At 50.7% G+C, this 143,250-nt stretch overlaps 12 protein-coding genes across 12 annotated transcripts; 6 read left to right on the top strand and 6 right to left on the bottom strand.

The window, feature by feature from the left end:
- Window positions 1-18,807: 18,807 nt before the first annotated feature.
- Window positions 18,808-22,165, bottom strand: MIND_01151300 (uncharacterized protein; the record flags this gene model as incomplete). Its single annotated transcript, XM_037368042.1, has 10 exons — window positions 18,808-18,960; window positions 19,007-19,117; window positions 19,163-19,627; window positions 19,677-20,059; window positions 20,112-20,525; window positions 20,569-20,919; window positions 20,969-21,185; window positions 21,232-21,429; window positions 21,489-21,919; window positions 21,979-22,165. The coding sequence occupies 10 exons, from the start codon at window positions 22,163-22,165 to the stop codon at window positions 18,808-18,810; spliced, it is 2,910 nt and encodes a 969-aa protein (XP_037215874.1).
- A 17,933-nt stretch (window positions 22,166-40,098) lies between these two features.
- MIND_01151200 (uncharacterized protein) lies at window positions 40,099-41,389 on the top strand (the record flags this gene model as incomplete). The annotated part of the gene is made up of 2 exons (XM_037368041.1): window positions 40,099-41,091; window positions 41,144-41,389. 2 exons carry the CDS (start codon window positions 40,099-40,101, stop codon window positions 41,387-41,389), a joined length of 1,239 nt encoding a protein of 412 aa, XP_037215873.1.
- An 875-nt stretch (window positions 41,390-42,264) lies between these two features.
- On the top strand, window positions 42,265-45,581 carry MIND_01151100 (DUF659 domain-containing protein; the record flags this gene model as incomplete). The annotated part of the gene is made up of 8 exons (XM_037368040.1): window positions 42,265-42,690; window positions 42,742-42,897; window positions 42,947-43,727; window positions 43,768-43,829; window positions 43,885-44,109; window positions 44,161-44,473; window positions 44,523-44,899; window positions 44,952-45,581. The coding sequence occupies 8 exons, from the start codon at window positions 42,265-42,267 to the stop codon at window positions 45,579-45,581; spliced, it is 2,970 nt and encodes a 989-aa protein (XP_037215872.1).
- A 15,928-nt stretch (window positions 45,582-61,509) lies between these two features.
- On the bottom strand, window positions 61,510-64,769 carry MIND_01151000 (uncharacterized protein; the record flags this gene model as incomplete). Its single annotated transcript, XM_037368039.1, has 10 exons — window positions 61,510-61,564; window positions 61,611-61,720; window positions 61,766-62,230; window positions 62,280-62,662; window positions 62,715-63,104; window positions 63,155-63,523; window positions 63,573-63,789; window positions 63,836-64,033; window positions 64,093-64,523; window positions 64,583-64,769. The coding sequence occupies 10 exons, from the start codon at window positions 64,767-64,769 to the stop codon at window positions 61,510-61,512; spliced, it is 2,805 nt and encodes a 934-aa protein (XP_037215871.1).
- A 375-nt stretch (window positions 64,770-65,144) lies between these two features.
- On the bottom strand, window positions 65,145-65,834 carry MIND_01150900 (uncharacterized protein; the record flags this gene model as incomplete). The annotated part of the gene is made up of 1 exon (XM_037368038.1): window positions 65,145-65,834. The coding sequence occupies one exon, from the start codon at window positions 65,832-65,834 to the stop codon at window positions 65,145-65,147; it is 690 nt and encodes a 229-aa protein (XP_037215870.1).
- Window positions 65,835-82,706: 16,872 nt separating this feature from the next.
- On the top strand, window positions 82,707-83,997 carry MIND_01150800 (uncharacterized protein; the record flags this gene model as incomplete). The annotated part of the gene is made up of 2 exons (XM_037368037.1): window positions 82,707-83,699; window positions 83,752-83,997. The coding sequence occupies 2 exons, from the start codon at window positions 82,707-82,709 to the stop codon at window positions 83,995-83,997; spliced, it is 1,239 nt and encodes a 412-aa protein (XP_037215869.1).
- Window positions 83,998-87,117: 3,120 nt separating this feature from the next.
- MIND_01150600 (DUF659 family protein) lies at window positions 87,118-88,354 on the top strand (the record flags this gene model as incomplete). The annotated part of the gene is made up of 2 exons (XM_037368036.1): window positions 87,118-87,507; window positions 87,560-88,354. 2 exons carry the CDS (start codon window positions 87,118-87,120, stop codon window positions 88,187-88,189), a joined length of 1,020 nt encoding a protein of 339 aa, XP_037215868.1. The 3' UTR covers window positions 88,190-88,354.
- Window positions 88,355-89,600: 1,246 nt separating this feature from the next.
- MIND_01150500 (Kinase-like protein) lies at window positions 89,601-90,182 on the top strand (the record flags this gene model as incomplete). The annotated part of the gene is made up of 1 exon (XM_037368035.1): window positions 89,601-90,182. The coding sequence occupies one exon, from the start codon at window positions 89,601-89,603 to the stop codon at window positions 90,180-90,182; it is 582 nt and encodes a 193-aa protein (XP_037215867.1).
- Window positions 90,183-100,260: 10,078 nt separating this feature from the next.
- On the top strand, window positions 100,261-101,988 carry MIND_01150400 (RT-RNaseH domain-containing protein; the record flags this gene model as incomplete). The annotated part of the gene is made up of 6 exons (XM_037368034.1): window positions 100,261-100,778; window positions 100,840-101,097; window positions 101,142-101,352; window positions 101,444-101,659; window positions 101,716-101,803; window positions 101,849-101,988. Exons 1-6 carry the CDS (start codon window positions 100,366-100,368, stop codon window positions 101,986-101,988), a joined length of 1,326 nt encoding a protein of 441 aa, XP_037215866.1. The 5' UTR covers window positions 100,261-100,365.
- Window positions 101,989-102,768: 780 nt separating this feature from the next.
- MIND_01150300 (Zn(2)-C6 fungal-type domain-containing protein) lies at window positions 102,769-103,890 on the bottom strand (the record flags this gene model as incomplete). The annotated part of the gene is made up of 3 exons (XM_037368033.1): window positions 102,769-103,129; window positions 103,187-103,608; window positions 103,657-103,890. The coding sequence occupies 3 exons, from the start codon at window positions 103,888-103,890 to the stop codon at window positions 102,769-102,771; spliced, it is 1,017 nt and encodes a 338-aa protein (XP_037215865.1).
- A 3,996-nt stretch (window positions 103,891-107,886) lies between these two features.
- MIND_01150200 (uncharacterized protein) lies at window positions 107,887-108,706 on the bottom strand (the record flags this gene model as incomplete). Its single annotated transcript, XM_037368032.1, has 7 exons — window positions 107,887-107,986; window positions 108,041-108,056; window positions 108,217-108,234; window positions 108,285-108,425; window positions 108,491-108,570; window positions 108,615-108,628; window positions 108,677-108,706. 7 exons carry the CDS (start codon window positions 108,704-108,706, stop codon window positions 107,887-107,889), a joined length of 399 nt encoding a protein of 132 aa, XP_037215864.1.
- Window positions 108,707-131,154: 22,448 nt separating this feature from the next.
- Window positions 131,155-131,676, bottom strand: MIND_01150100 (uncharacterized protein; the record flags this gene model as incomplete). The annotated part of the gene is made up of 1 exon (XM_037368031.1): window positions 131,155-131,676. One exon carries the CDS (start codon window positions 131,674-131,676, stop codon window positions 131,155-131,157), a length of 522 nt encoding a protein of 173 aa, XP_037215863.1.
- Window positions 131,677-143,250: the final 11,574 nt, after the last annotated feature.

Raw genomic sequence — 143,250 nt, 5'->3', positions numbered from 1 at the left:
GTCGTAGGATCGGTTATGCGGCAGACGTGGCTGTCCTCCCATCCGCTCCACGTGGTCGCAAAGGCAGGTCCCTCGGTGGCATTAACTTCTTCGCTCGCGGTTTCCTAGACGGGCCGACAATTGGTGCCTCTAGCGTTGCCATGTCGATAGTAGCCGAAGGAGGTGTTTGGTCGTCTTGATTAGCTGCCAGAAAGTTCGATGTGATGTCGTCCTGGTTTTCGCCCTTTTCGAAAGCTGCCACATGGTCGGAGTCCTCGAGCTCCAGGGCATCCACCCAAGAGTCATGTTCCCGACCATAGCCGTGCCATCTTACCTTGTACTGTACTCTTCGGTAGCGCGTGCGTTTTTCTAAGATTTTGCCCACGTAGTACTCCTCTACACCGTCATCATAGGTGATTGGCCCAGGCTCGATCATTTCACGGCCCGGGAAGAGTACTGCGTCATTCTCTACAAAAGGTTTCAGTTGCGAGGAGTGTATTACTGGATGCAATTTCGAGTCCGAAGGCAGTTCCACCGTCACTGTCGAAGCCTCTGTGTGGACATCCGTGATCTTGAATGGCCTATCAGATCGCACCATGAATTTTGCCACACGGCCATTGCCAGTCCCCAGGAAGTGTTTTCGTCGCTTAGCGGTATCAATCAGCACACGTTGGCCAATCTGATAGTCTGGGTCCGGGAGACATCCCTTGTTAGCCTGTTCGACCTGCTGTGACTTTGCCAGTATCAAATTATCCTTTGCCTGTAGTTCATTGAGTGCCATATTCTTCATGAAGTTCTCAGCATCAAAAGCCTCCTTAGAGTCAGAGATCCTCTCGTGTGTGCCCAGGGGTGGTATGATCCGTGCTGGTCTGCCGAACCTTAACTCAAAAGGTGTGAAGCCCGTTGAGGCATTAAGCGAATTCATGATGTGAAATCGAACCTGCGGTAGAGCCTTAGCCCATCCGTGCTGGTTCGCGTCAACATAGTATCGGAGGCATTGAATAACAGTCTTGTTAGTACGTTCACTATAACCATCTGTTTCTGGATGATATGCTGTGGACATCTTCAACTTCACCCCTGTCAAGTGACATAAGGTATCCCAAAATTTCGAGACGAATAGTCGGTCCCGGTCACATACAATATTTAAGGGCAAGCCATTTTCACAATACCAGCTATTGAAGAAGAGGGTCGCAAAATCCTCCGCGACTATGTCTGTGCGAGTTGGGCATATACGTATGTCTGAACCCAGCCGATCTGTCATTGTGGCAATGGCATTAAAGCCCCCATCTTCAGGCAGTGGGCCCACAAAGTCAATTGCCACCGAGTCACAACGTCTATCCGGGACAGGCAGCGGATGTAAGGGGCCAGCTTTACGTTTAGTTGACGACTTGTTGCGCTGACAATCCGCACAACCTGGTATGTAGGCTGACTCCAGATCCTCCCTCATACGAGGCCAGTAATATGAGCCACGCAATGTTGCATAACACTTATCAAAACCAAAGTGGCCCATAGCGTCGTGTGCCAAATGATAGAGGGTCTCTTGTAGGTTGTTAGCTCGAGGAATGGCTAATCGATCTCCGATAAATAGGAGACCATTCTCCTCTCTCAAGCCAGGAAGTGAGCCAATCTTGCTTCGCAATTTCTTTGTCCAATCATCCTGATCATAACCAGATCGAATAGAATCCAGCAGCGAGTCATCCGTTGTTATTTCTAGAATTGCTCCAACCTCGGGTGTGTGTTCCAGTCCCCGAATCCTAGTTGCAGAGATGGACTGGCAAGCAAGTAAGACTGGGAATACTGCTGCAATCACATGATCTCGATCTTTAAGAGGTAAATGTTCAAAGTTCTCTGGAAGTCGATCTGAAAACTTAGTGCGTGACAGGGCATCAGCGCCCGTGTTCTTTTCACCAGGAACATATGTGATCTGGATTTCGAATTGTGACATGAATTCCATCCAACGTGCTTGTCTCCGCGAAAGGTCGCGTTGCGTTGTAAAATTCTCCAAGGTCCTGTGGTCTGTATAAACCTCCACAGGGACGCCGATAAGGTCTGTCCGCCATCTCTTGAATGCACGAATAATGGCAAGGAGTTCCTTTTCATGTACAGGGTAGTTCAATTCGGCACCTTTAAGGGTCATCGAGTCAAAGGCCACAGGCCTTGCTGTCTCCCAAGAAGGACCGTACGAAAGGATGCCGCCGGTGCGAGTGTCACTTGCATCAGTTGTCACGAATATCTTGTTGTCCCCCATATTCTGGTGGTCGATTGTAGTCAAACAATCTGCTCCCAGGACGAGTCGCTTTATAGCATCAAAGGCAGCCTGGTGATGTTCTTGCCAACCAGGCCACTCCAAATCAGCAGATTTGTGAGTCAACTTTGTCAGGACCTCTGTGTGTTTGGCCAGATTTGGTAGGAACTGAGCCACAAAGCGAACCACTCCCAAAAAGGCCCGCACATTTGTCGAAGACTTGGGAATCGGCCAGTTAGCTATACGTGCCACCTTGGATTTGTCTGGCTCTATACCCTTCTGTGAAATATGATGGCCCAGAAAGTCTATTTCATAGCAAAATAACTGAGTTTTCTTCTCATTGCAGTAAAGAGAGGCCTTCCGTAAGGCATCAAAAAACTAGACGTATGTGTTTTTCATGATCATCTTCATTCTGAGACCAGATGATCACATCATCGATATAGACGTGGCAGAAAATTCCGATATATTCACGTAATGCAGCTGTGACGCGACGTTGTTGGACTGAAGGGGCATTGCGTAATCCCTGACCCAAAGGTGTTGACACCGCCGTGTATTTCACAGAATCTGGGTGCATCCGTGTTTGAAAAAATGAATCTGTAAAATCAATCTTTGACCAAATTTTTCCCTTTGCACAATCATTCAGAATATCATCGACTCGTGGCAGAGGAAAGGAATCTGTAACTGTGTTCGAATTTATAATACGGAAATCATTTACCCAACGAGGTAATGTTGTAGTATCTGATTTAGGGATCAACATAGCAGGTGAAGCAAATGAGGAATTTGAAGGTCTAATCCTGCCAGCATCCAAATGTTTCTTGATTAATATTCCCCAAGCCTCCTTGTACTTCCGAGGGCTTGGGTAAGTTCTCTTGGTTAACATTTGGGAAGCATCTTTGGTTGTAATTTCACAAAAGACATCGCATGGTAAATCATCAACATGTGGTATGGGTTCGAAAATTTTTCGAAAGTCATTTTTGATAGACTCGCCACGTAGCTTCAATCTTTCCCATTCGGCTAATATCGTGATGCGTTCCTGTACTGCTGCCACGATGTTGACTGGTCTGACTTCTTCAAAAAGTCCTCTAGCTTCCATATCCAGTCTGCGTGCGGTGCAAACGCCATGCAATTCTGCTGCAAGCTGTTTGCGATTCCGTTTAACTTCAGTAAACAGTTCCTTGAGTTTCTTTTTCGGTTCGATTTTTCTAGGTACCACAGAGTTCAGCAAGTCAAGTCCACAGGATTTATCTATTGCAGTACGATTTTCATGATCTATTACAATGTGGTTACGCGCGAGGAAGGGGAGTCCAAGTATGATATCTTTACAAAGGTTCGGAACAATGAGGAGGCGAGTTGAACGGGAAGAGTATGAGGAGTCCAACGAGTGTAAACGAAGTTTAATATAATGCGAAGCGAGGTGTTCGTCGTGGTTCATGGCTAAGCCAAAGGAAACTGGCCTTGATAATTTGTACGTGGGGAGACCGAGTCGTAAAAGCGAAATCTGCGTTGATCATGTCTAAACCTGAACCATTGTCAAGCAGTGCATCAACGATAACAGGGAATTCAAACTTTGGGGCGTCGATTACACCACTCCAGATGAGCGGATCCCGGCCCACGCGACTGGAGTCTCGGGAGCTGAGATTCGGCGTGGCGGGGCGCGAGGCGTCGGACGCTGGTAAGCTATCGTCAGCCTCGGTAATCGTAGCGGCCGCCAAAGGAAGTGGGAGTGTGGGGAGGAGACTCACCGAGCGTGTGGCGAGATCATCCTCCGAATCTGAGGAGTCGTTTGGGTCCTCCATCGAACGAGCAGGGATGTGGGCCGCGCGCCGCGGTTTCGATTTCGCGTTCGACTGCCAAGTGCCGCCTGGAGCGCGATTGGCGTTATTCGATGTAGACAGCGGGGCCATATCGCGCTGGCGCATAAAGGCATCGACTCGAGCCAGCTCGCCCTGTGACAACTTTGCGCGCTCCGCGTCCACCAAGGCCGGCGTAATGATGCGGTAAGTGTTTGCATCTGGCCACTTGTCGCAACTATCGCCATCGTGGCAGGCAAAGAGTTTGCGGCATTTGAGGCAGCCCGCGTTATCGCGCAAGAGACGCCCTTGGATGGGGTCCAGCTTCCCAATGTACTTGCGGCCATAGTAAGGGAATTCGGATGTGTTTGCCCGTTTACGCGACCCATCGTCAATGTCCTCAGCGCGTGGACGCTTGCCGTTCGTGTTGCGATTCGCATTAGAGAAAGAGTCGCGTTGTGGGGGGTACGGGTCGCGCATACTCGAAGAACGTGTTGGGGGAGCGGGGTAGCGGCTGCGGATGATAGCGTCGATACGTTTGTTGTCGTGGATGCGTTGGACGTCCAATTTCTTGATGGCTTTCAGCCAAAGACGGAAGTCGGCGATGGCCGACAGCTCCTGCTGGTTTTCGTCAAAGATGAGCTGCAATTCTTCGATGACGTTTGCGAAAATGTGGGCCCGCAGACCATCGAAGTCCATGTGGAGAGTATTGCCGCGTAAGAGATCGTTTTCGTCGCAGAGGCGCGTGACGAAGCGCTCGCACGTTTCGTGGTCGCTCATGCGGGTGTTGCGGACTACACGCATCTGTTCCGCTGCCCAGTTGTCGCCCAAGGCTTGTTCTTTCACCAGATCAGCGAACTCGTCCAGCTCCAGAGTCTTGAGCTCTTCAGACTCGGTGCGGACCCAAGCCGCCAACAGAACGTCTTGCAAGCCCCCCATGACCTTGCCAACCAAGTCCTTGTCCTTGACTTTATTGTGGTCGGCGTAATCACGGCAGTGTTTAGTCCACTCGCGCAAGACTTTGAGCGTGTAGCGTCCGCCCAGCAAAACAGGTGCCATCTTTGGCGCGCGACCGTCCTCCAGTCGGGCCAAGTGGACTTCTTCGTAAGCCGACGGTCGATGTGTTGGGATATTCATGGCGTCGCGTGTGAAGGGATGAGGTGGTGCAAGGGTGTGTATCGCGTGTGGGGGGTGGGTGGGAGTCAAGAAAGTGCGTGTGTGTGACGTTGTGTGGAGCACCCGTTATCTGCGCTGGCACTATGATGTCACCGATGATGTGTGAATGACGAGCGTCAGCGGACCGTGTGTGTGGCCGCTGTGGGTGTGCTCGTCGTGCGTGGGTGTGTGGGCGTGTGTGCGTGCGTGAGCTTCCGACTAATCAGCCAGAGTACTCGCGACGGTATGTGGGTGTCTACGGCCGAGAATCGGTCCGGTGTGTGATTGGCGTGCGAGGGAGTGATCAAGAAGGAAGCGTGATGGGTGTGGTATGTCGAACGACGAGTCCGCGGTCGCGGGCTTTCAGCGAGGTCTTCGAGCGAAGATTTGTGACCCGCGGAGAAGTCGGCAAGGTGTTTGGAAGGTATAAGGGTGTTGGTTTCGCGTTCTTGTCCAAGTTATTGTTCAGAAAGCGGTTGTTGTTGTCAAAAAAGTGGAAACCGGTGCTCGGGAGAGACCGGAAACACTAAGAGCGTCGTAAGGTGCGCCGAGAGACAACAGAACCCTTCTGTGGGTGATTCGGAATATGTACCGGTACAAGCGAGATAGTGTCCGAAGCAAAGAAAAGAAGTGATCTCATCAATCCCATCATCTCTTATGTAAGCCAGGCTTACACCCTCCACCACCAAAAATCACCTCTGATCATCGAAGGTGACGACTACTGTCGATGAGAGTCGTCACGGCTCCATCAGCAGGACCCACAGGACATACATGGCCACAAACTCGAAACGGGGCTCCCGCTTGCCCACGCCGTCCCCGTTTCGCGAAAAACGCTAGCACGCGTCCTCATTAGCCTTCAATTACTTGCTTGCCGTGCAGATAGGCGCCCACATACCTTGGATGGACCGGGGTGTATCTATCTTTTGGAAATCCCTGGCAGGCCGTTTCGTGCTGTTGTTGCCCATTCCACCATGTACAAAATCGGCCACTCGATCGATGGGCAACGCCGGTTGAAGCAACATTGCCGTCAATGTGCTGGCAACGGTTGCCGCCCGATATTGGCCTATTATGTCCCTGAGCTCATTCAATTCGGTTTGTTTTCCCAGTACACATCGTCTAGACTTGCTAATAGCTACACAGAACGTGTTCTACACGATTATTACGATCATAATCGTCGTGCGTGGCCCGGCCGCGTCCACTGCTCGTATTGCCGAAAGAACCACCACGAATATTTCATCGGCGCTCGTTGCGGCACGATCGACGACGCGCGACACACGGTCGAGGGCATGATTGTGCGTTTGGGTTGGCCAATTATACCTTTGTACTTGGAGTAGCGGCCGATGGCTGGCCGATATCAATAATATGACATTATTTTTGACAAATCGGGGTCGATTCCGGGGCCTTTATTGTAACCACGATTTGGGTCAGATTATAGGCCTGTAAACTCGACTCGATTTGTTGTATATTGAGGACAAAAACTATGAAAACAAATTGACTACTATCTTGGACCGAATCGTGTCCCCTGATTGCTCACAAATCGTGGCCCTAATAAGGTGAGCCTTGTTGTGAAACATCCCCGTATTTCTTACATATCGGGTCCACTTTTAGATACCATTATTCTTTATCAATCAGATCCACGAGAAGCGAATTTCTTTTGTACCACTATTTACGCTAAATAAATCCTGCTTCGGGGCCCGTTTTTTAGCGGAAACCCCGATGTGTCTCCCGGATCAGATACTGGCTGATACTGTCGCTAGGCAACCCAGCTCTTCCAGGCATGTCAGACCGACGACAGAATCCAAGAGAACCTGACAGACGTGCCAGACGCTGCCAGGAGGATTGACTTTTGCTGATGCCACGACAAACGCCGCGGCTGCTGTGGATGCAAGTTTGTTGGACGGGACCGCGAATAGCTAACGGAGCGGAAGGATGGGGAACGGGTGGTCAAAACACGCGCGAGGACTGTTTCTTTGGCTAGGCAAGGTGTGTTTTTGGGCATTATCAGCAGAGATTTGCACTGATTACTCTCCTTCTCTTGCTTGTCTTTCCTCAGTAGTTCGTGCCCGCCGAAGATGACAACTGTTGATGATGTCTTTGACGCTGGAAAAGCCCGAGCCTGGCTGGGAGGGAAGGAATTGGTCAGGGAGCAGCCAATGTTGCTGCCACAACTCATCCCCCCAGCAGCAACAAGACGTTGCTCGTGCTTCTCCACCACCCGCTGGCGTTCAAACACACACTCAACAACTCCTTCGCCTTCAAACAGACATTCGAGCCCTCGAATGCAAGATCACAATACCAGCTACACAATATCTCATCTCCACTACCACGCTCCGCTCCTCCCCATCCCACTCCATAGCCTCGTCCCAAAATGGAAGTCACGTGCACCGAGTCTTCTCCAAAGACGCACAAGTATTGTGTTGTTTTCATCGTTGTTCACTATGCTACACATCCATACATCATGATAGCTTGTAATAAAAAGCGCATTAGAAGGGGGCGACAATGGGCCTGAACGACCGTAGAAGAATATTAATGATGCGGGCGCCCACGCGTAGTCGGAGGCGTCCATATGGACGAGGGTATATGCAAGGACCTGTTGAGATAAAGACCCTGGGGGTAGTCGTGGCTCGCAAAATGGATGCAAAGTCGATCCTAGTGCAAACGTCGTCGTTATCGAAAACGGCGTCAACGAAACCCATCTCGCCCATTGCGGTCCCTGAAAAAAATTGGGAGAGTCGAATGATGTCTAATGCACTCCTGGATACTCGTATGCCGTGAAGGCGCAGAGCCGCAAAAGTCGTGTGTGTGGGCGTGACGGTGATGGATGCGCGACCTTGAAAGTCAACGAAACAGTGTCGTCAAAGCAGGTATAGGCTCTGCAAATGACCCGAAAGGCGGGGGCTGGGCTTGCGCGGATTTGGAGAAACGAGAGGGTGTTGCATGTGGGGGAAGTATGGTATTCGGCTGGGTTGTTGGTTGTCATTTGGGGGCAATGGGCTAGAATAGTCCTTTTCTAAGAGAACAGGGCCTCTTGCAGACCGTATGGCAGAAAAAACAAATGCAGGGGTGTCGACAGGACAGAGGAGGGAATATGATGGTCCAGGCAGACACGGTAATCTTGCTGGTGGATCCTGCTACCAGGCGGCTATAGCGCGAGCGCGTTCCAGTCTGTCTGAAAGCATATCAAGACTACTGGTAGTTGCGATAAAGAGCACTAGACGCACTGATACATGCCGTTTCAGATAGAGTTTCTCTCCTCTCCGCCTTGTAGCTGGAGCTTGTTTCCCGGTCGTTGTCGTGGGACCCGCGAGTATTTCCTGGCAGCGCAGGACTCGTAAGTTGGCGGTATTGAATATGCTGTCCCCGTTGTGGTCATCGGACGGGGATTTGAAGGTAATCTGTGCAGAAAGAGTGTCAACGGAAGAGAGGAAGACAAGGTCGTGCTTTGACGCGCCATTAACACCAGCAATTCACAATCCAGACACGTCACACTGAGTTCCCGTCCCACAAGAGCCCGCGCCCATCGCTCGTCGGGGCAGTGGTGCCGCGCAGCATAAGGCAGAAATAGAGTCTGCTGAGGCGGAGCAAAGTCAGATAAACCTCGCATGGCGAACCTTGAGATGCACCCGGCCGCTCATGTAGCTAGTGCACAATGAGTATGTGAGTAGGGGAAGTAGGGGTGGACGGGTCCTTGGGGCTGGAAGGGCTCTGGTGGAGGTGCGGAAGACGAATGTGTCACACCTGATCACACTTTCGCTAAGTATTAACCGCCATGACAAACTGCTTTGTCTGTTCGTTCCGCCCGGAGGCGCTCGGCCTGCCTTCTGCCTCCCAAATCGAAAACCTCCGCTCCATAACCCGCTTGAATCTGCCAACCCCTCCGGATATTTCACGCCAAACTCGAGGCTGTGGCTGCGACTATTGCCGACTATGACGCTCACATTACTCGGCTCGAAGCACTGGTTCGGACGGCCAAGGAAGAACGCGCCCGAGCTGTGTTATACGAAGCTCAGTGCAAAAGCCTCCTGACGTCGCCTATCCGCCAGCTTCCCTTCGAGACTCTAGCCTACATCTTTGAGCTATGTGTACTCGTGTCGCCTGCGGAGATGTGCGACACTATGGATGCAATCCAAGACTCTCAAGAGGCATTGAGGAAGGTGGTCAATCAAAACCTTCACGCTCCCATGCAAGTAAGGCTAATTAACGGTGGCATTGGCAAACACTGATTCCCTCCAGGTTTGCTCGCGCTGGCGGGAAGTAGCACTAGCAACGCCAAGTCTTTGGAGCCAGCTTATTGTCAATGGCCGTCTTTTGACTATGTCAACAGCTGTGTTGGAAACCTCCTTGAAGTTGGTTGAAACAGCTTTGTCTCGAGGCAGTTGATATCCGCTGATTCTACAGGTCAAAGCAATATGCGCCTCCATCTGGATGGATAGCGCTGGATATACTCATCTTTGTCGGTTGCTAGAGGCACTCATAAAGCAATCACACCGGTGGAGGGACATCACTCTGGATTTCAACGCCAAGACAGCGCCGCTGCTTGTTCCTATCCAAAACCGTCTAGACTGCCTAGAAATTCTAGATATTACCACCCCGAAATATTCGCAGTCGCCACCCTCCCCCGCAATCGACTATTTCTCGAATGCCCCGCGGCTACAAACGGTGCTCTATACCGGACTGGCAAATTCCATTGTCGCGCTCCCATGGAGCCAATTGCAACACTTCTCGTTCTACACGCATAAGACGGCCTTTGATCCAGCCCATCTCCGCTTTTTGCGCCTGGACAGCCTTCCATCGGGCAGCACATTACTGCTGGACTTATATCTTGGGCTGAATCACAACCCGCCGACGGCGCTGATACAGCCGCAAAGGGTGGCGAGTAAGCTGTTGACACTGCGGGTTCGGACAGCGCCGGACATCCCAGATACCACCTACAGTCTGGGACGCGTGCTCGCTTCGCTCTGCTTTCCCGAGCTGACGCGATTGGTACTGAAGGAACATTCGCTGGTGACAACGATCCACCCATGTTGGAACCAAGCGGAATTCTGCAACTTCGTCCAGCGTTCGGAGCTCGGACAATCTCTATTATCCCTCAGTATCCACCTACCTTTAGCGACAAGCGACCTCTGCAATATTCTTGCACAACTTGAAGTTCTGGAGGACTTGTACCTCGTAGACTTGTACAAGACTCAGGCTGACCTTCCGCCACTCGTGACGGATGAGCTGTTGGCACGCCTCACACTGTACGCGTCGGGCAAGGACCGTGCCGCTGACGGTCCGGCACTGGTGCCCCGCCTTGGGTTATTTTCACTTGCTGGTCGTTTCGCCTTCACAGAGGGAGTCTTGAGGAAGTTTGCACAGTGTAGGAAACTACATCTGGATGCAATCCACTCCGCATATCTCTTCCATCTCAGTTTGAAACTCACAACAGGCGTCCAGTGTCCTCTGGGCGAAGACCTGCAAGCCGAATTCCGGGAGTGGGAGAGGAACAATCAGTTTGTGCTTTTGATAGAGACACAATAGTTGTTATAACCTAGACCTGGAGATGCAGGAAAGAAAATGATGTTATTGAGTATGTAAAATGATGTTATTGAGTATGTAAAGATACATGGAGGATAGCAATGAGCAATGATCTCGACTGCAGGAACAACCGCTAACGTGTCTACCCATACGCGCCCGTCTGTCAGCAAGGTGACAAGAGTAGGCTGAAACGACTTTTCAGTTACTTCGAAGGGCTAATATGGACAAAAACACGGACCTGTCCCGCAACAACCACAAGGTACCCGCCCGCCAGCGACTACAGATCGACATCTCGTCGGCCAAACACATTCAATAATCCCGCCGCCTGCTCCAAACTTCGCGACCATTGACACGCACACGACGAAGTCTATTGGCAAGCGAAAGCGTGCCATCCAGAGGCCTTCTCCGCGTCGTGCCCAAGCGATACGGCATATATAGCATCTGTAGACGGTCCTACAGCACGAGATACGGTCGATGGAGCCATAAGAGAGTCTTCAAAGGAGTGATGAGCACGTGACCGCCAGCGCGGGGGAAAGGACCGGGCAGGAAATCGACGACGCACCGGTCTTGTTCGCGCAAATGAGTCGTAAATGGCCGCAGAGCGTGTCTTCCTTGTGAAAGCTCCACACAGAAAAAAATATGCACAATGGGTATCTAGCGGTTCACGTCTTCAGCACCTAAGTAAGGTACCGAATTCCTTACGTACGACCTAGTTAGATGTACTAGTTTGTAAGTAATAAAATTATCTAAGAGGGCTGTGGATGAAGTAGACTGCGTAGCAGCCTCAGTGGAAGCTTAAGCATGGGGAGCTGTGTGCAGCACCAAGGTAATGTTTTCCATGTCATATCATCCATATGTCAAAAACATGAGAAATCAATTCTGGAGGGCGTACAATATGCTACAACTTACAAAGTACAGTATTCACAACATCGACGAGCAACAATGACAGCACTACAAGTAACAACGATAGCGACAGCGACACAGGCAGCAGGGGAAGCAAGATAGCAAACAGTCCAAGAAACGAGCGTGTTACAATTCAAAAATTGCCTACCAGCAGACCGAGGAACTTCACTTGCATGTCATCGTCCATCTTCTCGAGATACCATGCCTTCCTCCCCTCATCGAGTGTGTCCCATTGTCTGACGAGCGCCGGAAGAAGGGCAGCAGATATCATGGTACCAGTGCTGGAACCAGCAACAAAGGCCGGGGCATCACTGGATCTACCAACGTGAGCTGGGATGGCGCCGAGTGCAGCGTGCAGAGCGCTACTGTTCTGCTGGGGTCTCTGATGAGCCACGGAGGGAGCAGGACGGTGCTCTGGAACCGATGGTGTAGCACGATTGTCGCTAATAGGAATATCACCAGGAGGAGCTCGAGTGTTTTGGGCAGGGGCAGATGCCGGAATGGTGTTTGTCGTGGAACGTTGGGCCGCTTGAGAGTCGCCGGTAGCGTTACCAGTAGTCTTTGGTACTGGCCATTGCAACGAACCCACAGGAGGGGGCTGTCTTTGGTTGCTCGGTGCTGGTTTTGTCGGCACTGGTTTCGTCTGCTTCAAATTTGAGCCAGATTTCGAGGGAGGGGTAATGTCGACGTAGTCCATGAGCATTCGTGGCCGCTTTCCACCTGCTGTGCCTTCGCCCTGGGTAGGTTGTCCCGCAGCACGTCGTTTAACACCCATTGGAGGTTTTGGTTTCGGCTGAGGCGAAGGGGATGATCCATTGCCTCCGTGATCATCCTTGGAATCATCGTGCTTCTGTTGATATGGCTTGAGAAAGCCGCCACGGTGCTGGCCAAATTGCCGTTCCTCTGGGATGACATTCACGGCCTCAGAAGGCAGCCGAAGCACCTGCTGACTGGCACTATTGCGATGGGTCGGCGCTACTTCGGAAACAGCTCTTGTGCCTCCTCCAACCTGCGCCCGTATATTGCGTTGGACGCTTTTCGTTGGGACCGTTAGCATTGTGCATCTTGACATCAATATCTCCGCTCGTTGAAGCTTGGCGACGTGGTGGATCTTGGCTTGGAGCAACCTTCTTGAAAGGCGGGAGGGCAGCGTCATCGTAGTCATCGTCCTCTGACTTGGAGTCAATTATGTAGGTTTAGCGGTGGGTTCTAACTTGCTGAGTCGCCTGTTTAGGCTCAATAGATTTGCCCTCCTTCTTAGGAGGAGCAAAATCACTGTCGCTTGCTCCCATCTTGGCTTCTCCATCTCCATCTCCATCTCCATCTCCATCTCCATCCGACTCCGATTCCGATGGCGTCTCGCTCGCATCGACGCTCGAGGCAGGTGCAGCTGATTTGCGGTCCTTTTTGGTAGTTGCTACAACTGTGCTCGTTGGTTTCGAGACCGTCTTTGCTTTTGTCTTGGAGATCATCGTTGGAGGATTGTTGAGCGGTTGACCATTGGTTGGCTCTGGGTCCTTGTCCAAGTCGAACATCGAAAACCAGATGTTGTCGGTCGCATCAAGGTTGTACACAGGGCGTCTACTGCTTGAGCGCCAATAACGACAAATTAGGCGCTCATCAGCCATGGGGGAAGGTGGTGGGCAAGTATAATCATGTCAGAGTATCAACAAGAGATCTTAAAATTTCGATTAGAATGTAGCAGTAGCATAAGGAAGATACACACTGGAAATATTGGGTATTTGATCAGAGACTCTTTCGATACGGATACCCGCTTGAGGATGGAGCTTCCGACTTTGTAATGCTGTTTTGAGCCCTTGACGCTGGAGTTTGGTCAGACCAGAGATGCCCTTCCGCATCCGATGTTCGATAGGAAATGGAGTAATGGCTGGAAAGTTGACGATGCGGAATCGTTCAGGCAGGAGAACTCTCGAGGTAAGCTGGTTCCAGGCAAAACCGTTGTGGGTGAAAGAATGAAAAATGTCAATGCCAACATCCTCGATGCTCGCTGCTCCCATTTCTTTTCGCAAGGCTCTCGAAGCCTCAGTGGCTTCAGCGCTGGCACCACCAGAAGCCTTCTGGGCGGTCTTTGTGGTATTTCCCTCGTTGTCGTTGTCAGAAGACGGCGGGGAAGTAGCTTTGGCCTTCCCCTTTCTGCTTTTGCTGGGTGCGGGCGCCTTTGGATTGCGACTTGTACTCACGCTACCAGTTGCTGCGTTGGAGGTAGTCGCGCTACCGGTCGCTACTTTGGACGCAGTGGTACTACCATTGAGTGCTCCTTGGAACGCTTTCGCTACTGGCACTAATTCAGTTCCACTAAAGAAGCATCAGTAGAGAGCAACGGCATCTCTGTTCAGCGACGTACAAGGCAATCGATTGGAACAAGCCAATGATATCATTTTTGTCTGTATGCAACACATCTGGATACTACGAGAGGTATTAGTAAGAAGATGAGAGGGAAAGAGTCACGCTACCGATTGGAGCTTCCCAGTCGCATGCGCCCAACCAAGGTCCTTGTCTTGATCTATTATTGGGGCAACGACAACTGTAAACCCTTCGAAACCAGCGCGCTCAAGACGAACAAGCTAAGTAATAAGGAATGTGAGCAGTGGTCTGCAGATAAAGGAAGACAAGCATACCGAGGCCTTGCAGTCTTTGGTAAGCCGATTGAAATTTGCCCGTCGCGACTGCTGCGTGGGTTGTTGAACGTTGCTGGCGAGATACGTGTGAAGAATGTGTGTCCCATTGCTACCATGCTCAGCACAGAAAGCATCATACGCGCAGCTAACTTCCGCCTGTGACATATCAAAGTCTCCATCGATTGTGCACGTTGGATCAACTGGGTCTTCAATTTGAGGCGGACTTAAGTTGGGATCGATGCGGCACATTTCACGGAGGCGATGTTCTGGGTCGGCGATGAAAGTCTGATAGATATTCCAATTATTTGGTGAGCGAGATGGCGTTCCATCGAGCATTTTGACGATGATGTCCTGGATGTGCGTGGGCTCGAGCCCAGTTTCTTTGGAAGCCTCGGTAATGAGTTCTTGGAATTGAGTGAACACAGACGCGATGATATCCGCCTGCTTCTTCGAGCGAGCACCTTTGGGCTTTTTTTATGGGAGATGGGAATGCTGCTGCTTCCATTCAGAAGGTGGTGGTGGTAGCATCACCTCCTGGAAGCCTCCTTGCGCACGAAACTCCTCCATTGTGCCATGAAAATGAGTGGGGAGGATTGGTTGGATACGAGCAGCGTCTGGTGTCAATGGCTCAGACACTGCGCGCAGCGGAGTGATGGGAGAACGTTGATATGGTGGGTTGGCCCAATGAACGGAGCGGATGGGTGGTGCAGGTGGTGCAGGTGGTGCAGGTGGTGCGGGCAGCGTGGGCAGTGCAATTGGTGTATGCGTTGCAGGCGGTCCAGGCAGCGCTGGAGCAGGTTGAGGGCTTGACGACTCCGAAGTCAGCGGAGACCCGTTTCCAACGATTTGTGGTGACGAAAACGATTGCGGCAAGTGCTGCGATGATAGTTTGATGATGGTGGTAGCACAGCAGGTTTTTGATGGAGGCCTTGTTGGAGGCCATGGCGAGCATTCTTGAAAGTAAGAGCAGCAGCGCTATGAGTACCGCGCTCAGAAAGCTGTATTTTGGATCGCAAACGAGTATGGCGTTCATCTTCGGGTGACAATGGTGGCAGGTCTCCACAGCCACCTGCTTCCTGATCATCGTCGTTGTCGTATTCAAGCTCGTCAATATCCTGTTGTTTGTTGAAGAATAAGGGACGAGGTCCCAAATCGACAAACGATTCATCGAGAAACGGGTCTTGTTCATCTCTTCCGTAGCCACCGCCTTGCTGCTCGAAATTCCACCCGGCATGCAGGCCAATATTAGCATTCGTAGCAATCGTCGGAGTTTGCTCGATGGTGTCGATATGAGGAATGTCAGGAAGGGGGCCGGCCCAGGCCCACGTGACGGTCTCCTGCCAGTCTGACAAGTGTGGGAAAGCTGGTTCAACCCCCCTTACCCGGGGGATTGGCGACCAGGCAGAGCAGGTGGTGCCTCTGCAATAGGAAGCAGGGTAGGGACGACTCGGGGCAACTCGGGACGCCCCGCTGTCACATCGGGTGACGGCGGCGTCACAGGATACGCGTAGTCGCCTAGAGTATCCTACCCCTGCTGAAGGGAACAAGTCCGTAGTCAAAGGGTGCTGCCCAGGAGAGGCTCTATCAGTGCCCAAGGCATAGGGCAAGACATAGCCTTAGCCAGTTGAAGAAGTCGTTCGGGCGGGGCGTGACGTCACGCGGTCACGCCCGACGGTTCAGGGGGTCGCGGGGGTCGCCCCGGCAACAGGGGCTGCGGGCCCGAGACCCCTGGAGCGCTTGAGGAGGTTTGCCAGTCCAAGGGGTGACTCATCTCCTAAACTGGAGGAGTGAGCTGCTGGGGCTTCCGGAGGCCGCGCAACGGCCCGGTGTGACGCACCCTCCCATCGCCCCGTACCAGGGGGACCCACGGTTTGAGGCCAGAGACCAAGCAGGAAGTGACTAGGACAAGGAGTGAACATAAGAGACAAGAGCCTGGGCTGTCCAGCCCAACCAAGGGCTCAGGTCAATGAGGCAAGCGAGCCTGGAGCGTCAGGGGTTGCCTGGACACCCCTTGCATGGGGATTCGTCGCAGCAACCCCGCTTGAAGGGACCAGGCCGGAGTAGGGTTCAAGGAAAGAGACTTCAATGCTAAACCTAAGGTACAGGAGTAATACTCTAGTCTTTATATACTGTGGGCGCTAGGGGCCGATCGGGCCCGCTGAGGGTCGATCGGAGTGGAGCAGGGGATGTCTCTGGTCGTCCCTGGTCGCTCCGCTAGGAGCCCAGGGACCATTCCACTGGAAAGGAGCCATGCCAATGTCGACACTAAGGAGTGTTTGACAATGCAACAGTAAGGAGCTCCCTCCTGGGCCCTGTGGTTGTCTAGGGCCGATTGGGCCCGCTGTCAAGGGCGTCCGGCGGCGCATCATGATCCCTGATGGCGGGTCATGATGGCTTGATGGCTGACTAAAGCGCGATCCGTGATTATGTCCCTTCTCTGGGATATTAGTGTTGTTGCTCATTGCTTTGAGCTTGTGAATTATGAGGGCTTGTCAAGCCCTAGGGCTCTAAGGGTGGTGAGGGCCCGATGGGCCGTATAGGGCCCGTCGGCCCGACCCGAACCCTGACAAGGAAGACTGACGTCGCCGGCTTCAGTCAGTTTGGGAACATAATAGTTCAGGTCCGAGATGAAATTGTGATTGAGAGATGGGATTCCACTGAAGGCTTGGCTGTCGAGACGAGCCACGTCCTGATCTCCTAGGATATCGGAGTATGACTGTTGGCTTGAAGGAGTAAGATGAAGCTCCTTGTTATACGGAGGAGTAGGAGTTTCTGGGCGCTGAGGATATGCCATTTTGATCTTGTCTAACACCATGTCAGTATTGAAAGACTGTAGAAGACCTTGCTCACCGTTGTCGAGTCTTTTGATGAGAGATAAGCGAGTAGCACCAGACAGCAGACAGGAAAAGATGTCTTCTGGTGGGTTGTCAGCACGCCGCCCAATACATAAGTAAGGCTTGGGCGCTCGCTCACCAGTGTCGAGCTTTTTGATGGTGAATGTGCGAGAAGCACCGGAAAGCGGATAGAGAAGAACGTGAACAACGTCTTCTGGCTGTTGTCAGCACACAACCCAGACCTAATATAGAATTGAAAACAACATACCTGGAGCAGATTTTGTAGCGTCTTGCAAACAAGCGCTGTTGAGGAGACAACACAGAAGGGAGAGTAGAAGGACCTGTTGACAACGTCTGAGAAACAGCTCAGGGGATGCACATGTATGTACTCACGAGGATTAATCGAGCCCAATAGTGGTTGCTGGCTTGAGAAGGAGCAGGAGGTGATGAATACTGAGGACGGTGGTGGTGGTAGTAAAAAAAAAGGGCACGTGGATGAAACGCGCCACTGCCCAGTTTTGCATAAGCTGAAGAGGTTTGGGGAGCATCAGCAGCATTGGTAGCTGTTAGATAGCATTCATAGCATTGCCGCCGCCGCCGCCACCCATGAGTTGGAGTCAAAGTGATGTGTCACACTGTGACAGTAGCAAGCCGCCTCATCTTCAGTTAAATCTCGCTTCATGATCTTCTTCGTTTTCTAATGTCTTCTTCTTCAAGAAGCAATGACCTGGATATATTTTCACCTCTTCTATGACTGTCCGATCCCAAGGTAAGCACACTTTATAATTTTCAAGCTGGATTGTGAAATGGTCGTCTTCGCAGAGCTTCCTCCTGCTCCCAGACAAAAACTCGCATCATCTCATTTCACATCGGTCTCGCTATCTACTCAGGGAAAAATTCGACAAAATATGGCGTTATTTTCAAGGTATGTGTCCGTTCATACCTCTACAAGTCCGCTATCCATTCAACTGGATTGGCATGCATGGACAAGGAATGCATTGAGTGACGTTACTGACTGCATTACAAGCTTTCGTCCTACTATCACTTCCTCCATGACTCGTCTCAAGCTATATCATACTGATGAAGAACGAGCCGAAGCGCGAAGGCGTTATAATCAAACATATAACCAGAGTAAACGGTGGGTTGCTTTCTGAAAGGTATCTACTCCAAACTCATCAATATTTAGTGGTAAATCCGTTCGAGCGGAGCAAAATGTACTCAGAAACAAGCGCAAAGTTGCGCTCTGTTCCATCTCGCGGCTGCCAGCCCTCCCCGACCATTTAGTCGCATTCGCTCGTTGCCCTCTTCCGGAACACAATATCCTGTTTCAAGATCTTCTGGCATCTCCAATCAGTCCGGGCGAATCTGCGCTTGCCATCTGGAAACGAGTCCCTCCATTTAACGTTGACGAGGAGGCACTTGGTCTGGATCATGCTCAAATCAATGAGCTTTCCATCATCCTTCACGCAGTGCGGCAGCGCAACCAGTGGACACGCGATCTCTATCTGAAGGCGGACATTGCACAATCAGGCCGCAAGAAGACCGTCGATAAACTGCGCACAGAGCTCAAGACGCGCATTGACACATGGAAACAGGCTTATTCCGTATCGTACAATTCCCTCGAGCAGCCCTGTAGCTTCGAGATGTGGAAGCATTACCTCCAATGGGAGGCTCGTAACATATTTCATCTGTACTACTTAAAGTTTCTGTAGACTCAAAGTTTGAATACAACTCGTGAAATGCTTTCAATTAGAGAGAACCATATGTGCGAAGAGCTGTCTAATATAGGCCATTTCCGCCTCGACAATATTCACCACGCTAAAACCTCGTAGAACTGCTGCGATCATGCATATAACCCATAGGCCACAATCATACCCGTTGGTTTGCTGAGATGCACCCTTTATACTAGTGAGTAGATCAAATATGCAAAGCAGGAGGGCACACCTCTTGGAATAAGGGATGCACAAGCCACGGCCGCTTCGAGTGGATAGAGGGGATGGGGTGGCCATTCGCAATTGCTAGCTTAGTCATTTGAGCGAGAAGTTTCATGATATCCTGCTATGTTGTCAGAGGATAGTTGCATTGCAAAGCGCTACTTACCTCGAGGTCGGAATCCCAGCCAGCAGCATCTGCGAAACTATCGATGAACAATAGCTGTTCCTGTTTTGATGCGATCGCGAATACCCAGTGTTGTTGCTGCTGTTGATGAATCGGAATAAGCCAGAGATCCTTCTCCCAGTAGACTGTTGGCGCGAGATGATGCCAAAGAACGGAGTCGTCCGCGCCGTATTGCACTCGATGCAGATCTAGCGTGCTCAGGAGTGCACAGGAGCTGGTCGGAGACATGAAGTTTTGCATAATGATGGCTGCAACACCGTTGAGGCAAAAGTTGTTCAGCCATTGTTTGCGGTGCAAGAGGCGATCGAGGTCTGTTGAGTCGATAAAATGCTTGCGGCCCGTTATGTCTATGATGGTGCATGAAGTGTTGGCACTTCGTTGACCGGGATGTTGATTAACATAGCTTTGCAAGCACTGGAAAAGCGACGTGTCAACTAGCTGGGGAGGCTACCAAAGAAAGATCAGCGAAGAAAATATGGTAGAACAGATAACTGACCGATTCGTCGCAATACTTAAATGTGTAGATGATCTCCGCTCCCTCGGGAGAATCATCTCCGCCTTCTTCTTCTTCGAGCACTAGTGTCTCCTGAGTATCGGCCGTACCATCCACCAGCATCTCCAGATCAGGCTCTAGAGCCATTTCGTCTTGAGGAGAGTCGAACGGCGATTCCTCAGCATCTTGATCAAGCTCATCCGATGGTTGAAGCTCAACCTGGACAGGGACAGGAAGAGCATCCTGATGGCTTGTCGGAGCTACCAGTGTTGGTATGTCGAGAGTGCGATTACCAATAGAGGCGCTTGTCAAGCCTCTTGCCCAGGAAGCTTTTAGAATAGCCAAATACTCCCGCCGCTCTCGAAGAGGCAATTGTACGAGAGCATCTGTATAAGACAAGAAGACTCAGAGCAGCAGGAAGCATAAATTGAGCCTTACCTTGATAATGCTCCAAAGCATATGTAACAACTCGGACCTCGCTCTCTAACCACTGATGCAGATTGTCCTTCTCCATCTTCAATCGCATTGCCTCCTCTCGGCACCGATCAAGGGTGTGGAGACAACGGATACCCTGGCGGACATCCTCGTCATCGAGCCATCGCGGCGGGCGTCCTTCTGTTGGCGTAATCCAAACATCTTCATGCAAAGATTCGTCGGCTCGCAGGGCACTGAGTTGGATGGGAAGTGGTTGCGGAACTGGAATGAGACAGTCAGATGGTCGTAGCAGCTCAAATTCGAGCAATATGTGTTGAATTTCTTGAGGGCCTTGATGAGCGCTGGTTGGCGCTTGGTGATAGTAGAGCGAGTTGCTTGGTACATTTTGGTTCCTGGAGATGAACAATGAGTCAATAGCTTAATTGATCAAGTGGAAGCGTACCTAATGGCTCGCGTCGACCTGAGACAGCTTGATCCAGTGTCTCCCATTCCTGAAAGGAGCCGATTGCCTTCTTGCGGATGCTAATTTTCAGATCGCGCATCGTAATGAGAAGTCGCGCAAGCTCTGGGGAGAGTCCCTGGAGTGCTGGATAGATGCCAGGAATGTTGAGTGACGCATCCAGCTCCTCAGCTTGCCTTTGCAGCTCCACTTGTGTTGCCTCGAGCTTGGTTAACAACTTGCGTGAGTTGCTTCCAGGAGCTCTGTTGGGTATTGATTGTCGCACATCCTCAATTGATTTCTCCACCGTGTCAATTTGGGCTTGAAGTGTGATAACCTTGTCTAATTCGCGACACAAACGCTTTGGAGCATCTACAGCTTGCTTCAGAATCAAATAGGAGCAAAAAGTAGTGCTACTTACGTCTTCGCGCCGAAAGTTGCGCTGCCTTTTGCTCCGCCCACTCGACTCGGAGCTCGGTGACTGGAACACCGCATCGCCGTAGGGTAGCTACAGCAGTCTTGTATTTGGAGACTAGGTTTTTGGAATCTTGTCGAATGATCCAGGCGCTTAGGTTATAGAAGCCATCCTCGTTGACGAAGGCAGCATACTGGTCAATTGTCCATATACGCCGTGAATTCTAGATTGCGTGAGTTTAGACACAATATCTCAAGAAAACTACATACCCATTGTCCACGCGTGATTGGAATAAGCTTGCGAATACGGGACCATAGTCGTTCAATACATTCATTATCGGTCAATCCCATTCCGACAACCATTCGTGGATTGTACAAGAGTTGACACGCCCATTCATGCCCATAAGCGTGCATTGCATTCAATACGAATGCTACCCGCTGCCGGACTCCGGGCCCAAGGATATCATACTATGTCCAAACGATGAGCTCTTCTTGTGGTCAATCAATGCAAGGGAAGGGGTGCTCACCAAATTCAGTGTCCGATCAACTACACAACCCACATCGTAAGCTTGCCAGATGGTCGCTACCAAGGGGAGGTGAGAGAGCACTTCCTCGAGAAGGGCAACAATATAGTGATGTTGTTCGCCAGGCGTGTCGATGTTGCACATGAAGATCACCTGAGAGTGTCGACAGGTCAGCGCAAAGATGCCACTTGCATCATATCGCTTGGGATCTGCCACCCGCTTCTTCTCGTTGGCAGCATTCCAGTTCTCCGCACATCTGTCATCTGCTGGTGCCGGTCGCCTCCGCCTTGCTTCATCCATCCGACGTTTGACCACATCGACCTTTCTCTTTGCCAATGAAGTACTTTGGTTGATATCCTGTCGGACCATCGCCAGCGGAGCGCAGATGACGATAACTAAAACAAGCATCTCCGGCGAGCTGGATGTCGCCACCACTAGCGACCAGGTCAGCGCTGAAGAAGCAAACCAGTTGAATACTTGAATACATACCTACTGAGTGGACGACCCCAGTCCGTGCTGCTGAAGCACAAGGGGCAGCGCTCCCGGAGAATCCTGTCCGCCTGACCAGTTTGAAGCGTTACTTGAGGGTTGTTGTTGTTGTTGTTGTCGACGACTGGAGTTGGTGTCGCAGAGCTATCGTCGGCAGCTTCGTTAAAGACTGATGAGGAGATGCTACCCATTGATGCCGAGTGATCGATGTCGCTTTGAGTAGCATCTTGAGTAACGCTTGTGTTTTGAGTAGCGCTTGCTATGTTATCCTCCGCAGCGGCCAGTACCGCATTGACGCGAGATTGAAGGCGGTCTCGGAGATTGCTTGACCATAACACGGCTTGAGTCAAGCTCTGCCGAAAAGGATCTGAGGCATGGGCACCCTCCTGCTATAAGTGATATAGTCAGCAGTAGTAACCAGGCAAGTCAATCACATACCTTCGTTGAGAGAACATGATATCCACGACGTTCGTAAACGGTACGAAGGGCGTGAGCCAAGGCCGTGATTGCATCGCATGATCATTCGAATACAGCACGGTAGAGCTCGAGAAGATCGATGGAGATGCCTATGCGAGGCCGTCTTGGTGACGAGGGGAAAACTCCATGTTGGACAAGAATTGCGCCGAGAGGCCTGCAGTAACATGTGGAGATGGACACGGTTTGCATATCTGGAGCTTTTTGAGTACCCTGCCGTTGTCATATTGAGAGAACGTACGTGTTGGATAAAGACATTGGACAGTGCTATGGGTGAGCGAAGTACAACCAGATTCACAGGCATAGTGGACGGAAGGGGGAATATGGGAGGGTGGAGAAGCATATGTTGCGGTTCGAAATGTCGTCCATGGCGCTTCCAAGGCATGCACCTAGTAGACTGAGCCGTGATTGTGCAACAGCTGGAGGATCCCGTTGAGGCAATGGAACGTGGATTGGTGCCGGGAATACCATCTCCTCTGCAACATCAAGCTCCTCGTCCTCCCATTCCATCGATTCCACCGCGTCTGACTGAGGCATGGGACTCTCATGGGTTTTAGTCGGGGTTTCGCCATTCAGAAGGGCAGCCAATTTGGAGCGCAGAGCAGCGCTACGCATCGCTTGATCTTTGGTAGGCTTCACAAGACGCTTCATACGACCCGCACGCGGCCGTAGGGGACTGACATGGTATTTGCCCGCGCCACTAGTACTGGCGCGTTCATGCTGATTGGAAGCGCGGTGGTTTGGGAGGCCTCTGCTCGGCGCCATGGAAGCTCTTGTTGAAAGAAGTGTCACAGCATTTTCGGATCAAGCACGATAACGTGACGCGAAGCACTCTTAGATCATTCAAGGTAGGTGGTTTAATTACTTACAAAAAAGTATACCTAACAGGTCTTACGGTATGGTAGAAGGTAGCTCACCGGGGTGGTCTTCAGCTGGAACATAAAATGAGAATTGTGCGAGTTATGATCGGCCCGATGGGACACAACCAATCGCACAATATCCTTCCGACTCTCCTGCTAGGCTAAGTGGACTTCACCAGCAAGCGAGATGACCGAACTGCAAGGCAGCATAAGCAGGGCCACTTACGGCCAGAGCAGAAGACATACGCACCAGTCCCTTTCGGCCAGCATTCCTCCATGAAGAATGGTATCAATGAGCGCTTCAGCGGTGAGCTCGGGCGGTTTGGAGGAAGGGTTGGTGGTGGCCATGATCGTAGCCTGGATTTTGTACTGGGTGAGGAGGGTGCGGATGGTGAAGGCCCAAACGGGTGAGAGCAGGTTGATGACAATGCTCTTGAGTTCGGTGTCTGCCATGACCCCGCCGATGCCGGCATAGTCCTGGAGAAGGCGCTTGAGCTCATCAAGCTTGGGACGAGGATCGTCTTCGCCATCAGCGCATTTGAGCGCGTGCATCCGAGTAACAATAGCCTGAGCGAAAATGTCGCTTTGCTTCTCGAATTGCTCGCAGAGAGTCGTCCAGCACTCGTGAGAAGTCGATTTGGTGAGGATGGAGACCTTGTGAGTCTCGTGAATCGTGGAATAGAGGATAGACCGGACTTTGGCCTTGCCGGTTTCGTAAACCTCCAAAGCATCCTCGTACTTTTCGACTTCAGCTTCGTGAGCAGCAATTGCCGCAGCGTTGGCGTTGGACGTAGGGTCGGCAGGTTTGGTAGGGATATAAGTACACGCAACACAGCAAATACCTTGGCAACATTTCGTCTCAGCTTCTCCCTCCGCAACCTCCCTCTGCAACCTCCGAAAAGCACCCAGGACCAGTACCAAAATGCTGCGAGTAGTTTCGTGGCGCTCGCCTGCTCCGAGTTGTGCCTGGAGTTCTCTCTAGGGCTCCAATTATTTAGTTTTCCTTTACATCTCCAGGTAAACTTCACGGAAATGGTAAGAAAACATTTAGTAAACATTTATTACCATTTAAAAACGGTTAAAAATGGTAATATAATAATATATCATGATCAACAATTTTATGGTACATCCTTGAGTTTATAAGGTTTATTCAACTGAAAGATGTTATTTTCTCACTTGTAATACTGTTCTAGATGGGCATGTAGGTCAAGATTCATTGTCTTTGACTTATTTGATGCCAGATCATGTGATGGATTCCTTCAAGAGGAAGCCTACAAATGCAACAATTATCCATATTCATGTGGAATGTATATCCTACACTAGTATGCATTTGGTAGCCAGACATATTCCTAGCAGTAGTATAGTTATGAGCTTGTCTGCTGTTGTTATTAGGGAATAACTATTTAAACCATTTGTTTTCATTTATTTACCATTTACATACCATGGTAAACTAAATGAAAATGAAAACGGTTATAACCGTGTATAAATGTTTGTACACGGAAATGGTTGGAGCCCTAGTTCTCTCACATTGCGTGCTAGTATGCCAGACACGTGATTTAACGTGCGTTGTGCAACTAAGCACCCACTGGAAGACGGTGACCCTGACTATCGTTTTCAAGTTCTAGGTTGCAATTCCTTCCTCTTCCTTCCTCAAGCATTTTTTTGCGTGCAATGACCACGTATATGTCTCTGTGTGCATGTACCCCGTGGCCCGCCGACTCTGCCTGATTGTCTTTCATCTTTTTCTGGCCCCGATTGGCTTTCGCAAATAAATTGGCAATGTTGAGGGCTACTTTTCGGATTTTGTCCTGGTAGTGCCGTGAACAGTGCGTAAACCTTCAAGTTGTCTTTCTCCTTATATCACACTGACGATTATTTTTTCTGGTTCTGTTTCCGTCCTTTCCCAACAACAACGCTTTGCTGAAGGGGCCCTTGTCACGACTCCAAATGCCCCCCCGAAGAACAATGCCAGGTTACCGAGGAGCTGCAATCCCATCTTCTTGGTATGTACACCAGCTTACACGCTACTTTCTGACTCTCAAGCTTCTCCGCCCAGCATTATTCCCTTCCTTCGCTATTCGCTTCGAGCCACTTGCGCGTCCCGGAGGAGACGGGGCCGGTCGACAGCGACACCGTCTATGGCTGCAACGAGCGGAGCTCCGTCGTCTCCTGTGCGGGCGGCCCCGGTTTCGGCACTGGGCAGGGTCCTCTGCAAGGACACGATTGTCGAGGCCGTTCTTGTAGGCAACCATTGTCTCGAGATAAGGTAGATGCCATCCATCATCAGTCAAGGTCACCTGATCCACCATATTGGGTGAACAAGACCAATTTTTTATGGATAAGGTTTTTACTCAAAATCTAGCTAGATATAGCCTATTACATCAAAAAATCATCATCATTGATACACATTTGATGATTTGGTCTCCGCACTGGACTTCCTACACTATGACCAGTTTAGTACCTTAGTCTATATCAATTTCTCTGGAATTTTGTACTCTGCATTGTAATATAGACCTCTACTGCTCCTCCAAAAATTGTGCAGATCCATAAAAAAATGCACTCAAAGCAATACATCTTCCCAATTTGGAGTGTCATGTGACCTTGACTGATGATGGATGGCATCTACCTTACAGGAGTGGGTGCAGCACGGTGGTCTTGACCTGGGTCGAGTTGAGCGGCGGGTGCGGGGGGGGGTCTTGACTTGCTCCAGTTTTTTCGTCTACCTGATACTCCTCGCTACTAATGTACCAATTGGACAAGCAGTGATAGAAATGGATCATATGTACTAGTAACGACGCTGTTGTGGAAGCAGGTCTGAAGATAAACCCCCATACAATACAGCTATCGAGCAGATTGTATAAACCAAATATAGAAAGCATGTTATTGACAAGCAGCAGTAGAAAATATATACATAGTGGATTCCAGAAGTATACTGACCTATTTCCTTCAATTAGGCCGGTCACGGTCACATCGGATTTTTGGCCGAAATATTTCGGCCGGTCACAGGTCACAGCCCATTCGTTTGGTCCCAAAACGTCCCGATTTGGACAAATTTCAAAGTTTTCGCGCCTTCGGGCGTGCTGAATTTCCTATTTAGGTAAGAGGTTACACAAAATTCGGCTTGGACATTTCGGCCAAACGGTCACGGGTCACAGGCCCGCTGAATTGAACGAAATGGGTCAGTAATCACGAAGTTTAATGTCAACTGCCTCCTTCTCCACGCGACCAAGGACCAGCTGTCAAGGACACTCGACAGGCCAGGAGGGACAGGGCAGTGAAATCCCAGCCTCTGTGTGTCAAAATTTATCATTGTCTGGCTAGAGCACTTGTCTAGGGTGCTGTGAGTAACACTGGGTGCAAACCCAATGGCGGCCTGTTAATGGGGGATCCAACAGCGGCCTTAGTGCAAACAAAGGTTTCTTTGTCTGCAACAAAGGAAAAAAATTTCCCTTCAAGCTGCCGTTGGACCCCCCATTGCCAACCGCCATTGGCATTGCCACCAGTGTAATTCCTGAGGAATTACTCACAGCTGTTTCGAAACCGGTTTCGAAACAGTGGTGTTTCGAAACTGTTTCGAAACCGGCCGGCTACCGGGACCGGACCGCTCCGTCGGCAGCCGGCCGAGGTGCCAACCAAGATTCAACGTCCCACATTGGCATACCGGTCCACGCCAAGGGGAGTTGGTGCCACAGCCGAGCTATTCCCATGGGGGAGGTGCCATTCTGGTGATGGTCGGCCACCCGGGCCATGACAACAGTCGCCGAAAGCCGAGGTCGGGCATCCCGGACAACCACGTGCCGGTTTCGAAACCGGGGCAACCCTCGGAACATTTCAAAACTCACACGTGTTTCGAAACCATTTTGAAACGGGTTTCGAAACACCTTCAACTCACAGCACCCTACACTTGTCCGCCAGGCAACTTCCAAGTCCACATATACTGTCCCTCCCCCAATCCGCTCAAAACTCTCTCCCGAGCTCCCGACCACTAGTCCCCCGCCCCAAATTACCTCCGCCCACGTGTATGTTCGACAAAGAAACGCCACCGATGCCTCCCCATACAGCTGCCAGACAGAGCGGCTCAGCAGCGACCTTCCCCCTCGAATGGCGGGGGGAAAAGAATTATGCAGGAGGGGATGACTATGGCGCACAACGGGATACACTCGATAGAGCGTCAGCTGCCGCGTCGTGCGAGATTTCGGTTGGATTTCGGTCGGCAATGGAGCACGTGACTTGCCATTTTGGGCGGTCGACGCGGATTGCATGGGGTGGGTACAGGCATGGGCGGGAGGGCGGAGAGGTGTGATAAAAAGGGAGCAGGGGGTTATTGTGAGGCTGTATTAGAGTTAAGGAAGCCGCCATGGTCCACAAGTTTGACCCAAATTGCCTACTTGCTGTTCCTCGTTGAATTCGGACCTCGGTCGACATAGGTCGGATATTTGACCTCACAAGCAGAAGCGTAGTCGTTTGTACACTGAGACAGAGATAATGCCGCCAGGACATATCGGTAGGATCTTCATTTTGCTCCTTGACAAAGAACCGTCTGGCTCGCAGGAGACCTGGCGCGACCGCGGCCTTAACGAAAGAATCACGCAAAAGCGTGAACTGGGGAGGTGGACAATGACGCTAGATATGCCAGTCGGAGCGCGATTGCGCGAGACATGTGGTTTTCGAAAGGGTGATGCGCCGCCGCAAGCAGAAGGAAAGCATGCCAATCAGGAAATTCACAAAAAGCCTTTTGGGGACTTTTGGGCCTTTCAAAAGGCCGAAAAGGACCAGAAGGCCAGCAAAAGTCCCAAAAAGGCAAAAGGTCTTTCGGGCCTTCCAAAAGCTAGGTCCCATCCTTTCAAAAGGCCTTTTGGCCCAGAAGGCATCAAAAAGGCCAACCAAGAGGCAGTGAAAAGGTCTCTTTGTTCTCAGTATCTTCAGGTTCATTAAAAAGCAACATGTCTATTCCTAGACTACCACCATATACCACAAGTAATACCCACATCGTGCCATGTTCGTTCGACTTCCTGCCAATGCCGCCACAGTCCATATTCGTCCCAGTCTACGAATCATGACCGCCATCATGGGTTATTCCTCACGTCCGCTTCTGTCATCCTAGGCGGGACATCCCCATCTTATAACCCAGCCACCGCCTTGTAAGACGATGGTGTCTGCTTTTCTGCGCAACTCTGTTAGCATCGACTTTGTTGGCACAGGTCTAACTCACCGGATACCTCCTGCCCCAACGAGCCGCTCTCCTTACGCGCTTTCAACGTCCGCGTAAAGCACAAATCGACGGTCAGTATATGCAGTGAAGTCGGAGCATGGCGCTGAAGCGGATGGCAAGGGAGTGGGGGAACGGGTGTGTGGTGGACAGGGACAACGTGGTGCTGGTGCATCACAGTGGAGCGGCGGGTTGGGTTGGATGAAGACTAGCACTTGCTGCTGTAAGCTTGATAGCTTCAAGTTTTGAGTTGGGCACTTGCTCTGCTTCGCCCAGCAACAACAAATTCAGGACTTGCTGGATTGACGACTTGAAGCGTTGCACTATTGAAGCGAGGTTTCAAAGGTTGAGGTTGAGCGGGATCCAAGACATGCGTTGAGAGGGATGTACGCTCGCGGATAGGGCCAGACGACGACGGGAAAGAGAGGGAAAGGGTGGGGGAGGAAGAAAAAGGGTGGGAAGAAATGGGGTTCTTCCGCCGATATCGATGATGACGCCATTTCTTCCCGGTCAACGCATCATCGCGCCAATCCTGCATGTCAGAAGTTCCTTTGAAAGGACCGGAAGGCCGAAAAGGCCTGTGGAAGTCTTGGCTGAGATGTAAAAGGCCAAAAGTCCTTTCGGAAGGCCTCGGAAGGCCTTCGAAAGGATTGATGAATTTCCCTGAGGGAATCGAGGCGGGGCGGGCTTGACTAACATGTAATAGGCGATAGAAAGCGGGCGAGTCAGGGCTCCACAAAAAGGGAGAGGAGTCTCGCGGGTGGGATATGCACGAAGATGTTGCAGAAGAGGGGGGTTTGGGAGGGGAAAATGGGAGGATTGTTGTCATTGCTGGGAAAGCAGGTATTGTGCCTCACCACACGTCGATTACGACGCATGCGAGGGCTCGGGAGGCTCCACAGAGGTAGAAATCAATGCCTCTGCGGACACGACAGCTTTCGATTCGTTTGCGGCGACGACCATGTCGGGGCCAACGATCATCTTCAAGTTATGCCTGCTGAGAAGCGGAATAAGCAGAATGACAATGACTGGAATACTGGAGTCAGCAGATGCTAGGATAGACCTGAAGAGAATACGTACGATGCAGCCCGTCTCCAACGAAGTTCGTCTCCTCTCTATCTTGGATTTGCGAGCGATCGTGACAGGACATGGAGGTCGTCGTTGGCCGGCAGCAGGCAGTTCCAGGCTGACAGCTACCTGCCGAGTTGCTGGAGCGCACAGTTTCCCTTGTATACACCCCGGCCGTCGGAGGAGGAGCCAAGGAACGTCTGCGAAGAAACAAGCTTGCAAGACACCAATTGAACGCGTTTTGACGCACCGCGATCACTAAGCATCCACTTTCCCGCGCAGAGTTCGCCAACGTCCATTGTTGAGGCCGCGTTACCCAGCATGAGGTGTAAACGGAGGGCAGTCAGCGGGACTTCCGAGTCATGTGGCTGGCTGTAGAGCGCACCTAGCTGCTTGCGGACGTCATGTTCGCTAGGTGCGATGGTCTAGCGGGTGATAGATGGGTTACGGCTGGTGGGTAGCCGTTGTCGCGATCCGTGATGGAGGAGCGGAAGAAAAGAGATTGGCGGTCACATGTCATTTCTTGCTCATCTCGTTCTGCTCGAGGCACTTTTTGCACTACTACTCCACCGACTATATTTCGCGACGCTCGACGGTACAAACAAACGCGGGCAGCTCATCAATCATTCACATCCTCGACCCACATTTCTCTGCTACCTCGCTTTAACTGGAGTAATTGCAAGTACTGTACGAAACAGTATATCATACTCGCTTCCGCTGGTATTCTGTGGTATGCGGGATGTAGTCCGTGTAGTACTGGTAGTAGCAAACCTTCGTGTATACCTTCGTGTATCAAACAAAGCACCTCGAGGAACAGTCCTCCGTGCTTCGGGATTGAACTGTCTTCTTGAAAGCGGCCTCATCCTTCACAAATATTCCACAAGCGCCCTCACTCGCGCGTATTTCGCTCCTCAACATACAGACGCCTGGACCGTCCACGCCTCGCAGCACATGTCCAGTCGTCGAGGAAAACGCAGTCAACGGGGACCTTCCTCCTCGAATTGCCGGCGAATAAGAATTGGGTAGGACAGCGGGAAGCGGTTGCGGGTAGGTTCGCTTAGAAACACAAACACAAACAGTAAAAAATGTTTATGTTTTAAACTATTTATAAATGCTTTTTTGCATCAGACCAGATTGAGCAGTTTGTTCTGAAATTTTGCCAAATTTTGTGTCAATTTTTATGCCCTATATACATTTACCACTGAGAAATATGTTCATTTAAGCTGCAACAGTCCCTTTTAAAGTAAAATAGATATCAAAAGTCAACTTCCCATTGATGACATTGCCAAATTAAGAAAGATAAAATGTTATTTAGTGCTAAGCAAATACCATATCAATACCATAGTGATGAAATGTTGAATTTGAAATAGTGTCCAAGTGTTTCTGAGGTTCAGAAATACTTAAACTGCACTGTTGATACTGATTTTAGTGTGTTTGAAGTGAAAACTATTTAAACTATTTATTTGTATTTAATTTGTGTTTGCCCAAGTTCACAAATAAAATGGGCATTTAAATGTTTATTACCATTTGTAAATATTTACAAATGGAAAGGGTTGGAGCCCTACTTGTGGCAGGCCAGCCCGATCTTGTTGTCTGCGTCGAGACACTGCAGACGTCAGTCTGGACAACACATATCGGGATAGGCAGATGACTTTGCCTCAAATCCACTTTCATCAAACGCTTAACCTCGTTCCAGTGCCTCGAAGGAAGAGGATTCCACCCGCCACCACACGATTGTCGCGCAGGGCTATGATCTGGGCCGCAATTGGCTCGTAGAACAGACACTTGCTGCTTCCACTTCCGCAAGCTTTTGGGTTCCATACGAACATCTTGGAGAACAAGCTCTCCGCGCTCTGCATGGAGACCAGGTCGAGGAACAAGGGTGGCCCTGGCCAGGAACCGGGGGAGAACGACTGCAGTGGCGTGTGGAGGTGCAAAGGGAGTGGGGTCTGTTGGAGCCTGGAAAGTTTAAATTGCCTGCATCTCTTATCCTTGCAAATCACACTGTGGGATTTCCCTGAGGTTCGGCTTCGCCTCCCCTCTGCCATCAACAGGTATTATGATTGACATCCGCGAAATAGCGAAATTCATGCATTTCTGGCGCATGATCTCACCGGTTTCTGGTCCCAGGTCAGGTAAAATCCCGGCTGCCACTAGATCCTTGGAAGTGTGAGCTCGCAAGAAGGACTCGGACTCGGAAGCAACACTTTCAAACGACGCACAACGAGAACTCCGTCAGCCCAATTTCTGAAGCGCCATTGTGGATTCTCCTCAGGCTGGACAATCTTGGCGGCTTCAAAACCTCCTCCAGCTTCTTCACGTCTGCGATCTTGCCCAGATATGCAACCGCCGCAAGCGTCCTGGATCGGTAATGTATGGGTTCGTGCCTGTACTCCCATACCACACTCGTAGCTCCTCTATAAAGCTTATCGATAACATCGTATAAATGCGCCTCCTTTTCATCGGGTTTTCCAGGATTCTCCGGTGCCAGCATAAAGGCTGTGTGAACTGCTGGAAGATGGGAGGATATCGAGCCTGTTGCTTCTTTGACACGCCATGGCTACACAAAGGCGATTGTTAGTTTCTATGCGCCTCGTTGATCTTTTTCCAACGCAAAACAACTATGGATGACACTGTAAAAAAACCCGAAACTTTGTCTCCCTTCAGCACAATAGTTGGAAGGAACACTCGTGGTCGGAGACTGAGAAGTAGCTCCACTACATTTGTGGATATCTCGTCACTGCCCCCTCGAGTTCATCAACTTGCAAGATATATGGAAGGCGTTCCTCACCTCTGTCAAAGGGCTGGACCGGAATTGGAACTAGAATCGGACCGGAATCGGAATTGTCTCTGAGGGGTCGGAAGGAGGGTTCCCCTAACAAGAAACCACAACCACCCAGTAAGGAAATTCCCAACTTTTGACCTTTTAGCTGGCACAAGTTACTGAAGCTCTTATCATAGCTTATAAACATCATAAATAGGTTTCAATAATCTTCAATTGTCTACTATATGCTGGGTTGTAATTGTATATGTCAGAAATCAGCGCTATAAGAGACCATGCTGCACGCCCCCGATCGAGTGCCAACAGACAGATAGCTTGACCACGACCCAAGGGGACAAAGGGAACGAAGGGAGATAAAAGCGTGGCTATTTGCCACGCGGACACCGCTACTTAAGCGCTCCTTCGGCACAGCCCTATCCCGAGCTCCGGCCGGCTGCAATCACATGCAGGACCGCGCATCACTGCACGTCCGGCACTCCTGATACCGTTAACAGTATATCACTTCATACAGTCACGATTCTGCACATTTTACACATTGTACAATGATAAAAAAAATGGCATTTTCTTTCTTTTATTTAGAGCAATGTGTGAACAGCAGAAAGAGTTTCCATGAGAACACCAAATATACTTAATCTTTATTTCTGATACAAATTTGGAGATGTTATTAGATCAGCACTGGCAAAATCAGTCTACATACATATGAAGCTGGACTCACAAAAATCAATTCAGTATGTATAGAGGAATTTATAAGGCAATATAATACATCCTTTGCAACTGGGGTCAATCCTGGTCTCAACCCATGTTGCTTCAGGTACATAATTCGCATTGAGATATAAGACACCCAAAATGATCTCTCTTTCTTTCCAGTGCATGCAATAAATCATATGTATTCATTTGTATATATATAATATTCTATGAAGGATGTGAAAAATGGGTGTGAAAAATGAATCATTGAAACTGAGTATGGTCATCATGTACGAGAAAAAGCCGAAAGTCATTAATTTCACTCATGCCTGAGTTGGATGCAACAACCCCCTTGGGAAGTCTGCGAGATGTAAAGCACACATCCCCGGCCTCGGCAGACGCAGGCGATCCACGACATGCACGCGGAAAACGTTCTCCGCTTGGCACTGTTCGCCCGCGGCCGGCGGCGGTCCAGTCACAGTGTCCGGATACCAGATTGCCGTCGGCATCGACGATGTGTCCGTCGCAGCACACGTTGAAGACCATACGGCCGGCCTGGGCCCATGCTTGCAGCGCGTCAGCGAGAGGCTCAATGTCCTGCGTCGTAAGGCGGCGTATCACAAGGGGCTCAAGCAGGACATCAATGAGGAGCGAGGCGAGTGCGGGACAGGCTGTGAAGGCGCGTGATAGGGCAAGTGGGAGGGTCTCGGCGAGGTACGGCCGCCAGAAGAAGATCCGCTGGCTGAGGAAGGTTATGCGCAGCTGCATCAGGCGGGGACAGGTCGTGAAATCGAGCGCACAGACAACGTCAAGAGTACGGCACCAGTGTGGGCGAGGTATGGCGTCAGGACGAGCGTATTCTGGAACTCGTTTGCATTAATGGAGACGGTTGTCCGGGGAGTTGCGCCACGTCACGAGCGGCTCATCGTTGCTGGTGACAACGCTGGGATAGAGATGCAGCTCGTCCAACGTCCGCGGCAGCCGCCAGGCCATAGCTAGACTCGATGCATGCGCATTGGTAGTGGTGCTGGGAAACGAGATCCTGTCCAACACAAGATTCCGACACTCGACAACGCGACACTTTCCGCGATGTTGGCCAACCTATTGGTGCGTCAAGACTATGATCACGAGCAACTCGGTCGGCTCGTCATGGGGTTGCGAAACCTTGGTTGCGAGATTCGCCACAACGTCGGGCGGGATCAACTCGGCAACAACAGCGCAGGGAGTGGCCGAGCATGTGCAGGGTATCGAAAAAACCCTCGATCACTGGGATGCATTCATCCAGGAGGAAGCCCAATGATGGCAGACTCGGGACAGGGCGGACTCGGAGTCGGTAGACGCAGAGGGCGAGCCGTATGAGGAGGAGGGAAAAGAAGTCGAAGAAGATGACGCAATGGATGTGGATGAGGAGCCCCCGGCAAAGATTGACAAGGGAAAGGGAAGAGCCGAGTAGCGGAGTCGGAGACGCCTCGGGGCGGAATCGAAAAGAAGACGATATTAGAAGTATAATGTAAATAGAATTATAATTCCCTTATCTCGAAGATCCGGAACGGAGTGAGATTGAGTTGAGTGACGTTAATCCAACTTAGGCTTGTTGGGGTATTGAGGATGGAAGGATTCGATATACTCTTCAGCTTCCAAGTCAGGTGCACCAACCCAACTGAATTGTTCATCAGTATTCTCGTAACCAAGCCATTCGACCAGGTAGCGGAGTCGAGCCGGACCCTTGAAACGGCGATCAATCTTGGAGTCAACAATCTGTTTGATCTCGAAGTGTTCTTCTCCATTGACTTCAATTGCCGCAGGTGGTGGCTCTTCGCGACCAGGGAACTTGTTGGGTGTGTGGATTTCAATTTGGGAAACGTGAAAGACGGGATGAACTTGAGAAAGAGATTTCGGGAGACGGACTTGATAGGACGCAGCACTGGGCTTTCCGATGACCTCAAAGGGACCAAAGTCCGTTTCTGAGAACTTTGGAGTCGGACGTTTGGTCTTGATGTACTTGGTCGAAATAAAGACTTCATCACCAATAGACGGAGACGGATCCGGAATGCGTTTCGGATCCGCAGTCTCTTTGTATTGCTCCTGAGCGTACTTGATCTGTTCCTTGAGGAACTCGTGCAGCTCTTGGAGATCGACGACGTAGTCCTTTGCGTAAACATTAGCCACATCACGCTCCGGATGAATCGTAATAGAGGGATCGTAGCCTTTGTTCGCGAAGAAGGGTGAAATGCCAGTAGAAGCGTTAGGAGCATTATTGAGTGCGAACTCCGTGATCGGCAGTAACTCGTGCCAATCATCCTGTTGGTAAGAGCAATAGATGTGAATATATTGCTCAACAGTTTGGTTCATGCACTCCGTTTGCCCATCAGCCAAAGGATGATAACCCGAAGTGTAATGGAGTTCCATGTTGAGTAGTTCTCCAAGGGAATGGAAGAAAGATGACACGAATTCCCTTCCGCGATCAGAAGTGACGTGGGATGGGACTCCGTGTTTCGAGAAGACGTGAATGAGGAATAGTGGAGCGAGCTCCGGAGACGATATGTGAGTGTCGCACGGAATCAAAATGACCTGTTTTGAGGCACGATCAACAATGACTTGATATTACAACAGGTCAGAAATAATTTCAAATATGATCCAAGACTTGAACATAGGATGGTATAGACCTTCAAATAAACATGTTCAGCACTTGAATCAACCCAATAGCTATTCTGGATCTCTTACAGTATTGTCCTTGTGTGACTGCCAGAAAATTTTGGCATCAAAGAGCACAGCACACAGGGCTCTGCCAAGAGAAACTGAAGCTTGGCCTAGGCAAATTCGGCATTCAGGCTACTGATGTGTAACTACCAATTTTTTTTTTTTGGTATTTGAGAGGCGGTGTGACACATGACCACAGAACTGATTAAAACACTGCAGTATCTTCCTTTAGGATGCTTGTTGGAGCCTCTGGGGGTTGCCCTCACAGACTGTTCCAATCCAGTCATGTTGAAAAATATCCTTGTAGTATAAAGTATAGAGTGTGCATCAATTGTTATTGTTTATCATATCTTAGCTGTCCAAAACCTCAAAAAAGACTCAAGACAGTGGTGACATTCACTTATGAATTAGCTAAGTACTACTTTGAAATTTGAACCTCAACCATCTTGCTTACCATAAGTTGCCTTTACAAATCTACCAAATACTATATTATATCAATCAAGTGTCTGGGCTATGTAATACACAACACACCCTGTCTGCAATTACAGCTGTCCAGAGGCCTCCAGAATGGGTAACAGGTTGAAATCCAACCTGTCTGCAGTGATGAATTGTAAGATTTTCTGTGTTTTACATCCCAATTAAGCCATTTCCCATAGTTTGGAACAAAAACAGCTGACCAGGTAGTGTTGAGAAATTTTACAAAATTTATCCCATATTGGACCAAATCTGTCACCATCCGGACCTGGTTGTAATGTGTAACAGCCCTTAATTAAGTCCTGTTTGGACATGTAACCCAGACAGTTGATCAAAATGATATAGGATGTATGAAACTTACACTGTAATCAAACTTCCATATAGTACAAATTCAGTGAAAATAATGAAACACTTTTTAGAATGTACTGTGACTTTAATCATTTATGAAACAAAGACAAAATATACATGTTTTCTTTTGACAAATATGATATGTGGCATATATATGGCACCATTTTTGGCTTACCATCATATACTGATTTTACCATCCTCTTTGTCAAAGTTCAGATTCTAGCATATGTTCATTGTCTATTCCCCTATCCTCCAATGCTTTTGCCTCAGCATACTTTCCCCAGGAACGACAACGGTTTGCCAGTGCATGCAGTGATGTACTTTCAAGACCATATGCCTGGTGCTTCAACACCTTTTCATCTAGTATTTGAGCTTTTTCATATTTTCCAAGCTTATAGTAGATTTCAGCTAGACAGGCTGTTGCATTGAGAGTATCAGGGTGGTCTGGCCCAAACAAACACCTATGTTGTTCTACTACCTCCTTCTGTAGCTTCATGGCATCAGAGGCTCTTCCCTGATTTAAGTAGTTGTGTGCTATTGTGGCACGTGCCTTTAATGTACTCCAATGGTTTGGACCAAGCATCTTAATGCAGAGGTTGAGTATCTGTGTTTGTAGCAATAGAGCCTCAGAATATTTTTCCAAAGCACAGTAGACACCACATAGATCAGATAATGCAAACATTATGTTTGTATACAGGTCAGGTCTTATCATATTTACAGACTTTTCAAGAATGCTTCTTTGAAGTATCTGAGCATCTGCATATTGACCTTGAGCTAGATGTATAATGGCTAGAGATGACTGTAATATTATGATCTCTGCATCATCTGCACCAAAAAGTTCACTTCTTTGCTTTAATGTCCTTTCCTCCAATATCTGAGCCTCAGCATATCTTCCTAGTTCATATAATCCTGTAGCCAGAGTATGCTGAGCTGCTAGAGTTGCAGAATGATCAGGCCCTTGTAGCTCTATATGAAGAGCCAGAACTTTTTTCTCCAAATTGACAGCATCAATAGACTTGCCTACACAATGGTATGTGCTGGCTAAGGAGGCTTGTATATCAATTGTTGAGGGATGGTCTAGGCCTTGATTTACTTCATATGTGTATAAGACTGCTTCTCTCATTTGCTGAGCATGATAATACAGTCCTGCATTCATAAATGCATCTCCAAGATGTACTTGAAACACTGAAACTGTTTGAACTCCAAGTTGAATCAGCTCCTTTGCATGATTTGCCAGTACTAGTTGGTTTTCAATATTATCACTAGTACAAGCAGCCATTCCTAGGATATTTAATACCAATTTCTGTTGGCTTGATATATCGGTCAGAGTTTCTCTTATCCATTCATGAACCAGAGGATGTATGGAATAATTGGTCCCCTGCATAGAAATCAAAGAGTATCTTTGTATCATTTTCATGACCTCTTCAAAACAATATGGATCCCATGTCCCATTCTTATCTTTGAAATAACAAAGAAAGTTCCAGGCAGGTTGTAAGGTGTTTGACAGGTCTTCCAAGATGGGGGGATCTGTTAGCCTAGGTTTATATTTCACAGCCATCTCAAAAATGCCTGCAGTAATGCCTTGATGGTGCAGGAGACAGCACACTTGTAACAGCTGCTGTGCTTGGACTGGCAGACTGTCAAAGCTAACTTTCCATGTAGTATAAACTGTAGCTTGATCATCCCATGAAGTTTGCTTGAGTCTCCTTTTCCAATGCTCTGATTTGTTGTTCTGATAAAGATCTAAATAGTCTAAAGGCTTGTTCCGAAGAATATGAGACTGTTGAATGAATGCTGCTGCATGAGCAATTGCTAAAGGAAAATAGCCCAGTTTCTGATATATACTTTTAAATCTGATTTTACAAAAAATATTATATTACTTACTTTTGCAATCTTTTCTGCAGCTGCTCTGTCATATATTTGTGCAATATTCATGAAGGCTTGAATCCCATCCTCTGCACTGAATTCATTAATCGGAATTGATACTTGTGCATGTATACCCAGTTCTGGATTACGGGAAGTAACAAGAATATTCCCATGGTTACACTTGGGCAAATGATCCCTTAGATTGATTTCCACATTATCTGCATTGTCAAACAGAATGAGCCATTCATCTGTGTTCCCAATAAGCCAGAACTGTGCAGCAGTTCTTGAAACTTCAAGGTGTTGTATCCGAGCAATGTCCAGAAAGCCTGTTTGTATTGTGTTCTCATCTGTAGCATCAATTCGAAATTGGTATTTAAATCTTTTCATAATACTTCAATTCAACACCAAGTCTTAGTACATTTATCATCAACTCACCTGTTATTTTGTGTGGAAAGAAATTTCAGGGCTATCTCTGTCTTTCCGGAGCCTCCCAAGCCATGCAGCAAAGCCACACGACGATGTTGCCTACTACTCTCCCCGAAGAATTCTGTCAATCTGGATAATATGATTTCACGCCCTGTGAAAAATTGGCATGGTGGAGGGCATCCATAATAATTGGATCGGCTTGTCCCCTCACTGGTACTGGCACCAAGTGTGCTAAAAAAAACAGTATTTTAGCTGCTTCCAAAATCATAACGTTTCCCACCTTTGAATTGCAACAGAATGTGTTGTGATTGTGATTGGCATCATCGGACCTTGCCCAAGGCCACCATTTCCTCCCGTCACTCCTCCAAGGCCACCTTCTCCCCCTCTACCTCCTAGAATATAGAGTTTGCTTTGAGTCCACTGAGACTAGACAAGATGCAATAACATACCATGCATATGGACAGTCGTATTGTGAAGTCTTGGACTAGCTCTAGATCTTGGGATAGCATTTGCGTATGTTGACTGGGGGCTCGGGCCGGAGTTCATCTTTTCTTACTTTTGTGGAGGGAATTTGAAGAGAAGGCGGCACCTAGCCTGAGGCCAATGAAGACCTGGTATTTAACTGGAACATGAGGCAATGCTTCGATACATGTGCATCACTCGTGGGCCGTGGCAGCACCAGCCTGAGAGCGCTCATGGATTTTCGGTGTTCACATCTGCGAACATCAAGTTTTTTTGCTGCCCCGGTTCTTTATAGCGTGAGTGGTTGCGAATCCGATAAGCTCTAAATGAAGTCCGGCTGGCCAGCGCTTGCTCGAAGCCTCAAACACTTGGACTCGAATGACCATGACCGTGTACACTGGCAGTCGAGCGCTCGAGGCTTCACGATAACTTGAACGTGCATCCAAGTCCGTACTCGTAGAGATGCCACGGGGCTGCAGGTAGACACTAAACGAGGTAGAGATAGGTTGATTGGTTACCGCCGTGCTAACACCGGTTGGCTGAGGCCACGTGTGCCAGTGCGTGGCATGCATGATGCATCTGTCCCTTCTTCTCTCACCATTTCTACCGCCCACCCACCCACGACACTTCATGCTCCCTAATGAACTTTTCCACGAAACACTTCAACATCTTCCTCCGAGACACCTGAAGTCGGTCGCTCTGGCTTCGCGCCGACTTCGTATGCTTGTCCGACCTTTCCTCTACCGCGAAGCTCATGTCTTCGTATATTCGATGGCTCCTGGTGCAAGTCGTCGCTTCTTGGACGGGTCTGACCAATACAACGAAACCATGGAAAGACTGGTTTTCTTCACGTCGCATGGGGTTGCGCGGCATGTTCGCGTGCTGCATGTGTATGCGCGTAATGACCGGAACTACATCTCACATGGCGATGAAGGCACACACTTGCCGCGAGACTTGCTCTTCTCCGCCCTCCACAAGTTCGTCCGCCTGCAGAGCCTAACTGCCCAGGCAGTCATATTCAGCCGCTCCACACTGATGAACCTTGCTACTATTCCCCGCCCATTCTCGCTGGAGCTCGATACGTGCTGTTTCCAAGTTGGCCCAGGCGACAACCCCATTGCACTCGCCAACACTGTCCGCGTATCCTCCTTGAAACTAGAGTATATCAAGGCCCCGTGGAGTTGGCTGAGTGTCTGCAAGCCGGAGGCACTTCGGACAATCGACTGGAATATCTGTGAAGCAGTGGATGGGGAGGACTCCGAGTCTGAGAAGATAGTCCTTCCGCGGGTGACGGCAATCGACATGCAGTTTCACTCGCTTGAAGACCTAAGCGAGTCCAATTGGCAGCTTATGAAGCGCTGCTTTCCAGCGCTGCAGAGGCTCCATCTCACGTCTGCGTGGAAATTCGATCCCAAGGAGGAAGTCCTCCGAGCTGTACCACCGCTGTGTACTCCTCTGCAACATTTTGGTGCTTTGCGCGAGCTGCGTACACCGTGTGCGATGCTGCCTGTTCTTCTCCCAGGATCTTCAATAAAAAGTCTGCACATTACGGAGAGCAACGCCTCCGATCTCCTGGCAGTGTTGCAACGCGTCGAGAAACACATCCCGTCTACGATTACCACACTCACGTTCAACGGCGTCCGCCAAGGGAAACTGGACATGTGGCCGGCGCTTCTGCTACCCTTCTCATCCCTTGAAGTTTTAAATTGCTCTGGATGCTTCCAGCCTGAGGAGGCGGAAGAGCCAGCAGTCCTGACCGCACAGGTAACAGTTCTCTGTATCTCTACATTTTGCCTCTCTCTCACATTTCCTCCAGATATCTGACTTCATTAGTGGACTTCCGTCGCTCCTTCCGCCGAGCTTGACGCATTTGAAGTTCACTCTGACATGTACAGCTCTAGAAGGCCTAACTCATTCCTCCCTTCCAACGACCCAGTCATTGCAGACACAACTAATTGAACGGTGCGCCCGGTTGAAACAAATCACTGTACAGCTGGAGCCCGAGGTCTTTCTACTCGAATGGACTGCTGCAGGGGGATCTGGCAGAAGTAGTGTATCTTGACTTTTGATTCTTCGTTTGAGCTACTCCATGAATTTGGGACAATACTATACTCAAATTGATATCTTCATACACGCATCAAACGCTCCCCACCATACACATCGCGAATTCAACGAACTGTAACTGTTTAGATCGCAGCACTGTATCCAACGAGAGTATACCGACTTAATTGACTGACTCTCGCTTTCTGCCCAGAAATCAGCTACCCCCGCAAGGTCACAGTGTCGGTCGCAAAAGGACGCAAAGGAAACTCCGCAGTGGGTCGAAAGGATTTAGTAATGGAAATGAGAAATTGTGGCAACAGGCACGAAAGCCATTACTAGTCGAGGCCGAATCGAGTTGAGCGTGCGGAGGTCGTCAGATGTGAGACCAATTCTAAAGGAAGCCTGTCATTTTACAGATAAGATAAGTAGCTCAAAAAGTCTCACTGAATACGACGCACCTTGAACCAGTGACAGCAGGTTCATCGCTTCTCCTTCCTTTTCATACTCAATCCCTTTCAGACGTAAGTATCTTCGGTTGCACGCTACGATCCCATTGGTATGACCTTCAACTTGAAGTTTACGTCGCCGAAGTACGAGCTGAGTCGTCCTTGTTCCTAGCATAGAAAGCGAGATAAGTAAAGGCGTGGTTTGTTCATTCCGAAAAGTTGGACATTCATACTATCCGAAGCGCCTGCCAGTGGCCAGTGGTGACTCGAAATGCTTTGGTTGGGTTGTAGGGTGCTGTGAAGAACTCTGGTTTGTAAACCAGTTATTAACTAGTTTTTAAAAACACGTTAGTTTTGAATTCATCCTGGCTTGTCAGTGTTTATAAACAGCCGTCAGATCATGCACAGCCACACGGCTTCTTTCCTTTTTTCCCTTGCTTCTTCTCCCATGTCGACACGTCGGAAGTCCGGAGGTCGGCCGGCCAATACTCGTCAGCCAGTCGTGACTCAGAAGCTCGGAGCATTGCACTACAGCAACGAGATTCGGAACCTCGCTGGCCTTCTCAAGGACCTTCCCCAATCCATCCCCCTCGGTAACACACACGACTTTTCATCACATACCCTTCGTCAAGCCGCGGTCCTTGAAACTGGATGCGAGAAGAGTGTTGTTCATCAAGACCTGGAGAGGTCGTTTGGGACTCGCGCAGGAGGCAAGCTCATCGAATTCAAGTCGCGCGGCCCTGGGCTTGAAGCCGTCACCGTCGTATTGCGCCAGTACATCACCGGGTCAGCGGGACAAAATGAGCTCCTTACCAAATGGGTGGACGACCTCACGGCGGCGGCAGAGCATGCAATCGAGAGTGCAGGGGAGCAGGTGAGTGTCATGCTGACTATGATTGGCCTGTAGCTAATCTTCCCCTGGTAGAAACGAAAGCGGAAGAGTACAGCAGCAAGACGGCTTATGGAGGAGGATGAAGATGAGCAACAGGTCGAGAAACGACAGCGTATTGACGACGAGAGGGATAAGCAGCAGAAAGAAGCAATTGCAGATGTAGCGGCAGCACTCACACGTCAAGGAGCAGTGCGTGCTTTTCTTTACATCTTATTCTAGCTGAGATTTTCTTCGCCAGGTTAATCATCCCTTTGAAGACCTGATCGACGTTGTTCCAGCAGCTCGCAACAATCGTGGACGTGCTGCGGACCCATTGCTCGAACAGTTGACGATCTACTGCGAAACCATCAAGGCAATAAACCCAAAGACCAACAAGCCCTTTCAACGCCATCGTTGCGCTGGCCCGGGCTGTCAGGAAAGCTGGGCAAATCCCCGACAAGGCTCTCGCATCCTGCCACATGCGTCAAACTGCCCATACTTGACACCTGCCGAGCGACGTGCTGCCCTTGTTGCCAATAGCAAGAAGGCGTTGTCCAACGAAATATCGAGCAGCGAGGACGAAGGGGATAACGAAAATGCAGGGACTCATGATCAGGGTGATGCGACAAAGACGAAGAATCCATACTTTGATCCCTTTCGTGGCCTGGGGGAGGAGGAGCGCAAAGGAGCAATTGTCAAGTTTCAAAACAAGGCGAACCTTTACCTGCTTGAGTTTATGGCCGTTACCGGACAAGCCATCCGCCATGTCGACGAGCAAACCTTCAAGAAGTTCGCGAAACATCTCAACCCATATGCCGGTATTTACTCGTCGACCACTATGACCGACTACATTCATCGCGAGGCCGCCACGATCACCACCAAAAATACAAAACGTCTTCGCACAATCAGCAACCTGACACTGTCTTACGATGGAAGCACTGTCTTTGGGCAGTCAATTTACACTGGGCATATTACGACGCCGAAGCTGCGTGAGCCATTTCTTATGCTGGCCGACGAGTCTTCTGGAGATTCACACACGGGTGAACATATCCAGAAAGTCAACAATTATCGCTCTTGCAGATGCGCCACACCATCTTTCAAACCTCATTAAGGATATATGCAAGCTCACGCATTTCGAAACGGTATATTTCTCCAACTATTTACTGACTTTCCGCCAACTGATATGCATTATGACAGGGTATCGAGTCGATGAGAACAGTCATCGGCTTCTTCTCAAGCTCTACCTATGCTGGTACCCACCTCAAGGCGCTGCGTGTCATCATGGACATCACGAAAGGACTCGAAACCGTCGGAAAAACACGGTTTGGGACCATGTACTGGTCGGGCTATGCACTTCTACGAAATTTACCAGCAATCCATGAGCTAGTTCGGCTTGGTATTGTACGCGCCGAAGGCTCTGAGGTATGTCATTCAATTGCTACGCTTAGAGTAGATGGCTCACCCACATGTCAGGAGCAGTCAAAGCTTGCATTCTTCAAAAAGGTCCCTCTCTATAATAGCTTCAAACTCAATCTAGAGCAGCTTGTCACTGTTCTCGAGCCTATCGCTCGCGCCATCAAGTGTCTCGAAGGCTTGACAACAACTCTCGGTGATGTCTGGAAGTTCTACGTGGCTATTACTCCCGTGCTTCGTGACACGTTTGCGGAAAACGCTCTAGGAATCCCTGATGATGTGATCGCGGAGATTCGTCGTCTTGTTAATACTCGTTTCCAGCAGCTGATTGGTGGTACTGACGCTTACTTGACGGGATTCTTTCTTGATCCGGGTCAGAAGCCCTTCTTCACGCGTCAACCAGTAGCTCATGCATTTGCCAGAATACATTGCAAGCAATATCCTCCGCCGCTCATCAGGCAATCTTCTCGTTGCTGCAGAATCAGCCGAGGGTGGCTCCGATGCACAGCCAGCGGAAACTGGTGATGCGGATCTGAGACGGAAGATGCCTGCCTACGAGGTTGTGGGGCGTTTCCTGGTGGAACGACTGAAGGCAGAGCTCAATGCCCGGCCAAATCTAAAAGGCTCAAAAGGGTTTTCCCACTATTCTGACCGTAAGGCAGTTATTGCGGCACTTCGGTCGCAACTCGAGGGGTTTACGCGTCAGCAAGCTCCCTTCAATCGGCCTAATCCTGCCTGGACACGTGCCTACCTTTATTGGCAGGCACTCCTCGATGAACCTGCCGCATTTGTGCTCGCCGTAAGTGTAGATTCATTCGATTTAACCTTAGAACTCACAAATGTTACTATAGCATATGGCACTCAAAATGTTCGCTATCATGCCTACCTCAATGCCCGAGGAACGAACGGTATCCGTCTTCACGAAGCTGTCGACTAAAGACCGAAATCGGCAAGATGCGGCCACGACTGTTGCCATTACCCAAGTGCGGCAACATGTTCGTCGACGGGATAGCGAGCGCAAGGCACCAGTTCAGCCTCGCCTCAATTGGCGGTCGATCAAAAGCGAGTTCTTCTCGAGAGAGCAGTCGCCCTCCCCATTGGCACCTTCGTCTGCTCCTTCAGAAGGATCGACATCAACGGAGCCAACTACAGCAATCAACCTCACTCTTGACTCTAATCTTACGCCTGGCACTGGTAGTGAGCCCGGAAACGATGCTGCTGCGGCTGGCCTTAATGCACTCAATGCGCGTACCCTGGCCACCGATCTTCTCGCTGACATAATTCCAAGTCTCGAGTCGACACGATTTGAGTCAGAGGACATCGCTGACCTCGGGGATGCACTGTTTCGTGACCTTTTGAGCGATGCTCCGCTTCTCAGTGCTGAGACGGTCACCAATCCGGGTGTGGTCGGCACTATGAAAGGCAAGGAGAAAGCTGTAGATGCAGTATTTGACGACGATATCAATGACGAGGTCTTTTAGTGTAGTCACATTTGAAATGCGTTTATAAACACCCGGTTTTTAAAAAACTGTTAGAAACATGTGTGAGTATATGCTGGGGATTTCTTCACAGCACCCTATTGGGTTGAGATGTTTCTGGCACTAGATCTGAGAACATTCTAGCTTTTATAGTCCTCATTTGAGTAAAGAAATACAATAAATGGTCGAACTTCTGAGTCCGAGTCCCTGGGTTGGCCCTAAGGCTCCAACCAAATATAATACAATACTCAATATATTGGGTTATAACCCAATACAATCCATATATATATACAGGGTGGCAAAAATTTTGTAGTATAGAGTATATACTGTATACTATTGAGTTTTCTCAGAGGCCTATATAGGCAGCATCTGTGGGTCATACAAGGTGTTATAAAATCAAATTCTCTCAGATGAGAAATTTTCTGAGTCTTTGTTACTATACTTTCTGGTACTATATTTGACATCTGAGTAAAAGTTCAGATGCTGCTTCAACCACAACTTCAAACTGACTCAGAAACAGACCCATCTAACAATCTTATTGTTATATTAAATTTTCGCTACATTACTGTTAATAGAAATTTATAGTACAGCCAAAGTAATAATATCTCATTTATCAGTCATAAGTCTAGGTTAAACTTCAAAATTGCCATATAAGGAAACCCGTGTCATTCCCTAGTAAAGAAGTTGCAGATAATTAGAACAATTGCAACTTCCGAATCGCTGAGTCACGGTCTTGGCAATGAAGAAATAGGTTTGGAAGCCACAATAAAAACCATGAGCTGCAGCACTTCAGCTTATTGTTCCAATACAGTGAGGATAATTGCGAGTCAAATGATTGTAATTTCTCAGACAATCACTCAATCAACCTTAGGGCGATCGAATGCACTCTTTTGTTCAGAAGAAAAGCTTTTGCAATTGTCAGCGTTCGCATCTGTGTGTGTGTGTGTGTGTGTGTGTGTGTGGTGTGCGTGTGCACACGTGTACGCACACGTGTAAGATGGATGTCAGTGGCAGTGGCGTGACTTGACAATCGTTTTTAACTTTTAACCAACATCCCTCATCTTCGAAGTTCACCCCCAACTGGTATTACGTTCGGAGCCGGAGACAACTCAGACTCTCAGAAACAATGCAACGCGTCACAACAGCCAAAGATGGCACTGGGAACCATCCGCGAATTCAAGCCGGTCCTTTCGTCTCCTTGTACTTGGAACTCCGCATTGGACTGGGGCACCGGACCTATGGGAGCTACGAGTCAATCACGCGCGTTAGCAAGAATCTAGCCTTCAAATCAGGGTCGGAGATTCGTTATACTGAGGCCCTCAACCTCGAATATATTGCCACAAGGACGACAATCCGGTCCCCCGCGTCCATGGTGTTTTCAAGAACCGCGATGGTCACCTCAGAATCCTCATGGAGTACATCGAGGGCAAGGAGCTGGAGCGGGTTTGGGGAACTATGACTTCTGAGGAGCAACGTGACGTCGTGGCGTCAGCTTCACGGGTACCTCAAACAACTCCATGCGCTCACACCCCCACATCCTGGTGCCGTAGAAGCCATAGATGGCACCGCTTGCAAGGACTTCCACATTCGCACCAACGCTGAGGGCTGTGGCCCTTTCGCGTCGGTCACAGACTTCCAGGAGTTCTTAGGCTATGACTGGCTGATGACTCGGAGCGAGGTGCGTGCGCGCTTTCCTCAACACGAGGAATCTCTGCGCATTTGCGAGCAGCGCGCGCGGACCCTATCGCACCGTGTTCACGCACTGTGACTTGGCCCCTGGAATATTCTTGTCAAGGGCTCCACAATTGTCGCTATAGTGGACTGGGAAATGGCCACCTGGATGCCTGAGTACTGGGAATACACGACTTGTGCCTTCGCAAACCCGCAACATGCCAACATTTTGGGATCTTATGAACGAAGAAGGGTTTCCAGAACAATATCCCGCAGAGTTTGGGGTTGAAAGATGTCTGTCTAGCATTGTTACCCGTTACTAGATTAAGTAAGTACTAGTCGTGTCCGCGTGTTATGCATGTAACGAGTCTGCCAGTGTTTACATATTGGCATTGTTTTGAATTTAAGTAGTACTTTCAAGGCATTGACACAATGTTGTCAGCAACTTGTTGGAGGTGGTCATTGGTCAATATGCCTTGAATTCAAATTCAGAATTTACAAAAGCTTAAAATTCGCAGGTATTAATAGATTGTATTGTGTCTGTCACAGGTAAGATGGATGACTAACATCACTCATTCTCGAGTCCATGGCCATCCAGTACCATCATTCGCTCAGAGCTGGAGGCGAATCAGCCTCTCGGAGGGAATGCGACTTGTCACACCGGCCAAAGACACTCAGGCTGGGAACCATCCAAGAATTTCAGCCGGTGACGGTCCTTTCGTCTCGTTGTACTTCGACCGCGGCACGTGCACACCGCCCCGTCAAGCTCTGTGCCAGACGCTGGTCAATGATTCCGGTGTCAACGCCGAGCGGTAGCCATACCCCTCGCGTGCACAGTGCCCTGCAGCCCATCACCGTGGTAGTGTAACATATAAGTTTTTCATTATTTATTCTTCTTTGCTGAAACACAGATGATTTTGCCATGCTGAACCTTGGAACTGAACCACATACACCTAACTGAGTGCTGAAAAAAAAAACCAATAGCAACTGACATTGAAAATGAAAAAATGACTGTACTGAGTGTGCTAAAGTCCAGGGTCAAAATATTTTTCCATAACATATTTTAGAATCAAACATCACTAACCATCAATTTCCTGGATCATGGCAAGGGTGGATCAAAATACCCTTACAGGAAAGATTCCTAATTGGGAATGGTAACCTGCAATTTCTTAGTAAGAAAAATTGTAAATAGAGAAAATGATTTTCTATCTGGATCAGGAAATTCTTTGAAGCTGTGACACATATAGCAGAAATGATAATTATTGCTAATTATTGCTGTGACCAGTTCTAAAAAAATAACTAAATAAAACCAAATAAGTACAATAAATAAATAGATCAATAGATAAAAATGGGTGTGGTCTACAACAGGCAGGAAAAACTTAGCTAACAACTCAATGTAACCTGAACATGCACTTTCTATAGTAGGGCTTGGTTTATATAGGGATGTTTATAAACCAGGGGTGTTTATAAACCGGTTTATAAACACCCCTGTTTTATTTGTTTATAAACAGGCATTCTGGGAAGAGGGTGTTTGTAAACAATGTGACACTAGTGTGACAGTTAGCCAAAGTGTGACATCTCTGCCATAAAATGTATTTTACACTATAAAATTTAGCTGAGATAGTAGATATTGAAGGGAAACTCCTGGGCCTCGCCTGGGGCCACTATTAGTAGTATTTCACCTTGACAAATATATCAAAATTATATTGCCCAAGGCACAGTTGGGCTGCTTAGCCTGAAGTGTTTATAAAACCTAAAAACCAGTTGATAAACAGGGTTTTGGGAAGATTTTTTTACAAACCGTTTGTTAAGGCCAAATTTTTTTATAAAACCAAGCCCTATTCTATAGTCTATTTACTAGCTAGAGTCTTGATATGCCCAGATATTCATTTCCTAAAAATACATAACTTATCATAACCATCAAGATATGTGGATTCAAGTAACTGAGTATAATACAGTAACATATGCTAATGCTTGGGACCAAAGGGCAATAATATTATCATCTCCAGGAAGGCCATGTCAGGGGAAACCCTGATGCCGTCACTTGACCCCATCAAGCGCCGCGTCACCGCACCCTGACAGTCTCCCTGTCACAGATAATACCCGGCCCGTCCGCTCCGGCGCTGGTGTTGGGCCACCGGCGGGCCCGTAGCACGCAGCACGTGACAACGGGGAACATGCACCCCAGTAGGAGGAAGGCACATGTGGGAAGCACGTGACCAAGAACGATGTGTCGAGCTGTCGCCGAGCCCAACTCAACACAAGGGGACTGGGGAGGAGTGCTAGGAGGTTAGGAGTATTGCCTGGCCCGCAAGGGATGTACGATCGTCCCCTCTGCGGCCAGGAATGGGGGCAAGGAGGAGCAGGAGAGGCCAGGGTGTCCGATCACCCCCTTTGTGGGCCCGCGTATATAAGGTGCGATAGTGTACCCTGTACTCTATCCGAGGAGCAGGAGAGGCCAGGGTGTCCGATCACCCCCTTTGCGGGCCCGCGTATATAAGGCGCGATAGTGTACCCTGTACTCTATCGCTTAGATCGTCTGAAGAACTACCTGTCAGGGGAACCCCTTTTCCAGCCCGCCGGACCCGCCCCGACTTCGGTTCCTTGGCCCGTCAGACTCGCCCCGACTCCGGTTCCAACTCTGGCCCCGACTCCGCCTTTATCAGGCGCATCGCCGCCCCCGCCTGGCGATCCCCCTGGGACCTGGCGGTGCGACATGGCGCAGGCATACTGCACGGAGCAACGATCGAATTTGGCGCGTCAAGAGCGCAGTATATAGTTCCGCTACCTAGCAGGCGGACCCTTAGAGTTTCTTCTCTTTGGATCCTCCCCTGCTAGGTCAGCTCCCTTTGTATTTGCTTACCTTTATTCACTCTTTGGATCCTGTAAGGGCAACCCTGGAGACTCCGACGAAAGCCTAGCAGGGGAGGATCCAAAGCGTGAATAAGAGCTACGGGACAATACATGGAGGGACCGACCTAGCAGGGGAGGATCCAAAGAGAAGAAACTCTAAGGGTCCGCCTGCTAGGGCGCCAACTATGTACTGGTCGTCTGTAACTGCCGACGTAGAGCACAGAAGGCCTGTGCGGTGTTGCAGGTCGTGTCCCAAGGTGATCGTTGGGAGGGTCTTGACGGATCGGTGATTGTGCGGGCGAAGGAGGCCGTGGACAATGGTCGGGGCAGGTCGGAGCGTCTGAAGGGGCGCCGGTCGGATGCGTTCGGAGGGTCCGAAGGAGGCCGAAGCGGGGGTTCCCCTGATATCACCCCCCCCCTTTGAATGCGGCGTCCCGACGCATAGCTCTGAAGGGCAAGGAGTCGAAGGTCACTGAGGCAATGTGCCGTGTATCGTAGTGTATAAAAACTGTACTTACAAGCTGTAGTCGCTAGGCTAATATCGTCTATTCTCCGGGCGAATACCCATCTTTCGTGCTCCTCAGACCCTCTCGAAGTCGGACCCCCCGACGTCCCGATACGGCCCGAGCCCGACGTTGACAGAATATTAGCCTCCCCTACGAACGCAAGAAGCGCGACAAATGTCTACCGAGCATGACAGTACGATGGGCACCCCCGCGAAACCAGGGGGACGAGCGTGCCCAATTCATGGCCATGGGCCATAACGAACAACAGGAGTTCCTGTTCGCCCATCTGTTCCGAACGAATCAGGAGATGGAGCAACTCAAGGCGGAAAACACCGCCCTGGCGAATCGACAAGTGGTCCTTGAGGCCGAGCTGTCCCGAGTAAACGGGGAATACACAGCTGTACAGCAGGGAGTCATGCAGAGCTACGATCTGCTCTGCCAAGCCAGAGAAGACTTGGCTCATCGGCCCCACAGGGGAAATACACGAGTAACCGTCTCTCCCCCTAAGGAGTTCACGGGCGACGCCAGCGAAGTAGACGCCTTCCTGGCAGATTGTTGGTTGGTCTTCGAAGCCAACGCGAATGTTTACAACGACGAGGTACGAAAGATTTCGTACGCGCTCTCCTACATCAAAGGAGGAAACACTGTCACGTGGAAAGAAAACATCTCCCAAGCCATGAAGCTCCGCACCGCCGAAGCTTACACGACGTACGAAGGCTTCAAAAAAGCCTTCATCACGGCCTTCCGAGGGGAGGCCCACACCGAGATCGCGCAGCAGAAGATGGAAACCCACGTTCAAACCAAGGACATGGATGCAACCAGTTATTTCACCGTACTCGACTCTCTCAACAAAGTCGCACACTACGACGACGTCAATCTCATCCGCGTCGCCAAGAACGGCATGCTTCGGGCCGTTACGAACGCGGTCTACCGAAAAGATCCCCTCCCCAATACCTACGAGGCCTGGAAGGCATGCATGCACTAGGGGCACGGGCTGCGGCGTGCCGGAACACGCGGACTGGCCGCGTGGCCGGCCGCGTGGTTGGCTCGTACCTACCGCGTACCAACGGCATCCTCACTGTATTGCAGTAAGATGAAAGAACAAATGATGTCATAATTTCAAGTTGTCTCACGTTACGTCATGACACAGCTTTCCTCTCCCTGCGACGACAATCTTTTGCTCCAAACCTCACTCTGACATCTTCAAGATGCTTAATACGCGGCTGGCTTCAACATTCAACACATTTGAGCCTATTTTAAGGTCCTGAAAACACCTACAAATGGCGACGCGTCATCGTTCGACGTTTGGGAAGAGGGAATGCACGCGTAAAACATGTTTGCCGCGGCGGAACTCTCTAGACTGGGGCCACCGTTCTTCGCCATTACAGCCCGTTACAGCCCTAGTGGTTTCACGCATCATCAAGTCCAGAACAGATGACGGTTTCAAGTTTCCGACCACCAGTGTGTGAGTTCCTGCACTAGCTGAAGTCTTGCTGCGTTACCCAGGGGCAGCAGGCACCATTCAACGCCTGCATTTCGCAATACTAGACCGCTCACGAAAGATGGACGAGCTAGCACAGGAACTTAGCTCTCTTCGGAAGGCTTTGCCGGACTCGGAACGACACTCGTTTCTGAAAACAAAGGGAGGGCCGCGCAGACCCAGGCGCCGGCTTGTTCCGCCTGAGATTTCTAGGACGTAGAAAGGAGCATTGCCCCGTTGTATCCTGAGAGTCTCAGGCGGAACGCGTGGGAATTTAGCCTGCTGGCCTCGAGTTTCGCGTAACAAATGTCGGCGAGCGCAGGGCCAGCGGCTGGCCTGTTTCCTAGCACCATTGGCGCTACAAGTGCCAACGACTTCAGCCAGAACGACCCAGAACCGAACACGGTGCTCACCGATCTCACGGAAACAGCAACGGCGGCCGATGTACAGCGCCGCAGAGTGCCAAACCGCCCCAGCCTACCGATTAGAGCACGTTTCAAGAGTTTTTGCTGACATGGGCGACAGGCACTATTGCGGGCCGAAACGGCCAAGATTGAGCTACACTGGGCTCTGCGCTGGCCCAACAAGTCATCAGCACCATTTTCCCTCCCCTATCCTTCAACCTTGACTGCAAACTCGCCACACATTCGTGCCGCAGTCTAGAACCTCTGACAAACATGCACGCGCGTCGCGCACGTAGGGCACAAAATTTGAAGGAAGAAAGAATAAGCCCGAGAAATGAGGACTCGGCTCTACCCGCTGGTTCATGGATAGCAGCTTCAGCTCTGCCTATCACCCCTCCGAGTCCTCCTTTCACCCCTCTTTCCTGCGTTCCACACTCAGTTATCGGCGTGTTCAACGCCTCTTGAATCTACCGCCAGCCAAGTTAGCCGTCTGCTCGGACATGGTGCCAGTGCGCGGCGGGCCGAGAACAGGGCCCATAGGCAGGTTTGGGCAGCGCCAACCGGGTGCCCCCACCGTCTGCAATGCCGAGTGGAATGGGGCAGCGGTTGTTCCTGCCAACAAAGCACCATGGCCGCTCGCCCTAGGGGCAGAGCCAAGTTGGCCTGTCGCGGCGCTGGTCAGGATGAAAATAAAACGGTGGGTGGGTGCCGACAAAACCTGGGTCTACGTTGGTTCCGGCCTACCAGCAATGACTGGGACGCCGAACCATTAGAACCTGGCCCTGCACTGGGGGTGCACGAGTGTAATAACGGTAGAGGATGGGCAGATGGGCCCCTTGTCAGGGTAAGCTTCTTGTCGTTCATCCTCCCCCGCTTGCGGCCGAGTTCGCTGACACTGTTGCAGAGCGCGGGGAATCGAGGGTGAAGCAGTGGTCGCGGTTTTCGCGTCCGTATCCTGACTGATGTAATTTCAGACGTGCTCCCGGACTCGGAGGACGCGGAAATGGGGCTTACGTTGCGGCGGGGGACCTCAAATATCTTATCTTGTCGTTCCAATTGAGCTAACGTCGTTCTTGAAGCTTTGGCTTTTGGGTGACGAGAGGGGGGGCTGCCGTTGTCGAGGAAGCTCTTCTGGCCGTGCAGGTGCACATTCTTGCTGTTTTAACGCTAGTTGTCGATGCTGACTGCGGTTATAAGCTCAGTTGGCGATTTGGGACATGTAGAGCTGAGAGACGCGGAGGAGAGCGCAAGCGATTGACGGGAGATGGCGGTGGTCGAGCTGGGTCGATTCAGCCAGTTTCTTCCGGTTAAATGACTTGGTTTGGCGAGGGAGAGCATCTCGAGTCGGCACGAACACTGTTCCGGCCGCGAAAGTGCGTGTTCTTGCGGTTTTGTTGCCATTTTCACATGCTGACTTGTTAACAGCTTGTGTGCGACTTGCTGCCTTGCAAAACTCGCAGTCGCGCAAGACAGCGCCAGCAAGTTCGTGGGAGATACAGGGTTCATGCTGGGGTCGATTCAAGCACTTGCGGCCGGTCAAACGGCGTTGTTTGGCGAGAAATGGCGGCGGGAATTGCTTCTGAGGAGGGAGAACTCGTCGTTATGACCGTTGGTGACGAGCAACCGGCAGAAACGGCGCTTTCGGCGGCCTAGGAGTTGGCGCGGACCATCAGGACCGTCAAACGGCTGCGTTGGGCAGTGGACTTCAAGCCGTTGGAGGAGGGGGACGGTTGTAGCGGCCAGAGCACCGCCAAATCGGCTCGTTTGACGAGCTGGTGGCCTGAGAGTCGGCACAGAGGCGAGCGGGGCGGGTTTTGCCGCGAGGGAGACCGGTTTTGCCGCCTGGTGTAGCCTAGAACTTGAGTTTGAGTGAGGGCGGCGGTGTGGAAGTGCCACATGGCTTCCACGTCGTATTCACGGTCACGCGACATCTACGCGTCAAGCACCTCCGGGCGTTAACAGCCACCTTTTACTACTCTACCACTCAATTCCCCCTCTTTCCACTCTTCTCCATTCCCTTATCTCAACATATCCAACGCGGAAGACACGACTGGCATGGCGATTCGGAGGGACTGGAGCGAGCACAACTCAGGATTGGTCACCCTGTAGTTGACGCTGAGGGCAGCAGCGCCGCCGCTCTATTCGACTTGTCCCCAGCCCGATTGCCATGTCCGGAAGTTTCCATGCAAGGATCTTAGTACCATGGCCACTCTATATATTCATATTTCATTTCTCTACCCCTTCCGATCGGTAGTTACGGTTTCACTGTATGCGGATAGGAGAATCATCTCTTCTTACTCTTCCCCCTCATCTGAAGTCCTGAGCCAGCGCGAGCGAAAGCGCCACTCCGAGTTCGAGTCAACTTTTATTCCACAAGAGCTAAGTACACATCCGTCAGGCTTCACCACCGACAATCTACTCCTCCCGCAGCGCCACCCTCGGTTCGACCTAGGCCCATTCCCAGTCCTCGCTTGGACTGATTAGTCCTTCTTCAGCGGGTTTGCGGGCCGTGCGCGGTAGCCCAGACAGCGCCTCTTGAGTTTGAGACCGAGGGAGAGCTTGGGCTGGCGGGAGATAGAGGCACGCGTGAAAGGCCGTTGACAGTGACCACGTGTGATCGATCTGTAGCGCCGACCAGCGGCGGTCCCCGACTCTTTGATACGCATGTAGCTAGAGTATCTTGGATACATACGCAGTACATCTAGTGCTAAGTCGGGAACATAATATTCACCTACCTCCATGAAATAGCTCGAATCAAAAAGCAACAAAACTCAGGCATATCTCTCCCTTACGGGCGCAGAGTAATGCAAGGGGGAGGGACAAAAAAATTTAAGGAACATACGCGTAGAAAAAAATTTAAGCCCTCCCCAGGGGACCGACCGACCGTGACCTGATGTGACTTACCATATATGGCAATATCACGTGGTTTGATACCATCTCATCCTCCCCGACCGTGTTGCGGCTGTTTTGGATACATCTTTCCCAATGCGGATGTGATTGTAGTACAGTTATTTATGCCTCTTTGCTTTGTTACATGTTCTACACTTCCATGCCATTAGCGGAAAATCAAGCTTTGCACCAAGGGGGGTTCAAAGTTCGAATCACGGATATAGGGTCGGAAAGTTTTTTTCCGACCCCCCCGGGACCCCCCCCTCCCCCCCTCCTGCCATATATAGTAATATATTCTCACGATCAGCGTCATGTGACCACTGATGCGATCAAAAAGTGGGATAAAAAATTTAATCTTTGTGAAACTTTTTTTGCAAAAAATTTATACATGTGTATGTGTATATGTGTAGGTATGTATATACCTAGAGCCTTCAAACACACACATGGCAGGCCATATCAACACTCCAACATGTTCACCTCTCATCAATTACCTGATGATAGGCCTCTGACAGAGTGGGCTATCCAAGCGCATGGGCCTGAAAGTATATAGATATAAGTAATGAGAGTGCTGAACTATAGAAATTAGAAGGTATACACTATATTTTCAGTGTCTTTATCCCCATATAAGGCCCAAATCTTTTATATACAAAAAGTTTGTTTTACCCCCCAGGGACCCCCCCCTCCCCCCTACCCCATGTGCCTGATAAGGATCTTGAACCCCCCTTGCTTTGCACAATGAAGATGAAACTAAGCGGCAGTGTCAGCTAATCCAATAAAAAAAAACAAGTCTGCAGGCATACCCAACGGAACTCGCAGCCATCACCCTTGCACTCAACAGCCATGTTGCTCCGCTTTTCATCGGCTGTAACAACCTCACCACACTCGCACTCAAATCCCGTGAACGCCTCCGTATGAGTACGGGCTCCCCGGGTTCGTCGCGAAGGAGCCAATGCGATGTCAGGTGTGGCTATCGTGGTAGATTGCACAGGAAGGGAACTGCCAACGGGAGGCACACTGCTCGCTGCTTGTTGGCTCAAAGCCTCAGGTAGGTCCACCGAATGCAATTGTGCCGGTCGAGCACCGGCAACACCAGCCAGCAGTGCGGGACTCACAGCAAGAGGTGTTGAAGTGGGTACGGGAGTTTCCGAATGGCTACCAGTAGTACTGTCCGCCGGCGGACATGGCAGCAAGATGTTTGTCTCCTTGGGTGACAAACTTGACGACCCACGATTACTGACCATGGGTGGCAATGGAGGGAACTGGGTGGGCTCGCCATCTCCCTAAGAAATGCTGAGTATGGCAAGAAACAACACCAGCCTGAAAATAACCTCGTTCTGCACAACGGCAACAGTCACTGCAGCATCAACCTCATGCTCGCTGGCAGGCTCAGACTCCGAGTCCGAGTCTGAGTCATTAGAGGCAGACTCGGAATCATCTGCCTTGTTCGCCCTGCAGCGGATATTAGACTAGAATTTTCTGTAAGAAGTAGTGCATTACCAAAGGGCATGACTCGTCTTATGGATCTCCGAAGTCATCGAATCAATTGTGCTTTGCGTTTTCTTTGATTTTCGATGTTTTGTCTTCTTTTGGCTTGACACGGTCATGTGCTTGATGACGACGCGGCACTGCACCTGTGGCCTTTGCACTCTATACAGAGCTTAAGGAAGGCAGAAAATGACTGATTAAACATCGAGATTGCTTGTTGCAAGCTCACAATGCTTTGAAAAAAAAAATGAAAAAAATAAATAATTAAGACCCTAACAGGGGACCGACCGACCGGCATCATGTGCGTTGATGCCATCACGCTTCCCCCTTGGAGTAATGGTTTTAAAGCAATGTCTCGATGTCTGTTGAGAGTGAGACTGTCGTCGCCGAGTACAACTACCTCGTGAAGATTGAACAAGAGCCAGACGATTGGCTACCATTGGACACTGCCAGTGATACATATAAGGAAAGTGGATGCTGTATATATGAGATAGCGGGTGCTATGTCAATGGGCAGCAAGTGCTGGTAGCAAGCTGGTAGAGAGAATGCAGGTTCAGAGGAACACGCAACGTGAAAGGCTGAAATTCACCTCAGGACGAGCCCCTACTTAAGAAACTGTGGTGCCAAGCCGATGATGACGCTGTCGTCATTAGGTCACTCTTAAATCGGGATCAAAATCTCTCATGGATTTGGCGGACACTTTCACAAGATCACTCGCTAAAACCCTCTCTGTTCCAGAGTCGGGGATCCGCCCAAGAAACAACTTGGCAGATTGCCTGGGAAGCGGCCCGCCGAGGACGCCGCTGGTGTTCAGGCTGTACTAAGGGTCGTCCATCGCCCGGACGCACGACACCGGTGGCCGAGCACTGTTGCGCCGGGTCCGGGCGCGCCGGCGCCAGTAGCGGTAACTTAAGTTTTTCACTCCAATGTAATATGGTTTACATAATATCAGGATGACGTCATTGTTCTTTCAAGCCTTTGAGACTTGGCTGTAACTTTGCTGGTACGCCGTAGGTACGAGTCAGGCACGCGGCCGACCACACGGCCACTCCGCGTGTTCCGGCATGCCATAGCTCATGCCCCCAGTGGCAGAGGCCATCAAGCAAGACAGCGCGCTCCGCCGCTATCGCATCTTTGACAAAAGCCACAAGATTAGTCACCCGCGGGCCAAAACACCCCCGACAGCACCCGCCCCCGCAAAGAGCGGGTTCTGTAACCGCAACCCATTCAACGGATGGGTCCGCAACACGGCGATTAGCGCGGCCGGTCCAACCGTGGCCGCGGCCCAGGCCCACGTGACGGTCTCCTGCCAGTCTGACAAGTGTGGGAAAGCTAGTTCAACCCCCCTTACCCGGGGGATTGGCGACCAGGCAGAGCAGGTGGTGCCTCTGCAATAGGAAGCAGGGTAGGGACGACTCGGGGCAACTCGGGACGCCCCGCTGTCACATCGGGTGACGGCGGCGTCACAGGATACGCGTAGTCGCCTAGAGTATCCTACCCCTGCTGAAGGGAACAAGTCCGTAGTCAAAGGGTGCTGCCCAGGAGAGGCTCTATCAGTGCCCAAGGCATAGGGCAAGACATAGCCTTAGCCAGTTGAAGAAGTCGTTCGGGCGGGGCGTGACGTCACGCGGTCACGCCCGACGGTTCAGGGGGTCGCGGGGGGTCGCCCCGCAACAGGGGCTGCGGGCCCGAGACCCCTGGAGCGCTTGAGGAGGTTTGCCAGTCCAAGGGGTGACTCATCTCCTAAACTGGAGGAGTGAGCTGCTGGGGCTTCCGGAGGCCGCGCAACGGCCCGGTGTGACGCACCCTCCCATCGCCCCGTACCAGGGGGACCCACGGTTTGAGGCCAGAGACCAAGCAGGAAGTGACTAGGACAAGGAGTGAACATAAGAGACAAGAGCCTGGGCTGTCCAGCCCAACCAAGGGCTCAGGTCAATGAGGCAAGCGAGCCTGGAGCGTCAGGGGTTGCCTGGACACCCCTTGCATGGGGATTCGTCGCAGCAACCCCGCTTGAAGGGACCAGGCCGGAGTAGGGTTCAAGGAAAGAGACTTCAATGCTAAACCTAAGGTACAGGAGTAATACTCTAGTCTTTATATACTGTGGGCGCTAGGGGCCGATCGGGCCCGCTGAGGGTCGATCGGAGTGGAGCAGGGGATGTCTCTGGTCGTCCCTGGTCGCTCCGCTAGGAGCCCAGGGACCATTCCACTGGAAAGGAGCCATGCCAATGTCGACACTAAGGAGTGTTTGACAATGCAACAGTAAGGAGCTCCCTCCTGGGCCCTGTGGTTGTCTAGGGCCGATTGGGCCCGCTGTCAAGGGCGTCCGGCGGCGCATCATGATCCCTGATGGCGGGTCATGATGGCTTGATGGCTGACTAAAGCGCGATCCGTGATTATGTCCCTTCTCTGGGATATTAGTGTTGTTGCTCATTGCTTTGAGCTTGTGAATTATGAGGGCTTGTCAAGCCCTAGGGCTCTAAGGGTGGTGAGGGCCCGATGGGCCGTATAGGGCCCGTCGGCCCGACCCGAACCCTGACAAGGAAGACTGACGTCGCCGGCTTCAGTCAGTTTGGGAACATAATAGTTCAGGTCCGAGATGAAATTGTGATTGAGAGATGGGATTCCACTGAAGGCTTGGCTGTCGAGACGAGCCACGTCCTGATCTCCTAGGATATCGGAGTATGACTGTTGGCTTGAAGGAGTAAGATGAAGCTCCTTGTTATACGGAGGAGTAGGAGTTTCTGGGCGCTGAGGATATGCCATTTTGATCTTGTCTAACACCATGTCAGTATTGAAAGACTGTAGAAGACCTTGCTCACCGTTGTCGAGTCTTTTGATGAGAGATAAGCGAGTAGCACCAGACAGCAGACAGGAAAAGATGTCTTCTGGTGGGTTGTCAGCACGCCGCCCAATACATAAGTAAGGCTTGGGCGCTCGCTCACCAGTGTCGAGCTTTTTGATGGTGAATGTGCGAGAAGCACCGAAAGCGGATAGAGAAGAACGTGAACAACGTCTTCTGGCTGTTGTCAGCACACAACCCAGACCTAATATAGAATTGAAAACAACATACCTGGAGCAGATTTTGTAGCGTCTTGCAAACAAGCGCTGTTGAGGAGACAACACAGAAGGGAGAGTAGAAGGACCTGTTGACAACGTCTGAGAAACAGCTCAGGGGATGCACATGTATGTACTCACGAGGATTAATCGAGCCCAATAGTGGTTGCTGGCTTGAGAAGGAGCAGGAGGTGATGAATACTGAGGACGGTGGTGGTGGTAGTAAAAAAAAAGGGCACGTGGATGAAACGCCGCCACTGCCCAGTTTTGCATAAGCTGAAGAGGTTTGGGGAGCATCAGCAGCATTGGTAGCTGTTAGATAGCATTCATAGCATTGCCGCCGCCGCCACCCATGAGTTGGAGTCAAAGTGATGTGTCACACTGTGACAGTAGCAAGCCGCCTCATCTTCAGTTAAATCTCGCTTCATGATCTTCTTCGTTTTCTAATGTCTTCTTCTTCAAGAAGCAATGACCTGGATATATTTTCACCTCTTCTATGACTGTCCGATCCCAAGGTAAGCACACTTTATAATTTTCAAGCTGGATTGTGAAATGGTCGTCTTCGCAGAGCTTCCTCCTGCTCCCAGACAAAAACTCGCATCATCTCATTTCACATCGGTCTCGCTATCTACTCAGGGAAAAATTCGACAAAATATGGCATTATTTTCAAGGTATGTGTCCATTCATACCTCCACAAGTCCGCTATCCATTCAACTGGATTGGCATGCATGGACAAGAAATGCATTGAGTGACGTTACTGACTGCATTACAAGCTTTCGTCATACTATCACTTCCTCCATGACTCGTCTCAAGCTATATCATACTGATGAAGAACGAGCCGAAGCGCGAAGGCGTTATAATCAAACATATAACCAGAGTAAACGGTGGGTTGCTTTCTGAAAGGTATCTACTCCAAACTCATCAATATTTAGTGGTAAATCCGTTCGAGCGGAGCAAAATGTACTCAGAAACAAGCGCAAAGTTGCGCTCTGTTCCATCTCGCGGCTGCCAGCCCTCCCCGACCATTTAGTCGCATTCGCTCGTTGCCCTCTTCCGGAACACAATATCCTGTTTCAAGATCTTCTGGCATCTCCAATCAGTCCGGGCGAATCTGCGCTTGCCATCTGGAAACGAGTCCCTCCATTTAACGTTGACGATGAGGCACTTGGTCTGGATCATGCTCAAATCAATGAGCTTTCCATCATCCTTCACGCAGTGCGGCAGCGCAACCAGTGGACACGCGATCTCTATCTGAAGGCGGACATTGCACAATCAGGCCGCAAGAAGACCGTCGATAAACTGCGCACAGAGCTCAAGACGCGCATTGACACATGGAAACAGGCTTATTCCGTATCGTACAATTCCCTCGAGCAGCCCTGTAGCTTCGAGATGTGGAAGCATTACCTCCAATGGGAGGCTCGTAACATATTTCATCTGTACTACTTAAAGTTTCTGTAGACTCAAAGTTTGAATACAACTCGTGAAATGCTTTCAATTAGAGAGAACCATATGTGCGAAGAGCTGTCTAATATAGGCCATTTCCGCCTCGACAATATTCACCACGCTAAAACCTCGTAGAACTGCTGCGATCATGCATATAACCCATAGGCCACAATCATACCCGTTGGTTTGCTGAGATGCACCCTTTATACTAGTGAGTAGATCAAATATGCAAAGCAGGAGGGCACACCTCTTGGAATAAGGGATGCACAAGCCACGGCCGCTCGAGTGGATAGAGGGGATGGGGTGGCCATTCGCAATTGCTAGCTTAGTCATTTGAGCGAGAAGTTTCATGATATCCTGCTATGTTGTCAGAGGATAGTTGCATTGCAAAGCGCTACTTACCTCGAGGTCGGAATCCCAGCCAGCAGCATCTGCGAAACTATCGATGAACAATAGCTGTTCCTGTTTTGATGCGATCGCGAATACCCAGTGTTGTTGCTGCCGTTGATGAATCGGAATAAGCCAGAGATCCTTCTCCCAGTAGACTGTTGGCGCGAGATGATGCCAAAGAACGGAGTCGTCCGCGCCGTATTGCACTCGATGCAGATCTAGCGTGCTCAGGAGTGCACAGGAGCTGGTCGGAGACATGAAGTTTTGCATAATGATGGCTGCAACACCGTTGAGGCAAAAGTTGTTCAGCCATTGTTTGCGGTGCAAGAGGCGATCGAGGTCTGTTGAGTCGATAAAATGCTTGCGGCCCATTATGTCTATGATGGTGCATGAAGTGTTGGCACTTCGTTGACCGGGATGTTGATTAACATAGCTTTGCAAGCACTGGAAAAGCGACGTGTCAACTAGCTGGGGAGGCTACCAAAGAAAGATCAGCGAAGAAAATATGGTAGAACAGATAACTGACCGATTCGTCGCAATACTTAAATGTGTAGATGATCTCCGCTCCCTCGGGAGAATCATCTCCGCCTTCTTCTTCTTCGAGCACTAGTGTCTCCTGAGTATCGGCCGTACCATCCACCAGCATCTCCAGATCAGGCTCTAGAGCCATTTCGTCTTGAGGAGAGTCGAACGGCGATTCCTCAGCATCTTGATCAAGCTCATCTGATGGTTGAAGCTCAACCTGGACAGGGACAGGAAGAGCATCCTGATGGCTTGTCGGAGCTACCAGTGTTGGTATGTCGAGAGTGCGATTACCAATAGAGGCGCTTGTCAAGCCTCTTGCCCAGGAAGCTTTTAGAATAGCCAAATACTCCCGCCGCTCTCGAAGAGGCAATTGTACGAGAGCATCTGTATAAGACAAGAAGACTCAGAGCAGCAGGAAGCATAAATTGAGCCTTACCTTGATAATGCTCCAAAGCATATGTAACAACTCGGACCTCGCTCTCTAACCACTGATGCAGATTGTCCTTCTCCATCTTCAATCGCATTGCCTCCTCTCGGCACCGATCAAGGGTGTGGAGACAACGGATACCCTGGCGGACATCCTCGTCATCGAGCCATCGCGGCGGGCGTCCTTCTGTTGGCGTAATCCAAACATCTTCATGCAAAGATTCGTCGGCTCGCAGGGCACTGAGTTGGATGGGAAGTGGTTGCGGAACTGGAATGAGACAGTCAGATGGTCGTAGCAGCTCAAATTCGGAGCAATATGTGTTGAATTTCTTGAGGGCCTTGATGAGCGCTGGTTGGCGCTTGGTGATAGTAGAGCGAGTTGCTTGGTACATTTTGGTTCCTGGAGATGAACAATGAGTCAATAGCTTAATTGATCAAGTGGAAGCGTACCTAATGGCTCGCGTCGACCTGAGACAGCTTGATCCAGTGTCTCCCATTCCTGAAAGGAGCCGATTGCCTTCTTGCGGATGCTAATTTTCAGATCGCGCATCGTAATGAGAAGTCGCGCAAGCTCTGGGGAGAGTCCCTGGAGTGCTGGATAGATGCCAGGAATGTTGAGTGACGCATCCAGCTCCTCGGCTTGCCTTTGCAGCTCCACTTGTGTTGCCTCGAGCTTGGTTAACAACTTGCGTGAGTTGCTTCCAGGAGCTCTGTTGGGTATTGATTGTTGCACATCCTCAATTGATTTCTCCACCGTGTCAATTTGGGCTTGAAGTGTGATAACCTTGTCTAATTCGCGACACAAACGCTTTGGAGCATCTACAGCTTGCTTCAGAATCAAATAGGAGCAAAAAGTAGTGCTACTTACGTCTTCGCGCCGAAAGTTGCGCTGCCTTTTGCTCCGCCCACTCGACTCGGAGCTCGGTGACTGGAACACCGCATCGCCGTAGGGTAGCTACAGCAGTCTTGTATTTGGAGACTAGGTTTTTGGAATCTTGTCGAATGATCCAGGCGCTTAGGTTATAGAAGCCATCCTCGTTGACGAAGGCAGCATACTGGTCAATTGTCCATATACGCCGTGAATTCTAGATTGCGTGAGTTTAGACACAATATCTCAAGAAAACTACATACCCATTGTCCACGCGTGATTGGAATAAGCTTGCGAATACGGGACCATAGTCGTTCAATACATTCATTATCGGTCAATCCCATTCCGACAACCATTCGTGGATTGTACAAGAGTTGACACGCCCATTCATGCCCATAAGCGTGCATTGCATTCAATACGAATGCTACCCGCTGCCGGACTCCGGGCCCAAGGATATCATACTATGTCCAAACGATGAGCTCTTCTTGTGGTCAATCAATGCAAGGGAAGGGGTGCTCACCAAATTCAGTGTCCGATCAACTACACAACCCACATCGTAAGCTTGCCAGATGGTCGCTACCAAGGGGAGGTGAGAGAGCACTTCCTCGAGAAGGGCAACAATATAGTGATGTTGTTCGCCAGGCGTGTCGATGTTGCACATGAAGATCACCTGAGAGTGTCGACAGGTCAGCGCAAAGATGCCACTTGCATCATATCGCTTGGGATCTGCCACCCGCTTCTTCTCGTTGGCAGCATTCCAGTTCTCCGCACATCTGTCATCTGCTGGTGCCGGTCGCCTCCGCCTTGCTTCATCCATCCGACGTTTGACCACATCGACCTTTCTCTTTGCCAATGAAGTACTTTGGTTGATATCCTGTCGGACCATCGCCAGCGGAGCGCAGATGACGATAACTAAAACAAGCATCTCCGGCGAGCTGGATGTCGCCACCACTAGCGACCAGGTCAGCGCTGAAGAAGCAAACCAGTTGAATACTTGAATACATACCTACTGAGTGGACGACCCCAGTCCGTGCTGCTGAAGCACAAGGGGCAGCGCTCCCGGAGAATCCTGTCCGCCTGACCAGTTTGAAGCGTTACTTGAGGGTTGTTGTTGTTGTTGTTGTCGACGACTGGAGTTGGTGTCGCAGAGCTATCGTCGGCAGCTTCGTTAAAGACTGATGAGGAGATGCTACCCATTGATGCCGAGTGATCGATGTCGCTTTGAGTAGCATCTTGAGTAACGCTTGTGTTTTGAGTAGCGCTTGCTATGTTATCCTCCGCAGCGGCCAGTACCGCATTGACGCGAGATTGAAGGCGGTCTCGGAGATTGCTTGACCATAACACGGCTTGAGTCAAGCTCTGCCGAAAAGGATCTGAGGCATGGGCACCCTCCTGCTATAAGTGATATAGTCAGCAGTAGTAACCAGGCAAGTCAATCACATACCTTCGTTGAGAGAACATGATATCCACGACGTTCGTAAACGGTACGAAGGGCGTGAGCCAAGGCCGTGATTGCATCGCATGATCATTCGAATACAGCACGGTAGAGCTCGAGAAGATCGATGGAGATGCCTATGCGAGGCCGTCTTGGTGACGAGGGGAAAACTCCATGTTGGACAAGAATTGCGCCGAGAGGCCTGCAGTAACATGTGGAGATGGACACGGTTTGCATATCTGGAGCTTTTTGAGTACCCTGCCGTTGTCATATTGAGAGAATGTACGTGTTGGATAAAGACATTGGACAGTGCTATGGGTGAGCGAAGTACAACCAGATTCACAGGCATAGTGGACGGAAGGGGGAATATGGGAGGGTGGAGAAGCATATGTTGCGGTTCGAAATGTCGTCCATGGCGCTTCCAAGGCTGGCAAGAGGACTTGCCATGCACCTAGTAGACTGAGCCGTGATTGTGCAACAGCTGGAGGATCCCGTTGAGGCAATGGAACGTGGATTGGTGCCGGGAATACCATCTCCTCTGCAACATCAAGCTCCTCGTCCTCCCATTCCATCGATTCCACCGCGTCTGACTGAGGCATGGGACTCTCATGGGTTTTAGTCGGGGTTTCGCCATTCAGAAGGGCAGCCAATTCGGAGCGCAGAGCAGCGCTACGCATCGCTTGATCTTTGGTAGGCTTCACAAGACGCTTCATACGACCCGCACGCGGCCGTAGGGGACTGACATGGTATTTGCCCGCGCCACTAGTACTGGCGCGTTCATGCTGATTGGAAGCGCGGTGGTTTGGGAGGCCTCTGCTCGGCGCCATGGAAGCTCTTGTTGAAAGAAGTGTCACAGCATTTTCGGATCAAGCACGATAACGTGACGCGAAGCACTCTTAGATCATTCAAGGTAGGTGGTTTAATTACTTACAAAAAAGTATACCTAACAGGTCTTACGGTATGGTAGAAGGTAGCTCACCGGGGTGGTCTTCAGCTGGAACATAAAATGAGAATTGTGCGAGTTATGATCGGCCCGATGGGACACAACCAATCGCACAATATCCTTCCGACTCTCCTGCTAGGCTAAGTGGACTTCACCAGCAAGCGAGATGACCGAACTGCAAGGCAGCATAAGCAGGGCCACTTACGGCCAGAGCAGAAGACATACGCACCAGTCCCTTTCGGCCAGCATTCCTCCATGAAGAATGGTATCAATGAGCGCTTCAGCGGTGAGCTCGGGCGGTTTGGAGGAAGGGTTGGTGGTGGCCATGATCGTAGCCTGGATTTTGTACTGGGTGAGGAGGGTGCGGATGGTGAAGGCCCAAACGGGTGAGAGCAGGTTGATGACAATGCTCTTGAGTTCGGTGTCTGCCATGACCCCGCCGATGCCGGCATAGTCCTGGAGAAGGCGCTTGAGCTCATCAAGCTTGGGACGAGGATCGTCTTCGCCATCAGCGCATTTGAGCGCGTGCATCCGAGTAACAATAGCCTGAGCGAAAATGTCGCTTTGCTTCTCGAATTGCTCGCAGAGAGTCGTCCAGCACTCGTGAGAAGTCGATTTGGTGAGGATGGAGACCTTGTGAGTCTCGTGAATCGTGGAATAGAGGATAGACCGGACTTTGGCCTTGCCGGTTCGTAAACCTCCAAAGCATCCTCGTACTTTTCGACTTCAGCTTCGTGAGCAGCAATTGCCGCAGCGTTGGCGTTGGACGTAGGGTCGGCAGGTTTGGTAGGGATATAAGTACACGCAACACAGCAAATACCTTGGCAACATTTCGTCTCAGCTTCTCCCTCCGCAACCTCCCTCTGCAACCTCCGAAAAGCACCCAGGACCAGTACCAAAATGCTGCGAGTAGTTTCGTGGCGCTCGCCTGCTCCGAGTTGTGCCTGGAGTTCTCTCTAGGGCTCCAATTATTTAGTTTTCCTTTACATCTCCAGGTAAACTTCACGGAAATGGTAAGAAAACATTTAGTAAACATTTATTACCATTTAAAAACGGTTAAAAATGGTAATATAATAATATATCATGATCAACAATTTTATGGTACATCCTTGAGTTTATAAGGTTTATTCAACTGAAAGATGTTATTTTCTCACTTGTAATACTGTTCTAGATGGGCATGTAGGTCAAGATTCATTGTCTTTGACTTATTTGATGCCAGATCATGTGATGGATTCCTTCAAGAGGAAGCCTACAAATGCAACAATTATCCATATTCATGTGGAATGTATATCCTACACTAGTATGCATTTGGTAGCCAGACATATTCCTAGCAGTAGTATAGTTATGAGCTTGTCTGCTGTTGTTATTAGGGAATAACTATTTAAACCATTTGTTTTCATTTATTTACCATTTACATACCATGGTAAACTAAATGAAAATGAAAACGGTTATAACCGTGTATAAATGTTTGTACACGGAAATGGTTGGAGCCCTAGTTCTCTCACATTGCGTGCTAGTATGCCAGACACGTGATTTAACGTGCGTTGTGCAACTAAGCACCCACTGGAAGACGGTGACCCTGACTATCGTTTTCAAGTTCTAGGTTGCAATTCCTTCCTCTTCCTTCCTCAAGCATTTTTTTGCGTGCAATGACCACGTATATGTCTCTGTGTGCATGTACCCGTGGCCCGCCGACTCTGCCTGATTGTCTTTCATCTTTTTCTGGCCCCGATTGGCTTTCGCAAATAAATTGGCAATGTTGAGGGCTACTTTTCGGATTTTGTCCTGGTAGTGCCGTGAACAGTGCGTAAACCTTCAAGTTGTCTTTCTCCTTATATCACACTGACGATTATTTTTTCTGGTTCTGTTTCCGTCCTTTCCCAACAACAACGCTTTGCTGAAGGGGCCCTTGTCACGACTCCAAATGCCCCCCCGAAGAACAATGCCAGGTTACCGAGGAGCTGCAATCCCATCTTCTTGGTATGTACACCAGCTTACACGCTACTTTCTGACTCTCAGGCTTCTCCGCCCAGCATTATTCCCTTCCTTCGCTATTCGCTCGAGCCACTTGCGCGTCCCAGAGGAGACGGGGCCGGTCGACAGCGACACCGTCTATGGCTGCAACGAGCGGAGCTCCGTGGTCTCCCTGTGCGGGCGGCCCCGGTTTCGGCACTGGGCAGGGTCCTCTGCAAGGACACGATTGTCGAGGCTGTTCTTGTAGGCAACCATTGTCTCGAGATAAGGTAGATGCCATCCATCATCAGTCAAGGTCACCTGATCCACCATATTGGGTGAACAAGACCAATTTTTTATGGATAAGGTTTTTACTCAAAATCTAGCTAGATATAGCCTATTACATCAAAAAATCATCATCATTGATACACATTTGATGATTTGGTCTCCGCACTGGACTTCCTACACTATGACCAGTTTAGTACCTTAGTCTATATCAATTTCTCTGGAATTTTGTACTCTGCATTGTAATATAGACCTCTACTGCTCCTCCAAAAATTGTGCAGATCCATAAAAAAATGCACTCAAAGCAATACATCTTCCCAATTTGGAGTGTCATGTGACCTTGACTGATGATGGATGGCATCTACCTTACAGGAGTGGGTGCAGCACGGTGGTCTTGACCTGGGTCGAGTTGAGCGGCGGGTGCGGGGGGGGGTCTTGACTTGCTCCATTTTTTTCGTCTACCTGATACTCCTCGCTACTAATGTACCAATTGGACAAGCAGTGATAGAAATGGATCATATGTACTAGTAACGACACTGTTGTGGAAGCAGGTCTGAAGATAAACCCCCATACAATACAGCTATCGAGCAGATTGTATAAACCAAATATAGAAAGCATGTTATTGACAAGCAGCAGTAGAAAATATATACATAGTGGATTCCAGAAGTATACTGACCTATTTCCTTCAATTAGGCCGGTCACGGTCACATCGGATTTTTGGCCGAAATATTTCGGCCGGTCACAGGTCACAGCCCATTCGTTTGGTCCCAAAACGTCCCGATTTGGACAAATTTCAAAGTTTTCGCGCCTTCGGCGTGCTGAATTTCCTATTTAGGTAAGAGGTTACACAAAATTCGGCTTGGACATTTCGGCCAAACGGTCACGGGTCACAGGCCCGCTGAATTGAACGAAATGGGTCAGTAATCACGAAGTTTAATGTCAACTGCCTCCTTCTCCACGCGACCAAGGACCAGCTGTCAAGGACACTCGACAGGCCAGGAGGGACAGGGCAGTGAAATCCCAGCCTCTGTGTGTCAAAATTTATCATTGTCTGGCTAGAGCACTTGTCTAGGGTGCTGTGAGTAACACTGGGTGCAAACCCAATGGCGGCCTGTTAATGGGGGATCCAACAGCGGCCTTAGTGCAAACAAAGGTTTCTTTGTCTGCAACAAAGGAAAAAAATTTCCCTTCAAGCTGCCGTTGGACCCCCCATTGCCAACCGCCATTGGCATTGCCACCAGTGTAATTCCTGAGGAATTACTCACAGCTGTTTCGAAACCGGTTTCGAAACAGTGGTGTTTCGAAACTGTTTCGAAACCGGCCGGCTACCGGGACCGGACCGCTCCGTCGGCAGCCGGCCGAGGTGCCAACCAAGATTCAACGTCCCACATTGGCATACCGGTCCACGCCAAGGGGAGTTGGTGCCACAGCCGAGCTATTCCCATGGGGGAGGTGCCATTCTGGTGATGGTCGGCCACCCGGGCCATGACAACAGTCGCCGAAAGCCGAGGTCGGGCATCCCGGACAACCACGTGCCGGTTTCGAAACCGGGGCAACCCTCGGAACATTTCAAAACTCACACGTGTTTCGAAACCATTTTGAAACGGGTTTCGAAACACCTTCAACTCACAGCACCCTACACTTGTCCGCCAGGCAACTTCCAAGTCCACATATACTGTCCCTCCCCCAATCCGCTCAAAACTCTCTCCCGAGCTCCCGACCACTAGTCCCCCGCCCCAAATTACCTCCGCCCACGTGTATGTTCGACAAAGAAACGCCACCGATGCCTCCCATACAGCTGCCAGACAGAGCGGCTCAGCAGCGACCTTCCCCCTCGAATGGCGGGGGGAAAAGAATTATGCAGGAGGGGATGACTATGGCGCACAACGGGATACACTCGATAGAGCGTCAGCTGCCGCGTCGTGCGAGATTTCGGTTGGATTTCGGTCGGCAATGGAGCACGTGACTTGCCATTTTGGGCGGTCGACGCGGATTGCATGGGGTGGGTACAGGCATGGGCGGGAGGGCGGAGAGGTGTGATAAAAAGGGAGCAGGGGGTTATTGTGAGGCTGTATTAGAGTTAAGGAAGCCGCCATGGTCCACAAGTTTGACCCAAATTGCCTACTTGCTGTTCCTCGTTGAATTCGGACCTCGGTCGACATAGGTCGGATATTTGACCTCACAAGCAGAAGCGTAGTCGTTTGTACACTGAGACAGAGATAATGCCGCCAGGACATATCGGTAGGATCTTCATTTTGCTCCTTGACAAAGAACCGTCTGGCTCGCAGGAGACCTGGCGCGACCGCGGCCTTAACGAAAGAATCACGCAAAAGCGTGAACTGGGGAGGTGGACAATGACGCTAGATATGCCAGTCGGAGCGCGATTGCGCGAGACATGTGGTTTTCGAAAGGGTGATGCGCCGCCGCAAGCAGAAGGAAAGCATGCCAATCAGGAAATTCACAAAAAGCCTTTTGGGGACTTTTGGGCCTTTCAAAAGGCCGAAAAGGACCAGAAGGCCAGCAAAAGTCCCAAAAAGGCAAAAGGTCTTTCGGGCCTTCCAAAAGCTAGGTCCCATCCTTTCAAAAGGCCTTTTGGCCCAGAAGGCATCAAAAAGGCCAACCAAGAGGCAGTGAAAAGGTCTCTTTGTTCTCAGTATCTTCAGGTTCATTAAAAAGCAACATGTCTATTCCTAGACTACCACCATATACCACAAGTAATACCCACATCGTGCCATGTTCGTTCGACTTCCTGCCAATGCCGCCACAGTCCATATTCGTCCCAGTCTACGAATCATGACCGCCATCATGGGTTATTCCTCACGTCCGCTTCTGTCATCCTAGGCGGGACATCCCCATCTTATAACCCAGCCACCGCCTTGTAAGACGATGGTGTCTGCTTTTCTGCGCAACTCTGTTAGCATCGACTTTGTTGGCACAGGTCTAACTCACCGGATACCTCCTGCCCCAACGAGCCGCTCTCCTTACGCGCTTTCAACGTCCGCGTAAAGCACAAATCGACGGTCAGTATATGCAGTGAAGTCGGAGCATGGCGCTGAAGCGGATGGCAAGGGAGTGGGGGAACGGGTGTGTGGTGGACAGGGACAACGTGGTGCTGGTGCATCACAGTGGAGCGGCGGGTTGGGTTGGATGAAGACTAGCACTTGCTGCTGTAAGCTTGATAGCTTCAAGTTTTGAGTTGGGCACTTGCTCTGCTTCGCCCAGCAACAACAAATTCAGGACTTGCTGGATTGACGACTTGAAGCGTTGCACTATTGAAGCGAGGTTTCAAAGGTTGAGGTTGAGCGGGATCCAAGACATGCGTTGAGAGGGATGTACGCTCGCGGATAGGGCCAGACGACGACGGGAAAGAGAGGGAAAGGGTGGGGGAGGAAGAAAAAGGGTGGGAAGAAATGGGGTTCTTCCGCCGATATCGATGATGACGCCATTTCTTCCCGGTCAACGCATCATCGCGCCAATCCTGCATGTCAGAAGTTCCTTTGAAAGGACCGGAAGGCCGAAAAGGCCTGTGGAAGTCTTGGCTGAGATGTAAAAGGCCAAAAGTCCTTTCGGAAGGCCTCGGAAGGCCTTCGAAAGGATTGATGAATTTCCCTGAGGGAATCGAGGCGGGGCGGGCTTGACTAACATGTAATAGGCGATAGAAAGCGGGCGAGTCAGGGCTCCACAAAAAGGGAGAGGAGTCTCGCGGGTGGGATATGCACGAAGATGTTGCAGAAGAGGGGGTTTGGGAGGGGAAAATGGGAGGATTGTTGTCATTGCTGGGAAAGCAGGTATTGTGCCTCACCACACGTCGATTACGACGCATGCGAGGGCTCGGGAGGCTCCACAGAGGTAGAAATCAATGCCTCTGCGGACACGACAGCTTTCGATTCGTTTGCGGCGACGACCATGTCGGGGCCAACGATCATCTTCAAGTTATGCCTGCTGAGAAGCGGAATAAGCAGAATGACAATGACTGGAATACTGGAGTCAGCAGATGCTAGGATAGACCTGAAGAGAATACGTACGATGCAGCCCGTCTCCAACGAAGTTCGTCTCCTCTCTATCTTGGATTTGCGAGCGATCGTGACAGGACATGGAGGTCGTCGTTGGCCGGCAGCAGGCAGTTCCAGGCTGACAGCTACCTGCCGAGTTGCTGGAGCGCACAGTTTCCCTTGTATACACCCCGGCCGTCGGAGGAGGAGCCAAGGAACGTCTGCGAAGAAACAAGCTTGCAAGACACCAATTGAACGCGTTTTGACGCACCGCGATCACTAAGCATCCACTTTCCCGCGCAGAGTTCGCCAACGTCCATTGTTGAGGCCGCGTTACCCAGCATGAGGTGTAAACGGAGGGCAGTCAGCGGGACTTCCGAGTCATGTGGCTGGCTGTAGAGCGCACCTAGCTGCTTGCGGACGTCATGTTCGCTAGGTGCGATGGTCTAGCGGGTGATAGATGGGTTACGGCTGGTGGGTAGCCGTTGTCGCGATCCGTGATGGAGGAGCGGAAGAAAAGAGATTGGCGGTCACATGTCATTTCTTGCTCATCTCGTTCTGCTCGAGGCACTTTTTGCACTACTACTCCACCGACTATATTTCGCGACGCTCGACGGTACAAACAAACGCGGGCAGCTCATCAATCATTCACATCCTCGACCCACATTTCTCTGCTACCTCGCTTTAACTGGAGTAATTGCAAGTACTGTACGAAACAGTATATCATACTCGCTTCCGCTGGTATTCTGTGGTATGCGGGATGTAGTCCGTGTAGTACTGGTAGTAGCAAACCTTCGTGTATACCTTCGTGTATCAAACAAAGCACCTCGAGGAACAGTCCTCCGTGCTTCGGGATTGAACTGTCTTCTTGAAAGCGGCCTCATCCTTCACAAATATTCCACAAGCGCCCTCACTCGCGCGTATTTCGCTCCTCAACATACAGACGCCTGGACCGTCCACGCCTCGCAGCACATGTCCAGTCGTCGAGGAAAACGCAGTCAACGGGGACCTTCCTCCTCGAATTGCCGGCGAATAAGAATTGGGTAGGACAGCGGGAAGCGGTTGCGGGTAGGTTCGCTTAGAAACACAAACACAAACAGTAAAAAATGTTTTAAACTATTTATAAATGCTTTTTTGCATCAGACCAGATTGAGCAGTTTGTTCTGAAATTTTGCCAAATTTTGTGTCAATTTTTATGCCCTATATACATTTACCACTGAGAAATATGTTCATTTAAGCTGCAACAGTCCCTTTTAAAGTAAAATAGATATCAAAAGTCAACTTCCCATTGATGACATTGCCAAATTAAGAAAGATAAAATGTTATTTAGTGCTAAGCAAATACCATATCAATACCATAGTGATGAAATGTTGAATTTGAAATAGTGTCCAAGTGTTTCTGAGGTTCAGAAATACTTAAACTGCACTGTTGATACTGATTTTAGTGTGTTTGAAGTGAAAACTATTTAAACTATTTATTTGTATTTAATTTGTGTTTGCCCAAGTTCACAAATAAAATGGGCATTTAAATGTTTATTACCATTTGTAAATATTTACAAATGGAAAGGGTTGGAGCCCTACTTGTGGCAGGCCAGCCCGATCTTGTTGTCTGCGTCGAGACACTGCAGACGTCAGTCTGGACAACACATATCGGGATAGGCAGATGACTTTGCCTCAAATCCACTTTCATCAAACGCTTAACCTCGTTCCAGTGCCTCGAAGGAAGAGGATTCCACCCGCCACCACACGATTGTCGCGCAGGGGCTATGATCTGGGCCGCAATTGGCTCGTAGAACAGACACTTGCTGCTTCCACTTCCGCAAGCTTTTGGGTTCCATACGAACATCTTGGAGAACAAGCTCTCCGCGCTCTGCATGGAGACCAGGTCGAGGAACAAGGGTGGCCCTGGCCAGGAACCGGGGAGAACGACTGCAGTGGCGTGTGGAGGTGCAAAGGGAGTGGGGTCTGTTGGAGCCTGGAAAGTTTAAATTGCCTGCATCTCTTATCCTTGCAAATCACACTGTGGGATTTCCCTGAGGTTCGGCTTCGCCTCCCCTCTGCCATCAACAGGTATTATGATTGACATCCGCGAAATAGCGAAATTCATGCATTTCTGGCGCATGATCTCACCGGTTTCTGGTCCCAGGTCAGGTAAAATCCCGGCTGCCACTAGATCCTTGGAAGTGTGAGCTCGCAAGAAGGACTCGGACTCGGAAGCAACACTTTCAAACGACGCACAACGAGAACTCCGTCAGCCCAATTTCTGAAGCGCCATTGTGGATTCTCCTCAGGCTGGACAATCTTGGCGGCTTCGAAAACCTCCTCCAGCTTCTTCACGTCTGCGATCTTGCCCAGATATGCAACCGCCGCAAGCGTCCTGGATCGGTAATGTATGGGTTCGTGCCTGTACTCCCATACCACACTCGTAGCTCCTCTATAAAGCTTATCGATAACATCGTATAAATGCGCCTCCTTTTCATCGGGTTTTCCAGGATTCTCCGGTGCCAGCATAAAGGCTGTGTGAACTGCTGGAAGATGGGAGGATATCGAGCCTGTTGCTTCTTTGACACGCCATGGCTACACAAAGGCGATTGTTAGTTTCTATGCGCCTCGTTGATCTTTTTCCAATGCAAAACAACTATGGATGACACTGTAAAAAAACCCGAAACTTTGTCTCCCTTCAGCACAATAGTTGGAAGGAACACTCGTGGTCGGAGACTGAGAAGTAGCTCCACTACATTTGTGGATATCTCGTCACTGCCCCCTCGAGTTCATCAACTTGCAAGATATATGGAAGGCGTTCCTCACCTCTGTCAAAGGGCTGGACCGGAATTGGAACTAGAATCGGACCGGAATCGGAATTGTCTCTGAGGGGTCGGAAGGAGGGTTCCCCTAACAAGAAACCACAACCACCCAGTAAGGAAATTCCCAACTTTTGACCTTTTAGCTGGCACAAGTTACTGAAGCTCTTATCATAGCTTATAAACATCATAAATAGGTTTCAATAATCTTCAATTGTCTACTATATGCTGGGTTGTAATTGTATATGTCAGAAATCAGCGCTATAAGAGACCATGCTGCACGCCCCCGATCGAGTGCCAACAGACAGATAGCTTGACCACGACCCAAGGGGACAAAGGGAACGAAGGGAGATAAAAGCGTGGCTATTTGCCACGCGGACACCGCTACTTAAGCGCTCCTTCGGCACAGCCCTATCCCGAGCTCCGGCCGGGCTGCAATCACATGCAGGACCGCGCATCACTGCACGTCCGGCACTCCTGATACCGTTAACAGTATATCACTTCATACAGTCACGATTCTGCACATTTTACACATTGTACAATGATAAAAAAAATGGCATTTTCTTTCTTTTATTTAGAGCAATGTGTGAACAGCAGAAAGAGTTTCCATGAGAACACCAAATATACTTAATCTTTATTTCTGATACAAATTTGGAGATGTTATTAGATCAGCACTGGCAAAATCAGTCTACATACATATGAAGCTGGACTCACAAAAATCAATTCAGTATGTATAGAGGAATTTATAAGGCAATATAATACATCCTTTGCAACTGGGGTCAATCCTGGTCTCAACCCATGTTGCTTCAGGTACATAATTCGCATTGAGATATAAGACACCCAAAATGATCTCTCTTTCTTTCCAGTGCATGCAATAAATCATATGTATTCATTTGTATATATATAATATTCTATGAAGGATGTGAAAAATGGGTGTGAAAAATGAATCATTGAAACTGAGTATGGTCATCATGTACGAGAAAAAGCCGAAAGTCATTAATTTCACTCATGCCTGAGTTGGATGCAACAACCCCCTTGGGAAGTCTGCGAGATGTAAAGCACACATCCCCGGCCTCGGCAGACGCAGGCGATCCACGACATGCATGCGGAAAACGTTCTCCGCTTGGCACTGTTCGCCCGCGGCACGGGCGGCGGTCCAGTCACAGTGTCCGGATACCAGATTGCCGTCGGCATCGACGATGTGTCCGTCGCAGCACACGTTGAAGACCATACGGCCGGCCTGGGCCCATGCTTGCAGCGCGTCAGCGAGAGGCTCAATGTCCTGCGTCGTAAGGCGGCGTATCACAAGGGGCTCAAGCAGGACATCAATGAGGAGCGAGGCGAGTGCGGGACAGGCTGTGAAGGCGCGTGATAGGGCAAGTGGGAGGGTCTCGACGAGGTACGGCCGCCAGAAGAAGATCCGCTGGCTGAGGAAGGTTATGCGCAGCTGCATCAGGCGGGGACAGGTCGTGAAATCGAGCGCACAGACAACGTCAAGAGTACGGCACCAGTGTGGGCGAGGTATGGCGTCAGGACGAGCGTATTCTGGAACTCGTTTGCATTAATGGAGACGGTTGTCCGGGGAGTTGCGCCACGTCACGAGCGGCTCATCGTTGCTGGTGACAACGCTGGGATAGAGATGCAGCTCGTCCAACGTCCGCGGCAGCCGCCAGGCCATAGCTAGACTCGATGCATGCGCATTGGTAGTGGTGCTGGGAAACGAGATCCTGTCCAACACAAGATTCCGACACTCGACAACGCGACACTTTCCGCGATGTTGGCCAACCTATTGGTGCGTCAAGACTATGATCACGAGCAACTCGGTCGGCTCGTCATGGGGTTGCGAAACCTTGGTTGCAGATTCGCCACAACGTCAGGGATCAACTCGGCAACAACAGCGCAGGGAGTGGCCGAGCATGTGCAGGGTATCGAAAAAACCCTCGATCACTGGGATGCATTCATCCAGGAGGAAGCCCAATGATGGCAGACTCGGGACAGGGCGGACTCGGAGTCGGTAGACGCAGAGGGCGAGCCGTATGAGGAGGAGGGAAAAGAAGTCGAAGAAGATGACGCAATGGATGTGGATGAGGAGCCCCGGCAAAGATTGACAAGGGAAAGGGAAGAGCCGAGTAGCGGAGTCGGAGACGCCTCGGGCGGAATCGAAAAGAAGACGATATTAGAAGTATAATGTAAATAGAATTATAATTCCCTTATATCTCAAGATCCGGACGGAGTGAGATTGAGTTGAGTGACGTTAATCCAACTTAGGCTTGTTGGGGTATTGAGGATGGAAGGATTCGATATACTCTTCAGCTTCCAAGTCAGGTGCACCAACCCAACTGAATTGTTCATCAGTATTCTCGTAACCAAGCCATTCGACCAGGTAGCGGAGTCGAGCCGGACCCTTGAAACGGCGATCAATCTTGGAGTCAACAATCTGTTTGATCTCGAAGTGTTCTTCTCCATTGACTTCAATTGCCGCAGGTGGTGGCTCTTCGCGACCAGGGAACTTGTTGGGTGTGTGGATTTCAATTTGGGAAACGTGAAAGACGGGATGAACTTGAGAAAGAGATTTCGGGAGACGGACTTGATAGGACGCAGCACTGGGCTTTCCGATGACCTCAAAGGGACCAAAGTCCGTTTCTGAGAACTTTGGAGTCGGACGTTTGGTCTTGATGTACTTGGTCGAAATAAAGACTTCATCACCAATAGACGGAGACGGATCCGGAATGCGTTTCGGATCCGCAGTCTCTTTGTATTGCTCCTGAGCGTACTTGATCTGTTCCTTGAGGAACTCGTGCAGCTCTTGGAGATCGACGACGTAGTCCTTTGCGTAAACATTAGCCACATCACGCTCCGGATGAATCGTAATAGAGGGATCGTAGCCTTTGTTCGCGAAGAAGGGTGAAATGCCAGTAGAAGCGTTAGGAGCATTATTGAGTGCGAACTCCGTGATCGGCAGTAACTCGTGCCAATCATCCTGTTGGTAAGAGCAATAGATGTGAATATATTGCTCAACAGTTTGGTTCATGCACTCCGTTTGCCCATCAGCCAAAGGATGATAACCCAAGTGTAATGGAGTTCCATGTTGAGTAGTTCTCCAAGGGAATGGAAGAAAGATGACACGAATTCCCTTCCGCGATCAGAAGTGACGTGGGATGGGACTCCGTGTTTCGAGAAGACGTGAATGAGGAATAGTGGAGCGAGCTCCGGGAGACGATATGTGAGTGTCGCACGGAATCAAAATGACCTGTTTTGAGGCACGATCAACAATGACTTGATATTACAACAGGTCAGAAATAATTTCAAATATGATCCAAGACTTGAACATAGGATGGTATAGACCTTCAAATAAACATGTTCAGCACTTGAATCAACCCAATAGCTATTCTGGATCTCTTACAGTATTGTCCTTGTGTGACTGCCAGAAAATTTTGGCATCAAAGAGCACAGCACACAGGGCTCTGCCAAGAGAAACTGAAGCTTGGCCTAGGCAAATTCGGCATTCAGGCTACTGATGTGTAACTACCAATTTTTTTTTTTTGGTATTTGAGAGGCGGTGTGACACATGACCACAGAACTGATTAAAACACTGCAGTATCTTCCTTTAGGATGCTTGTTGGAGCCTCTGGGGGTTGCCCTCACAGACTGTTCCAATCCAGTCATGTTGAAAAATATCCTTGTAGTATAAAGTATAGAGTGTGCATCAATTGTTATTGTTTATCATATCTTAGCTGTCCAAAACCTCAAAAAAGACTCAAGACAGTGGTGACATTCACTTATGAATTAGCTAAGTACTACTTTGAAATTTGAACCTCAACCATCTTGCTTACCATAAGTTGCCTTTACAAATCTACCAAATACTATATTATATCAATCAAGTGTCTGGGCTATGTAATACACAACACACCCTGTCTGCAATTACAGCTGTCCAGAGGCCTCCAGAATGGGTAACAGGTTGAAATCCAACCTGTCTGCAGTGATGAATTGTAAGATTTTCTGTGTTTTACATCCCAATTAAGCCATTTCCCATAGTTTGGAACAAAAACAGCTGACCAGGTAGTGTTGAGAAATTTTACAAAATTTATCCCATATTGGACCAAATCTGTCACCATCCGGACCTGGTTGTAATGTGTAACAGCCCTTAATTAAGTCCTGTTTGGACATGTAACCCAGACAGTTGATCAAAATGATATAGGATGTATGAAACTTACACTGTAATCAAACTTCCATATAGTACAAATTCAGTGAAAATAATGAAACACTTTTTAGAATGTACTGTGACTTTAATCATTTATGAAACAAAGACAAAATATACATGTTTTCTTTTGACAAATATGATATGTGGCATATATATGGCACCATTTTTGGCTTACCATCATATACTGATTTTACCATCCTCTTTGTCAAAGTTCAGATTCTAGCATATGTTCATTGTCTATTCCCCTATCCTCCAATGCTTTTGCCTCAGCATACTTTCCCCAGGAACGACAACGGTTTGCCAGTGCATGCAGTGATGTACTTTCAAGACCATATGCCTGGTGCTTCAACACCTTTTCATCTAGTATTTGAGCTTTTTCATATTTTCCAAGCTTATAGTAGATTTCAGCTAGACAGGCTGTTGCATTGAGAGTATCAGGGTGGTCTGGCCCAAACAAACACCTATGTTGTTCTACTACCTCCTTCTGTAGCTTCATGGCATCAGAGGCTCTTCCCTGATTTAAGTAGTTGTGTGCTATTGTGGCACGTGCCTTTAATGTACTCCAATGGTTTGGACCAAGCATCTTAATGCAGAGGTTGAGTATCTGTGTTTGTAGCAATAGAGCCTCAGAATATTTTTCCAAAGCACAGTAGACACCACATAGATCAGATAATGCAAACATTATGTTTGTATACAGGTCAGGTCTTATCATATTTACAGACTTTTCAAGAATGCTTCTTTGAAGTATCTGAGCATCTGCATATTGACCTTGAGCTAGATGTATAATGGCTAGAGATGACTGTAATATTATGATCTCTGCATCATCTGCACCAAAAAGTTCACTTCTTTGCTTTAATGTCCTTTCCTCCAATATCTGAGCCTCAGCATATCTTCCTAGTTCATATAATCCTGTAGCCAGAGTATGCTGAGCTGCTAGAGTTGCAGAATGATCAGGCCCTTGTAGCTCTATATGAAGAGCCAGAACTTTTTTCTCCAAATTGACAGCATCAATAGACTTGCCTACACAATGGTATGTGCTGGCTAAGGAGGCTTGTATATCAATTGTTGAGGGATGGTCTAGGCCTTGATTTACTTCATATGTGTATAAGACTGCTTCTCTCATTTGCTGAGCATGATAATACAGTCCTGCATTCATAAATGCATCTCCAAGATGTACTTGAAACACTGAAACTGTTTGAACTCCAAGTTGAATCAGCTCCTTTGCATGATTTGCCAGTACTAGTTGGTTTTCAATATTATCACTAGTACAAGCAGCCATTCCTAGGATATTTAATACCAATTTCTGTTGGCTTGATATATCGGTCAGAGTTTCTCTTATCCATTCATGAACCAGAGGATGTATGGAATAATTGGTCCCCTGCATAGAAATCAAAGAGTATCTTTGTATCATTTTCATGACCTCTTCAAAACAATATGGATCCCATGTCCCATTCTTATCTTTGAAATAACAAAGAAAGTTCCAGGCAGGTTGTAAGGTGTTTGACAGGTCTTCCAAGATGGGGGGATCTGTTAGCCTAGGTTTATATTTCACAGCCATCTCAAAAATGCCTGCAGTAATGCCTTGATGGTGCAGGAGACAGCACACTTGTAACAGCTGCTGTGCTTGGACTGGCAGACTGTCAAAGCTAACTTTCCATGTAGTATAAACTGTAGCTTGATCATCCCATGAAGTTTGCTTGAGTCTCCTTTTCCAATGCTCTGATTTGTTGTTCTGATAAAGATCTAAATAGTCTAAAGGCTTGTTCCGAAGAATATGAGACTGTTGAATGAATGCTGCTGCATGAGCAATTGCTAAAGGAAAATAGCCCAGTTTCTGATATATACTTTTAAATCTGATTTTACAAAAAATATTATATTACTTACTTTTGCAATCTTTTCTGCAGCTGCTCTGTCATATATTTGTGCAATATTCATGAAGGCTTGAATCCCATCCTCTGCACTGAATTCATTAATCGGAATTGATACTTGTGCATGTATACCCAGTTCTGGATTACGGGAAGTAACAAGAATATTCCCATGGTTACACTTGGGCAAATGATCCCTTAGATTGATTTCCACATTATCTGCATTGTCAAACAGAATGAGCCATTCATCTGTGTTCCCAATAAGCCAGAACTGTGCAGCAGTTCTTGAAACTTCAAGGTGTTGTATCCGAGCAATGTCCAGAAAGCCTGTTTGTATTGTGTTCTCATCTGTAGCATCAATTCGAAATTGGTATTTAAATCTTTTCATAATACTTCAATTCAACACCAAGTCTTAGTACATTTATCATCAACTCACCTGTTATTTTGTGTGGAAAGAAATTTCAGGGCTATCTCTGTCTTTCCGGAGCCTCCCAAGCCATGCAGCAAAGCCACACGACGATGTTGCCTACTACTCTCCCCGAAGAATTCTGTCAATCTGGATAATATGATTTCACGCCCTGTGAAAAATTGGCATGGTGGAGGGCATCCATAATAATTGGATCGGCTTGTCCCCTCACTGGTACTGGCACCAAGTGTGCTAAAAAAAACAGTATTTTAGCTGCTTCCAAAATCATAACGTTTCCCACCTTTGAATTGCAACAGAATGTGTTGTGATTGTGATTGGCATCATCGGACCTTGCCCAAGGCCACCATTTCCTCCCGTCACTCCTCCAAGGCCACCTTCTCCCCCTCTACCTCCTAGAATATAGAGTTTGCTTTGAGTCCACTGAGACTAGACAAGATGCAATAACATACCATGCATATGGACAGTCGTATTGTGAAGTCTTGGACTAGCTCTAGATCTTGGGATAGCATTTGCGTATGTTGACTGGGGGCTCGGGCCGGAGTTCATCTTTTCTTACTTTTGTGGAGGGAATTTGAAGAGAAGGCGGCACCTAGCCTGAGGCCAATGAAGACCTGGTATTTAACTGGAACATGAGGCAATGCTTCGATACATGTGCATCACTCGTGGGCCGTGGCAGCACCAGCCTGAGAGCGCTCATGGATTTTCGGTGTTCACATCTGCGAACATCAAGTTTTTTTGCTGCCCCGGTTCTTTATAGCGTGAGTGGTTGCGAATCCGATAAGCTCTAAATGAAGTCCGGCTGGCCAGCGCTTGCTCGAAGCCTCAAACACTTGGACTCGAATGACCATGACCGTGTACACTGGCAGTCGAGCGCTCGAGGCTTCACGATAACTTGAACGTGCATCCAAGTCCGTACTCGTAGAGATGCCACGGGGCTGCAGGTAGACACTAAACGAGGTAGAGATAGGTTGATTGGTTACCGCCGTGCTAACACCGGTTGGCTGAGGCCACGTGTGCCAGTGCGTGGCATGCATGATGCATCTGTCCCTTCTTCTCTCACCATTTCTACCGCCCACCCACCCACGACACTTCATGCTCCCTAATGAACTTTTCCACGAAACACTTCAACATCTTCCTCCGAGACACCTGAAGTCGGTCGCTCTGGCTTCGCGCCGACTTCGTATGCTTGTCCGACCTTTCCTCTACCGCGAAGCTCATGTCTTCGTATATTCGATGGCTCCTGGTGCAAGTCGTCGCTTCTTGGACGGGTCTGACCAATACAACGAAACCATGGAAAGACTGGTTTTCTTCACGTCGCATGGGGTTGCGCGGCATGTTCGCGTGCTGCATGTGTATGCGCGTAATGACCGGAACTACATCTCACATGGCGATGAAGGCACACACTTGCCGCGAGACTTGCTCTTCTCCGCCCTCCACAAGTTCGTCCGCCTGCAGAGCCTAACTGCCCAGGCAGTCATATTCAGCCGCTCCACACTGATGAACCTTGCTACTATTCCCCGCCCATTCTCGCTGGAGCTCGATACGTGCTGTTTCCAAGTTGGCCCAGGCGACAACCCCATTGCACTCGCCAACACTGTCCGCGTATCCTCCTTGAAACTAGAGTATATCAAGGCCCCGTGGAGTTGGCTGAGTGTCTGCAAGCCGGAGGCACTTCGGACAATCGACTGGAATATCTGTGAAGCAGTGGATGGGGAGGACTCCGAGTCTGAGAAGATAGTCCTTCCGCGGGTGACGGCAATCGACATGCAGTTTCACTCGCTTGAAGACCTAAGCGAGTCCAATTGGCAGCTTATGAAGCGCTGCTTTCCAGCGCTGCAGAGGCTCCATCTCACGTCTGCGTGGAAATTCGATCCCAAGGAGGAAGTCCTCCGAGCTGTACCACCGCTGTGTACTCCTCTGCAACATTTTGGTGCTTTGCGCGAGCTGCGTACACCGTGTGCGATGCTGCCTGTTCTTCTCCCAGGATCTTCAATAAAAAGTCTGCACATTACGGAGAGCAACGCCTCCGATCTCCTGGCAGTGTTGCAACGCGTCGAGAAACACATCCCGTCTACGATTACCACACTCACGTTCAACGGCGTCCGCCAAGGGAAACTGGACATGTGGCCGGCGCTTCTGCTACCCTTCTCATCCCTTGAAGTTTTAAATTGCTCTGGATGCTTCCAGCCTGAGGAGGCGGAAGAGCCAGCAGTCCTGACCGCACAGGTAACAGTTCTCTGTATCTCTACATTTTGCCTCTCTCTCACATTTCCTCCAGATATCTGACTTCATTAGTGGACTTCCGTCGCTCCTTCCGCCGAGCTTGACGCATTTGAAGTTCACTCTGACATGTACAGCTCTAGAAGGCCTAACTCATTCCTCCCTTCCAACGACCCAGTCATTGCAGACACAACTAATTGAACGGTGCGCCCGGTTGAAACAAATCACTGTACAGCTGGAGCCCGAGGTCTTTCTACTCGAATGGACTGCTGCAGGGGGATCTGGCAGAAGTAGTGTATCTTGACTTTTGATTCTTCGTTTGAGCTACTCCATGAATTTGGGACAATACTATACTCAAATTGATATCTTCATACACGCATCAAACGCTCCCCACCATACACATCGCGAATTCAACGAACTGTAACTGTTTAGATCGCAGCACTGTATCCAACGAGAGTATACCGACTTAATTGACTGACTCTCGCTTTCTGCCCAGAAATCAGCTACCCCCGCAAGGTCACAGTGTCGGTCGCAAAAGGACGCAAAGGAAACTCCGCAGTGGGTCGAAAGGATTTAGTAATGGAAATGAGAAATTGTGGCAACAGGCACGAAAGCCATTACTAGTCGAGGCCGAATCGAGTTGAGCGTGCGGAGGTCGTCAGATGTGAGACCAATTCTAAAGGAAGCCTGTCATTTTACAGATAAGATAAGTAGCTCAAAAAGTCTCACTGAATACGACGCACCTTGAACCAGTGACAGCAGGTTCATCGCTTCTCCTTCCTTTTCATACTCAATCCCTTTCAGACGTAAGTATCTTCGGTTGCACGCTACGATCCCATTGGTATGACCTTCAACTTGAAGTTTACGTCGCCGAAGTACGAGCTGAGTCGTCCTTGTTCCTAGCATAGAAAGCGAGATAAGTAAAGGCGTGGTTTGTTCATTCCGAAAAGTTGGACATTCATACTATCCGAAGCGCCTGCCAGTGGCCAGTGGTGACTCGAAATGCTTTGGTTGGGTTGTAGGGTGCTGTGAAGAACTCTGGTTTGTAAACCAGTTATTAACTAGTTTTTAAAAACACGTTAGTTTTGAATTCATCCTGGCTTGTCAGTGTTTATAAACAGCCGTCAGATCATGCACAGCCACACGGCTTCTTTCCTTTTTTTCCTTGCTTCTTCTCCCATGTCGACACGTCGGAAGTCCGGAGGTCGGCCGGCCAATACTCGTCAGCCAGTCGTGACTCAGAAGCTCGGAGCATTGCACTACAGCAACGAGATTCGGAACCTCGCTGGCCTTCTCAAGGACCTTCCCCAATCCATCCCCCTCGGTAACACACACGACTTTTCATCACATACCCTTCGTCAAGCCGCGGTCCTTGAAACTGGATGCGAGAAGAGTGTTGTTCATCAAGACCTGGAGAGGTCGTTTGGGACTCGCGCAGGAGGCAAGCTCATCGAATTCAAGTCGCGCGGCCCTGGGCTTGAAGCCGTCACCGTCGTATTGCGCCAGTACATCACCGGGTCAGCGGGACAAAATGAGCTCCTTACCAAATGGGTGGACGACCTCACGGCGGCGGCAGAGCATGCAATCGAGAGTGCAGGGGAGCAGGTGAGTGTCATGCTGACTATGATTGGCCTGTAGCTAATCTTCCCCTGGTAGAAACGAAAGCGGAAGAGTACAGCAGCAAGACGGCTTATGGAGGAGGATGAAGATGAGCAACAGGTCGAGAAACGACAGCGTATTGACGACGAGAGGGATAAGCAGCAGAAAGAAGCAATTGCAGATGTAGCGGCAGCACTCACACGTCAAGGAGCAGTGCGTGCTTTTCTTTACATCTTATTCTAGCTGAGATTTTCTTCGCCAGGTTAATCATCCCTTTGAAGACCTGATCGACGTTGTTCCAGCAGCTCGCAACAATCGTGGACGTGCTGCGGACCCATTGCTCGAACAGTTGACGATCTACTGCGAAACCATCAAGGCAATAAACCCAAAGACCAACAAGCCCTTTCAACGCCATCGTTGCGCTGGCCCGGGCTGTCAGGAAAGCTGGGCAAATCCCCGACAAGGCTCTCGCATCCTGCCACATGCGTCAAACTGCCCATACTTGACACCTGCCGAGCGACGTGCTGCCCTTGTTGCCAATAGCAAGAAGGCGTTGTCCAACGAAATATCGAGCAGCGAGGACGAAGGGGATAACGAAAATGCAGGGACTCATGATCAGGGTGATGCGACAAAGACGAAGAATCCATACTTTGATCCCTTTCGTGGCCTGGGGGAGGAGGAGCGCAAAGGAGCAATTGTCAAGTTTCAAAACAAGGCGAACCTTTACCTGCTTGAGTTTATGGCCGTTACCGGACAAGCCATCCGCCATGTCGACGAGCAAACCTTCAAGAAGTTCGCGAAACATCTCAACCCATATGCCGGTATTTACTCGTCGACCACTATGACCGACTACATTCATCGCGAGGCCGCCACGATCACCACCAAAAATACAAAACGTCTTCGCACAATCAGCAACCTGACACTGTCTTACGATGGAAGCACTGTCTTTGGGCAGTCAATTTACACTGGGCATATTACGACGCCGAAGCTGCGTGAGCCATTTCTTATGCTGGCCGACGAGTCTTCTGGAGATTCACACACGGGTGAACATATCCAGAAAGTCAACAATTATCGCTCTTGCAGATGCGCCACACCATCTTTCAAACCTCATTAAGGATATATGCAAGCTCACGCATTTCGAAACGGTATATTTCTCCAACTATTTACTGACTTTCCGCCAACTGATATGCATTATGACAGGGTATCGAGTCGATGAGAACAGTCATCGGCTTCTTCTCAAGCTCTACCTATGCTGGTACCCACCTCAAGGCGCTGCGTGTCATCATGGACATCACGAAAGGACTCGAAACCGTCGGAAAAACACGGTTTGGGACCATGTACTGGTCGGGCTATGCACTTCTACGAAATTTACCAGCAATCCATGAGCTAGTTCGGCTTGGTATTGTACGCGCCGAAGGCTCTGAGGTATGTCATTCAATTGCTACGCTTAGAGTAGATGGCTCACCCACATGTCAGGAGCAGTCAAAGCTTGCATTCTTCAAAAAGGTCCCTCTCTATAATAGCTTCAAACTCAATCTAGAGCAGCTTGTCACTGTTCTCGAGCCTATCGCTCGCGCCATCAAGTGTCTCGAAGGCTTGACAACAACTCTCGGTGATGTCTGGAAGTTCTACGTGGCTATTACTCCCGTGCTTCGTGACACGTTTGCGGAAAACGCTCTAGGAATCCCTGATGATGTGATCGCGGAGATTCGTCGTCTTGTTAATACTCGTTTCCAGCAGCTGATTGGTGGTACTGACGCTTACTTGACGGGATTCTTTCTTGATCCGGGTCAGAAGCCCTTCTTCACGCGTCAACCAGTAGCTCATGCATTTGCCAGAATACATTGCAAGCAATATCCTCCGCCGCTCATCAGGCAATCTTCTCGTTGCTGCAGAATCAGCCGAGGGTGGCTCCGATGCACAGCCAGCGGAAACTGGTGATGCGGATCTGAGACGGAAGATGCCTGCCTACGAGGTTGTGGGGCGTTTCCTGGTGGAACGACTGAAGGCAGAGCTCAATGCCCGGCCAAATCTAAAAGGCTCAAAAGGGTTTTCCCACTATTCTGACCGTAAGGCAGTTATTGCGGCACTTCGGTCGCAACTCGAGGGGTTTACGCGTCAGCAAGCTCCCTTCAATCGGCCTAATCCTGCCTGGACACGTGCCTACCTTTATTGGCAGGCACTCCTCGATGAACCTGCCGCATTTGTGCTCGCCGTAAGTGTAGATTCATTCGATTTAACCTTAGAACTCACAAATGTTACTATAGCATATGGCACTCAAAATGTTCGCTATCATGCCTACCTCAATGCCCGAGGAACGAACGGTATCCGTCTTCACGAAGCTGTCGACTAAAGACCGAAATCGGCAAGATGCGGCCACGACTGTTGCCATTACCCAAGTGCGGCAACATGTTCGTCGACGGGATAGCGAGCGCAAGGCACCAGTTCAGCCTCGCCTCAATTGGCGGTCGATCAAAAGCGAGTTCTTCTCGAGAGAGCAGTCGCCCTCCCCATTGGCACCTTCGTCTGCTCCTTCAGAAGGATCGACATCAACGGAGCCAACTACAGCAATCAACCTCACTCTTGACTCTAATCTTACGCCTGGCACTGGTAGTGAGCCCGGAAACGATGCTGCTGCGGCTGGCCTTAATGCACTCAATGCGCGTACCCTGGCCACCGATCTTCTCGCTGACATAATTCCAAGTCTCGAGTCGACACGATTTGAGTCAGAGGACATCGCTGACCTCGGGGATGCACTGTTTCGTGACCTTTTGAGCGATGCTCCGCTTCTCAGTGCTGAGACGGTCACCAATCCGGGTGTGGTCGGCACTATGAAAGGCAAGGAGAAAGCTGTAGATGCAGTATTTGACGACGATATCAATGACGAGGTCTTTTAGTGTAGTCACATTTGAAATGCGTTTATAAACACCCGGTTTTTAAAAAACTGTTAGAAACATGTGTGAGTATATGCTGGGGATTTCTTCACAGCACCCTATTGGGTTGAGATGTTTCTGGCACTAGATCTGAGAACATTCTAGCTTTTATAGTCCTCATTTGAGTAAAGAAATACAATAAATGGTCGAACTTCTGAGTCCGAGTCCCGCGGGTTGGCCCTAAGGCTCCAACCAAATATAATACAATACTCAATATATTGGGTTATAACCCAATACAATCCATATATATATACAGGGTGGCAAAAATTTTGTAGTATAGAGTATATACTGTATACTATTGAGTTTTCTCAGAGGCCTATATAGGCAGCATCTGTGGGTCATACAAGGTGTTATAAAATCAAATTCTCTCAGATGAGAAATTTTCTGAGTCTTTGTTACTATACTTTCTGGTACTATATTTGACATCTGAGTAAAAGTTCAGATGCTGCTTCAACCACAACTTCAAACTGACTCAGAAACAGACCCATCTAACAATCTTATTGTTATATTAAATTTTCGCTTACATTACTGTTAATAGAAATTTATAGTACAGCCAAAGTAATAATATCTCATTTATCAGTCATAAGTCTAGGTTAAACTTCAAAATTGCCATATAAGGAAACCCGTGTCATTCCCTAGTAAAGAAGTTGCAGATAATTAGAACAATTGCAACTTCCGAATCGCTGAGTCACGGTCTTGGCAATGAAGAAATAGGTTTGGAAGCCACAATAAAAACCATGAGCTGCAGCACTTCAGCTTATTGTTCCAATACAGTGAGGATAATTGCGAGTCAAATGATTGTAATTTCTCAGACAATCACTCAATCAACCTTAGGGCGCGATCGAATGCACTCTTTTTGTTCAGAAGAAAAGCTTTTGCAATTGTCAGCGTTCGCATCTGTGTGTGTGTGTGCGTGTGCGTGTGGTGTACGTGTGCGCACACGTGTACGCGCACACGTGTAAGATGGATGTCAGTGGCAGTGGCGTGACTTGACAATCGTTTTTAACTTTTAACCAACATCCCTCATCTTCGAGTTCACCCCCAACTGGTATTACGTTCGGAGCCGGAGACAACTCAGACTCTCAGAAACAATGCAACGCGTCACAACAGCCAAAGATGGCACTGGGAACCATCCGCGAATTCAAGCCGGTCCTTTCGTCTCCTTGTACTTGGAACTCCGCATTGGACTGGGGCACCGGACCTATGGGAGCTACGAGTCAATCACGCGCGTTAGCAAGAATCTAGCCTTCAAATCAGGGTCGGAGATTCGTTATACTGAGGCCCTCAACCTCGAATATATTGCCACAAGGACGACAATCCGGTCCCCCGCGTCCATGGTGTTTTCAAGAACCGCGATGGTCACCTCAGAATCCTCATGGAGTACATCGAGGGCAAGGAGCTGGAGCGGGTTTGGGGAACTATGACTTCTGAGGAGCAACGTGACGTCGTGCGTCAGCTTCACGGGTACCTCAAACAACTCCATGCGCTCACACCCCCACATCCTGGTGCCGTAGAAGCCATAGATGGCACCGCTTGCAAGGACTTCCACATTCGCACCAACGCTGAGGGCTGTGGCCCTTTCGCGTCGGTCACAGACTTCCAGGAGTTCTTAGGCTATGACTGGCTGATGACTCGGAGCGAGGTGCGTGCGCGCTTTCCTCAACACGAGGAATCTCTGCGCATTTGCGAGCAGCGCGCCGGACCCTATCGCACCGTGTTCACGCACTGTGACTTGGCCCCGCGGAATATTCTTGTCAAGGGCTCCACAATTGTCGCTATAGTGGACTGGGAAATGGCCACCTGGATGCCTGAGTACTGGGAATACACGACTTGTGCCTTCGCAAACCGCAACATGCCAACATTTTGGGATCTTATGAACGAAGAAGGGTTTCCAGAACAATATCCCGCAGAGTTTGGGGTTGAAAGATGTCTGTCTAGCATTGTTACCCGTTACTAGATTAAGTAAGTACTAGTCGTGTCCGCGTGTTATGCATGTAACGAGTCTGCCAGTGTTTACATATTGGCATTGTTTTGAATTTAAGTAGTACTTTCAAGGCATTGACACAATGTTGTCAGCAACTTGTTGGAGGTGGTCATTGGTCAATATGCCTTGAATTCAAATTCAGAATTTACAAAAGCTTAAAATTCGCAGGTATTAATAGATTGTATTGTGTCTGTCACAGGTAAGATGGATGACTAACATCACTCATTCTCGAGTCCATGGCCATCCAGTACCATCATTCGCTCAGAGCTGGAGGCGAATCAGCCTCTCGGAGGGAATGCGACTTGTCACACCGGCCAAAGACACTCAGGCTGGGAACCATCCAAGAATTTCAGCCGGTGACGGTCCTTTCGTCTCGTTGTACTTCGACCGCGGCACGCGCACACCGCCCCGTCAAGCTCTGTGCCGGACGCTGGTCAATGATTCCGGTGTCAACGCCGAGCGGTAGCCATACCCCTCGCGTGCACAGTGCCCTGCAGCCCATCACCGTGGTAGTGTAACATATAAGTTTTTCATTATTTATTCTTCTTTGCTGAAACACAGATGATTTTGCCATGCTGAACCTTGGAACTGAACCACATACACCTAACTGAGTGCTGAAAAAAAAACCAATAGCAACTGACATTGAAAATGAAAAAATGACTGTACTGAGTGTGCTAAAGTCCAGGGTCAAAATATTTTTCCATAACATATTTTAGAATCAAACATCACTAACCATCAATTTCCTGGATCATGGCAAGGGTGGATCAAAATACCCTTACAGGAAAGATTCCTAATTGGGAATGGTAACCTGCAATTTCTTAGTAAGAAAAATTGTAAATAGAGAAAATGATTTTCTATCTGGATCAGGAAATTCTTTGAAGCTGTGACACATATAGCAGAAATGATAATTATTGCTAATTATTGCTGTGACCAGTTCTAAAAAATAACTAAATAAAACCAAATAAGTAAAATAAATAAATAGATCAATAGATAAAAATGGGTGTGGTCTACAACAGGCAGGAAAAACTTAGCTAACAACTCAATGTAACCTGAACATGCACTTTCTATAGTAGGGCTTGGTTTATATAGGGATGTTTATAAACAGGCATTCTGGGAAGAGGGTGTTTGTAAACAATGTGACACTAGTGTGACAGTTAGCCAAAGTGTGACATCTCTGCCATAAAATGTATTTTACACTATAAAATTTAGCTGAGATAGTAGATATTGAAGGGAAACTCCTGGGCCTCGCCTGGGGCCACTATTAGTAGTATTTCACCTTGACAAATATATCAAAATTATATTGCCCAAGGCACAGTTGGGCTGCTTAGCCTGAAGTGTTTATAAAACCTAAAAACCAGTTGATAAACAGGGTTTTGGGAAGATTTTTTTACAAACCGTTTGTTAAGGCCAAATTTTTTTATAAAACCAAGCCCTATTCTATAGTCTATTTACTAGCTAGAGTCTTGATATGCCCAGATATTCATTTCCTAAAAATACATAACTTATCATAACCATCAAGATATGTGGATTCAAGTAACTGAGTATAATACAGTAACATATGCTAATGCTTGGGACCAAAGGGCAATAATATTATCATCTCCAGGAAGGCCATGTCAGGGGAAACCCTGATGCCGTCACTTGACCCCATCAAGCGCCGCGTCACCGCACCCTGACAGTCTCCCTGTCACAGATAATACCCGGCCCGTCCGCTCCGGCGCTGGTGTTGGGCCACCGCGGGCCCGTAGCACGCAGCACGTGACAACGGGGAACATGCACCCCAGTAGGAGGAAGGCACATGTGGGAAGCACGTGACCAAGAACGATGTGTCGAGCTGTCGCCGAGCCCAACTCAACACAAGGGGACTGGGGAGGAGTGCTAGGAGGTTAGGAGTATTGCCTGGCCCGCAAGGGATGTACGATCGTCCCCTCTGCGGCCAGGAATGGGGGCAAGGAGGAGCAGGAGAGGCCAGGGTGTCCGATCACCCCCTTTGTGGGCCCGCGTATATAAAGGTGCGATAGTGTACCCTGTACTCTATCCGAGGAGCAGGAGAGGCCAGGGTGTCTGATCACCCCCTTTGCGGGCCCGCGTATATAAGGTGCGATAGTGTACCCTGTACTCTATCTGAGGAGCAGGAGAGGCCAGGGTGTCCGATCACCCCCTTTGCGGGCCCGCGTATATAAGGCGCGATAGTGTACCCTGTACTCTATCGCTTAGATCGTCTGAAGAACTACCTGTCAGGGGAACCCCTTTTCCAGCCCGCCGGACCCGCCCCGACTTCGGTTCCTTGGCCCGTCAGACTCGCCCCGACTCCGGTTCCAACTCTGGCCCCGACTCCGCCTTTATCAGGCGCATCGCCGCCCCTGCCTGGCGATCCCCCTGGGACCTGGCGTGCGACATGGCGCAGGCATACTGCACGGAGCAACGATCGAATTTGACGCGTCAAGAGCGCAGTATATAGAATAAGAGCTACGGGAAATACATGGAGGGACCGACCTAGCAGGGGAGGATCCAAAGAGAAGAAACTCTAAGGGTCCGCCTGCTAGGGCGCCAACTATGTACTGGTCGTCCGTAACTGCCGACGTAGAGCACAGAAGGCCTGTGCGGCGTTGCAGGCCGTGTCCCAAGGTGATCGTTGGGAGGGTCTTGACGGATCGGTGATTGTGCGGGCGAAGGAGGCCGTGGACAATGGTCGGGGCAGGTCAGAGCGTCTGAAGGGGCGCCGGTCGGATGCGTTCGGAGGGTCCGAAGGAGGCCGAAGCGGGGGTTCCCCTGATATCACCCCCCCCTTTGAATGCGGCGTCCCGACGCATAGCTCTGAAGGGCAAGGAGTCGAAGGTCACTGAGGCAATGTGCCGTGTATCGTAGTGTATAAAAACTGTACTTACAAGCTGTAGTCGCTAGGCTAATATCGTCTATTCTCCGGGCGAATACCCATCTTTCGTGCTCCTCAGACCCTCTCGAAGTCGGACCCCCCGACGTCCCGACACGGCCCGAGCCCGACGTTGACAGAATATTAGCCTCCCCTACGAACGCAAGAAGCGCGACAAATGTCTACCGAGCACGACAGTACGATGGGCACCCCCGCGAACCAGGGGGACGAGCGTGCCCAATTCATGGCCATGGGCCATAACGAACAACAGGAGTTCCTGTTCGCCCATCTGTTCCGAACGAATCAGGAGATGGAGCAACTCAAGGCGGAAAACACCGCCCTGGCGAATCGACAAGTGGTCCTTGAGGCCGAGCTGTCCCGAGTAAACGGGGAATACACAGCTGTACAGCAGGGAGTCATGCAGAGCTACGATCTGCTCTGCCAAGCCAGAGAAGACTTGGCTCATCGGCCCCACAGGGGAAATACACGAGTAACCGTCTCTCCCCCTAAGGAGTTCACGGGCGACGCCAGCGAAGTAGACGCCTTCCTGGCAGATTGTTGGTTGGTCTTCGAAGCCAACGCGAATGTTTACAACGACGAGGTACGAAAGATTTCGTACGCGCTCTCCTACATCAAAGGAGGAAACACTGTCACGTGGAAAGAAAACGTCTCCCAAGCCATGAAGCTCCGCACCGCCGAAGCTTACACGACGTACGAAGGCTTCAAAAAAGCCTTCATCACGGCCTTCCGAGGGGAGGCCCACGCCGAGATCGCGCAGCAGAAGATGGAAACCCACGTTCAAACCAAGGACATGGATGCAACCAGTTATTTCACCGTACTCGACTCTCTCAACAAAGTCGCACACTACGACGACGTCAATCTCATCCGCGTCGCCAAGAACGGCATGCTTCGGGCCGTTACGAACGCGGTCTACCGAAAAGATCCCCTCCCCAATACCTACGAGGCCTGGAAGGCATGCATGCACTAGGGGCACGGGCTGCGGCGTGCCGGAACACGCGGACTGGCCGCGTGGCCGGCCGCGTGGTTGGCTCGTACCTACCGCGTACCAACGGCATCCTCACTGTATTGCAGTAAGATGAAAGAACAAATGATGTCATAATTTCAAGTTGTCTCACGTTACGTCATGACACAGCTTTCCTCTCCCTGCGACGACAATCTTTTGCTCCAAACCTCACTCTGACATCTTCAAGATGCTTAATACGCGGCTGGCTTCAACATTCAACACATTTGAGCCTCTTTTAAGGTCCTGAAAACACCTACAAATGGTGACGCGTCATCGTTCGACGTTTGGGAAGAGGGAATGCACGCGTAAAACATGTTTGCCGCGGCGGAACTCTCTAGACCGGGGCCACCGTTCTTTGCCATTACAGCCCGTTACAGCCCTAGTGGTTTCACGCATCATCAAGTCCAGAACAGATGACGGTTTCAAGTTTCCGACCACCAGTGTGTGAGTTCCTGCACTAGCTGAAGTCTTGCTGCGTTACCCAGGGGCAGCAGGCACCATTCAACGCCTGCATTTCGCAATACTAGACCGCTCACGAAAGATGGACGAGCTAGCACAGGAACTTAGCTCTCTTCGGAAGGCTTTGCCGGACTCGGAACGACACTCGTTTCTGAAAACAAAGGGAGGGCCGCGCAGACCCAGGCGCCGGCTTGTTCCGCCTGAGATTTCTAGGACGTAGAAAGGAGCATTGCCCCGTTGTATCCTGAGAGTCTCAGGCGGAACGCGTGGGAATTTAGCCTGCTGGCCTCGAGTTTCGCGTAACAAATGTCGGCGAGCGCAGGGCCAGCGGCTGGCCTGTTTCCTAGCACCATTGGCGCTACAAGTGCCAACGACTTCAGCCAGAACGACCCAGAACCGAACACGGTGCTCACCGATCTCACGGAAACAGCAACGGCGGCCGATGTACAGCGCCGCAGAGTGCCAAACCGCCCCAGCCTACCGATTAGAGCACGTTTCAAGAGTTTTTGCTGACATGGGCGACAGGCACTATTGCGGGCCGAAACGGCCAAGATTGAGCTACACTGGGCTCTGCGCTGGCCCTGGCAGTGGCCCAACAAGTCATCAGCACCATTTTCCCTCCCCTATCCTTCAACCTTGACTGCAAACTCGCCACACATTTGTGCCGCAGTCTAGAACCTCTGACAAACATGCACGCGCGTCGCGCACGTAGGGCACAAAATTTGAAGGAAGAAAGAATAAGCCCGAGAAATGAGGACTCGGCTCTACCCGCTGGTTCATGGATAGCAGCTTCAGCTCTGCCTATCACCCCTCTGAGTCCTCCTTTCACCCCTCTTTCCTGCATCCCACACTCAGTTATCGGCGTGTTCAACGCCTCTTGAATCTACCGCCAGCCAAGTTAGCCGTCTGCTCGGACATGGTGCGCGGCGGGCCGAGAACAGGGCCCATAGGCAGGTCTGGGCAGCGCCAACCGGGTGCCCCCACTGTCTGCAATGCCGAGTGGAATGGGGCAGCGGTTGTTCCTGCCAACAAAGCACCATGGCCGCTCGCCCTAGGGGCAGAGCCAAGTTGGCCTGTCGCGGCGCTGGTCAGGATGAAAATAAAACGGTGGGTGGGTGCCAACAAAACCTGGGTCTACGTTGGTTCCGGCCTACCAGCAATGACTGGGACGCCGAACCATTAGAACCTGGCCCCGCACTGGGGGTGCACGAGTGTAATAACGGTAGAGGATGGGCAGATGGGCCCCTTGTCAGGGTAAGCTTCTTGTTGTTCATCCTCCCCCGCTTGCGGCCGAGTTCGCTGACACTGTTGCAGAGTGCGGGGAATCGAGGGTGAAGCAGTGGTCGCGGTTTTCGCGTCCGTATCCTGACTGATGTAATTTCAGACGTGCTCCCGGACTCGGAGGACGCGGAAATGGGGCTTACGTTGCGGCGGGGGACCTCAAATATCTTATCTTGTCGTTCCAATTGAGCTAACGTCGTTCTTGAAGCTTTGGCTTTTGGGTGACGAGAGGGGGGGGCTGCCGTTGTCGAGGAAGCTCTTCTGGCCGTGCAGGTGCACATTCTTGCTGTTTTAACGCTAGTTGTCGATGCTGACTGCGGTTATAAGCTCAGTTGGCGATTTGGGACATGTAGAGCTGAGAGACGCGGAGGAGAGCGCAAGCGATTGACGGGAGATGGTGGTGGTCGAGCTGGGTCGATTCAGCCAGTTTCTTCCGGTTAAATGACTTGGTTTGGCGAGGGAGAGCATCTCGAGTCGGCACGAAGACTGTTCCGGCCGCGAAAGTGCGTGTTCTTGCGGTTTTGTTGCCATTTTCACATGCTAACTTGTTAACAGCTTGTGTGCGACTTGCTGCCTTGCAAAACTCGCAGTCGCGCAAGACAGCGCCAGCAAGTTCGTGGGAGATACAGGGTTCATGCTGGGGTCGATTCAAGCACTTGCGGCCGGTCAAACGGCGTTGTTTGGCGAGAAATGGCGGCGGGAATTGCTTCTGAGGAGGGAGAACTCGTCGTTATGACCGTTGGTGACGAGCAACCGGCAGAAACGGCGCTTTCGGCGGCCTAGGAGTTGGCGCGGACCATCAGGACCGTCAAACGGCTGCGTTGGGCAGTGGACTTCAAGCCGTTGGAGGAGGGGGACGGTTGTAGCGGCCAGAGCACCGCCAAATCGGCTCGTTTGACGAGCTGGTGGCCTGAGAGTCGGCACAGAGGCGAGCGGGGCGGGTTTTGCCGCGAGGGAGACCGGTTTTGCCGCCTGGTGTAGCCTAGAACTTGAGTTTGAGTGAGGGCGGCGGTGTGGAAGTGCCACATGGCTTCCACGTCGTATTCACGGTCACGCGACATCTACGCGTCAAGCACCTCCGGGCGTTAACAGCCACCTTTTACTACTCTACCACTCAATTCCCCCTCTTTCCACTCTTCTCCATTCCCTTATCTCAACATATCCAACGCGGAAGACACGACTGGCATGGCGATTCGGAGGGACTGGAGCGAGCACAACTCAGGATTGGTCACCCTGTAGTTGACGCTGAGGGCAGCAGCGCCGCTGCTCTATTCGACTTGTCCCCAGCCCGATTGCCATGTCCGGAAGTTTCCATGCAAGGATCTTAGTACCATGGCCACTCTATATATTCATATTTCATTTCTCTACCCCTTCCGATCGGTAGTTACGGTTTCACTGTATGCGGATAGGAGAATCATCTCTTCTTACTCTTCCCCCTCATCTGAAGTCCTGAGCCAGCGCGAGCGAAAGCGCCACTCCGAGTTCGAGTCAACTTTTATTCCACAAGAGCTAAGTACACATCCGTCTTCACCACCGACAATAAGGCTTCTCACAAGTGTCACGGATAAATACCTGTACTCTACCTGTGGGTAATTTAGGTTTCAAAACCAATACCTGCATTTGCAGCATCCGTGAGAAACGGGTACCTGTACTCACAGATACGGGTACCTGCACGGGTTATCCACGGGTATTTCTTATAAAACATCAGGATACTGAGGTATATTGACAATATAAGCAGCTTATATAGGACATAGCTTCAAGTAATACACTGCTATAGACACCATAGGACATGAGAAGACTATAGTGACTGAAACATATATAAGATAATAAAAATTATGATCTTCCAAAGTCATACCTGTACTCTTGGCATCCGTGGGAAACGGATACCTGTATCCACGGATGTCAAACCCGCAGATGTTTTCCTGCAGGTACCTGTGCAAACATCCGCGGATATTGACACTCGTGCGGAGCTTTAACCGACAATCTACTCCTCCCGCAGCGCCACCCTCGGTTCGACCTAGGCCCATTCCCAGTCCTCGCTTGGACTGATTAGTCCTTCTTCAGTGGAGCCCACCGCGAGGGGGCTGGTTTTCCGTTATCGAGGCCTTCAGACGCTGCGTTATCAAAATTCACCCCTAACTCACCTCTCTCACCTTAGTCGCTAGAAAGTATGGCGACTCCGACAGCCACTGCGACTCTCCATACCCCCATGCCCCTTCCGCGTTCCCAAAACGCTCCCAAGTTCAATGGGAAGTACACGAAAGACTTCCTCGATCTCATCGCCGAGTGTGGCGTCCAAGCCGGCATTGTCGATAAGGACCAGCTGGTCGACCACATCTATAAGTACTCAAGCGACCGCGTCAAGGATATTATCAGGTACATACCGGAATTGGACGTTGAAGCTGCCGGGAAGACCTGGATCGCCGCCTCAAAAGCCTTACTTGCCGTATACCCTGACGAGGAGTCAGCGCAGAACTACACCGAGCAGCAGCTCAAAGACTTTTGTCAAACCAATGCCGCTAAGTCCCCGTTTGTTTCCAAGACCGCAGTTGACACCTACTATCGAGAATTCCTGCGGATGTCAGGTAATCTAGTCAAGAAGAAACGGATTACCCAAGAAACTGCAAACCACATGTTCGTTAGCAGCATCCCAACTTCGCTGAAGGATTGGTTTTACCAGCGAACACCAACCACCAATCGTACGCGCGACACCGCTCCATCACTGTCAGCGACAGTCGAAATCCTGAAGAAACGTTTCGACCCCGACTCGTTGATATTCAAGCCCTGGAGCGAAAGGATCTACAACCCAAACCAAGTTGAGTTCGACGAGTCTGGTAATCGAATTGAAGCTGCTCCCACCTTAGAAACACAAGCACAACAGGCGGCACCGCAGCATCGACCGGTCCAAATCCAGCAGCGTCCCGCTCAAGACCATGCGCCCGAGGCGCCAACGACTTCGACAGACTCCCAGATTGCGGACTTAACGCGCCAGTTGGAGCAAATGCGGCTCCACTTAGCGGAAAGGCAACTCGCTACCAACGCGGGTAAGCGATGCTTTGTTTGTGGAAAGGTCGGCACTCACCAACTTCATCCGCGATACTGTCCCGAGATGCGCGAGCTGATCGAGCGAGCGCTCGTAAAAGTCGACCCAAACTCGCAAAGGTATGTCCAAATGGACGGCTCTGATCTCCCCAAGGTTCCGCAAGGATGGCGAGGCGGTGTTTCATCATACATGCGCGCGCGCGCAGATGGGGTACAGGCCGCCGCAACTCACTCGGCGGGTCTTGCTTTCGGTTCCACCCAAGTCCTCGATAACAAGTTTTTCGCGGTCTCTTCGCTCAGCTACGATGAACAGTTAGCGAATCCAGTTACCCGCAGTGGAAAGGATACGAACCGATATAATCCCGTTGGCCAACGACCAAACGCGCCAGCAGCACCAAAGCCACCACCACGAGCTCCCCCGCAACCTCCAGTTCAGGCAAACGCGCCCAAGGCTCCAATCGCGCAAGCTCCAGCTCCACCAGTGGTCGACAATAAGATTCCGACACCGCCCAACCCGATTAATCGAAAAGACGGCTGGAAGAATGCTCGAGCGCCGCGAGCAGGCGGACAGGGTGAGGATGTCGTCATGAGAGACGCCAACAAGCCTGCGCAAGATAAGTACCACATTACCTCTGCGATTCAAGAGCGCGCTAACCCACCAGGAATTTTGGAGACTATCCTCAAGACGAGTGTCTCGCTCCCCATCTTCGAAATTATAGGTGCGAGCCCAGCCTTGCAGAAGCTCATGAGCGAGCAGACTCGAGCCAAACGCGAGTACTCGAGCAAACAAATTCAGAGTAGCGAGCCACAAGAAATGCTCGCAGAACCATCGTACGAGCTTGAAGACTTCCTCGTTCGCTACAGCAACGCGGTGGCGAAAGCACCACCGACAAGTCGTTTCTTTGCGATGACCACTGGGTCGTTAACAGTGACGGTGGGCGGTGTAGAGCTGAAGGCAATGATAGATTCGGGTTCGGAGCTAAACCTGGCAAGTTTATCAGTACCAACTCGCTGTTCACTCGCTGTTGACTACCAGGGAACACGGTGGGCCTTGAAAGGCATCCACGGCGACCCCGAGCAGCTGCGAGGTTGTGCGACAGACGTACCGCTTCGAATTGGCCAGCACGAGTTCTCCCACCACCTCTTCGTCTCCCACCAAGAGCTCGGTCCCCACGACCTTATACTAGGCCAACCATTCCTCCAGTGGTTCTGTGCCCGGCTTGATTACGAGCGGGGCGGAGCCGTCAGCTTGTATTTGTGGAAAGAGGGTGAGCGTCGTGGCCAACCCCGATTGGCATCTCGATTACTAATCCCGCTGACCCGCGGAACGCGATCGCTATGACGCGTGGCCATGATCATTCGCACCATGCCGCGTACGTCGAAGAGCTCCCGGAAGGGGAGGATTTTTGGTGCTAGGGCCCGCGTCAACCAGCTTCCCCGCGCCCCATGCAAATATCTTGGGAAGATCTCTTGAAGCATTAATGGGAAAAGCTGAGCTTTCCGAATTCGATTCACTATTCCATATTTCACCTTCTCCAGCTTATGACTCTATTCTCATCGACTACGCTATTTCAACCGGAGTTGACCTCAACTCTGTTGTACCAACACCATGGACCACGCGCCTCTTCTCCGAAACCCGCACTTACACGACCAGCGCCGGCGCCAAGGCGCCGATCGTAGCCAAGCGAAAGTACAAGCCTGTCGCGCGAAAGATTCGCCCAGTGCCAACTTACCAACCCGACCCGCGGAAACACTTTTTCCGCGACATACCCCGAGCTAAGCCAACGATTTTACCTGTCAACCCTCCCGACTACACAACCCTAGCTTTTGGACAACGTGTCACCCGCGAGCGCCTAGACTCCATGCTGAGCAACATTCAACCGGGAATACTACTGTAGGTCTCATTTTAACATGATCCATATCTTAAGAAAACTGAATGTAAATAAATGTCGAAGACCATCCAACAATATCATTTATAGTAAAGGGTTAATGTCATTGTCAATTTGGCTTCCCACCACCACCACCGCCGCCCACTGGCACGACGACTCCGAAGAAGAAAAGCATCCCTGCGCTGATGCTGCGCCCTGCACACGTGCCCGCGCCCCCGAAGCATGGCCGGCGCACACGCAAGACCCGCCGTCGCTCACGTGGACGAAGCCCGCCCCGCGCGCGCGTTCGCGGACCCCGCGAAGGCACGAGTGCCAAGGCTTAGGGTCGGCTTCCACGTCGTGCGCCACGTGATGACGCTGCGGAACAGGCTGGAGGAGAGGGCCTGCTGCAGAGCCGAAGGAACCGTAACAGAACGGGGAGGGCAAGGGTCGGGATGGACGCGCCACGGCGGTGGAACGCGCCGGTGCGCGCGGGGTGCTGCCCGCGTACGACGAGGCGGTGCGGCTCATCCGCGCGGGCGCGGTGCGGCGGGAGGCACAGGCGCTCTGGGCGGAGTTGAGGAGACGGGGCAGGGGCGGGTCAGCTCCTGAAATGTAACGATGTTGTTGGCTCGGAAGTCATCAATCAGACTCGGCCCTAAAGCTGTGACGCACATCTGACGTATGACAGATGGTTGATGGCACATCGGCGATCGATCGCCGTTTTTCTTTCTTCCTTTCCCCCCATCTCCCGCCACCTCACAAGCCCATTAACGGCCCACTCGTCGTCCATTCCCCACCGCAATCATCTCAAAACCCAAGTTCATCAACACTCAAGACCTCCTGGACTCAAAATCCGACTTTTTCAAGCACTCAAGTTGTCGAGCCTCAAGCTCAAGACTTCCACGTTCGTCTCAAGTTCTGCAAGGCCCTGTCCGGTCCCCTTTCCTCATTATCATCAAGCAACTCTCAGGGCTACACGTTCTCGGCCCCGACCACTATCCCCCACTGGCACGCGGGCCATTGCTGCTTAGGATCTGTTCGCAGCCCGGTGTGTCGCCGCCTCGTTAGTTAGACTAACTGCTGACATATACAGGTATTGCGCAGGCCGTCAACAGGGCTGACTACCCCATACGCTGGCTGACATCGCCGCTGAAGAAGTGGCGACAGCGCGGTCGCCCACTCGGGCTGAAACATACTGCGCTGGGAATGTCGGGAGGGACACGTTCGCGCTAGTGGCTGCGGTTGGGTGAGAATCGGCGCACAACCGGGCATGGGGTGGGCAAGGGAAGTCGACAACCTGGGACGGCGGAGACGGGGAGCCTGTGTACATACATTGTGTAGAATGATCATTAATTCATTCAATTGCTCCATTTATTGCATCCTGAACAGTCCCAGGGCATCTTTGGTGGTCTTGAAACCAAGTCTTTCTTGTGGTCTTTTGTGATCTTTGGGAAAGATGTTAGGTCTTTTCCAAGACCAGGATGCTGCTTAAATAAGACCTGGTGTCTTTTGAGTCTTTCAGGTCTTTCAGATCTTTTTGGTCTTGCCCAAAGAAAGACCTGAAAGACTTTTGTGCACTTTTACTGATGGGGTCACATAATCAGATAAATATCGGTCGTGCTTGGCGCAAACTGGGATGGACATTAGCAGAGGGCAAGAGATAAAGAATATTAATGTAAGTACAAGAATTCATATCAATATGGTGTATAACGACATCCAAGATGAAACAGAATGGTATGCGATGGGTATGTGAACACATGTCTTTACATCTATCGGCGACTTCGTCAAGGGTTAAGTATCACTGCATCGACTTTCACATGAGGCAGCGCAGCTCGCGCGCTCCCCTCAATCCACGCCTTGTATCGCGACCGGGCTGGTTCTGTCTGCTTCAGCCATCAAAAAACCCCGTGTACAGGTGGGATATCATGTAGTCACTGTACAGTACCATCGCTATCATTGTCCTCGAATCTCCTCCTACCAATCAACCTGCGCGTCACCTGCCTCCACGCACGCTCACCACGCGTTTGTCTGAGGAACTGGAATCCCACCGCGCGTTGTGAACGACGATTGGAGCTGTGCGTCATTGCCAGTGGCAGCGTCGCGCATCGCGGCATGTCTTGTGCTTTTCAATTTGTGTAAGTTTGACGCCGGCGCAGCTGCGCAGGACATCCTCGTAGACAGCGGGCTCGCACTAGCTTTGCGCTCAGGCGACGGCAAGGGCGACCCGAGCTCCATTTCCGGCCCGGCACCTTGATGATCATGATGGATGTTGCCCACCCGCCCAGCGCTCTTCCGGCGCGAGTTTTTTCCCCGAAGAGAAACCCGGCGGGCCGTGGCGTAGGCACACTGCCCAATATTGCGTCTGGCGCATTCACTTTTTTCGTGGGAATCAGCAGAAGGTGAAAGAGCTTAGAGGGGAAAAGAAACACACTGGCACCGTTCATCGATGCTCCCGTCCTCCGGCCTCCGACAGGCAATCTTGCGCTTCCTGCAGAAGGAACACGACAGTACCTGCTTCTTCTTGGGGCGCATGGCGTGGCTGCAGCGGAACGGCTCACTCACATCACTCACAAGGCGGTCGTACTGCGGCGGGGGCTGTTGTGGCTGCGGTTGGTGCATGTGGTGGATCATGATGGAGTGTGAAGGGTTGGTGGTACTGACTCGGATGGGCGTCGGCAGAGCATTCATAACGGGTGTGATGAACGATGAGGAGGTTGGACGGTAGGCGGAGTACGGGGACGGTGAGGTCCACTCCTTGTTGGGTGGCGGTGCAGCGGGACACTGACGCGCCAAGTCGAGAAAGTGGTCGTGCACAGCACCAAAGCCGTCTTGCTTCCGCAATGGGCGTGACGGCTGTTGTCGTTAGCTGAGGGAGTCACAAAAAAAAGCCAAGCAACGCACGACTTCCAGCGGCGGCAAAACAATGCTTGTCGGTCTGGGCAACGGCTGTAACGGCAGGCCCGCACAAGGGCCGTCGATGTCAGCAGCGAGGGCAAGCTCCTTGTAGGACGGCAAGCAGATGTTGTGCGGCGGGGTGAGCGTCTGTGTGGCCATTCGTGGTGGTGGTGGGACGAGAAAAAAAGACGGGGAACGGGAATGGTTGACGTATACGTACATATGTCTTATATAAAGCATAACCCCGTGTTGGGTGACGGCTTATGGCCCGCAAGAACACATGTGCATATAAGTACTCTCACTGAGAGTATGTATATATGTGTGTATCGGAGTTGTCAGTACCAAACGATAATGTACTCGTATGATATAAGACAGACAAATCAAGTAGGACAAGCAGTGATATGTATTGTAATATATGTAGCGAAAGCGACATATTCGGGTATGGATACTCAGCGTCAAAGCACGCACCGAAGAGAAAGGCCAAGAGAATTGGAAAAAGTACCGGGAGCTTCCGCCCGCCGCAAAATAACGACGGAGACTCAGACTGAAGCCCGTTTCCTCCGAGCGCCAAACGCGGGACGAGAAAGACGTCTCCTCCTCTCTGGCACTTCAAATCACGCCCGCGACGCCACCACTCTCCTCCCTACTAAGCCAGGAACCACCCGCCCAGACCATTCCACACCTCTGTCCCCAAATCCACCTCCGCGCCGCGCAAATGAAGCCCGACGAAAACCGCGCCAACGACCGTCTTCCGCGCTGCATAGCCCCGCCACAATAGATAGGTCGGGGGAGGTGGACGTAGGGCAGCACCGCATACACGCGACAGAGCCCCACGCCGCGCACCCGTCGATGTACATCGAAGACGTTTTCGGCGCAGGGCGGCACGTGACTTTGCTGTTTTGGGAAGGGTGGCCGAGGGGATGCGTGGATGGTGGAGGGCGAGCACTGGCACTGGCGAAGGGGCAGGTGTGAGGTGGGGTAAAGATAGAGTGAGAGGAAGAGCGATAGGCTCGTTGAGCGTGGCGAAGGGGAGATTCGGGGTCGGTAGCGTGGCTGGGAGGTCGGGGAGGCAGAAGATGAGAAAAAGCAGGCCGCGAGAACAGGCTTTCGAGGGAACGCAGTCGCGTACGTTGCAGCAAGGCGGGTTGTCGTGGGCACAGGACCAGCGAAGAGCTTCACAACTGTCGACATCGTTTTCCGTCGAGCGTGGTTGTTTTGTTTTCTTGCCCAGCATCCGCATTGGATGCGAGGGAGAACGAAGTCGTGAATGGGCCCGTAAATCGTGAAGGGAGTGGTGGCGCCGGTATGGCGCCACCTGCTGGCGAAAACGGGGACGTTCAAGTTGGCGCGTATGTGGTCTCGTGGCGAAGGACACATTCGGAGGCTGGCGGGTCGGTGTCGCTGTCGCTCGTGGAAAGGAAGGGTATTGAGTTTGGGGAGTTCGGGTGCCAATGTCGTGAAAAGGATGATTTCGCAGACGACAAAGCTGGGGGAAGCGAAAACGTATGGCAGAGCGCGGTAGTGGTGCAAAATCTGGAGGAAAAAGGCTCGGCCAGCCGCGGAGGGCGGCTTCGCTCCTTTCACCAGAGTGCTGCTTGTGGGCGAAAGAGGCGGTTAAGATGGATCTAGCGAGAGAAGAGGGCGGTTAGACGGGCAGGACAAGAAGGTAAATGAGCTTTTACGCACCAGTTGCCTGTGAGCAGCTCTGCCTTGCATAGTGCGGGTCGACAAAGGGCGAGCGTGATGTGGTTGTCGTGGTCATGAAGGGGAGCCGGGATGACTGTCACATCCCTTATTCCCTTATGCACGGCGTCCGCCGGTGTCGGATAAAAACGAGCTACGGCGGATGTGGACTGGCCGGCTAGACGCTGGATGTATATACAATCTTATTATACAAGAGACTTCGGTGTCACTTTTCGTGACATCAGGAGTGATGAGCCAATGAGATCGCGTCATTCAAAAGTCAATTCGCCTCTCCTCTCCTCTCTTCTGCCAGATCCTCAGTGCCGCCCATGGCTCATAACTACCGGACTACTTGACTTCCAGACATCGACTTATTCGATTTCCCGCCTCCTAAGGCCCCAGACAACATGACTTTCTGCCAACCCTGACAACGACAAAACTACCTACCGCGTAGCCACATCCCATTCAATTTCAACCATGCACGAGCTTTGTATTTCTCTACATTCTTCAATACAACCACACTTGCCCCCTCTGCAACCTGCCTGTCTCTGGGTAGATGATACCTGAGTCTCAGTTTGCGACACTGGCCAACACAATCTTGAACTCACACTGTTGAGTCACAGGGCGTACTGCAAGTACAGAATCTCAGTGTGAGTGATATTCTGGCCTGCAAACACACTCTAATCCTCTATTTTGAACAGGTTGCTGACTCCTGACTCCTCTCTCCCTTCCCTGCAACCCTCGCTGTATTCAGCAGCACCGAAACGATGCCAATTCGCCTCCCTACATGTCTCCATGTCGAATCTTGGTCAATCGCACAGCACTAGGAGATCATACCAACCTTGGAGGAGATGCACAACCAGAACGAGCTGTCCAGCGCAAGCAGAGTCACGAAGTAGCGTTTGCTCAGCAGGATACTCCCAGCCAACAGCTTCGAACGACTCCAAATGTGACTTCTGTGGAGAACAGAGCTTCTTCTCCAACTCCAGCCCCTTGAAGACGTTGGGTCAATGTATGTCCGTGTTTTTTTTTGATTCTTTTACATATGTACGTGTTTGTAGCTCATTCTACCTCCCCCTCCCCCTCCACCACCACCACCACCACCACCACCATTGCTAATGCTGCCTGCAAATGCACATCGATTAACGGTTTGTGTTTGTATTTTTCCAGCGGCTCGAGCTAATGTTTTGGTTTAGCTGCTTCTTCCGTCCCCTCCAGCAACGCAAATCTAAGGCGCGTCAAACGCTCAATAGGCCGGCGACAATGATGGGAACGACAGTGCTGAAAATGAGAGGAACAGCAAACTGTTCGACAGGAGAAATTGGTGCGGAATCCTGCCATTTCAGCCGCAGGAACCTGGAAGACCAGGTCTGCCGGTTTCTTTAACTTTTTTCCCTAATATTTTCTCACTCTTCTTTGGTCCCCCGCCCTATCCGCCCTCTCAAGCATGCCAATGAAGAACAACATCAGCTTTCGACGCCACCAGACACACAGCCAGGTATGTTTTTATCTTCATTTCTGACCGTTCTAACTTTACATCATTAAGAATCATGTTAACTATCTTCGATACTGCAGTCACCTCTAAGGCCTCACGTACTACGACCAGACCCACTTTCACAACCACGGCAAGCCACAAATGTCCGCCGCCAGCATGTTGGCAACACTGATCTTCCACCGGCTCGCCAGCCTTACACGAAACCTCGCGCTCGACACAATCTTGGGCATATGAATGTCACGACGCAAAATTAAATACATTTTCAAGTATCTGCTTAAAAATAGTCAGTAGTATATGTATTCTACCTACCTTAATTTGAATCCCCTGCCATCATCGCTTGAGCCCCGTAGCGTAGCACGGGTCCCTGCTAGTCTATTATACAAAGAGAGGAAGGGTGGCTGTGTGTACCAGAAAAGGAAGAGCCAATGAGAACGCTCGGCTAGATACCTATGCTGTGGGCGCCGAAGGGAAAAAATATTAATTCCCAAAAAAGCTATCGGTAACTAGCCGAACGCTGAATCTTTGAATTCTATAGCTTACATTTGGTCTACCACTGGCAACGCCAAACACTCAAACTGGGCTCCCTCTGTCCCGCCGTCAACTTGCCCAGCAAAATCGCCGAATTGAAGACCGTTTGTCGAGCAGCGATGACGGTTTCTTCAATCTCCACTTCCCATCTCCAGACTCCCCCACCAATACCTGGACCTTCTCGCCCTTCAAATACTCAACAACAACGGCGGCTTCGAGAGCAACAGGCCCGTCTGCGTGAGCAACAGGAAGCATTTGAAGCCGAAAATGTGCGTCGACTGGGGGAAGAACGTCAACGGCTGGAGGAGGAGCAAAGGAGGGTTGAGGAACAGCAGAGAGGAGAGGAACAACGCCGACTGGAAGAGGAGGAGACTCAGGTGATGCTGGCTAGTATGCTGCGGGATATCGAGGAGGACGAGATGAGAGAGAATGAGCGGCGTGAACGAGAGCTGGAGGAAGAGCATGCCAGACGTGATGAAGAAGAACAACAACATCAAATCGCTGCTGCTGCTGAAGCAGGTATGTCTCATTCATTGATTCTTTTTAGCATTTCTAATATATTCATAGCCCGTCGCCATGCCCATCCTGCGCCACAACGCTGGGTCCAAGACCTTCCGGTTGCCCGTCGTCCTTATGTTGAGTCAGCTCGACATGACCTCGGCCGAATGGATGTGCGTTGCTCACATTGTGATGCACTCCACTGGATGCAGGAGAAGATTGCTGTCGTTGGACATCCGTACAGACTCGCAGTACGCCATCGATACTATTGTCTTTTTCGGACCAGTGCTCGCCCAGACAGGGTGGGACTGCGTGAACGGAGACATCCTTTTGGCGATTCAGCACCGGCTGCGATTGCGCACCGGGTCCGTGGCTTTCCACTACGTCAAAGGTCACTCCCAGAATGCGTCAAACGATGCGGCAGACGCACTCGCTAAGCGGGGAGCTTGTCTGCGGGCTGCGCTGCCGGAACACGAAGGGTGGCTGGCGGTACCGAATCCTTTGCCGCCGCCTGTTCGGCCTGGGGGAGCTTCAGAGAGCGGTCCACGAGTCAGTTCGTCTCTGACCCCGCCTGCGAAGCGGACAAAGCCAGAATTGAGTGTGGGGAATGTGAAGCCAAAGCTGCAGGGCACGCACCTGGGTAGACCTGCAAAGCGTGGCTCCCGCGGATGGTTCCTGGGGCGTATCCGTGAGGCCGGTAACGACTCTCGCGCGCTCTGGACTTTGGTCAACTCGATCCGCCGCCCTCCGTCTGCCGCACCCCCAAGTATTGGTCTAAACGAGCTGACAGAGGACTATGTCACTCGTTTGAATCCTCCCGACCCCGTGTCCGCTGGCTTCGACCCTATCCATCTCGCTGATATTGTGGCGCATGCGGCGGCCATCCCGACTCCGTCGCCTGACTCCCCATTTGCGGGTCTGAACGAACTGTTGACGGTGGAGGATATGGAAGATGTGAAGAGTGTGCTGAGGAAGAAGGGCGTCAAAAGCGTGCCTGGTATTGATCGATTCACATACGCCGAATTGATGACGGTGGAGAACGAGAAACTGCGAGATATCCTCAACGACTGCTTGCTGCGATGCGAGGCGCCTGGCTCGTTCTATGAGACATTGATGTCCAGCGTACCAAAACCGGGTAAAGACCCTTCGAAAACCTCGGGCTATTGGAATCGGTCTTCAGAGCTGTGTCTACAAACTGTTGTCTATGGCGTATAACTTGAGGCTTAATCGTGTTCTGGAGGCTCATGACTTGCTGCCGACGACACAAAATGGGTTCCGAGTAGGTCGTCGCACGAACAACAACCCGTTTATCCTGCGCACGCTGATTGATAAGGCTCGCGCGAATGGCGAAACACTCTACGTCGCATTTGTAGATGTATCGAATGCATTCTCAGCAATGAGCCATGAGTCGTTGTGGCTTAAAATGGAAAGTATGGGACTCACAGGTCCTTACTTTGATTTTGTGCGAAAACTGTACCGCTCAATGACTCTGCGCGTGGCCTCGGGGGGTTTTGTCTCGGACGAGTGGAAATCTCTGTGCGGTGTGCTTATGGGGGACCCGGTTTCACCTACGCTGTGGAACATCTTCTTATCAACATTCACCCTTGTCGAGGATCCAGACGACATTTGGCTAATGGGTTATGCTTTGTCTCATTTGGAACACGCAGACGACATGGCACTTATCTCCCGCTCGCCAGAAGGCCTGCAGCGCCAACTGTACCAGCTGGGCACTTGGTGCTCGCTAAACTTCCTCCAGGTCAATCCTCTGAAGTCCGGCCATGGTCTTTGGGCCAATCTCGGCAAATCCGCGTCGTCGTCCGGCCGCGTGGGCACGGTAATGGTGTTTGTGGTCCTACAGGAGTAATGAAAAAAATCGGCCAAAAAAGGAAAGAGGAGGGAAAAGGAAAAGGGAAATTTGTGTATCTAGCTATAGAATCACACTAATTCTGACTGAAATTGTAATTCCGACTGAAATTGGGTCTAGGCTTATATCAGTTCTCAGCCCCATGAATATTAAATTTACCAAGGAGGGAAAAAAGGGAGAAAACCATAACACACCTTGTACACCACATGCACTACTGTAGCAATTTAATCAATTCTGTAGCTTGGGCCACAAAGGGAACAGTGTTACCACCTTTGCATTGTGGACCAATATCAGGAAAATGATCCAGACCCTATACAAAATTGCAGTCACAAGCACCAAACCTTTGAAGACTGAGGAGATGGGCTGAACTAATTTGTTGTTTATGTCAGCACCCTGTGACTGACAAAATTTAGTTGTCAGATCATCATGAGTGTAACATGTGACTGACAAATTGAATAAAATATGTAGCACAGTGTTATACAAGTGTGAATAGGACTTAGTAGGGGTTTCAACTCATCAGTCATGTGGAAGACCTCCCTGACAAACTGAATAAAATAGTACAGTATTGAGCTATGTCAGAAATTGGCACTGATTAACCAGGCCACATGCCCCTGATTGAGTGCCCAATGGATGGATAGCTTCACCACTACCTGAGGGTACAAAGGAGACAAAGGGGAAATGAAAGCATGCCTAATAGGCACGCAGACCATGCTACTTATACACCACTCCGGCACAGCCCTAACCCAGGCTCCGGCCAGTCCTGCAATCACATGCAAGATGTGCAGCACCACGCGTCCGCTCTTCCTGCTACCACTCTTCCCGCTACTGCTAACACACCCCTCGCGCGTGAGGTGCGAACCCAAGTCCAAGATCACCGCCACATCTACTGCATGTTGAGAGACCAGACCACTGCGTACCTGCGCAGCTAACACCATTACCATGCCTCCCATATCCTAACATACTCTGTAGTTCTCAGAGTGGATTCAGTATTTTGGAAACTCCGTATTATCTCAATATTAAATATTATTTTACTTAACCATCATTTATTATATTAGTGTATGATTTATCTTATTAAAACACAAACTAGGTGAATTTTGTATGATATATAGCTTGAATTGCAATGAATCTTACTGAGAAAGTGTAGTATTTTACATTTATTGGACTTAAATAAGTCAGATCAGACATTCATATCATATCTCACAGTGCCATCACACATAGTTACCGATATATCACTGAGAAACTGCCTTCTATAGGGTATAGTTGTGTATATTTTACACCTATTATACCTAAAACAAGTCAGATCAGCCATTTACACAAGAGATCACACTGCCATCACACGGATCACACAACTATCACTCGATTTATAGGCCCATCAATTATTGATTGGGACCGACTCCCGGGAGGATTATACAGATGCGACAACAGGCAGGAAAACAGATGTGACAGGTGTCGCATCTGTTCCATGCCTGCGGGTGTGTCTATTTTTGATGGCCCAGATGCGACACCATAACAGCAATCAATTGATTGTATCACACTGGTAGTTAATATTCCTCTGACAAAAAATAACCCTAACCAACCCTAACCAAACCCTAACAAATAGTTACAACATTAACTTAGCATTTCCCCCAATAGCATATATAGATGTACCTTTCCCTTATCCTAACCCTAACTAACCAAACCCCTAACCAAACCCTAACAAATAGTTACAACATTAACTCAGTATTTCCCCCAACAGTATATATAGACGTACCTTTCCCTTATCCTAACCCTAACTAACCGAACCCTAACCGAACCCTAACCGAACCCTAACCAACACTAACCAACACTAACAAATACTAACAAATATGACTTAAAACAAAATATTCGTGTTTCTACTGTTGCATCTGTTTTTGGACCAGACTGTTGCATCTGTGCCCGTGTGTCACATCTGAAGGTAAATGTTGCATCTGAATGGATATCCAAAGGGAAGTGTCACAACTGCCTGTAGTCGCATCTGGTATGTCCCGGACTCCCGGGGTCACTTCCAAATTGGGCCTATCTCTTTTGGGACATGCCTAATCGGGCCTATCCCTTTTGGGAGATGCCTAATTAGGCATGTCTCTTTTGGGAGATACCAAATGGGGACAAATGTCACCACAAACACCATTACCGTCCCGCCGCGTGTCTCCGTCTAGCTGGGAAAAGTGTCCCTTGGTTGTCACAGCACAAGTACGTTGGTATGTGGTTCGATTCTACTGTACTATTTAGATCAAGTGTCCACCGCGTGTAACGCGTAACGGACACTGTCCGCTGGACAAGGTGTCCGGATTCCCAAAAAAGGCAAGTCCGGCGTCAGCCGGAAAAAAAAATTTCCTTTTTCGGCCTGTTTTTGATGGGAATCCGGCCTTGAACGCGTAACGGAGACCATAGGTGTCCGCGCCCGCGACCGCGTGTAACGCGTAACGCGGACACTTAATCTAAATAGTACAGTACTTGCCGCGATATCTTCCGCGCTCATTACGAACACAAACATGACACCGCGGCACGCGTGTTCTGGAAGACGGTGATGGGGTGCGAGTTATATGTGGGACGGGGCCGCCTCCTGGCCGATATAGCATGTCAGCTCTACTACGCCCTGCTTGACCCGCATTTTACACATGGCTGCGACGTCATGTTAGATGTGGATCCACAGTCCGAGTCCTTTGCTCGGCTGGAGCGGTTGAACTGGTCAATTCTTAGGTGCATTCTAGGTCTAGGGCGGCGCTCTGGGATAGCTCAACTTTACTCTGAACTTGGTATCTACCCTCTGGGGGTTCGTCGCTCAGCTGGCTCTGCGGTTCTTGCGTTACCTGCTGGATCTCCCATCCTCTCAACTGGCTTACAAGGCTCTTGCTGAATCGGATAGTCTTCGTTGCAAAAACAGGTCTTCGTGGATGGGCGATCTGGCCGTGGTTCTTGCGCGCTTGCCCTTTCCGATGCCAAGACTCCCATCACTTGCCCGCTTGACGACAGCACTCGTCGATGGCTTGCTGGCGGATCTGCGCCATGGGGCGGGGCGATGGGTCTATAACAAGATCAACTCCATGGTCTCGCTTCCCTTGCTGCACGGAAGGCTGGAGCCGCTGAAGGACAAGCCCTCCCGCATTATCCGAATCTGCCGACGTCATTATCTTTCCCGCGTGCCGCACACGAATCACCGCCTCGCCCTGACAAGGCTCCTGTGTGGATCTTTCTTCTTCCGTGGTCTCCACTCGCACCCGGAGAGGTTTACTCAGGAGACCTTGCTTTGCCGTCGATGTGGGGAGGCAATTGAGACGCCGGGGCATGTCTTCATGCAGTGTCGGGCGCGTGAGACGGTGGAGCTGCGCGTGGAGCTGAGGGAGACGTTGGCGGGGAGATACGGGGGTTCGGCTCGGCAGTACGCCTGCATCACGGGAAGCAGCTGAGGATCTCATACGCGGGTTGATATTCAACTGGGAGACGGTGGTCCCCATGGCGCGCTTTGTCTATGGTGTTTGCAAGACCTGGAGCTGGTTTGGCCGTAAACTGCCATCAATGGCTTCGGAATTAGCGCCGGACTCGGCCGACGAGCTGGAGGCGAGCGACGGGGAGAATTCAGTGGGGGAGGTGGAGTAGAGAATTGTGGGGCTGTGACTGGGACTAGGTATTCTGGGGGACCCGGTTTCACCTACGCTGTGGAACATCTTCTTATCAACATTCACCCTTGTCGAGGATCCAGACGACATTTGGCTAATGGGTTATGCTTTGTCTCATTTGGAACACGCAGACGACATGGCACTTATCTCCCGCTCGCCAGAAGGCCTGCAGCGCCAACTGTACCAGCTGGGCACTTGGTGCTCGCTAAACTTCCTCCAGGTCAATCCTCTGAAGTCCGGCCATGGTCTTTGGGCCAATCTCGGCAAATCCGCGTCGTCGTCCGGCCGCGTGGGCACGGTAATGGTGTTTGTGGTCCTACAGGAGTAATGAAAAAAATCGGCCAAAAAAGGAAAGAGGAGGGAAAAGGAAAAGGGAAATTTGTGTATCTAGCTATAGAATCACACTAATTCTGACTGAAATTGTAATTCCGACTGAAATTGGGTCTAGGCTTATATCAGTTCTCAGCCCCATGAATATTAAATTTACCAAGGAGGGAAAAAAGGGAGAAAACCATAACACACCTTGTACACCACATGCACTACTGTAGCAATTTAATCAATTCTGTAGCTTGGGCCACAAAGGGAACAGTGTTACCACCTTTGCATTGTGGACCAATATCAGGAAAATGATCCAGACCCTATACAAAATTGCAGTCACAAGCACCAAACCTTTGAAGACTGAGGAGATGGGCTGAACTAATTTGTTGTTTATGTCAGCACCCTGTGACTGACAAAATTTAGTTGTCAGATCATCATGAGTGTAACATGTGACTGACAAATTGAATAAAATATGTAGCACAGTGTTATACAAGTGTGAATAGGACTTAGTAGGGGTTTCAACTCATCAGTCATGTGGAAGACCTCCCTGACAAACTGAATAAAATAGTACAGTATTGAGCTATGTCAGAAATTGGCACTGATTAACCAGGCCACATGCCCCTGATTGAGTGCCCAATGGATGGATAGCTTCACCACTACCTGAGGGTACAAAGGAGACAAAGGGGAAATGAAAGCATGCCTAATAGGCACGCAGACCATGCTACTTATACACCACTCCGGCACAGCCCTAACCCAGGCTCCGGCCAGTCCTGCAATCACATGCAAGATGTGCAGCACCACGCGTCCGCTCTTCCTGCTACCACTCTTCCCGCTACTGCTAACACACCCCTCGCGCGTGAGGTGCGAACCCAAGTCCAAGATCACCGCCACATCTACTGCATGTTGAGAGACCAGACCACTGCGTACCTGCGCAGCTAACACCATTACCATGCCTCCCATATCCTAACATACTCTGTAGTTCTCAGAGTGGATTCAGTATTTTGGAAACTCCGTATTATCTCAATATTAAATATTATTTTACTTAACCATCATTTATTATATTAGTGTATGATTTATCTTATTAAAACACAAACTAGGTGAATTTTGTATGATATATAGCTTGAATTGCAATGAATCTTACTGAGAAAGTGTAGTATTTTACATTTATTGGACTTAAATAAGTCAGATCAGACATTCATATCATATCTCACAGTGCCATCACACATAGTTACCGATATATCACTGAGAAACTGCCTTCTATAGGGTATAGTTGTGTATATTTTACACCTATTATACCTAAAACAAGTCAGATCAGCCATTTACACAAGAGATCACACTGCCATCACACGGATCACACAACTATCACTCGATTTATAGGCCCATCAATTATTGATTGGGACCGACTCCCGGGAGGATTATACAGATGCGACAACAGGCAGGAAAACAGATGTGACAGGTGTCGCATCTGTTCCATGCCTGCGGGTGTGTCTATTTTTGATGGCCCAGATGCGACACCATAACAGCAATCAATTGATTGTATCACACTGGTAGTTAATATTCCTCTGACAAAAAATAACCCTAACCAACCCTAACCAAACCCTAACAAATAGTTACAACATTAACTTAGCATTTCCCCCAATAGCATATATAGATGTACCTTTCCCTTATCCTAACCCTAACTAACCAAACCCCTAACCAAACCCTAACAAATAGTTACAACATTAACTCAGTATTTCCCCCAACAGTATATATAGACGTACCTTTCCCTTATCCTAACCCTAACTAACCGAACCCTAACCGAACCCTAACCGAACCCTAACCAACACTAACCAACACTAACAAATACTAACAAATATGACTTAAAACAAAATATTCGTGTTTCTACTGTTGCATCTGTTTTTGGACCAGACTGTTGCATCTGTGCCCGTGTGTCACATCTGAAGGTAAATGTTGCATCTGAATGGATATCCAAAGGGAAGTGTCACAACTGCCTGTAGTCGCATCTGGTATGTCCCGGACTCCCGGGGTCACTTCCAAATTGGGCCTATCTCTTTTGGGACATGCCTAATCGGGCCTATCCCTTTTGGGAGATGCCTAATTAGGCATGTCTCTTTTGGGAGATACCAAATGGGGACAAATGTCACCACAAACACCATTACCGTCCCCGCGCGTGTCTCCGTCTAGCTGGGAAAAGTGTCCCTTGGTTGTCACAGCACAAGTACGTTGGTATGTGGTTCGATTCTACTGTACTATTTAGATCAAGTGTCCACCGCGTGTAACGCGTAACGGACACTGTCCGCTGGACAAGGTGTCCGGATTCCCAAAAAAGGCAAGTCCGGCGTCAGCCGGAAAAAAAAATTTCCTTTTTCGGCCTGTTTTTGATGGGAATCCGGCCTTGAACGCGTAACGGAGACCATAGGTGTCCGGCGCCACGACCAGCGTGTAACGCGTAACGGGACACTTAATCTAAATAGTACAGTACTTGCCGCGATATCTTCCGCGCTCATTACGAACACAAACATGACACCGCGGCACGCGTGTTCTGGAAGACGGTGATGGGGTGCGAGTTATATGTGGGACGGGGCCGCCTCCTGGCCGATATAGCATGTCAGCTCTACTACGCCCTGCTTGACCCGCATTTTACACATGGCTGCGACGTCATGTTAGATGTGGATCCACAGTCCGAGTCCTTTGCTCAGCTGGAGCGGTTGAACTGGTCAATTCTTAGGTGCATTCTAGGTCTAGGGCGGCGCTCTGGGATAGCTCAACTTTACTCTGAACTTGGTATCTACCCTCTGGGGGTTCGTCGCGCTCAGCTGGCTCTGCGGTTCTTGCGTTACCTGCTGGATCTCCCATCCTCTCAACTGGCTTACAAGGCTCTTGCTGAATCGGATAGTCTTCGTTGCAAAAACAGGTCTTCGTGGATGGGCGATCTGGCCGTGGTTCTTGCGCGCTTGCCCTTTCCGATGCCAAGACTCCCATCACTTGCCCGCTTGACGACAGCACTCGTCGATGGCTTGCTGGCGGATCTGCGCCATGGGGCGGGGCGATGGGTCTATAACAAGATCAACTCCATGGTCTCGCTTCCCTTGCTGCACGGAAGGCTGGAGCCGCTGAAGGACAAGCCCTCCCGCATTATCCGAATCTGCCGACGTCATTATCTTTCCCGCGTGCCGCACACGAATCACCGCCTCGCCCTGACAAGGCTCCTGTGTGGATCTTTCTTCTTCCGTGGTCTCCACTCGCACCCGGAGAGGTTTACTCAGGAGACCTTGCTTTGCCGTCGATGTGGGGAGGCAATTGAGACGCCGGGGCATGTCTTCATGCAGTGTCGGGCGCGTGAGACGGTGGAGCTGCGCGTGGAGCTGAGGGAGACGTTGGCGGGGAGATACGGGGTTCGGCTCGGCAGTACGCCTGCATCACGGGAAGCAGCTGAGGATCTCATGCGCGGGTTGATATTCAACTGGGAGACGGTGGTCCCCATGGCGCGCTTTGTCTATGGTGTTTGCAAGACCTGGAGCTGGTTTGGCCGTAAACTGCCATCAATGGCTTCGGAATTAGCGCCGGACTCGGCCGACGAGCTGGAGGCGAGCGACGGGGAGAATTCAGTGGGGGAGGTGGAGTAGAGAATTGTGGGGCTGTGACTGGGACTAGGTATTCTGGGTTTTTTCTTGCTGGTATCTTTGCTGTACGTGCTTCATGGCTCTGGCGAGAGGCTGAGGGGCGACGTACTCCTTTGAGGGTAGAGCTCACCCTCGTTTGTCGTCAGAGTCGCCCGGTACCCACATATGGGACCGTATGGGCTTATTATTATTATTATTATCACGATCTAATCCACGGTTCGGAATTTGCTGTGACCACGGCAAGGTTGTGATTGCACGCCTTCGGAATGCACCACCAGAGCTTGAGGAGCTCTTTACCGCCAACACAGCGCAAGCGAAGGAGTTCCGACAGAACATTGCCAAGTATAACATGGCACTTTCGTTCACGTCGCTCGGTGTCAAAGAGGACCATTCGATCAACAATGGTGGTGGACCGCCTGTCTTTCGAATACGTGGCGAGCTACACCACCGCATTGGTTCCCTCATCGCTCCCACTGGCCAAGCACCCACGTACGCGCAGCTGTACATCATTGACCCCGATGCCGCTGTCCAGCAACGAATGGCCAACAATCCGAGTCCTAGGGTGCAGGATTTAATTCGCAGCCCGATTACATCCGGTTTCAATTCACAGGTGGGTTAAAATCCCGGTTTCTAAACAGGGATGTATTAAATTAACTAAAAATTCGTCTTTTTGAGGCCCAGCGCCAAATTTCGCTTTCCCAGCCCCTTTATAGGTCTGTCTACAGCTTGTTTTCGCCCTACAAACCCACCGAATCTGTCTGCACCAGCAATGGGAGCATCGCTGAGTAAGTCCCGGAAGAAGGCACTCGAAGCCTCAAGCGCGGGGGTTTGAATATCGAAGGTGCCGGATGGAGGGCGGGCTGCAACTGGGTCCCGGGAAAGCAGAGCGTCGGTGACAGCACTGAGCCCAACGATTATGTCGTCTGTATCGACAAGTGCAGCGCCTCCCGTTTTTGGAGTTGATGTTTCTGGTGGTGCATCGCTGTCACTATCATCCGAGAGTACAATTGTCGCAGGAGCAGGAGTAGGCAATGATGTCGATATACTGGTAGGAGCGGAGGCCGTGGCTGGAAGGAGTTTACTGACAAATAGATTCTCCACCGATCTCCAGTTCATCACAGGACCGGCTCTTGTGGAGGCGGCTTTGGCGGCGGCAGACGGGATGTACTCTGGGCGGCGGCGAATATCCTGATTGACCTGTGCCATCGCAATTGATGTCTGCGAATCTTGGCGGCTGCGATCTTTCGCGTTGATTTCCGTTATGAAGGACATGGTACGTTCTTCAGGCATAGATGTCGGGAGGATAGATACGATTTTGAGCGCAATAAACTGTCCAAAATGAATGATGAGATTGTGACAACAGCAAAGAATCTCACCACAAAAATAGCTGCATCTGGATCCTCGATGACAAGCTTTCTCACAGAACAAGAAAAGCAAGAGCCCTTCAAATTGCTCTAACTGCAACCAAAGGCTACAGCACAACCAGAGAGGGAGAAGAAGAGGAAGACTTTGAACTCTGAGGGAAACTTTGCTGGGGGGAACTATGTAAACCTGGAGGATTTACTTAGTCACATCACTTTTCCTTTTTCTTCTGACGCTACATCACCTGTACGCGTAGATAGACGGAATCACCCCCGACAAGGGTCTTATCGTACCTCGGACCCTTATCTGAGCGGCTCAGTGTTTCCAGGCCTCATAGTACGCCTGGTTTCCACTTTTTTTACGATGTCCACCCTTGGCAAAACAACACTCATCGTTACGACACGATTACCCATCCTCACACTTCTCAAAACACCCCCCCCCACGTTCTCCACGTTCATATCAGCCTAGTTCCGGTCAACAAGGAAACTCGCCAAGCTTCACACGCTAAGCGAGCACTCGACGACCGTCACTCTCGGCAACAACCACTGGAAAATTTGGCCACCGAGCCCCCTGGCATATAGCCACCGACTGGAATACAGGCCATCGCGCCACCACTGCATTGAAACACGAGTAACCTTACTCTAACGGACACCATGACCACCGCGTCTACATCCAGCCCAATACCGGGGCATACCAGCCCCACCGGAAACACGGGTCTAAATCGGGACAACGCCGCCCGAACCCTTGCCCTGTCACAGGTCACAACCTGCCGCTCACCCGCGGTACCTTTTCTTCCCCCACTTTCCTGCCCTACTGTCACCGAAAGAATGTCGCTGGCACGCGCGACCGTCATAAACACTGATCCCTCGAAGCGCTGTCCGTCCTTGACGGGAGGCTCCTACGACCCAGAAATTCTCCGTGAATTCTTCGATGCCGTTGAAGACCATGGCGAGGCAGCGTCCATTTCCGCCAAGAACCTCGTCGCACGCACGATAAAAGCTATCAAGGATAACGACTGGGTCCAGTTTGTACGCGGAGAGAAGGAGCGGCTCCTCAAACTCACGATGGAGACCTTGAAGGGAGAGGTGCACGAGTATCTGCTGGGCGCCGATTGGGAGGCGCGTCAACTTCGTGTGTTGCGCCAGTGCGTGCAGAAAAGCGACGAGGGCTTTCTCAAGTACTACACGCGTCTGGTCAGCCACAACGAGCTACTTTATGGGACAAAATCGTACCTCGACGAAGCCGCAATTCGCGCCCACGCCGCGTCTCACTGCCTGGATCAGCTGAGCGAGCTGATGGACGATGTGGCGGACGACCTGCTTGCCCATGCAACCACCCGCGACTGGTCGAAAGCGGTGGAGGCCATCGACTTCAAACGGCGCAAAGACGAAACCAAGCGCAAGTCGGAGATAGCAGCGGCCCTGGCCGAACAACAACAGGCCTTCTCGCGTGCAACAGGTTCGAAGCGCGCTCGCGAACATAATGAGGACGAGGGCCACAACAAACCTGCTCGGACAAACGAAAACGCTCCTCCACGCGCGGGCGGTTCGCGGGCGAAGGTTCTCGGAGAGGATGAGCGTAAGCTCTTGGATGAGAACTTTGGTTGCCGCAAATGCCGCAAGCCTTTTGTTTTTCACTATGCACGTGACAACCTCTGCGATTTCCCGCCGGCGGACGTCGAAAAGGTCATAAAGAAGACGATTCAGGCCGCAAAGTCGAACCTCACTGCTGACCAGCGTGCGAAGCTGGCAGAGAAATCGAATGGACAAGGCTTTTCCTCTGCAGCCAAACCTCAGTTCCAGGGTCGCTCGGCGCCGGTTGCTGTGATCATCAACGACTACTATAACGACGACGACAGCTCTTCGGACGCGGATTCGGTTGCTGACAACTCCAATGTGGGTGCAACTGGCACGAAGGTCCAGCGTACTGACAACGTTGCAGCTGCAGATGACCCCGACACCTTACGGAGCGCGTCAGCCGTGTGCTCGCACTACCTTTGGGAGTGCTTGATCGAAGGTCCCCGCACCAACTTGCCTCTCGCTGTCACTTCCCTTATCGATAAGGGCTCGCACCTCGTTCTTATAAAATCGGATCTTGTCGACTTGGTGGGGCTACCACGCCGCCGCCTCCATTCACCTATTTCCTTTGACCTCGCTGTTTCTCCGATCACCGAATATGTTAAATTGCACCTAGTCTCGACGGACCATAGATATGTTTCTCGCACTGTACGCGCAATGATTGTTCCAGACTTGTGTGTGCCCATACTGTTGGGTACCCCGTTCTTGTACCACAATAAAATTGTTATAGACCACGAACTACGGACTGTGATAGATAAACAGAACAACTACGACTTGCTCAACCCGCCGCAGATTACTGCGCCTAAACCAAAGAAGAAGAAGATGCGCAAAGCAATGCGGGAGGTACAGGGACAGCGACGCTTGCTGGCCGAGCAGCTGAGAGGAGTTTGCGAGGCGCGTCGTGATAGACTGGAGTCGTTAGGTTTGTTTGAGTATGGAAAGCCTGTGGATGCTGTCGCTGCCATCCATGAGCGCATTCAAGTGCTGGCAGAGTGGGAGCGACTGCAGAAATTGGGAAATGCAATCAAAGCCGATTTCAGGCCAATCTTTGACCCCATTCCGCATGTGAATGACCTGCCCACAGACGTCGATTGTGAAATCAAACTCAAGGAAGCTTCAAAGACGTTGACGCGACGGTCTTACAACAGCCCCCGCAAATACAGAGAGGCTTGGAGCGTCTTGATTCAGAAACACCTGGATGCAGGCCGTATCCGGGCTTCAAATTCGCCTTTCGCATCCCCTGCGATGCTGATACCGAAAGCTGATAAAGATGTACTACCGCAATGGGTGAACGACTACAGGGCAGTGAATGCCAACACAGTCCATGATCTCTTCCCGCTGCCGCACGTTGACGATATCCTAGCAGATTGCGCAAAGGGAAAGATATGGTCCAAGATAGACTTCACGGACTCGTTTTTCCAGACGCGCATGCACCTAGACTCAATTAAATATACGGCGGTTAACACACCGCTAGGCTTATACGAATGGTTAGTGATGCCCCAGGGACTCCGGAATGCTCCCTCAGTCCAACAGCGAAGGGTCACAGTGGCCTTGAGAGAGTATATTGGTCGCATTTGCCATGTGTACATTGACGACGTTATTATTTGGTCGCAGAATGAAACTGAACATGCCGAACACATCCGCCTGGTGTTCGCAGCGCTACAGAAGGCGAGACTTTACTGCAACGAAAAAAAGACACAACTCTTCGCCTACGAGATTGATTTCCTGGGTCACCATATCTCGCAGCGAGGTATAGAGGCTGACAAAAACAAGGTGGAGAAGATTTTTAACTGGCCTACCCCAAGGAGCTCGACACATGTGCGAGCATTCCTGGGCTTAGTCCGATTCGTGGCACAGTTCTTACCGGACCTTGCCAAGCATACAGAGGTGCTGTCAACATTGACCACGAAGAATGCAGATAAGGACTGGCCTGGTTGGGAAACTCACCACCAGACGGCATTCAATGCTATCAAGCAATTGGTTGCTAGTGCAGACTGCTTGGTCTCTATCGACCACCAGAACATGAGAGATAACAAAATCTTTGTGACGACGGATGCGAGCGACACTCGCTCGGGTGGGATACTTTCATATGGTCCCACATGGGAGACCGCTCGCCCTGTTGCCTTCGAATCTATGACATTCAAAGGGGCCGAACTTAATTATCCTGTTCATGAGAAGGAACTGTTGGCTATTATCAGGGCCTTCCGCAAATGGCGGAACGACTTGATTGGTTCTGAGATACATGTGTTCACAGATCACAGGACACTGGAGAATTTCTCTACGCAGCGGGATCTGTCACGGCGGCAGGCACGTTGGATGGAATTCCTTTCACAGTTTGATTTTAAGATAATTTATGTTCCTGGTAAAGACAATGAGGGCGCTGACGGCTCTGTCGCGCACTAACTTTGTCGACAACGACCCCCATGATGTCGAGGGACCGCCGGTCCTCACGCTGCCTGTCACTGCAGTTTTCCTTCACAGATGGTTGCGACCTTGGCATTGACCCTCACTAGAGACAGGAGTCGCGTGCGAGGAGTCAACACGGTGATTGATGTATCGACGGACGCTGCGTGGCTCGACACGATTCGTGAGGGATACCCCCTGGACAAATGGACAAAGAAGTTACCGAGTTTGGTGGACTCCCTGCCCGGTCTGCGGCTGGAGAATGGGCTATGGTTCATAAATGATAGACTTGTGATACCCCGCCACAGTAACTTGCGGGAATCCCTCTTCCACTTAGCGCACGATGCACTAGGGCATTTTGGGTTCGACAAGTCCTACGCGTCCCTGAGGGGGAGCTATTACTGGCCAAATATGAGGAAGGAACTGGAATCAGGTTATATCCCGGGCTGCGCGGACTGCCAGCGTAACAAGTCTTCAACAAAGTTGAAATCCGGGCCACTTCACCCACTTCCTGTCCCGGACGCGCGCTTGGATTCAGTGGCCATTGACTTTGTGGGGCCACTTCCAGAGGATGCAGGTTATAACTGCTTAGCAACCCTCACAGATCGTTTGGGTGCAGACATCCAGTTGGTGCCAACTCGGACGAACATCTCAGCGGAAGATTTTGCACTGTTGTTCTTCGATAAGTGGTACTGCGAAAACGGCCTGCCTCTCGAACTGATCTCCGACCGGGATAAGCTCTTCATTTCGAAGTTTTGGAGTGCTTTACACAAACTGACTGGTGTCAAAATAAAGTTGTCCACAGCATACCACCCCCAAACGGATGGTGCGAGTGAGCGCACTAACAAGACAGTTATCCAATGTATCCGTTATCATGTATCACAGAACCAGAAGGGCTGGGTGCGGGCCCTGCCCCGCATTCGTTTCAACATGATGAACACAGTCAACGCCTCAACTGGTTTCTCGGGTTTCCAACTGAAGACAGGCCGAACGCCTCGCTTACTGCCCCCGCTTATGGGAAAACCCACTTCAGCAGAAGAAATTGATGCACAGGCAATTATCAACAGACTGAATGACGATGTGGCGGAGGCAAAAGATAACCTTATTGCGGCAAAGGCTTCACAATCCGAGCAAGCCAACAAGACTCGCAAGGCGGATCATGTGTTCAAGATCGGAGACCGAGTCGTGCTGAACACAAAGAAGCGTCGCAAACACTTCCTGAACTCTGGGAAAGGGCGAGTGGCCAAGTTCATTGTGCGCAGTGATGGACCATTCAAGATCGTGGGTGTACACCCAGAATGCTCTACTGTCACACTGGACTTGAAGGGACATAGCAGGCTTCACCCAGTTTTCCACACGTCAGAGGTTAAGCCATTTGTGGAGAATGATGCGGAGCTATATCCGGGTCGGCAGTTGGATAGGCCTCCACCAGTCCTGTCACCGGAGGGTGAGGAGGAGTTCCTGGTGGACCGGATTGTGGACGAACGGGTATACTGTGGACGTCGTCAGTTTAAGGTGCACTGGTATGGCTATGGTCCAGAAGAGGATGAGTGGGTAGATGAGAGCGAGGTCTCTGATCTCGAACACTTGGATGCCTGGATGCCTGGGAAGCGGGTATGACTCAAGACGGGATAACCAACCCCAAACCAGGGCCTCAAGAGTTCGATGCTCAGGTGACACCTGCGGGAATGACGCAAGATGGAGGAATGACCAACCCTGAACCAAGGCCTCAAGACTTCGAAACTCAGGCGGCACCTGTGATCGATGGGCCACTACAAGCGGAGTTACCAAATATTCGAGATCGTCTTCGGAGGAGAAATTCTCAAGGGAGGGCAACCACGTCTGCCGCACAACCCATCTCTGATGGTATGTGAAGTGCCCGCAGTTGGTTAAGTGGAGGGTATGTTCTTTTCTTAAGTAGGGGAGGGTGTAAACCTGGAGGATTTACTTAGTCACATCACTTTTCCTTTTCTTCTGACGCTGGATCACCTGTACGCGTAGATAGACGGAATCACCCCCGACAAGGGTCTTATCGTACCTCGGACCCTTATCTGAGCGGCTCAGTGTTTCCAGGCCTCATAGTACGCCTAGTTTCCAAACTATATGATATGATATGGAACTAACTAAAGACCAGGCTCCTAAACCAACCCTCGTTGCAGAGCGCAATCCGAGGGTGTATTTCAGGCTAAATATGTATCAATTTAGTACAAAATCAAAATGTGACATGATGTTACGAAGAGTTTGGGCGAGCGCTCTGCAAGAGGGCTGGCCCAACTAACCCGGACCGACCACCGAATATCTCCGGTTGGGCTGGCATCAATTCATCAATGGCTTCCCTCCCCCAGCGTAGCGGGGGCCCTTCCACTCGTATTTCTCCACCATCCACCCCATCTCATGCCCCCAAACCCACCAACCGACCTCCAAAGCCCGCTCCGGCGCCACCACACCACCACGATGAACAGTCAAGAAGGTTTGTGCACTTGGACAAGAGGTGTTCAGCCAGCGGCTGTGTCTGTCCCAGATACACCCAGCACTGGCTCAGATGAAGGTCGGGGTCGAGGGGGTAACAAGCAATGGTGGTGCCCAGCAGAACGGCATAGAGCAAGCATAGAGCTGGAGCGGCGGTAACGCCAACCGGAGATAAGTGCACCGCCTCGGCGCTCGGTCCGGGTTAGTTGGGCCAGCCCTCTTGCAGAGCGCTACCCCAACTCTTTTCGTCACATCATGTCACATTTTTGATTTTGAATAAATAAATAGCTTATAATAATCTCTCAGAATTGGCCTGACTAGCTCTGCAACGAGGGCTGGTTTAGGAGCCTGACTAAAGACAGGCTTATATAGACTACCAACTAGGAGCTAGGAGAGAGGAACCAGGAACTAGGAGAAAGGAACAGGAACTACAGAAACTACAGAAAGGAGCAGGAACACAGGGAGAGAAATCACAATGAAACACTCAACTAAGCCCACTACCGGATATGGATGCTGACTAAGCCCCACAATCACGTGAGAACCGTGACGAGGCTCGTCATCTCCTCCCAACTGAAAATGTGACCGTCCCCGGTCACTCACAGGACAAGGGAAAAAACCATCTGAACATATGTGGATGTGGCAAAATAATAGAATGCTCAGTTTGTGGAGGCATAGAGCAGATTGGGGATAGATGATGGTGGGTTGATGTGTTGTCGGTCGTGTTAGATCAAGCATGAATTGGCCGCATTCGACATAAGCTGGAATTGCGGCGCGCAGGTCACTGTCGGAACGATCATCAGTAGTGTTCTTCTGGCTTTGGCTTCAGGCCAAAAAGCCATGGCTTTTTGGCTTTGGTACCAGGGCCCAAGGGGGGTTCATCATCTGAATCACGGATATAGGGTCGGAAAGTTTTTTTCCGACCCTCTGGGAACCCCCCCCCCCCTCCTGCCATATATAGTAATATATTCTCACGATCAGCGTCATGTGACCACTGATGTGATCAAAAAGTAGGATAAAAAATTCAATCTTTGTGAAACTTTTTTTGCAAAAAAATTTATACATGTATATGTGTATATGTGTAGGTATGTATGTATCTAGAGCCTTCAAACACACATGGCAGGCCATATCAACTCTTTAACATGTTCACCTCTCATCAATTACCTAATGATGGGCCTATGACAGAGTGGGCTATCCAAGCTCATGGGCCTGAAAGTATATAGACATAAGTATGAGAGTTGTGAACTATGGAAATTGGAGTGTATACACTATATTTTCAGTGTCTTTACACCCATATAAGGCCCAAATCTTTTATATACAAAAAGTTTTTTTACCTCCCGGGGACCCCCCCCCCCCCCCCCCATGTGCCTGATAAGGATCTTGAACCCCCCTTGCCAGGGCCAAAGCCAAGCCAGAAATCTTGGCCTATGTTGGCTTTGGCCTGGCTTGAGGGTTTAGAAAGACAAAGCCAGGCCAAAAGCCAATGGCTTTCAGTTTGATCATTGATTGCTGATCTAACCTCCCAAAAAGGAAGTTATCTAGTCATGTGTTGGCTATTACTAGTATCTCTCGGCCAATTAATGTTCTACAGGCTACCTTATGACCACTCTCTACACTAAATTAATGATCAACTATTATTTTTGATGCCAACATCTGATTAACAACACCGGATCACACCCAGCCGAGGCCATGGCCTAGGCCAAAGCCAAGCTAAAGCCAGGCCAAAGCCAGCTGTGTTGGCCTGGCCTGATGATTTGTGAGGCCAAAGCCAAGGAAAGCTGGGCCAAAGCCATGGCTTTCAGGCCAAGCCAAGGCCAGAAGACCACTAATCATCAGGCTCTTCCGCCATAGCTTGTCATGAGTAATGAGTCGTCGAGCTGGTTTGCTACACTGGATTGGAGAATCGTGCTTTGAACAAGGTCTACAACACATTGGTAAGGTTGAGAAAATGCACGATACAACATACCTGGATCGACGAAGAAGCCGGTGAGATATACCGAGTTACTTCCTGCACCCTAGAGTTAGTAGTCCCATAGACCTGCGACAAGCGACTTAATCGACAGTGGGGCTTGTTGCGAGCGAGGAGAAGGTACTATTGCTGCAAACAGACTCTTCGTCATCAAGGCAGTGTGTTTTGCGTTATCTTGCCGCATTCGACAATGAAGATTTTGGAAGTGGGCGGGTGCGGGGAACGTGCTTTGGCAGGCGTTGGAGCAGGTCGGCGAACGGCTGGAGGGAGTAGTGAGTATTACAGGCAAGCATTACAGGCAAGTGGAGATAAGTACTTGGACTGGCCGCAAGTGAGGGACCGTTGTAGCCGCGCATTCGGGCGCGTCTTGGCATGGGACGCACTTGTGTGGTTCGGGTCACCGTCCGCGCTGGGCGGACGCGCTGGGTCGGGGAGGCGCGCGGAGATGGGGAAGGTGGGAGTGGTTCGTAAGCGGCACGTGCCTTCGGGTGACGGACCCGATCGACCGGTGGTCGCTTCCTCCCACTCCTGAGCCGCCGTCGTTGGCGTTGCGCCTGAGCGCCCGCTGTCTGTCCTGGGGGTTGCCTCTGGGCTGGATGAGTCTGCTTTTGTTTGAAGAGGCTCGTGCTTACCGCTTGTCAGCGTCATTGTTCTCCTCCCTTCCTACCCCGACACCATACACGCAACCTCCAAGTTCGACACGCGCCTTCTACGTTCTTGCTCCAAGGTCAGCCTAACATTATTGCCGTTACGTTGAATACTTCGTATTACTTACCTGGTTGCAGCACTGTTCTCGCGTTGTTTTTTTGCCATACGACCGTCATCAACATCGTCCCTGACCCTTCGCCAAACCCACGCTGGAGGAAGAGTTAGGTCCGGCCACTGGCATTTCATTCGAGAACTGCTTACTTTGCAAAGACCTTTATCACCTTCTTCAAGTTCCCATTTTAATCTGGCTTTATCTCTAGCAGTTCTCTATGGATTTAGATTATTATTTCACTAGTAGGTAGGTGGTAATATTGTCTTAATATGATCTGATATGACTATAGTCGCATACCTTTAGAATATACTGTTATACCACTTTTCTATAGTTTTTCTACCTCAAATTTGACCAGGCATAATGATGACCTGATATCTCGGTGAGAAATGCATGGATAACCATGGGGTCAGTTTTGCTATGGTCAGATGGACATCCCTGATAGCCCTACAAGCCACCCATATTTTTAGGGACCCTATATACCCGTCTATATGGCTCATATCCTATTATTTCAATCTACCAATAACTCACTCAGAGGTAAGGAATCTCTAATGAGATGAAGGTAGGAAGTAGAAGAGGGGTTTGCCCTGAGAGATGTTATGCCTCCCATGATGTTTTATCCTTGAAATCTCTTGTTATTCTCCAATCTACATATTACTGCTATATCACAAGATATTAACAATACAGCCATGATCTGCTAGTTGATTGTGGATCAAAATAAGTCAAGTTCAGTCAATGAGGTATATGCACATACCCACCTACTCTGATTGATGATTGTAAATACCTGGATGGTGAAATGAGGCAGACATTCAACTGCAGGTTAGATGCAAAACTAGTTTACACGAATAGTGGGGTCTATAGACTGAGTATTGGACATTGAGATGCATGTATTGAGGCATTGGGATATCTACTAGGACCCTGTACTGTAATTGGTTGGGGCTATAGCATGTGTTACAGAAGGTAGCTAAAGAGAGGGTAGGTACCTATAGAGCAGAAGAGAGTGTCTTCGCTATTACAACTGGTCAGAAAATAATTTCAAGTATGATCCAAGACTTGATTGTAGAATGTTATATACCTTCAAATGAACCTGTCCAGCACTTGAATCAACCTCATAGCTATGATGGATCTCTCACAGTAGCATTATCAGTGTTATCTATTCCAAAGATGATGGGTTCCCCATGGTATGGCCTGTGGAAGTCTGAGAGATTTTAGTATATTCAATGGTAGGGATATGATCCACCTCCCATAAAGTGGTGCACCTGCCTCTCTGGCTTATCTCCATCCTGGGTTATGGGGCACCTAAGCTCTCCAACAATTGACTCACCCTAACACATGCTACAGCATCACTAATGGGTGGGATTATAATGGACTATCCTGTGATATCATATCAGTTTAGATCATGAGATTCCATGCATAGGGTCCCAAGATATCAGCAAAATACTCCTCAACTTAGTGTTTACACATGCTTAGCACTAAATAGATCAGGGTAATCGGTTACAGATGATATGGAACATTAGGCTAGACAGGAGTAGGATAATATACCTTTCAAATGAGCCTTTCCCCAGCTTTATCCACTGGGGCCAGCTGGAGATCTAAGCCTATCTTTCAAAGTTGATGGAAATCAAATGCCACTGATGAGGGACTGCCTTGCATTTTCAGGCCCTAATTCAGTTGGGATTGGAAGTAGACATAGTCAAGCATTGGCTTAGGGTATCTGAAGGTTCAGGTCAGCAGCCTTATCACTTTGAGCACCCACATATCCTCTTTCATATGAATAAATAGTCAGTATAGTGATTATATCATATGATGGTGATTAAATGCCATGTTCAAGTAATGATACTCTGCAAGGCCTTCCTGGTAGTACTGAAATCATATATTTACATTAAGTGGTTATAGAAATAGAAGCCCATCAGTTGAACATCAGCTAGTAATTGGACAGTTCTGATACTACTATTCAGCTGCCACTATACATTACTTAATGAAAGTTGTTTGTATAGTCAAAATAGAGAACTGTCATTTTGTGACCATTTGTGACATTATGTGATGATTGTGGAAATTTCCTTTTTTGAAAGTTTCTTATATGTATTGCTCTATGTTACAGTATGTAACTATATGACATAGTTGTCAGGGGATGAGGGTCCAGGTGCCTAGTTGATACCAAAGCCGGGGGAACAGCCCCATGGCCAACTACTTAAGTACAGGGCTATCTGCGCACGGACCAGTCACGTGATCAGTCACAGCTGTCACATCACATGCTCCCCTTACAATAGTTACTAAAACTACCAACTCCCAGGCTCCTGAACCAGCCGTCGTTGGAGAACGCTGTAGTCAGTATGTAACGTTTGTGACATCACGTGTAAAAGATATGGTGGTGCGTTCTCCAAGACGGCTGGCAGAACTGTCCCGGGCCGCGCACCCGGTCACACGTTACATCCGCCGCTCTGTGCTTGCGACGCCTTCCATGCTCGTCTCACTTCTGGATTAAATCTTCGCATTCCCTCCATGCCTCCTCAGGCCCAGGGGACAACACCGGACCCTCCCCGACAGACTCCATGGACTGCAGAACGTGTCCGTGCTGTGGGGCTCAAATATCTTGGGAAGCGAGCATGCTGGGCTCAAAGAATTTCAAGCTCATCGCAGCATGCAAGTGTCACAATCAAATGCGACCATGCTAGCACTGTTGGCTTGTGGTTGGTAATGCTGTAGAGAGCATCCAGGATGTCTTCCGGGGTATAGATATCGAGCGCTGGATGATTTGAGAGCTCAGGCTCATCGACTGAGAAGTGGAGCAAAGCCAAAAGAAGGCTGGTGACGGTGGTGTGGTGGGTCTGAAGGGTGTCGAGGATGTGTTTGCATTGTGTCGCGGACAGTGCCATTGGGAAGACCGGAGAGTTTCCAGTCGGTCGCAAGCACAGAGCGGCGGATGTAACGTGTGACCGGGTGCGCGGCCCGGGACAGTTCTGCCAGCCGTCTTGGAGAACGCACCACCATATCTTTTACACGTGATGTCACAAACGTTACATACTGACTACAGCGTTCTCCAACGACGGCTGGTTCAGGAGCCTGCCAACTCCAATCTCTATTGACGAAAGTTCCTTTTTGGGACGCTGTGTCACCTGTCACATGGTGTGACTTCGGGAGACTTGGTCTGGATGACCTATGTTGTATTATTCACCTTTATTCACCCCTTACATACTGGACTTAGTACGAATTTGCCTTAGAGTTCAACTTTATTCACCCCTCTCCCTAGCAATTATTCACCTCAGGGGATGTTCTGAAAATACTGAGCCTTGTCAATGGCACCCCGGCGGGTTACCACTGATAACTCACAGTGTTTTGTGGGCTAAACAGGTGGGTGGCCCAGTGTCTTGTAGCCCATCCTCACCATCTAAATCTTCCTCTGCCGTTGGAGGAGGGGGCTGACAAGCTGGCCTTGTGACAGGAGGAGCATGTTGTGTGCAATCAACACTGACACCTAACTGCACTGCTGAAGGTGGCAGCCCATGCCCAATGAGTTTTCGCAGGCGTCGGCGATGAACCTCGTCAAAGTGCTCCCTCTCAATGCGCTGTAGGTAAACATGGTAGGCAAGAGATGGATTGTTGTCCACTTGGCTGAGGTGTGCCTCATATCGTTCCAGAAATTGGCTTTCATCGTACATCCAGGTCCAAAACCGCTGAATCTCATTATGCAAACGGTTAATTTCCTCATCTGACCGTTTGAGCTGAAGGTCCATGGCCTGCTGAGCAGGGCCACCTGGCTGGGCCCAAGGTTGATCGCGGATATTGATGCGGCCCTCTCGCAAGAGGTCAAAGTCAGCAACGAAGGTCATGTTGGCCAAGTTGGCCATAGTGAATGTTGGGCGAGGGGGAGTGAGTGCTAGAGCTCGGGTGTTATAAGTTTCAAGATCTTTTTGAATAGTCTTGGAGCGGCGTTGAGTTTCTTTCTGAATGTGGACATGCTGATTGTATCCTAAGTATAACAGTTAGTAAGAGTCGGTGATAATCAAGAAGTAATCACTGCTGCATCAGTGACCATCACTGATCCGCTCCGTTATCGCCAACGTAGTCGCGTCAGTAATAGGCACAGAAGCGGGTCAGTGATAGCTACTGGTGCAACAGTGATGTGCCAACTTACCCGTGTTAGGCAAATGAATCTTGGCTGTTTCAAAGTGATTTGCCACAACACCTGCCTCTAGTGCATCAAGACTCTTGTGATAGGCTCGCAGCTGGACAAGTTCGGCAGCCTTGATATATTCTTCACTGTCAGGTGTCCACCTCTGCGTGCCAAGCACTTGTTCCAGCCACTGGACCTCATCAAGAGCTCGGTCGCTTTTCTCTTTAGCATGGCGGCGTTCAGTCTCAATGCGATTGTCAGGGGAACCCCCGCTTCGGCCTCCTTCAGACCCTCCGAACGCATCTGAGGCGCATCCGACCGGCACCCCTTCGGACGCTCCGACCTGCCCCGACCATCGTCCCACGGCCTCCTTCGCCCGCACAATCACCGATCCGTCAAGACCCTCCCAACGTGTCACGGATAAGTGTCGGGCCATTGCGGGCCCGTAGCACGCAGCACGTGACGACGGGGGAACATGCGCCCCAGTAGGAGGAACGCACACGTGGGAAGCACGTGACCGAGAACGACGCGTCGAGCCGTCGCCGAGCCCAACTCGACACAAGGGGACTGGGGAGGAGTGCTAGGAGGTCAGGAGTAGCGCCTGGCCCGCAAGGGATGTATGATCGTCCCCTCTGCGGCCAGGAACGGGAGCGAGGAGGAGGAGGAGAGGCCAGGGTGTCCGATCACCCCCTTTGCAGGCCCGCGTATATAAGGCGCGACAGTGTACCCTGTACTCTATCGCTTAGATCGTCTGAAGAACTACCTTACTCCGTGCAAGGAGACGTTATCGACTCATCAGGCCTAATTAGTACATTGCTCCGACCGTGTCCGTTGCCATCAAATCCTTCTGTTAGCCGGTTCCCCTGATGGATCGGTGGGGGCCCTACTGGCTACCGGCTACCGGCTACTGGCTACCCTACCCGCTACCCGCCCGCTACCCGGCTCCCTACCCGGCTACCCGGCTACCTGCCCGCTACCTGCCCGCTACCGTGTCCGTTGCCATCAAATCCTTCTGTTAGCCGGTTCCCCTGATGGATCGGTGGGGGCCCTACCGGCTACCGGCTACCGGCTACCGGCTACCCTACCCGCTACCTGCCCGCTACCCGGTACGGGTTGCGGCTGCCGCTTGCCCGACCCAACCGCATGTGGGTGTTCCCCCCTCATTTAGACTTATGCTATATGGGACCTTGTTATGCGATTAGCACACCTCTATCGCTCTCCTTTCCCACATTCACATGCCTGTGGGATGATCGCGATCATTGATCCTCCGTCATTGATCAAGCACCCTGCAGCTTTTCAGTCAACTTTGAGTCAACTTCACAAAATTCTGCGAAGTCCGTTCATCACGTGATGCACGATTCGTTCATTCATGCGCCATTCCTTCAACTATTCACGACTACGTTTAGTCCAAGTTCACAATTTCTCAAATATATTCACTACTGCAAAATATTGTTGTCCGTTTGTTGCTGTTTCGCGACCACCTTCTCCAGCTCCTCTAATACCCAGATAACGTCCGTGGTTGCCGCCCACCAGCTCTTCGTCATCTTTTGAAGTATCCTTTTACTGTCGCATGCCCACCAGTAAAGTGCTACGACAACGCTCAACATGCCATTTTGTCCCGGCACTAGCAACTCGTCCCAGGATTCTCCTTCTGTCGCTGCTCGCTGCACCGGCGAATCCCATGTCATCGCACCTCGCCACTCGGGTTGAATCCGGCGCCACCAAGCCCACCACTGCTTTTCGAAGGTCTTCAAATTGTCCAGCGCTACTGAAGGGATCTGTTCATGTGAAACATAACGCATAACGTAGCCCATGTTTTGTTTCAGTTCAGCTGACTCCGTAACACATAACATGGGCTCTGTTTCAGGATAGAAGGGCAGAGTTTGTGGCACAGATAAGGCAAAAGAATGAAGTCAGGGAGAGAAAATTTCTGTATTACAGACGGATGCTGGACAGGGCTTGGTGGCAAGGCCTTGTTTTGGGCAGGAAACAAGGCCTTGCCACTACAACAATACAGTCATGTTTCAGCACATAACACTAATATTCAGGCATGTTTTAGGTTTCAACACAGAGCGGAATCGTAGCGCTGCCTCTTGTGTTGCACATGAACAGATCCCTTCAGTACTGGGCCATGTCGGGCCGCCTGAATCCACCCAGCAACTTGTTTTGGTCGGCCGTTGGCGGAGAGGCCTTTCACCGCCGTTTTCCCATCCCAGTTCCAAATGCGCTCGAGGCGGATCAGCGCCAAGAGGAGTCGATTGTACTTGGCGTTCAGCGGCTTGCCCGAGAGTTCCTTCCAATATCCTTGGAGCCACGCAGGGGTATCCTTGGGAGGCTCAAGCGGTTGTACTTCCCCTTCGTCCCGCGAGTCCGCTTTTGACCCCCCCTGCCGTCGCTCTTTTTCCCTCGCAACTTCCGTTTCCCCACCATCACCACTCTCCGATTCTTCCGCTTGCAGACGCGATTTCTCACCGCTGACGTTGCCGATATCTGTACCATCTGCCACTGTCTCGCGAGCGCTGACATCTCCTTCCCCACCGTCCGTCAACGCATTCACAAGGACGTCCTCTTCCTCTGGAGCTGTTTCTCCTGCAGTCTCAGCTCGCTGCTTTTCTTTCCCCTTGCCCTTTTGACTTTTCTTTCGTGGTGCTAGAGGTTGTGCCGATGAAGTAGCTTTTTTTTCCTGCGCCGGCTGTGGCCGCCTTCGGGTTTTTGCTCGCGGCTGAGCCCTCGTCGGTCGCCTTCCTTTTGCCCCCCACCACCTGTTCCAACATCTGGTCCATCTGGTCCTTATCGTTGGCGCCATCCACCTCCTTCTTGTCAGGGGAACCCCCGCTTCGGCCTCCTTCGGACCCTCCGAATGCATCCGAGGCGCATCCGACCGGCGCCCCCTCGGACGCCCCGACCCACCCCGACCATCGTCCCACGGCCTCCTTCGCCCGCACAATCACCGATCCGTCAAGACCCTCCCAACGATCACCTTGGGACAGAGCCTGCGACGCCGCTCAGGCCTTCTGCGCTCTACGTCGGCAGTTACGGACGACCAGTATATAGTTGGCGCCCTAGCAGGCGGACCCTTAGAGTTTCTTCTCTTTGGATCCTCCCCTGCTAGGTCGGTCCCTCCGTGTATTTCCCGTAGCTTTTATTCACGCTTTGGATCCTCCCCTGCTAGGCTTTCGTCGGAGTCTCCAGGGTTGCCCTTACAGCAGAAGAAACTCTCTACGGGATTAACCGGTCAAGATTGCCAGGTTTGGTGCTGACTCAGGCTCGGAGTACGAGTCCGTACCCCCCCGTCACCGCCCCTGCCACTTGACCCCTCCTCCTCTGCTCTTGTCGTCTTTACGCCCGCTATGTCTACCGGAGCTGCTCCGGACGCTGACGCGCATGGGACGCACTTGAGGCGAAACTAGACAACCTCACCAATATCCTCACCCACCTTGCTTCCCAGGCTTCCGCTGCCGCACCACCTCCGGCAGCTCCCGAACCGCCTTGGCATCTCCGAATGCCCCGACGCGGATGCGTTATTTGGTGACATTACTGTCGCCTCAAAACTGGTCTTACGACCAAACCCCCCGTTTGCGTTTAACGGAGATCGCAAACGCGGCCGCTTCTTCCTATACGCGGTCAAAACCTACGCTCGGCTTGCCCCGGAGGCCTTCGTGGTTAACGGAGAGCCGAGTGAAGAAAAGGCCGTCCGCTACGCCATGTCCTATATGGCGGAGGGACCCGCTCAGCAATGGGCAGAGCGTCATGGGAGCAAAAACCCCTTCCCCTTCCCTCGGTGGAGCCAGTTCCTCTCCGAGTTTCGCCTTCGGTTCGTTGAGGAGAACGAACAGGACCTCGCGCTCGCTAAGTTGGAAAGCGCGGGTTATCACATGGGAACGCGGGATGTCTATGGATATACCGACGACTTCGAGGACTTGATGGACCTCGCTGGCTTCGAAGACGCGTTGGTTAAGGTGACCAAGTACCGCCACGGACTTGACCCCCTGATCAACAACGGCATCACGTCTTCGAACGACCCCCCAGACCTCCGTGACTATCTGGGCTGGCGCACTCGGGCTTTCCGACAATATGAAGCCCTGGTGCGAGCGAAGCTCATTAAGGGAACGGCTACCCCGCGGACCGCTTCGGGAGCTCCGCGGCGCCTTCCCCATCACTCGTTCGGCAACTCCGTTCCCCATCCGCCCGGTGGCCGCACCTGCGCCACCCGCGGCCCGCGCCCCGTCCCGGTACCTCCGGCTCCCGTCCCTATGGAGTTGGATCGTACTAGGGCTCGGGCGCCCCTCGTCGAGCCTGCTTCAGATGCGGCGACCCCAATCACTTGGCTCGGGACTGTCCGCTCCCCGCCGATGTTCGCCATATGGACATCCTCGGCGAGGTGATCCAGCAACTTGGCGATGAGATGCTGGGAGAGCTACTTGCGCGGTTGTCCGACACCGCGGCCTTAGCAGAGGCGCATTCGGAGGCTCCGGCAGAGGATTTTGTCCCCCGCGACGAGTGACTGGTGTGCCCTCGTTCGCGTCCATAAATCGTTTCACTTGTTTGTATGATGAATCAACTCCCTTGCCTTACAACGAGCCTGAAACGAAAGACGCACCCCCTGCCCCCTCCGAAGCCCCCCGTTCGGATTCGCCGACTTGCCTGGGAGAAAAAGTTACCTGGCAGCTATACCATCTCTGCCGCTCCTGGGGTTAACTCGCTCCACCTTCCTCTTGAGCTTGAGTCCACTGCGAACGCGCCAAGCTCTCCCTCTCAGGTCTGGTCGACTGCGGAGCCACTTCGGACTTTATCGACACAGAATACGTCAACCGAAACAACGTGCCAGTCCGAAATCTCTCAGTACCCATACCGGTCTACAACGTCGACGGCACCCCCAATCATGCTGGGTCTATTCGCCAAATCGCGGACCTGGTCCTACGATACAACGGACACTCCGAACGCGTTCAGCTGGCTGTAACCCACCTTGGGAAACAGGACTTGATACTCGGGTACTCCTGGCTCAAAAAGCATAACCCCGAGATCAACTGGGAAACAAAGGAGGTGAAAATGAGCCGCTGCCCCGAAGCTGCTCCACCTGCCGCGACGAGGAACGGACCGAGCGCTGAGGTTCGCCGCCTCCGACTCCTTAAATCGCGCTTGCTTGCGGGCGCCTTCCCCACCGTTTGCGCTATCGATATCGCTGGCCCAGACGATGCCGACGACGAACTCGGAGCTCCTTCGGACCCTCCGGGGCGCTCACCAGACCTTGACGACGACGAGCATCTTGAAGACGGCGACCGCATCTTCTACACCTCCTTTCGCCCAATCGAGGAGATTCGCCTGGGAGCACCGTGTCCCAACGCCTTGCAGAGGCCTTCGCCCGTAACTCGGCCCCCCCGCCTTCGGAGATTCCGGACTGGGCCAAGGAGTTCCAAGACGTCTTTGACAAGGAGTCCTTCGACACGTTACCAGAGCGGAGGGCTTGGGACCACGCTATCGAACTCGTTCCCGACACGAAGCCCGCTAATTGCAAGGTGTATCCGATCTCCCCCTTGAACAGCGCGAACTTGACGAGTTCATCGAGGAGGGACTTGCCACAGGCCGTATCCGCCCTTCGAAATCTCCGATGGCTTCCCCCGTCTTCTTCGTTAAGAAAAAGGACGGAGGACTTCGGTTTGTCCAGGACTACCGCGCCCTTAACGCAATGACGATTAAGAACCGGTACCCCCTTCCGTTGATTAACGACCTTATCAACAGGCTTAAGGGCGCCCGTTACTTCACCAAACTCGGCGTTCGCTGGGGCTTTAATAACGTCCGGATTAAAGAAGGAGACGAGTGGAAGGCGGCCTTTCGGACCAACCGAGGGTTGTTCGAACCTTTGGTGATGTATTTTGGCCTGACGAACTCCCCCGCGACTTTCCAAACGATGATGAATGACATTTTCCAGGATCTCATTCTCTCAGGAGACGTCATGATCTACCTCGACGATATCCTTATCGCGCATTCGGACCTCCGTAAGCACCGCGAGATCGTCCGCAAGTCCTTGGCGACTCCGAATGCACAAGCTGTACCTTCGCAAGGAGAAGTGCGACTTGAGAAATCGTCAATCGAGTACCTGGGGGTTATCATCTCTCACAACCACGTCGAAATGGATCCCGTTAAGGTTGCCGGAGTCTCCGCATGGCCTCCGCCCGAGAACAAGAAGGACGTCCAGCAGTTCCTGGGGTTTGCTAATTTCTACTGCAGGTTCATTCGGGATTTCTCGGCCCTAGCGCAACCCCTCTTCGCTCACCAAGAAAGACCAGAAATGGGCCTGGGAGACGCCTGGCCGCCGCCTTTCAAGCTATCAAAGACGCGGTCGTCTCAGAGCCCGTCTTAGCGATCCCGGACGACTCCCGGCCTTTCCGACTTGAAGCAGACAGCTCAGATTATGCGACGGGGGGGGTTCTTTCACAACAATCCGCCCCGGACGGGAAGTGGCACCCTGTAGCGTTCTATTCCAAAAGCTTAAATGATGTCCAGCGCAACTACGAGATTCACGACAAGGAGATGCTCGCGATCATCCGCACACTCGAGGAGTATCGGCATTTCCTCGAGGGCGCCGCGCATCCGGTCGAGATCTGGACTGACCATAAGAATTTGGAGTATTTCCGAAAGGCACAGCACCTTAACCGTCGGGCAAGCCCGATGGTCGTTGTACCTTTCCAGGTTTGACTTTACGCTGCACCACGTCCCAGGTCGCCAAATGGGCCGTCCCGATGCTCTCTCTCGCCGGCCCGACCACGGTATCTCCGACGACAACTCGGATGTCACCCTCTTACGCCCGAACTGTTCCACGTTCGCGCGCTTGAGGCCGTCACCGTCTCTGGGCCTGGCTCCGAACTTGTCCGCGACATCAAGGAAGCGCTATCCGGTGAGCCTGACCTAGAGGAGCCCGTCGCGCTTGCGGCCCGGCAACTCTTGAAGGTCCGAGGTCAAGTTCGGGGCCCCGCTCATCACGTTCGGACGAGTGGGCCGTCTCCGGCGACCTCCTGTACTTCCGCGGCAAGGTTGTAGTCCCTAAAGACAAGGACCTAAGGAGGCGCATCATCGAGCTCTGCCACGATACGCGAGTCGCCGGACACGCCGGGCGGTTCAAGACCTTAGAGTTGGTTTCGCGCAACTACTGGTGGCCGCAGATGTCTCGCCATATCGGACGCTACGTCCGCAACCTGCGACTTATGCTGCCGCACGAAGGCCCTCCGAAGGCTTCCGCATGGAGAGCTCCATCCGACCGAAGTCCCGCCCGAACGTTGGCACACTGTCACTGTAGACTTCATTGTCGAGCTGCCCGAGGCCCATGGGTATGACGCGGTTATGGTAGTGGTCGACGCTCTCGGAAAGCGCGCCCACTTCACTGAGTGCCATACGACAATAGACGCGGTCGGAGCTGCCCGCTTGTACTATCGGAACGTCTGGAGGCACCACGGAACCCCCGAGAAGTACATTTCGGACCGTGGCTCGCAGTTCATCGCTGACTTCACGCGAACTCTGGCGCTTAATTGGCGTCAAACCGGCTACCTCCACGGCTTACCACCCGCAAACCGACGGACAAACCGAGCACGTTAACCAAGAGCTCGAGCAGTACATCCGGATCTTCACCAACTACCAACAAGACGACTGGGACGAGCTTATCCCTGCCGCTGAGTTCGCCTATAACAACCACGTTCACTCCTCCACTCAACAGGTACCCTTTATGACTGACACTGGTCGGCTCCCCGAATGGGTTTCGAGCCAGGCGCCCGCTCAGAGTTGGAGTCGGTGAACGAAGTTTCGATCGGATAGCAAACGGCGTCTCCGAGGCAAAGGCCGCGCTCGTTAAAGCCAAAGACGAGTATAAACGGTACTACGATCGGAAACGTTTGGACGCTCCGAATATTCAAGTTGGTGATAAGGTTTGGTTGGACGCCTCTGACATTAGAACGACTCGGCCCTCCGAGAGGTTCTCCCACAAGCGCCTTGGACCGTTCAAGGTGCTCGCAGAGGTTAGCAAAGGTGCCTACAAGCTAGACCTCCCCCGCGTTACTCCAAGCTCCACCCCGTCTTCCCCGTTGTTAAGCTCGAGCCCGCTCAGGACGACCCCTTCGATGGACGACCCGGCTACGACGAACCGCCCCCCGAACTAGAGGACGGAGTTCCCAAATGGGAAGTCGAGGAAATCTTGGATGCCAGGATAAGGTATAAGCGTCTTAACTATTTCGTCAGGTGGAAAGGCTACGATGCTTCACACGACTCGTGGGTTCGGTTCGACCGTGTCTTTGCGCCAGACAAGATTGCGGACTTCTATCGGGGATACCCGGGTAAACCACGGCACATCGCCTCAGCAACCTTCGACTCGCTGCCCTTCCGTATTATGCGTCGGGACGCCGCATTCAAAGGGGGGTGATGTCAGGGGAACCCCGCTTCGGCCTCCTTCGGACCCTCCGAACGCATCCAGGCGCATCCGACCGGCGCCCCCGGGCCTCCGACCCACCCCGACCATCGTCCCACGGCCTCCTTCGCCCGCACAATCACCGATCCGTCAAGACCCTCCCAACGATCACCTTGGGACAGAGCCTGCGACGCCGCTCAGGCCTTCTGCGCTCTACGTCGGCAGTTACGGACGACCAGTATATAGTTGGCGCCCTAGCAGGCGGACCCTTAGAGTTTCTTCTCTTTGGATCCTCCCCTGCTAGGTCGGTCCCTCCGTGTATTTCCCGTAGCTTTTATTCACGCTTTGGATCCTCCCCTGCTAGGCTTTCGTCGGAGTCTCCAGGGTTGCCCTTACACTTCTCCGCCTGCTTCTCCGCTCTCAAGGCAGTTGGAGTTGGAGTTACGACCGGGGTCATACGAGGCAAATCGGGAATGGGAATGTCGACCTCCATATCGGCAGGTGCACTGACGCATTGGTCATCGGGAAGCGAAGTGGCTGCACAGTCTTCCGGCGCTGTAAAAAAAAAAGTATTTAAGTATCAAACTTGTTGCTATAACACGACCACAGGCACTTACAGAACACTGTCCACAAATACGCCTTCATCTTGTTTAGTACATGCTGATTAAAGTGCCCGGGGTCCCAATCGGCGAAGGAGACCGGTCCGGGGGCGGAATTTTCCCCTACAGTAAAGCTGACGCAGAAAAACATTTAGCCACATAACTCGACGAAAGACGTGGCTAACTCACTGCATGGTATGTAAGGTCCCCCGCATTTTCGGAACCGGCCCCCCCATGACCAACAAGACATGCATTCCCGTAAGGTCCGACAGGCCGTTCATGATTTTCCCCACTGTGGGTCCCAGATTGTCTAGAGCTCTGCCAGTCACGTTAGCTTGTATTTCAGGTCCTACGAAATAAGAGCGACTTACGCCTGACGAGAAGCGGGGTCTGTCGGTGGCCACGTTTTCATCGCCTCCTCAAAGCGGTCTTGGGCCGCCTTCGAGTCTCCTCCCGCCCGCTCCTTATAAGGGGCTTGCTCCTCCTCCGTCATCTCAGCGAAGAGTTGCCTCGCCATTGAGTTCCTGTAGCCCCCGGTCGGCTTGGGGTCTACGTCTGCTTTGCCCGCCTGCTTTGCCTTCTCGATGGCCTCTAACCTAGCTGCAGAGGATGGCCAGCGCTTTTGCACCTCTCGCTCGATCGTCGTTTTGGATTCTTCGCGCCAGAATTGCTGGAAGCCCTGTAGCGCGCGCTGGACAGGTGTACTGTCCGCAATCTTGTATAGCATCAGGTTTATGGGGTCATTGAACCCTGGGCCATCAGAGGCGCAGATTCTGGCTGACTTGAAGAAGGCCGAGGCTCGAGGATGTACGGCTGGGCCGAGCAGATCGTTCCACTGAGGGCATGACAAGTGTGGCCTTCATCAAGGCCGCCCTTCAGCTGGAAGAAATGCAGTAAGTTTTCGACGTTGGGACTGGTGAACACTGCTAATCTGATGTCGCTCTAGACGTTGTATCGGCGCTGAAATGAAGCAAACTGTCAACATGACGGCGGAGCGGTCCAGTCAAATCGACGAACAACAAGCATCATTTTACAAGAAGCTTCGTACATGGGAAGAGCATCAAGCAGTCTTTATGCCAGGGGTCGGGTCATTGCGAAGACGGGAGGAGGAGAGAAGGGATGGTGATTGCCCACCCCCTCCAGCGGAGGACATACAATTGTGGCTGCCATCCGACCTTGATGCAGAGGAACAGCGATCTTTCGCGCGTGGAGGGCTGATTGACATTGAGACGAAGCTGCGGGAGGGACAATGCCGGGATTCCTTGGCCAAGTTGCGGAGCTATCTGCAGGCGAAGATGCACATTATCAGCTACCGAAACACGAACGCCGTTGGTCAGGTTGCCTCAACACGTTCGAATACTCTCATTAGTCGTATCGATGGACATCGCAGATGGGACATGATGAAGTATCGCAAAGCCTACGAGGCAGGACACCGGCTAACGAAGAATTTTGCGCTGGAGATGCTGGAGCTAAAGGACGAGGATGCGCGGGTGCCGGGTGAATTGGAGAGCGACAGTGCTTCGAGGGCTGCCCTAGGGAGGGCCGGCACGACAAGGTGAGCGCGGAATGAGCCTACCGTGCCCATCAAGGCCCCCCCAGTGTCATGGATTTGGCAAGTGGGCGGAACGGAGAGGCTACATGATTGTGGGTGATGGTCATCCAGACTTTTGCGATCTAATTTATGCTTCGTAGTGTTGCGTGTCCAGTGGATGAAGGCACGTGCTCGGCGAGACCGGTGGGTGGAGGAGGTTCAGCTGCTTCGCGAGGAGATGCGAAGGGTGCTTCGAAGTCTGGAAACGGTGGAAAAGGAGTGGGTTTTACGTGCCGGGACGCGCATGGAGGTGGATCAAGAGCTAGCGCAGGGTCTCAAGGCGTACGCGAATAAGCAGCGCATGGTCTTCGCAAGTGTTGCTGGCTCTTTCAAAGCGCGACGGAGTACATCCGCTGCAGAGGGCGTACAACGGGTGGTTGCCGAAGAACAGGCACGCGAGGAGGAGGAGGAGGAGGAGGAGGAGGAGGAGGAGGAGGAGGGCTGGAACGATATCGTAGATTAGATATGTGTCGATGCTTCGCTTGGTGATCTAATCAGATAGGGTGGCAATTTCACGAGCGAGCAGCGACTGAGGATTTCGAAAAAATAATTCAAGTTCTCAAACGTACTGTCCCTCGCTTAGTGCTGAATATATATGCAAATGTTATTGTCGAGCGGAAATATACATAACTGATGTGGTGATGTGCTACCTGATGAGGGTGATGTGGTAATCACTGTTTGATGCGGTTGATGGCGAGAGTGATGTCCCGGTGTCACGCGGCATGA

The sequence above is a fragment of the Mycena indigotica genome, assembly GCF_014461135.1.
Source record: "Mycena indigotica strain 171206Taipei chromosome Unknown Mind.scaff0010, whole genome shotgun sequence".
NCBI lineage: Eukaryota > Fungi > Basidiomycota > Agaricomycetes > Agaricales > Mycenaceae > Mycena > Mycena indigotica.
This window is presented reverse-complemented; position numbering and strand designations above follow the sequence as displayed.